Source organism: Homalodisca vitripennis, chromosome 8 (genome assembly GCF_021130785.1).
Source record: "Homalodisca vitripennis isolate AUS2020 chromosome 8, UT_GWSS_2.1, whole genome shotgun sequence".
In the NCBI taxonomy this organism is placed as follows: domain Eukaryota; kingdom Metazoa; phylum Arthropoda; class Insecta; order Hemiptera; family Cicadellidae; genus Homalodisca; species Homalodisca vitripennis.
This window is the reverse complement of record NC_060214.1, coordinates 42,968,150-43,112,328: the sequence shown is the minus strand read 5'-3', so window position 1 is coordinate 43,112,328 and position 144,179 is coordinate 42,968,150. Positions and strand designations below refer to the sequence as shown.

At 33.1% G+C, this 144,179-nt stretch overlaps 1 protein-coding gene across 1 annotated transcript; it reads right to left on the bottom strand.

Annotated features, from left to right (window-relative positions):
- Positions 1 to 42,331: 42,331 nt before the first annotated feature.
- Positions 42,332 to 98,348, bottom strand: LOC124368117. Its single transcript, XM_046825391.1, has 7 exons — positions 98,247 to 98,348; positions 76,360 to 76,637; positions 47,423 to 47,613; positions 46,157 to 46,431; positions 44,390 to 44,458; positions 43,539 to 43,628; positions 42,332 to 42,400 (listed from the first exon to the last, which is right to left on the bottom strand). The coding sequence occupies exons 1-7, from the start codon at positions 98,346 to 98,348 to the stop codon at positions 42,332 to 42,334; spliced, it is 1,074 nt and encodes a 357-aa protein (XP_046681347.1).
- Between the last annotated feature and the right edge of the window lie 45,831 nt (positions 98,349 to 144,179).

Below are 144,179 nucleotides of genomic sequence, written 5' to 3'. Positions count from 1 at the left end.
TAGTGTACAATAAGGCTACTCGTATTTCGTGTAAAAAATTTATTATTAACTCCAGTTGCCTCATTTTTACTTGAAAACACATTTATCCCTCTTTTTCATAGCCTCCTAGATTACAAATTTGTCCCCTAAATTGCCATTTTCTTTGTATACTTATGTAACCCACTACCGTACAATATCGTATCGAACCAAACTTCTTATTCATTCCCGTAGCATACTTTTGAAATATTCCTACCACCACTTATACATTTATCCACCCCTTTTCTTCATAGCCCCCTACATTACAATTACATTTTTGCCATCTTCTTGTATATCTTTATGTAATTCACTACTATACAATACCATATCGAACCAAACCTCTTATTTCATTCCATGACATACTTTTAAAATGTCCCTACCACCAAGAACACACACACACACACACACACATTCCAATTTATTTTTTGTAGGAGACTCATCTTCATAGTCTCCTAAAATACAATTTTGTAGGCTAAATCTTCTTTTTATATTTGTATTTGAATCCATCTTCGTATAATATCGTATCCAACCAAACATGGATGGCGCAGCGCGTGTTTTCCTTAGCCTACTCTTAGGCCACTTTTCTAACTCAAAACTACATGAAACTATGGTCATTTATATACATGTATGGAATGCTTATGACTTAAGCTATAACTGTTATCCGTAGAAGTTTGTCAAGTTGTACAAAATGGAAACGTTACAGTGCAAAATACACGATACACTGCCGGGTCGGGCCTTCAAGGAACGCTAACGGACAGACAGACATACTTCACGTGATATAAGCCCACCAGTGAGAAACGGCCGTCACGTCGGACGTCAGAGCCAAGTCCATCAAACCGGTTTATTAATTTTCCCCGATTTAGAGTATAAAATTCCAGCAGAAACTATTTTAAATGATAGCAAGGAGTCTCATTCTATAAATTAATCTTATTAACCGCGCCACTAATCGCCGTCTCTCTCACTCGAAACGCTGGAAGTTTGCGAAACGGGCTGGATTAATTGTATTTCTAAACCTCTAGGGGTCGCATATGGATATGTTATTCCAAAAACATAGTAGGTGCAAGTTTTGTGTTGTACTGCCTGTCAGCTGTTATAGATAAAATATCAAAACAAATAAACGAAACTGAATCGTAAGCATAGTTTGACTACGATTATAATTTCAGTTAACTCAAATTTGAATTTACTTCGAATATATTTTATCAATGGGAGGGCTAAAACGTCCTGAATACGTCTTTGGTAACGATTGCGTTCCATTCTTAACACTCCGCCCCTTCGTCGTCCAGTATTAACTATTTATCATTTCAATTTAAACTGGCAGCCGCGAACAAATAAACAAAATTAACAAGGGAACGACTGAACGAAATGGCCTAATGAACCAAATGAACGGTAGAATGAATTGAACGACTGAGTGGCTATTTCGAATTGAACTGGTCATGATCGAACGACCCTCTCACACATATAACGACGTAACAATTCATGAATTGGTCTTATTGCCTGTAGCGCTGGAGAAAATTACAATAATCCACTCATTTAATTGTTTTTTAACTGCATGTCATTACTGTATGGACTCCAACCACTACGTCACATTACACGTCTGTCATCACTACGGGAAATCGCAGTAAAGTTGATAAAAGGATTTCTTAAAATTAAAAGATAACCATTCATTTTTTACACCTTTAGAGGAGTTTAGAAGCACTTTATATTTGTCGTCTTCAAATGACATTTGGTTTAATAATCTTTTAAAACCAATAATATATGAGGATTTGTGCTATTAGTTTTTTTTTTATGAACAAAAAGCTAACAAATATAACGTTAATATAAAAGTATAGTTAAAAATAAACATAGCCCCATAACTACTATTTTCAAATTTTCAACGTCATTATCGAATCTTTCGAATATTAGTATTTAAAATAATGTTATTACATCAATTACTAAATAATTCCGTTGAATGTTGTAAAAATGTAATTTAATACGATTAATTTAATATTATTTGCCGTAATACTACTCTTATATAACCAATAAAATATGATACAAACAAACAATAGAAGGAATGAATGTAATCCTTTGGTATGAATCAGATGTAAAATATGCACGATTATGAACTGTGCATTCTTAAAGAATAGAAGAGATGCTGGCCGAACTTATCCTACAGTTGGCAATTCGCATGACATGGCTTAGGTTTGACAATTTCCACTTAGGCAAAGATAAGCTATTGGCAAGACATTGTAATTTACATAATGAAGTAAAAAAGTAACACTGTTTTCAATTAAAGGGGACCCACAGTGCACAACTAAAATGTATACTACAATAAAACATGCGATAGATTACAACTTGTAACTACGTGGAACAGACTCATTAAATTACATCGAAGACAAAATTGCTCTTGGACTATAATAAAAAACATTTTGTAAATTTTTATTTATATCACAGTCCCTTATTAATTTATGGTTTAAAATCAACTGATCCACTAATATTTTTTTGAAATATTTAACGCCAGCTGTATTTTATTGTATGACTGTATATGTTACGAGACTTGTGTACATTTATCGGTATCTTATTTATTATTTTTAATGTATTAAATTATATATAATTTCCAGCTAACAACGTACTATTGCAGTCTAGACTAGCCTCAGAGGTATTATCAGTTGTATTTATCTATGGTGAAACACATAAAATGTAACAATGGATAGTTTCCATGAAAACAAGATTCCAAATTTAAAACTTGTCAACATGTCTTAACTCTGTATAACGTGCAATTGTGTGAATTTATGACTGCTGGTGATAAGTTACACCAGTTCGTTCAAGTTAACGTAATCATGTGGAGTGTGGACATCTGAAGTTTACTTACAGCTATTCATCGATAAGGGACTAAGAACAAGGAACCAATGGGTTCAACCTGATACCTCTCCGAACTGGTAAACAAAATTCTGTATTAGTGGCCTTAGTCGTAACTCTTGCAATATAAAATATTAAGGCTATATATGATCCACGTGTATTATAAGGTTTATTAAAATTAATTTTTTGCAAATAGAAAAGCTCTGGTCTACAAAATATTGAAACAAATGAAATATTAGTTTATCTCAAATTAATATTACTGATATTGAAAGAGTGTTCAGCCCTATAAAGGGATCCAACAAGCATAAGTAGTTAATACTATCCAGCAATAACTGATCACGTATATGTTAATGAGGTGTTACGATTAGTGATGGGAAAATCAAAATTAATTATTAATAATTAAGTGTTATAGATAACCTGTTGCATATTTCCAATCGTTATACAGTGAGATAGAATGTGACAAGTGGAATGGTCAAAGAAAATAAATGATATATGATTTTGTGGTTATACACATCATTAATTAACATGGATAGTCACAATAAACTCCTGTGACATCCAGACATGTTACTCTGCTCCCAAGGAGGAAGTAGCCCGCGTCTTACTGAGAACTGAATCGAAGAGAATTTATAATATTGTGGAATGAGAGTGTTTTTACTTAAAGTTTTCTGCAGGGAAGTATTGACAAATCTCAATTGAATAATTCTCTTACTATAAAAAAAGAATTGTTCAGGTTATTCTTGAAATATTGAATGTGTTTAAAATTGGCAAGTATTTTTTTACTGGAATCTCTTTTAATTCTACTTGTCTTTTTAGCAAAATGTTTAAAATATTGTGTACGAAAGACCAGAGGGAAGCTTGAAAAACTTTAAATTATTTAATCCAAATCAGTTTGGAGTTAAGGATAATCCATTTGATATAGTTAATGACCTTGTAGAATGTTTTATAGATAGCTTGTAAATGTGTAAATTAAAAAATATATACTTCTAGAAATTTAAGGCAGTTGACAGTGTGAAGCAATAAATATTATTGCGAAAAATGTGGCTTGCTTTAACCTCAAGCATAAAGAACACTGTAGGCCACAAACATTCTTTAAAGCAAAATTCAAATTATATTTTTAGTCCCTCGGAGATTAGTTCTTACTATAGGTCAACTGATTGAATTATGTTGTCAAATAGAAACACTTCATTCAATATGCTGACAACACTATACTTTGTTAGCACATGTTTCGGAAAAGAAATATTTTATTTCTATGGGTTCTGTCTTTTTACTATTTTACTGATATTACTTTTGGATCTAACCATTCAAACTCCAATATCACTGATCGCTTCAAGAGGAATTTTAAGTTTCATCGGCTGTTTTAGTTTATGGTATACCCTTGGGACATTCTATGTAAGGAAATTCACGCACGAAGGGTTTAACAGATATGTTGATGTTTTATTTTTGCTACAGTTGCAGCAGACATGTATGTCTTAGGGGCCTGTATAATCTTGCAAATATTGTCTTCAAAGTAAAATTTAAAATTGCATATTACAGCCTTATCCATTTGAACTTAGCACTCTGTATACAATTCTGGTGAACCATTGCAAAACACAAAATAGAAAGAGTAATTTGAATTTCACAGCTTCATACAAAGATGTTTTTCAGATGTTTAAGAACGCTGGTATTGCGCTGCTGTTTTAGTTTACACGTAACATTGATATTGTGGTGAAATCGGTACATGATATCAAAGGCACAACTGGCAGTTTTTATCTATATATGTTCACCTAATAACCTAACATACGTGACTCTTCCCTACATTAGTTCACCGGCTCCTTCTTTCTGCATGGCTTAAATTAAGGTGTTCCTGTGACGCCTCCATCTCACCATTTCTTCATTTGTTATTCTTTCCAACAATCTACCACTCTCTTAAAATAGCAATTAGGCTCTTAGTCACGTTGACTATTATTTTCTGTTACTAATTGATACTACACTAAATGTTCTTATACGTCTGATATAGTTTTCTTTTTTTACGTTTGAGGAAATAAGACGTTCATTCGTCATCTGCATGTAAATTCTACATAACTACTTGGTCAACCGGAAAACTCAAATTGATTAGGACTCATTGAAAAGCTCTATATTAACAGGCATACTTGCTATATCATGCAATAAGAAAAGTTCAAAATTTCCAATATTATTTAAATATATATATAGCCATTTACATTCAATATGGTTAAAATCTACATTGACAGCAATGTATTAGCGTAAAAATAATTATACTTAGGGTTAGATGTGTGCGTCGACGTTTTTATCAAACTAAAATAGTGTATTTTGTGTATTAATTATACTTACATCATACTTTATTGAAAAAATCTTTTCCCCCTTAACTTTTTATAATTTTCATCATTAGTATAATATATTAACTATTAACTTTCAGTGCTAAGGTCAAAGACAACAATTTTAGTCTGTGCTATATATAACTCTGATCCAAAGATCGGCGTCTTAGACAACTTGTATATATATATATATATATATATATAACCTACAATATTATCTATACTAAGTATTATTGTAATTATGTACTTATTATGTTTTGATTATTAATTTGAAATCATGTTTCAGAATGCAATATTACTTATCCTCAATGTGAGATGACACAGTACCGTAAGTATTTGGGACATTTCAGGTGTAAAACTTAATGCCATTCTGAAACTACAGTTTTAGTCAAATCTCAAGACTGTTATTATACTCATTTATAAGGTATTATAAATAACTGCCTACTGATTGATCTCATATTTGTGATTCGAGAGTTTTGCTCTGATTATTTTCAGGTGGCCTCGGTCCTGCGTTGGCTTGACGTCCCCTCTGCGACACTTTCACGTAACACTTCCCCACGTGTGTTGCAAAACACACAAAGTATGAATGATGATTGAATGGAAAAGTGTGAAACTGTGCGTGCGTGTAGAACTACATACAACTACTACAATAAAACACCACCACACAACATATTAAGGTATAGTTAATTTATCTGCTTATATTAGACATAAGTTTACATAATTGTTCCACGAATATATTTAATTTTATTAATATTTATTTAATCAAGATATATTTTTGTACTTATATTGGTTTTGGGAGCTACATGGTTTAATATGATACATTATTATATGTTGTTTCTTCTGATTGCTACAGGGTGATGCGGCCAATGTGGCAGGAGGTCGCCCCACTTACACTAAAACACACACGACACATACACTAGGTAATGCATTGTTATAATTCACACTTTTTAATTTATTTGGTTAAAACTGTTGTTTCAGAATGGCATACTTATGTTAATTGGTTTAGTATATGTGTACATGAGAATAGTTCATAGTCTTAATATAATTACAATTACTCATGACATTAGAAATAAATTGGGTAATTAGATTGTAATATAAATGTGACTCACTACCATAAATGAACCAAATAATCATTCATACTTCACTTATAATTACATAACACTTGTTTATCTTATTCTCTATTAACTTAGTAAGAAAGTAATGTAAAACTGTAGTGATTCAGTTTGAAGGTTTTGCAATTTCTATCTTGGTGTTCTCTTCAGTTCTAAATTAGGGCTCGTAACAATTGTGTTAGTTTCTGTCTCATAATAGTGCATGTGCGTTTGCAAAACATGTTACTATAAATCATAGGTATCCGGAGGGTTAAATCACAATAGAAGTTAGGCTATACATATTTCCATTCACACTCTTAGAATAATCATAGTCTAGGAACAATCTAGATAGTACATAATATATCACAGCAAAGCTGACACTTTGTTTCTAACTAGGAAATATGCAATGCATACCATTATAATAATATATTTTATATTAATTCAAACTATCAACCATTTTAATATTATGAAATAGAGATTTTAACTTCATATAGTAAAAATGTTGTTTGAACGGAATTCGGCAGTATTGCACAGTTTTCAACTTACGCTGATGTCTGTATTTTAACATGTGCAGCACTTAAGTCTTCCATATCACACAGTTTTATATCTTATTATAAGTGTATATGGTAATTATTCAAGAGTCTTAAAATATATTAGCATAATTAACAAAGCTGAAATTTATAAATATAAAATTACTGGATAACTGTAATTGTTATTACTGCATATTTGTATGTATCCCACTAATATTATAAATGTGAAAGTTTGAATGTTTGGATGTTTGGATATATGGATGTTTGGATGTTTGAAGGTTTGTCCTCGAATCACGCTGAAATTACTATACGGATAGTAAATAAAACATTAATATATAAATTTTACTCCAGATTGCGCCAGTGACGAATTAAAATCATCTAATGCTTAAATACTGTTATAAAACCTTAATGAACAAGGTTATGAATGTTTGCACATAAGGTACTTTAAACTGGTGTGCTTCCTTGACATTATGATATTACATATTAAAAATGGCTTACGGAATAACAGAGAAATGAATACTAACATACCTTAACGATTCATTCTTTCCCTGGCTACAGTCCAAAAAACAAGTGTAACGCAAAACTTTAATACTGATTATTTCGGAATATTGCATAACCTTAATAAGGATTTCCCCCTTATACCGGAAGTACATAAGAAGTAGGTAGGAGTTCCCCCTAGGTCGTAATAGGCCTTTCAGTCCTAGCAAACTCAACTATGCCAACGCGATTTTGACCAAAATAGATTTCCGAGAAGTACATTATCGAACGTATATAGTATTTTAATCGAGGCAATATGGCAAGCTAACCTGACACATAGTAGGTAAGTGAATTTAAACGGTCTTAAGTAGGCACTTTTTAACCGAAGTAGGTATCTCGGTCCTATGTAATTATATATATTTTACTATTTTTTTAAATTATACCATTGTATTTTCTTAGTTGATGTACCATTCGAGTATAGCTTATAAGGTACTATACGTTTTCCTCACATAAATTAATAAAATTAAACAACATAAATATATGTAACGCTTTTTCATAAGATTTTTCATGAAAATACAGAAATGTTCCACCAATTTTTAAGTATTTTTAAGGACATCATCTTTTATCTTTGAGGTAGTTTTTAATGATAAGCCATATAGTAACAATACAAAAGTTTTAGATTTGTGTTTTTACACAAACAGGTCACAGATTTCAATATACATACAGCGCCTTGTGTTTTGTTTATCACAGTTTATAGGTCTTGAATTGTTAAATCTGTTAAAATAATATTTGTAAGAAAATTGTAATAAATTTAAATGTAAATGTTCTGTAAATAAAACGTTTCACCTAAATATTAAAAATTAAAATAAAATTCAAAGTACTATAATTATAAGACACAATATAGTGTATATAAGTAGATATAAATTATATTAAATTGTCATAATTTAATGCTATATATTTTAATTTCTTATTTTGTTAATTACCCTATCTCTTAGTGTAATTGATTCGTGATTAAACCATTTTACTATCCACAATTTACATTTCTTTATTTTACAAGTATATTATACACAAACATTAAGAATAAGATAAAATAATAATTAAAAATAAACACACATTTGATTCAGTTAAAATTCAAATATTTATAGTTATTAAAATCTGATAGCTAGCCGCATGTTTTTATACCGTCGTATCTATAGCATATCGCAAAAAGTACAATAATTTAAATGTATAAGAATAATATATACTGTATATTAAATTGCAATTAGTTGCTTTATTAATTTTCTGCATTAATATTATTGTCTTGTTGCCTTAGAATTCTTAGTATACATTTAGTTTAACTTGCGATACGTTTTACCTGTATTTCTTGCAATAATTCCAATCTTTATTATATTTCTATTATATACGTTGATTTATATTCCACATGTTAAATTAACATATTAACTTATATTATGCATTCGTATGCACTATGGGTTTACTGTTGTAATGAATATATAATAAATTCAAGCTTAGACCAAACGTATGTTAAATTTTGGTAAACTACTCATCGTCATGGAGTTCAACTTTGGTTTTACAGAAGGGAAGCATCCAATTTCGAATTTTAACAAAATTTGTTTGCCCTTCTTTCTGACAAGAGAGTACCAAGTAACACTGTTGCTGCGTTTTTTGCTTCAGATCGTTTATCAGTTCATAAGGTTAAATACATCGATGCAAGGGTTTGAGTGATAATGAGTTGAGGAAGTGCAGGATGAATAATAACCCAAAAACGCTAGACTTTAAACTAGCATTTGAGACTAAAAACATGATAGGTAATAGATTCTGATAACAGTTCTTCACCCCAATAATGTTCAAAATAACTTTCTTCGTATTCAGGTTAGAGCAATAACCAATTAAATATAGTAACCAGACTATTTCATACATTAAGTCACTTAAATACTGAGTATTGTCTTTTTTTACAACTAACAATATTTGTAATAATTAGTTTTAATATATAAACCAATAAAAAATTGTTAAAAAATTAATATCTATTCATATCCTCCTAAATACAAACGCAATATAAGGACACATTTGCGTGATTGTTTGACAACAACACGAAAAGGGCTAAGTTGATTATATGATATTTCGAAAGCCAATTTAAACCAAATGAGACATTGCACTGCAAATGTATGTGTACATAATGAAACAAAACTTAATTAGGAACCTTAAATTCAATTATCCGTTCATTAACAATATAGAATGACACCGTAAACAATGTAATTGCAACCTACCTCTAAAATACATTGTGAAACAGTTCATATTCGAACAATCTACTGTAGTTTTACATTTCACGTTTTTACTTTAATTATACACAGTGAATCAGTCCACCTGTGCCACTTACTCTATCCGGAATTCGAATTTTAATTGAAATTTTGTTCAACTGTGTTACATGACACTTTTTTGAGATCTATAGTTAATTTCTTTAATATTAAGAATAAACATAGGTCACGCTACACTTCATTTTAAAGGTTTCTGCGCTGATAAATGTAAAATTTCCTAACTAATTTAGTTTGTGTGAAAATAATTTAGAAAACTTTTTACTTTGCATAATTTTTTTAAATTCCTAGATTGTAGGAGAAGTATCAAATTTTATAACTCTTATTTGTACCCATCTAAAAGTTATCAAATTATTTTATAAATTTGAATATTTTATTACATGTAAAATAATAATTCTGGACAAAATTTGTGCTATAACATATATTTTGTATCATATATTGTGTAGTATTGTTGTAATACATACTTATAACTTTATTATTGTATTTATTATTGTACTTATACTATAAAATTGATAAAAACGTACATAGAAAAGGCAGAGAAGTCGGCTCACTTTATAAAGAGGGGAACAAATCACGACTAATCTAGGAGCATTAATTGTGTTTGTTATGTAATAATTCAAATTAGGAGAGAGTAAGAATAACTATAGAATAATAACTAAGAATAACGACGACCCTATATCAGTCAAATTAAACACGAAAGTTCCTGGTTCTTTGAATGTAGCAGTAACATAAAAATGACGCTGGATTATCTCCAGTGGGATACAATAGCCCGCTAGGGCAGTTCCTCTCAAACTTCAACAGCCACGCCACCGCCTCTTCCTTCTGTTTAAACTCTCCTGTAGAACTATAATCAAGACTATCATTCACAATTAAAAACGATAATTCTTCGTCCATTATTACTCAAAGTTGTTTGGTCAGCTAAAATAACTTTAATTAAACTTCGTATACTGTACTTAAAACTTCATTTATTACAAACTATATTTATGAATGTTTACATTGTTTAACGAAGTCAGATCGTCTTATGTTGTCATTTATGTTAATTTCAGGAAGATTTTTATAAATCAAAGTCCAATCGAAGAATAACTAAAATTGCATTGCTCTAATATAACATTTTATAGTGTAAGCTAAATTAAAAATCTTACGTAGTTTGGCTTAATGTATTTCTTGAATTACAAAAAAAGGTGTTTTACAAGAAACCATACAATTTACTGACAAGAAAACGCTTTTATTATTCTTTTGCCTTAACCTGAATTTCTTGTATTTGCACTGTCTAGACCTTTTGAACATTCAGTTGTTTTAGTTCTCTTTGAACTCTTCTTGGTTATTTTATCTCCTTTCAGACTACACACAGTTTTCTAGTAAGACAAATGGATCAATTCGAGTTTTATTTTAGTATAAATTTCGTATATTTACCGTGGTGAATTATGATGTTCACATATCACAACTTTAAATTCACAAAAACACATTTTTTAAATTATTTCAATAATTTAAACTTTTAACAGTAAAACTAAATATGTGTAAAGTCCTTATAATGGGTTTTCACCTGATTAAATTCCATAACGGAATAAATTAGCTACATTAATAGAGCTGAATAAAAAAAGAAAAATATTTAAATTACATCAATTACTTAATAATAACATATTAAACTATATTATCTTGTTAACTACATTATTTATCTGTAAACTAATACAAAATAAAGGAAAGTGTTACAGTTATCTCGAAATTGGTTTATCATTTGTAAATGTCATTCCGTAATTGGCATTATAGAATTACAATCTAAAATTACAAGAAATTGTGTGGATTTAAAACTTAATTAATCGAAAGACTGCGGCTACGGAACAACACCCGCTTGAATGTGCTGGGTATTGCTTATGCAAGCTTGAGCCGCAGAATGCAATCAAGTTCATGTTTCTCACCACAAGGTCCATTGCTCTTTGGTTGCATTTTGAACCTCGTCAGAGTTGATCCATAAATTGAAACTGGACTTGTTGAGTATAGGACTCTAGCATGGAAAATACTAATGTAAACATACTTTAACTGTTTGGACTTAAATATTATTTATTGTTTTATTAAGTATATACGAAGTCCTGACTTTACAGTTGTTAAAACAATCGGTGCTGGTATTAAATGTCTGTCAATTAATTCCTTGTGCAGAATATGTATATTTCGAATAAAAATACCTCCACAAAGAGAAAACTCTGCGAAACTTCTATATTTAATAAACAATACATATTTAGTAATCTGTGATTTTGTAAGTATAAACAAACAAACCTAAAAACACAAATAAAGACAAATAAGAGAATATCGTTAGAGTTTAGACAGTTCATAGCAATAAAATATATTTAATGTTCATACGTAAAATAAAACATTATTGCTTGCCTTTTACCTTACAATCTCTACAAGCACCTACCGTTCTCCGTATGTTTTATATGCATTGTGGGTAAATTGCAGAAATTGATTCATTTTTACTATTGGGTCGTGGCAAACGCCGCTTCTGACTTTACTCATTCTCACTATACTTTTTCTCCACATTTGAAAGTACTATTATTATTTATAACAATCAATTTAGTATGAACTGTGAATGTATTATATAATACAAAACCCTTTCACGTAAAAAACAATAATATAAAAAATTTTAATTCATAATTTCACAAAATGGAACGTAAAGGACTTCATATCCGATTGTTTAAAGAAACTAAACTATCTGAAATTTGTATAAACCTGTCACTCCCCCGTGAAAGTTTCACAGAATGTGTTCATGAAATGAGTGACAACGTTAAAGGAATCCGTTTACGGCATCGAAGAAAAGAACGTATGTCTCAATGTGCATTGTTTTATCATTTGTTTTGGCTACGTTCTATTATCTACTTTTCGGGATGGTGGAAATAATTTATTTTAGTAGCGTTTTAAATATATACCGTAATGTATTTGTACGAAAGGCAAATCTTTTACTTTTAGCCATATTAAAGTAGTGATGGCTTTAAATCGTAATGAGTATCAAATATCTTATTTGATATACTAACTATTTTCATAGAATGCTGTGAAAAATAACAGAACTTGTTTCAGCTGCAAATGTACCTCTTTTGTTAGTTTCACCACCATAACGTGTTATGTGGTGAACGTCTCTTAAAGCATATATATATATATATATAAAACATTTGCCACTAATTATTTAATAAAAATAAAATAGTCGCCAATAATATAAATAATGCGCCTTTATATTCGTTTTAAGCTACACATTTTTACCTTCAGAGTAAAATCCAAAAAATAATTAAATCATCATAGAAACTTTTTGCAAGTAAATCTCTCATAAATCGTGTACTATATTCGTACATTCTACTATTGTAAATTAATAAATATGTTTTCTACTCTCTGGCACTTTTCTTAACCTCCCAAATAAACATTTACTATTTTTCTTATTGTACATAATGTTCGATGATAAATGCAAAATGTCTACTTCGGTTTTGGAAACGTAACGGAACACAGCGTCTATATTGCGGTGGAATTATTGATGGCGTTTTTCTGTTTTAACCTTTTGTATTGATTGACACTTAGTTAATATTATTCATATTGTGTGTGTGTGTGTGTGTGTGTGTGTGTGTGTGTGTGTGTGTGTGTGTGTGTGTGTGTGTGTGTGTGTGTGTGTGTGTGTGTGTGTGTGTGTCATTGATCTCGTATGCATCCCTTATATTAACTGTAAAATTTATTCACACTATTAATTAACAACATGAACGTTATTAAACGTTTATGGTGATCATATGTTAATTAATAGGATAATTAAAGGGTATTCATTGCCTTTCGGAATCAAAGCAAAATTATTGAATCACAAATTGCAAGGCTGCACCTAATGAGAGAACCCTTTGTACAATTAGCCGAGAAACGCAACGGATGTAATCGATTACAAGCTCCTGTAATGAGCAGTGTCGCAACCAAGTCGATAAGAGGAAAAATCACCTTAAACGAATAAGTACAGACTGTCAGGTAAGGGTTTAAATACATTAGCTGGTGTTTGTGTCTAAATTTAATGTAAATCTCCTACGCCAGGCTAAGCTTTAACAATTTTTTACTATTTATCCACAAAAAATATTGAAAATTATTGTATCGTATGGCTGTTATCTGACATGAATCTACTTCTTTAATCCCACCATGTTTGATTGTTTACAAGAACCACAGGAAATACGATTAAAATTCCACTAATGAGTTTCTCACTGTTTATCACAAAACATGTAAATTCTTTAAGAATATCTGATCTGCAAATTGTTTACAAGTATGTTTCGATTAAGGTTTGTATTACTTTTATTTACTTATCTCCCCCCCTCACTTTACGTCTTTTCGCGATGTTATTTCAGATTTAGTGTTCATTAAATATGTATTTATGATAAGTGACTTTAATTTTATAAACTATGACTGGGATGATTACACCTTTACCACTGAGTATAAATTTAATTCCAAACTGGAAAATCTTAATATTAATTTTTGGAGATTAATAAGGTTATTTAATTCTCTCACAGCTTTATCGAAGCCAGAATCTCCTATACCTCACCGGTCCCTTTTACGACCACTGTCGACATTTGTCGTCGTTGTACTTTAACTATCGTAAAAACATCCTAGTCGATTCCGCCCGGCAGTTGGTATGTTTTTGTGTTAGGTTGGCATCCCTCCCATGCCGCAACAGCTGCGACCGGTAGTAGTGAACGATACTGTGAGTGCCAGGTTTGAGGTTATGTTACTCTGCACATTGCACGATGTCGTTGTTCAATTCGTAAGTAGTTAACACTTCATTTTAACATTTAGATTCCAGAACTACCTTATAAAGTTAGATAAAGAGCTAATTTATAGTAATATATCAGTAGATAAGGTAAACTGCATTTATAACACAGGTCTAGTGTGACGTGAACATTGATATAGACAAATGTCGACAGTGGGCGTAATCGGTTACATGGTCATGGTTACAGGTGTGGTCGACAAATGACGACAGTGAGCGCAGACGGGTACGAGTTGGTATCTGTCATTACATCGATGTTTGTTCGTTTTAAGCTGACCATAGAAAAAATAACTTCTTTGTTAGAAGTCACAACTGACGTTGTGAAGGCTGGAATATCAATGGAGCCTCCAGTCAACGCACTGCAGAGCGATGGAGATAGTGACGATGAGGACCCTTCGGGAAACATAAATAAACTTTCCGGCAACCAGCTAAGGGCTGGGGCAGAGCTCGTTTGTGAGAATATAACCGAAAATGGAATTGAAAACTTTATGTATGGGGATAACTCTGACACATACGATAAAGATATTGTACCAGGTACACCAGAAAAAACTCCATCTCGCTTTGGTTTTTGAGTCAGAAAAATATAGTCTACCAAACGAAAGTTTTCACAAAGATATTGAAATACCTGTAAATCTACAAAAACAAGCAGATAGAGGCAACGAAAAGGATTCTACTTCAAAAATAAGTTTTGATATGACAAATAAAGATTCTCAGCCAAGTACAAGCACTGAAACTTTTTCCAAACCGACGACAAATAATGTTCTCAGAGAACATGTCTGTAAGCCACGTTGAGGTAGTAAAAAGAGGAAAGTTGAGGACAGTAAAACAAAGAACAGGAACCACTCAAAAAGACAGCGTCAAAACCCAAAGCCAGCCAGGAAATGGGAAAAGAAAGACATATCAAACAAATCACGGGTAGATTTCGAACGTTCCAGATACCTACAACAAGACTTTACTCCTGTTGATATATGTGAGTTTTTTTTTTTTCGATGAAGAAGTTCTTAACTTCATAGTAGAATGTACAAATGAATTTGCAGTTGAGAAAGGAAACGATAGTTTTACTACGACAAAGAAAGAAATTCGACTATTTTTTGGGATTCTTTTTCTGTCCGGATATTTCGTCGTGTCCAGAACAAGAATGTATTGGGAACTAGCTGACGATGTACATAACAACGCTGTTTAAAAAGCTATTAGCAGGAATAGGTTTGAGAAAATAATGAGATACTTCCACTTTTTTTTAAACGGTCAACTTGAAAATGGAGACCGCTTTGAGAAAATTAGACCAGTTTGGAGTATGCTAAATGAACGCTGGCTAATATTTTTTCCAGGTGATATTTACTTATCTGTTAACGAATCCATGGTGCCCTACTACGGAAGACATGGAGCAAAGCAGCATATCCACGGAAAACCGATCCGCTTTGGATATATAGTTTGGGTTCTCGCAACAAGACTAGGCTATATCGTTCAAGGAGAGCCGTATCAAGGCAAAAGTTCCGGGACATCAGTCCCAGGATTAGGCGTTGGAGGATCAGTGGTCATTGATCTCATAACAGAATTTCCCAAAGACAGGAAGTACTGTTTATTCTTCGACAATTTTTTTTTTACTTCGTTCCGTCTGTTGGAGGCGTTGAAAAAGGAAGGCCACGAGGGAACTGGTACAGTACGAGCTGACAGAGTGGAGAAAGCTCCCCTTCCAGAACCAAAAACCGTAAAAAAGAAGAACGAGGCTCATACCACCAACTTACTGACCAAGAAACTAAAATCACGCTTGTCGGCTACAATGACGACAGTGTGTTCACTATCGCATCTACTGTTGCAGGAGTTGAGCCTCTTGGCAAAGCGAAGCGGTGGTCAAATGAACATAAAAACGTATTTACTTGGATCAACCTGCCTGTATTGTCTTGTACAACACGTATATGGGCGGCGTTGATCGTTTGGATGAAAAAATTTCCCCATACCGCATCAATGTCAGATCAAAAAAATGGTATTGGCCAATAATATCATACATGCTCAGTGTATCGATGAACAATGCTTTGCTTATTTATCGAATGACCCCTAAAGGCAAGGAAGAGAAGTTGGATTTCCTCTCTTTCACAAGGTATGTAGTCCAAAGTTACATGGCAACCTACAAAAGAATCAGACCGGCAGCAGGACGACCAAGTTCAAAAGCTGTAACAAGGGTTATCCCAGACGTCCGCTTCAGCGGTAATCACTTTTTAGTTTCCTCTGGTACGCAAAAAAGATGTGGTCATTGTGGCAAAGCGAGTAGAAAAATGTGTGAAACTTGTAAGGTTGGGTGTCACGTGTTGTGTGACAAAGTATTCCACTCAAGGGCACAATAGTTTTGTCGGCTACAACAGTAGTTTTAGAGTTTGTACATAATTTTTCTTCCAAAATGTTTTCTAAAGGTACATTTCTGTGTTTATTATGTACGTATTATTACTATTTGACAGTTTTATAGGATTTCAGTAGTATTTGTACCACGTAGACGGCTACTAGGATATTTTACAACAGCTCATTGTTTTACTTAACAGTTCTATTAACGTAACATTAGTTTATAAATAGTTTTGTGTGTAGTTCGTGTTTTATAACAGTGTTTGTAACATTGTTTTGCATAACATGCTCAATGAATTTCTTACAAACGTTTTGATAAACATGTACTTCCTTTTGATATTCGAAAATATTATTTTATGTCACATAAAAAGTTTTTTTTTTGTTTTTTTTGTATTATTTATGAACCAATTTGTACAGTTGTAGATTTATACATAAATACAAGTACTATTCCAAAGATGTTCTTTCATTTAAGATTCCTTCCATTAGGAATAGTAAACTAAAATGTGTGTAAATATAGTTTTCATCCTACCGGACGCGCTCACGGTTGGCTTTTGTAATCAATATCTGTCAATGCCGTAATGTTACCGTTCATGCCCACTGTTGACATATCGACATGTCGACATGACGTCATTCATTATTAGATAATAAAATAAATAAACAAATCTATATTTACACTCTTTGTACAATAGATAATAAAATACTAGAAGAAAAGAAAAATAGTCAAAAACATTATTTGGGCATTAATGGGATAAATACTTATTAAGTCAGCTTCTAGACTGACGTTATTGCACTGGTTAAGTCCAAACCAGTGGCGTCTTTTTTCTTAGGGTTAGAATCATTTGTATCAGTTGCTTAAAGAGTTGTCCTGACTTGGATTTCTATCACTATCCATCCAAGATTTAAGTTTATAACTCCAGCTTTTATTTTAAAGATAATTTTTATAGATATTTTCATAGGTACTGCAGCTGAGGCTATAAATTAGCGATTGTTACGTATTTGAGGAATAATATACTCAAGGAAAACAGGATATATTTCAGGGTTTCTGGTGATGTTCAGAGAAATTGATTAATCACCAATTTCCAATGATTAAATACATCGAGTACGAATGCTGCTTGGATGGGTTACTACTGCGCGATCCTGTCCTTGCAATTTGTGGTGGTTCGGGTGTCACCATTAGCATTGAAGAAGACTTCTTAGACCTACTCCACCAAGTCAAATAAAACATCCCTATCAGTGGAAGGGTTCTGCTCATGCGAAATCTAAATGTCCAGAGATACAAGTCGTTATGCAGAGTATTCTAATATGTGAAATTAGAATTGGATCGATGCATACTCGTACAATTACGAACAATTGAGAACAATCCATTCCCCCGTAGCATCTGTACTTAACGTAAATTCTGCGAAATTAACGTTTACACTGAAACGTGCGTTAATTAAAACTTGCGGTGAGGGAGGATAGACCAGCTGCCCATTTAACATGTAGGTATTACTGGACCTCTAGCACTTCAGCCGTACTGTTATGGAAAATTGCCACTAGCATGTATCAGCAGATGTTTAATACAAAACTCAATCTAACACAGCAGAGGTAGATATTATTTTATTTTGTTGTAATTCAGCAATTTCTAAAGCAATATTACAAACAAACAAACAAAATTTGTATATTCGTATCAGTTTGTAAAAAATAATGTTTAAAAACTATTCATCTCCATTTCCGGATTCTGTTCCTCAGATTGTAAGAAAACAAAAACAGTACCACCGAAGATGTATCTCTTTTCTTCTCTTACCGATTATGTTTTTTTTTTAGTTTACAATTTTAGAATGCACTACTTATAAATAGTTTATATTACAGTTTGATTCTATTATATCTTTGGTTGGGTCAATTTCTATAAAGAGGCCAATTTTTACAGACTCCTCAGTCTGTTCTTATTTACTGAGGTCATTTGCAAAGATGTTAAAAATGGAAAAAAAACTGTATTTACAGCAAAAGCGCCCGAATGTAATGCGAATGAATGTTTGGATAGGTATGTATTGTAACGTTACACTCTTTTATTATTAAACTAAACTGTTTTTGAGTCGGCTTGGTACTGGCTCGGAGTACGGATATTGATGTCGTAAAGTAACCGAAATTACTGCAACGTTCTAAACATTGGTATTTACTTGCTAATTTAAAGGAAAAATAATATGATTGCGCTTAAGTTAAAATTTAACTCACTGTATTTCCTTAATGATCAATTTTGAAACACAAATATAGCAAATTTTTACTTTACTATATGACATCTGTCAAAAACCCGTGGTGAAAAATGTCCAAAGCGCCTCTAATAGAGCAGTGTTTAGGGACTTTGGCATGAACAAACCACGGGCTTGTTCGTTGTGACGTCACAAACATGGCCGACCACAAAATGCAATCAAGCCCACTTGGTCCCGCAACTCTGCCAAACACAACTTTTCCTCTGACAAACCCGATTGGGATACAGTCAAGTTGCTTAACGCTAGAGAAAGTGTTCTCTATTTAAAATTATATGCACTTTTGGTTTCTATTTTTTATTTTCTACCCTCTTATATTGTATCCATAATTCAGAGTGATTCTCCGTAATTTGGAAGTGTTTGTACGCTTTTAATGCTTCTAATAAATGTCAAATATTAACTTATTGCCATAACTTTCTTGTCACTCAACATAAGTTCGAAGAAAATAAAAAATCTATGCTTTCTATTTACTTTAATTGTATTAATCGCAAATCGTATTATCTGCAAGAATACTTGGGCTCATTAGTCGCAGCTGTCAGCAGAACTTCTCCATCGCAACATTTAAAGCTCTCTATGTTTCACTTGTTAGGTTTATCTTGAAGTTCTCTACGGTGGTCTGGTCCCCCTACCAAGTGGGACAAGCCTCTATTCTGGATTCAGTGGAGAGACGGTTCCTCGGGATGGTCGGTATTAAACTTGGCTTCCGGTACAGGGATGTTGATGTGCAAGAAATTCAACGCAGTCTTCCTAACGCAGTTACCCATCCTTGCATCCCGAAGATTATTAATGGATATGGTTTACTTGCAAAAACTATTAAATGGTCTTATCGACTGTTCGGAGATTCTTCGCCAGGTTAATCTTCATGTTCCTCGTGGATCCAGACACTGTCAGCTTTCCTGCAAACTTCACCATCCACAAGCTACCACTACCACAGTACTATACATAGACTAATGAGCACTGGTAGTGCCGTATGTCCTGAAGTTTATTTTTTTGTTCCTCTCTAGCTGCTTTCATAAACAGATTAGCCACTATAATTATGATTGAGTAGTTATCCTCCGGATCTTTGTTCGTATAAAAATATTATGTTGTTGTTTTATATATATATATATATATATATATATATATATATATATTATTAATTTATTTAGGCTATGTTGTTATTATTATTATGATATATATTATAGAACTAATTTTTTTTTTTTTTTTTCAAAATTCTATCATTCGTTACTGTTTTGCTGTTCAGTTTTCCACCATTTTAGTCTATTTTTTGTTATTATATGATCTAATTTTCTAATTTAATTTGTTGTTATTGGAGTACTTGCGCTTGTTATTAAATTCGCCTTAGGTTAATGATTTTACAGTACATAGTATTATTATTTTGTTACATTTTAAACTATTTGCTATATTTTAGTATTAGTATTTATTGTTATATCATTGTATTTGCACGTTAATCAGACATTCTACATGATTAATTTAATGTAAAAAGGTGTATTGTTGTGTACAAATAAAGAAATAATCCTATTTGTTTTAATTTCTACCCTGTTATATTTTATTTATATTTCAGAGTAATTCTCAGTAATTTAGGTGTTTTTAAGTTTTTAATACTTTTAATGACGATTAAATATTCACTTATTACCATAACTATATTCAAACAACATAAGTTCGAAAAAATAAGAATGTATGGTTTCTATTTACTTTTATTGTATTAGTTGCACAAGAGATAACCCATTTAATGCAATAAGTTGAGGCACGGGAAAGCGAGCGCTCTGACCGCCATCTGTGGAGTGCGAAGTCAAGTAGCAAATATTTGAACGATAACAATCAAACTTACGTTACACAGCCGCAGCGTCCTTTCTCCGAACTAATTAAATTATTCCTTCAATTTAATCACCTTCTTAACTAAACTTATAAGTAATACGCATCCAAACTCTTTTTAATTCTTTTTTATTTTGATTTCATTATACTTTGATTAAAAACTCTCCAGAGGGAACTTTGTTTGATAGGATGCACTGTTTAGGGGGAAATTGCTAGAAAACCCATTTCCACACTAAACAGCACTCCCCCATTACTCCTTAATGGATTATTTTGGTCTGGGTTAATCGTTTCTTCTACTTATTTGTGATTTATTTACAAAACTATGGCATTACTATGCAGTAAAAGAAACCTTTTTACAATTAAGTACCACAACTGGACGATATTCACAATGGAAAAACGAATTAGCTAATTAGCTAGTTTGACTTGCTATTACCTATATCCTGTTAATGTGTTCTATTTTTACAGATAGCTGGAGCAGTAACAAACTAACCTGGTGATACCCATCCAGTTCCAGAATGAGATCCAATCTACCTAGACTATTCCAATCTAGAGAAGCAGCCTACTCTAGAGATATATTCCTTTTGGAAGAAAAAAATCAATGTGAAACTTGTAATAAGTAGATTCTTCTTAGCTATATTTGTAGTACAATCCAGAACTTACCGCGTACAACATATAACGATCATGTTGATCATATATTAGATCATAAATCTGTCATATTCGATTAATTCTTCGAGGTGAAAGTTTTTTTTTATTTCTATAAAGTCTATAATCCCACTTTTTGAACTGAAGGTCTGAACCTTAGTACTTGAAGATGAAATCCCTGAATTCGAAATGTACATAGTATGAAAATAAAAAGTTCAAAAAGTGTTAAGAGGTTTATAATTATATACATAGATATCAAAGAGATTAAAACCGGAACCTTTTTATCAATTACTATACTACCAATTATACTACTACTTTAGCGTGGTTTTAATGAAGTGGAGCGGTGGATTCAAGTCAAAAGTTCAATTAAATTGAAAACAATTTAACACTCCACCACAGCAGTGATGGATGAAACAGAATCGCGCATAATGGACAATTAAAATCTCTTAAACGTCTCTCAAATTAAAACTTCTGCTTCTCTGGTACTTTAAACCATTGAAAAAAATCACGTTCACTTTAGCTACCACCCCCTTCTCCAACTTACAATTTCTAATTTTTTTGTAGACAAATAAATAAACGCATTGTGAAACATTTCCAATAATTAACCTTCATGCAGTTAAATTGTTTAATCTCCGTACTTTTGATCTAAGTAATATTTTTATAAATAAGTCATAAAAAGAATATTTACAATATGACAAACTGGGCCAAGATCTTTTCCAGTACTATATACTTATCTTCCATTACAACATATTATCCGAGTCATGGCCAAGTTTAACTTGGTATTGCTTTAGTTTTCAAGATGACGCGCAAAAATCCAGCGTATCTTGATTTATAAATTTATATAACTTATTTATCGTAACAAAGTAAGTACTCCTTTACATGCCTACTTATTAAATGCATTTATAAAGCGATATTTCTTTTTCACTTTTGTACCACAATCATATTTCAATCTTATAAAAACTATAGCATTATCTCAACTTAAATTCTTAAGAAGTAAATTTTTACTGATGTTCTAACCATTTATAAAGAGATTTCCATAGTATATACGTTTATTCAAACAGTAAAGTGTATTTTTTTAGTCGATGTATAATTTGAGCATAGCTTATAAGATACTAGACGTTTTTTTCTAATAATCTACCTCTATTTCTGTTTTAATTTTTTTTATTGTATCTCATTTCACAATATTGGGCATGAAAATACAATATAATAAATATTTTTAATTTTACACATAAAGACCGTGAATAGATTTTATGGGTCTTGAATTGTCAAAAATCGATAAAATCATGTTGTATAAAAATTATCATGCATTTTTTTTTTTTTTTAATGAAAACATTTCACTTAAATATTTAAAACAAATTTAATCCCATCACACACAAACATTTCCAATACTCTAGTAATGAACCGATGTCGAAGTACTATAATTATATACTGTATAAATACACAATGTATTATTTAAGAGGATAAATATAGTGTATTAAACTGCCGTAAGTTTAATACTATATAAAATGTTGTTTTCTTATTTTGTTAATTACCCAATCTCGTAGTTTAATCGGCTTATTATTAAACCATTTTACTTTTCACAATATCTATTTCATTATTTGACAAGCAAATTGCATATAAACATTAAGAATAAGATAAAATAATAATTACAGATAAACACATATTTGATTGATATTGTTGGATGATGTATTAATTTACTGCATTATGTTTAAGTCTTGTAGGCTTATATTTGTTAATATACATTTAGTTTAACGCACAATACATTTTAGCAGTATTTGTTGCTATAAATCAAATCCTTATTATAATTCTATTCTACATACATGATTTATAATACCGACTTTAAAGTTGCCGTACCATCTTAATTTTTAAATTCGTATTTATGTGTATTCGGTTTATCGTTCTAATAAATAAATAATATAATGCGAGCTTTAACCAAACGTTTGTGAATATTTAATTATTTGTTCGTTGTCATGGAGTTCAAATTTGTTCATAAAGAAAGTAAGAATCCAATATCGAATTTTTACAAAATATGTTTGCCCTTTTTTCTTTCAATGCTAAGTAACGTTACTGCCGTGTTATTTGCAGACCCATCATGTTTTTGTTTCAGGTCCTTTTTCTGTTCTTAAAATTGAATACAAGGATATAAGGTCTTGAGTGATTATGAGTTGCGAAAGTGCAGGATGAACATTAACCGTTAGACTTTAAATTAGCATTTGAGAGTAATTAACATTGATTGTAAAAGATATCACATTCTGATTCCAGTTACGGACCCCAATAAACTTATTTCAAGTATGCCGGTTGAAACAACAACAATGTAGCAACCAGAAAATATTTCATAGATTAAGTCATTTCCATACTGAGCATTGCCTTTTAGACAAGCAATAATAATTATTATTAATAATTAGTTTTAGTATATAAACTAGGAAAACATGGGTTAATTCAAATTGTTGAAAAATTTACATCTTTATTTATCTGCTCCTAAATACAAACGCAATATAGAGAACAAAGTTACGTAATTGTTTGACCACAACAAGGAAAGGGCTCGGTTGATTACATGATATTATTTCAAAAGCCATTTTAAACCAAATGAGACATTGCACTGCAAATGTATGCGTACATAATTAAACTAAACTTAATTAGGAATCTTAAATTCAATTATCCGTTCATTAACAATATAGAACAACACTGTAAACAATTCACTTGCAACCTGCCTCTAAAGTAAATTGTGAAACAGTTCGTATTCAAACAATCTAGTTTTACATTTCATGTTTTTTTTATTTTAACTATACACGGTGAATAAGTACACCTGTGACACTTCATCTATCCGGAATTAGAATTTAAATTGAAATTATGTTCAGCTCTGTTGCATGACACTTTTTTGAGATCTATAGTATTTTTTTTATATACAGAATAAACATAGGTCACGCTACACTTTATTTTAAAGGTGTCTGCGCTGATAACTTTTCTCATTAATTTTGTATGTAAAAAAATTATTTAAACTACTTTTTATTACACATTTTCAATTCCTTCGAAAGTTTTAAGGGAAGTATAAATTTTATAACTTTTATTTGTACCCATTGAAAATTATCAAATTATATCATAAATTGGAAATGTTTTTAGTATATGTCAAATAATAATTCTGGACACAATTTATGCTTATACATTTATTTTTGTATGATATATTTTATAAGTGTAATACATAATTATAACTTGATTTATAAGTATTTATTATATACTATTAGCAATAATTAAAATTGCATTGCTCTGTTATAACATTTTACAATGTAAGCTAAATTAAAAAGCCTTGCTTGGTTCGGCCTAATGTATTTCTTGAATTACAAAAAAGGTGTTTTATAAGAAACCTTACAATTTACTGACAAGGAAACCCTTTTATTATTCTTTTGCCTTAACCTGAATTTCTTGTGTTTGCACTGTCTCAACAAAAGTCAATACAGTTGTTTGAGTTCTCTTTCAAATGTTCTTGGTTATTTTATCACGTTTCAGACTACACACAGTTTTCTATTTAGAACAAATGGATGAATTTGCGTTGTCTTTAAGTATAAAGTTTGTATTTTTACCTTAGTGAATTATGATGTTCACATATCACAACTTTAAATTCACAAAAAACATATGTTTAAAATTATTTCAATAATTTTAACTTTTACTAGTACAAATAAATATGTGTAAAGTCCTTAGTAGGGGTTTTCACCTTATTAAATTCCATGACGGACTTTATAAAAAATACATAAATTACTAATAATAACATATTAAACTATATTATCTTTTTATCAGTAAACTAGTACATAATGGTAAGTGTTATAGTTGTCTAAAAATTGGTTTATAATTTGTAAATGTCATTTAATCTTTTCCGTAATTGGCATTATATACTTACAATCTAACATTACAAGAAATTGTGTAGATTTAAAACTTAATTTATCAAAAGAGAACATTTTTATTCACGACATCCAATGTCTATATGATTTTAAATAAAATTGTACATATTAATATGTGAATTTTTTACTTAGGCCCGTTTAGTAAAGAAATGGTATGCTATATAAGAACTACGTTGGATTCTGACAACACGCTAAAATTAAACAAACCGGCGTCACAAACAAGTTAACTCTCTGAATGCTCATTCCCCTTGTCTAAAGCTTAATTTCACCGAAGGGCATCATTAAAACTGCACGCCTGTTAACACTTTGTGTTTTATTTCCGGTCCAACACCACGTTTATTTAAATGTTTCCATATAATCTAGCTACAATTATTGTGTGGATAGTTCTTGAGGACATAGGTCACAGTTTCGTTATCTAAGGAAAGCTGGAGAAGTTACTTAGTATGTAGTTATAGTATGTGTAATATTTGACATAAACCTAAATAATACGTCTGACTGGTCAGAGCCCACATTGATATCTCAGGGCATGTTGTAACGTGCAAACAGGAGCTCTGTTTAAAATATAAATCAATTTACTCACATATCTACCTTGCGCCAATTATTTTGTTTTCAAGTTACATATGACAAATTCCGCAACATTATTTATTAGCATTAAACATTATTGAAATTATATTTATAGCTAGTAGAGTATAATGGAAAAATTAAATACATTTTTATTCATTATTCAATAATTTTAATTATCGCCTCATTGTTATTATTATATTTACTAAAACCACTTTTCTTCATCGCATTCGCATATATAATGCATATATTGTAGGTATTTTAAATATCTATGCCAGTTCGAACCCAAAAAGAGTATATCATTTCTTATCTTAACGGTCCAACTTACAGCTACAGACTATCCACAGCAAGATAAAAGTAATTGCAACAACCTCCTACTATTTTTCTCGAATAAAATAGAAACCTTAGAAATATTAAGGAAACGCAATAATCCCAACAAGAATATATGTAGTATTAAATTATCAAAAAGCTAGCAGTCAGTGATAAGGAAACCATATAGATTACTGTTTTCCATGTTGGTCACAGTACAAGCAATCACAAGAAGCTCCGCCCTTTTCAATCCATCTAACCATTCGAAGTGTACTATTGGCATTTTCTACTTAACATGTGTTATAATATGTCTCTTCTCAGAAGCCTAAAATACTCAAAGAATTTCATTGTGTAAGCAATATATATATGCTCTTTTACTGAATTTCACTTATACTTCCTATCATACCCAGAGTTGATACTAGTAATGTTACAGGAACAAACTAAAAAAGTCTAATGCTATCGACTTCTATTATTAAAGGAACAACACTTTGAATTTGGTACATTTATAAATTATTTTGTTTTTTGTTCACACAAATTCATGAGTATCTAGGAGAACTCTCCTTTGTATGAAAGGCATAGTTTGTATTTGATAGTCAGAATCATCCTATAGCTCTCCGTTTGTCACTGTATGTCAGTATGTGTCATTATATAGTATAATATACATAGAAAAATATATATCTATGCACACAAGCCAAGCCTACGCCATAATAAGGTGGTTACTGCGGCTACGGAACAACACCCGCTTGAATGTGCTGGGTATTGCTTATGCAAGCTTGAGCCGCAGAATGCAATCAAGTTCATGTTTCTCACCACGAGGTCCATTGCACTTTGGTTGCATTTTGAACCTAATGAGAGTTGATCCATAAATGAAAACTGGACCTGTTGTATATACAATACTATAATTGAAAATAGTGATATAAAATTAAGTTTTTACTGTTTTGACTTAAATATTATTTATTGTTTTATTAAGTAGATACAAAGTCCTGATTTTTACAGTTTTTAAAACAATTTGTGCTGGTTTTAAATGTCTTTCAAATGATTCATTGTGCAAAATATGTGCATTTCAAAGAAAAATACCTCCACATAGAGAAAACTCCCTGCGAAATTTCTATATTTAATAAACTATACATTTTTAGTAAGCTGTGATTTTTTAAGTAGAAACAAATAAGACAATGATTTATCGTTGGAGTTGAGACAGTTCATAACAATAAAATATATTTAATGTTCATATGTAAAATTACTCAAAGAATCGTGACTAGGAGTTTCTAACAATTTGACGATACATTTATATAGTTGATATTGGAAGTAAAATAAAACATTACCGCCTGACTTTTTACCTTATAATCCCTACAAGTACCTACCGTTCTCCGTATGTTTCATATGCAAATCTGCAGAACGTGACTCATTTTTACTATTGGGTCGTGGCAAAAACCGCTTCTGACTTTACTCATTCTCACTATACTTTTTCTCCACATCTGAAAGTACTATTATTATTTATAACAGTCAATTTAGTATGAATAGTGAATGTATTATGCAGGGTGATTCGGTTAGTGTTACCGGCACTTTCTGAGCTGATTTTACTATAAAAAATAAAGAAAAAAGTTCATATAAACATGGGTCCGGAAATGCTTCCTTACTGGGTTATGGCCAATTGAAGATTTCACCAAAAATTGTATGCAGGAGGTCAAATGATGATTTGCCGCGTGTTTATGAAGAGATATTTATAGGCGAATGCAACTTTTTCTAACGGATTTTTAGATGAGAAATTGAATAAAGTTCATCTCATAGCTGTATCTCATTTAGTTTTTTTTTGTTATACTACAAAAAACAGAAATAAAATAATTTTGAAAACACTTTTTTAAGGTTTAACGGACAATTATTTTGTTAAATAGGCATTGAAGACCCACATTTTTACAAAGAAACTTGCAGAAAATTTAATTCTGAATAAAATTATGTGCCACACGGCTATTAACAGCGAAGTATTAGTTTCTGGAATTTAATTTTACAACAAACATTCTACCAAGCAAGAAATACGTATTTAGTAAATAAACACCGTAATGTAATGATATAAGGTACACAAATAATTGATTAGCATACAATTGTAAATACGATTTTAATAGATTAATGCTCAACTAAAAAACAATAATACTATTACTTTTTAGGACTATCCAAATGGTTACATCATGTACCTACATATCTTTGTCACGTTAGCTTTACAGAAGGTAAATTATGTTTTTATAAGTTGGTATCACAAATCAGCTGTTCAACAATACACTGCAATTTATTGAGGAATCCAAATTATTTGTTACCAATTCTGTACTAGTTTAATGAGTGCAATTTAATACAATTAATTTACTACTCGTTTGTTAGTGAAGTGTATTTTAAAGTAACTTACTATCACAATTGCAATGCCTTTGTTATTTACAACGGAAGAATATGCCGACATGGTATTTGTCTTAGGCGTTTGTGACGGAAATGCAACCGCTGCTACTGCAGAATACCGAAGACGATTTCCTAATCGCAGAGTTCCAAACCCAAAAACGATCAGTGGATCATTTCGTACCCTAAGAGTAACAGGTAAACTTCCTAGTATTAATAATTATCGGGATCGCCCTGCCCAGAATAATGTAGATATGGAAGAGGCTATAATCATGGCTACTGAACGCAGTCCTGGTGTCAGTACACGGCGTCTTTCTAGGCGATTCGCAGTGTCTCAGTCTGAAGTATGGAGAACTTTGCGCAAAAGTAGCATGTTCCCTTACCATAAACAACAAGTTCAAAGTATTCAACCAACAGATCCTCCTCTTCGATTGGAATTTTGCAACTGGTTAATTAGAAACCGTCAACATCATAGAACCATTTTATTCACTGATGAAGCTCAATTTACCCGAGATGGCGTCAACAAACCTTCACAATGAACACACTTGGGCAGAGGGAAATCCACATAGTACAATCGTGCGCAACTTTCAACACAGATTTAGTGTAAATATATGGTGTGGACTTATTCATGATCGATTAATAGGACCATTCATTCTCCGAGGACATCTAAATTCCCGCATGTACCTAGAATTCCTTACAGAACAACTACCACTATTATTAGAAGATGTTCCATTAGCAGCAAGGTGCAATATTATTTATCAACATGATGGTGCCCCTGCCCACTTTTCCCATAATGTAACAATGCACTTAAACGAGCAGTTTCCCGGGCGATGGATTGGTCGCGGTGGACCACACACTTGGCCACCAAGATCACCAGATATAACTCCATTAGATTTCTGTATATGGGGTTGGATGAAGAACCTGGTGTACCAGGAAAAAGTAAATACACGTGAAGAGTTAATAAATCGAATTGAAGATGCCGCCGCACAAATCAAAAACAATCGTGCAGCGTTGCGGAGGATAACTCGATCAATCAGAAAGCGAGCTGCTAAGTGTATTGAAGTACAAGGACTGATTTTTGAACACCTGCTATGAAAGTGGTACGTAGTATTATAAGCTTTAGATGAAAAACAATAATTTATTTAAAACTTAATTTAAATTGCATCCTAATAAATCTTATGTGTAGGCTACTCTATGTCATTAAAATGCGGTTTTCCTTTGCTTTGGAATTTCTTGCTTGGTAGAATGTTTGTTGTAAAATTAAATTCCAGAAACTAATACTTCGCTGTTAATAGCCGTGTGGCACATAATTTTATTCAGAATTAAATTTTCTGCAAGTTTCTTTGTAAAAATGTGGGTCTTCAATGCCTATTTAACAAAATAATTGTCCGTTAAACCTTAAAAAAGTGTTTTCAAAATTATTTTATTTCTGTTTTTTGTAGTATAACAAAAAAAAACTAAATGAGATACAGCTATGAGATGAACTTTATTCAATTTCTCAACGTTAGAAAAAGTTGCATTCGCCTATAAATATCTCTTCATAAACACGCGGCAAATCATCATTTGACCTCCTGCATACAATTTTTGGTGAAATCTTCAATTGGCCATAACCCAGTAAGGAAGCATTTCCGGACCCATGTTTATATGAACTTTTTTCTTTATTTTTTATAGTACAATCAGCTCAGAAAGTGCCGGTAACACTAACCGAATCACCCTGTATAACAAAAAACTCTTTAACGTAAAAAACTATAATATAAACAAATTTTATTCCCAATTTCACAAAATGGACTACATATCCGATTTTTTAAGAAATAAAACTATCTGAAATTTTTATAAAACCTGTCAATTCCCGTGAACATTTCACAGAATGTTTTCATAATGAGTGACAAATATTAAAGGAATCCGTTTACGGCATCAAAGAAAAGAACTTAGGTCTCAATGTACATTGTTTTATCATTTTTATTTGCTACGTTCTGTTATTTAATTTTTGGGTGGTGTGAATAATTTATTTTTTTAGTTTTTCAAATATATACCAGAATGTAATTGTACGAAAGGCAAATATTTTTCTTTTTGCCATATCAAAGTAGGGATACTTTAAATCGTAATGGGTAGTAACTAGCAAATATGTTATTTGATATAGTACGGTAACTATTTTCATGAAATACTGTTAAAAATAACAGAACTTATTTCAGCTGCAAATTTTGTCATAACATTTTAGATGGTGAACATTCCTTAAGCGTATATTTTACATCTGCGATTAATTTATTTTAGAAAAATTAATCAGTCACCAATAATACAAAAATACGTCTTAATATACTTTTTAAGCTACACATTTTCACCTTCAGAGTAAAATCTAAAAAGTAATTAAATTATCATGGAAAACTTTTGCAAGTAAATCTCTCATAAATCTTGTACTATATTCTTACATACTACAATTGTATATTAATAAATATGTTTTCTTCTATCAAGCACTTTCCTTGTCCTCCCGAATTAACACACTATTGTTTCTATTACTAAAAAAGATCTCTGTTATTTTTCTTTTATTTTAAAATATATTCCACAGTAAATCTAAAACTTCTACTTCGTTTTTAGGAACGTAACGGAGCGCATCGTCTAAATTTCGGTGTGATTATTGACGGAGTTTTTGGAGGGAGTATATATCATTGATCTCGTATGCATCCCTTATATTAACAATACAATTTATCCACACTATTTAATTACCAACATGAACGTTAAACGTGTATGGTGATTTTTTTTGTAACAGAGGGCCAGGTTTCCTAGGCCTGGTAGTTGCCTTTTAGCCATCCGGCTTATTGTGCACCCTCTTCCAGTTTTAAGCTGTATCAAATCCCAGGCCTTTACAAAACCATGCGATCTTCTGAACAATGCTTTCCTGTTCCAGTCCCTCTTCCGTATGCATAAGAACACCTAGGGATCTTGAGCGTTTGCTCTGTAATGCCGGACATTCAAATATGACGTGCTTGGCTGTTTCGTCAGCCTCGCCACATTTCCTGCACAGTGTTTCCTGAACTGGAATACCTATTCTGTTCAGGTGACTTCGGAATATCCAATGACCTGTAATAAAACCAGTCACCTTTCTGATCTCCGTTCTACTCATTAAGGGCATCTGCTGCAATGTTTCTTGATGGTCCCTTGAGCATCCGCTTTGCTTGTACATTCCCCTCAGTATTTCTCCAATGTTGTAGGTGTTTGTTAGCCATCCACTTGGTAACTGATCTACGTTCTAAGTTATATGAGACCCCACACGTTGGTTCAGGACCGGTAAGAGGACAGTTGGCTCCTAAGTTAGCGCAACTGTCTGCCCTTTAATTTCCTGTGATTCCTCTATGTCCAGGCACCCAAGTTATAATAACTTTATTGGTTTTCGCCAGCAATTTCAAGACCTTATGGCATTCCCATACTATCTTCGAATTACAGTCATGGTTGGCCAAGGCCTGCAGAGCAGCCCTGCTGTCCGAGTTAATGTAGATGTTTTTGCCTTTGTAGCCTCTTTCCACATTAACTCTTGCACATTCTGTAAGGGCTGTAACTTCAGCCAGTTTACCTAGGCTAAAGCTTAAATTAACCCTCGGTCTGGCTCCCCAGACCCCTGCCCCAGTACCCTTCAGAGTCTTTGACCCGTCCGTGTACCAGGTTAGAGCCTTCTTCATGTAGTCAGGCTTACCTTTTGACCTTTCCTTCCTTTCAACAATATTGACTTGAAATGGTTTTTCCCAGTCCGTAACCTTTGCCATTTTGTTAGACATCATTTCTAGAATATCCAGTTTGAGAATGTCAACGATCTTGGAGTGCTTACTAGCATGGTGATAATGCCAGTTCCCATTGCACTTCAGTCTGTAGGCAGCCATCCTAGCCTCTCCTATGACGAATATGTCTAGGGGTGGGAGGTTTAGCACTACTTCCATAGCAGCGGTTGGTGTTCCTCTCATGGCACCCATTGTCCCCAAGCATGCCAACCTTTGACAGGTTTTTTTGCGTCAGTCACCTGTTGGACTTTTGGCCACCATACCACTGAGCCATACACCATCATAGGCCTAATGACGCTGGTGTACAGCCAATGTGACATGTCGGGTCTAAGCCCCCATGTGCATCCTACCGCACGTCTCACCATCATCAATGTAGTCTGAGATTGTCTGATTATGTATTCCAGGTGACAATTCCAGGTGAGTTTATCATCCAGTTTGACACCTAGATATTTGAACTCCCTGCTTATCTGTATCTGGCCCCCACATAGGACTGGCTGTGTGATTTCCAGTTTCCTTGTACTTGTAAATGGTATCATGACGGTCTTCGAAGGATTTACTGCGTCCTTCTTCGTCACACCATCGCTCCACAATGGCCAGTGCTCTCTGCATCATTTCCAGACACGTAACCATATGCTTGCCTCTTATGAGTATGACAACATCATCTGCATAGCCTTGAGCAGGATTGGTGATAATACACCTACTTTTGGACATCCTCGCTGCGTTTTGACCTCTCTTGTGACTCCGCACAGAGATGCCTGTGCTCTTCTGCTCTTAAGCATGTTACTTATCCATCTACCAAAGGTTTTCTCCGTACCCCTGGATGTAAACTTAGACATGATAGAGTGAGTACTCGTATTATCAAAAGTTCCTTCTATATCCAGGAATACTGCTAAAGCTATTTCCTTTTGTTCAATAGCTTGCTCAATCTTGCCAACCAGACAGTGTAGGGCTGTTTCACAAGGTTTACCTTTCTGATAGGCATGTTGATTTGGATGTAAGGGACGGTTGATGAGGACTGTGTCCTTTAAATGCCTATCCAGAACCTTGTCCATGGTCTTGACGAAGAAGGATGTTAGGCTTATTGGTCTATAAGCTTTTGCAACCTCATAGGAGGGTTTACCTGGCTTTGGGATAAATATAACCCTAGAGGTCCTCCAAGATGAGGGTATGACTCCTGTCGCTAGACTAGTTCGAAACAGTCGTAGGAGCAGAGGTATCACCAAGTCCCCACTTTCCTGCAGTAAAGCGGGAAAAATGCCATCGGTACCTGGTGATTTGAAAGGCTTAAAAGACTCCAGGGCCCGTTTTATCCCTAAGTAGTTGATAACAGTCTTTGCACAGTTCCAGTCCTCCTTGGACGAGCTATCTCTAGGTTCTCGCCGCCATTCACTAACAACCGTTTCACTTGTTTGAAACGATCCTGGGAAGTGTGTATTCAGTAAACACTGAAGAGTCTCCTCAGGATCCTTGGTGTGAGTCCCATCTTCCCTAAGTATAGTACCCACCACATTTGTGGGGCTTCGAGCTAGGACTTTTTGGAGTTTTGCGCAGTCAGGAGCCTTATATACTCTGACAGAATTCTCTCCACGAGTTTCTCTTAGCTCTTCTCACCTCTATATTCTGTTAGAGCAGCAAGGTACCTATCCCAGTTCCCTGCACGTTTTCATGTATTATATGCTCTGCGAAGGTTTATCCTCAAGGTTTCCAGCCCCTGGTACCACCAGCATGCTTTTTTCCTTGAGTTTTTCTCCATCACACGGGGGCAGGCTTTGTGGTACGATTCTATCATGGCATTTTGCAAAGAGTTCGCCATGTCCTCGACCCCTTGCCGCTGATACCCATTTTCCCTTACTAGATTGCTTTTTAGCTCTGCATTGAAAGCTACCCAACCTGTTTTCATTGGGTTTCTATAGGTCTCATTTATTTTATACGACCTCATGTCAAAGGAGATATACTTATGATCTGAAGAAGATGCTTCATCTAGCACACTCCAGTTTAAAACTTTAGTTGCAATATAGTTGCTAGTCAGAGTTATATCTAAGACCTCTTCTCTTACCCCTATACCTCTTCTTTGTACAAAAGTTAGTTTACGGCCTTGATTCATAATAACTAAGTTAGATTCTACTATGAAATTCAAGAGGCACTCACCCCAATTGTTGATGTTGCTGCTCCCCCAAGCAGTGTGATGGGCATTCGCGTCACAACCGACAATCATGTGCCTCCGCGTAAGGGTTCCGAACTCCACAATCCGCCTCATCTCCGCAGTTGGCGGTGGTTCTGGAGAATCGTATGGGAGTTAAACCGTTGCAAACAGGATTCTGATGTTGCCATCACCTGTTTGCAAGTGAACCTCTGTCACGGCTGTGTCTCTAGAACGCATTTGTGCCATTTTTAGTGATTTGATTTTGTTACTGACATATACAGGGTGATTCAAAACTAAACGGCAATCTCTCGGGAGCTTATTCTATAGCTAAAAAACAAGTAAAAAAGTTCATATAACCATATGCCCGGAAAACGCTTCGTTAGCGAGTTACGCCTAGCAAAAGATTTCGTCCGGTTTCAGAACCCTTGGTGAAGTCAGGCCGTATAAAAATGGTAAAGGTAGTTACAAAGATACAAATACGATTGTTTTTTATGTTTTTATATTTGACAAATTTATTAAAATTCGTCCCAGAGCTGTAAATGCAATACTTTCAGAGATATCTTACGTAAAACACAATAATTGGTGCAAAGAAATAACACATTTTTGTGTTTAACGTAAGATTACTTCCATAAATGTTAAATAAAGGTCATTTTTTTCTTAAACAGATTTGTAGAACATTTAATTCTGAAAAGATTCATGTGAATTACTTAGGAAAAAAATTAATAATAGGTATTGAAATTTAGCTTTATTTAAAAATAAAACAGACGCACAAAAATGCATATTCTTATCTGCATAAAATATTAACTAATGTTTAGGTTGTGAGTAACAGCTGATCATTTATTCTAGACTGAACATTAACATAAAATGTATTTACCTTTATAAAACTGTAATAATCACCTATAATAGTTGCTCAAAGTGTCCTCCGTTGTTAGCAATGCACGTTTTCGCACGACGAATCCACTCTTTTCTAGCGCGTTTAATAACGTTTGGAGCATTCTTGATAGTTTTCTGCCGCCTTTGTAATGCGATTACGTAACTCCTCTATGGTGTTAATCCGTTTTGAATAAACAATTGACTTCATCCAACCCCATAAGAAAAAGTCTGCTGGCGTGAGGTCAGGAGAACGTGGTGGCCATTTTACTGGTCCATTTCGACCAATTCATTGTCTACCGTATGTATCATTTAAATAGTTTTTCACATCGTTGGAAAAATGTGGAGGTGCTCCGTCGTGCATAAACCATGCATTTATTCTGTTTTGAACAGGAATATCTTCCAAGAGGGTAGGCAGGTTTGTTCTTAAAAAATTTAAGTACGCTACTCCTTTAAGTCGATTAGGGAGGAAAAATGGACCAATCAAATTATCACCCAGAACACCAAGCCATACATTGACTGAAAATGTATGTTGAAAATGCCTCGTCGCAGTTTCATGTGGGTTGTCGTACGCCCAAGTATGGGTATTACGAAAATTTACAATTCCATTTCTAGTAAAACAGGATTCATCAGTAACGAGAATACGCCGAAGAAAATACTGATGTCGTAAACAATTTCTTCTTAACCAGCGGCAGAACATCTTCCGTTTATTAAGATCTTGCGGTAATAAGTCTTGAACACGTGTTATATGGAATGGGTACAACTGTGCTTCATGAAGTGTCCGCCATACGCTTGACTGGCAAATATTTAACTGACGTGATAATCGTCTGGTGCTTGTGTTTGGTGATAATTCTACAGCATTTATTATTGCTTGTTCATTATTATAGTTCCTTGCGCTACGTTGACGACCAGTATCTATTCGCTTCGGTTTAAAGCTACCAGTTTCTCTAAGTCGTCTCTCCACAGCTTCAAATGTTTTGCGATCAGGTGTTCTTCGATGTGGAAAAGTATCACGATATTCCTGAACTGCAGCTAAACCATTCTTGTTAACTTTGCCGTAAATCAGTATCATGTCCGTATACTCTTCAAACGAATACATACCATTTACATTATCTGCCATTATTTACTAAGATAATTACATACACTTTTATAAAAATATTTAATAAAATATTTTAAAAATAAATATTTAATAAAATATTTTATACACTTGTATAAAATATTTCCAAATAATCACAGGATCTCACAAAATACAATCTTCACACGCCACAATACAAAAACCTCCATAAAGGTTATTCAAATATTACTTCATGAACTTAATTGTTGATCAGCTGATATTGCCAACCTTTGCAAAGAAAATATGACGTTAAAAAGTGTTGAATAAATGATCAGCTGTTACTCACAACCTAAACATTAGTTAATATTTTATACAGATAAGAATATGCATTTTTTGTGCGTCTGTTTTATTTTTAAATAAAGCTAAATTTCAATACCTATTATTAATTTTTTTCCTAAGTAATTCACATGAATCTTTTCAGAATTAAATGTTCTACAAATCTGTTTAAGAAAAGAATGACCTTTATTTAAACATTTATGGAAGTAATCTTACGTTAAACACAAAAATGTGTTATTTCTTTGCACCAATTATTGTGTTTTACGTAAGATATCTCTGAAAGTGTTGCATTTACAGCTCTGGGACGAATTTTAATAAATTTGTCAGATATAAAAACATAAAAAACAATCGTATTTGTATCTTTGTAACTACCTTTACCATTTTTATACGGCCTGACTTCACCAAGGGTTCTGAAATCCGGGCGAAATCTTTCGCTAGGCGTAACTCGCTAACGAAGCGTTTCCGGGCATATGGTTATATGAACTTTTTTACTTGTTTTTAGCTATAGAATAAGCTCTCGAGAGATTGCCGTTTAGTTTTGAATCACCCTGCATGCTCTAGGGTTGTTACTGGCAGAATCATACATCAAATTACCTTTAGCGGTGCTCATCTCTATCACACGGCTGCCAACGGTCCATGGTTCTTGGATCAGGACCACGCCTATGTCGTCAGCCAGGATCTTCTGGCAGAGTGTTGCCGTAGCTGCTCTGCTGTGGTGTAGGTTTATCTGGAGCACCGCTCTCATCCACTATTGATCGTTACCTCCATGCAGCTTGAAGTTGATCCTGTCGCTACCCAAAAATGGGCGCATCGCCAGAGTCTTCAGCTTCTTCAGGAAGTCTTCGTCCACATGAAGGACCAGGAATTCGCCGTTGGTGCTAGATTTCCCTCCAACAGCAATCCATTGATCCGTGTCAAGGTCATTTTGGTTTTTGAGGGCTTCGAACAGCTCTTGCTTGCTGTCCACCTCGATGTCCTTAGGGATAAAAGTTGATACTTTGAACATCTTTACCAGGCTTTTAGCTGGGCCCATTTTCAGCTGAACTCCTTCGAAAGGACTTAGCTCCTGGACCTGCTTCTCCAGCCACACCTTTGTTTCTGTGTTTACACAGCCGACCACTATCGCTCCACCTTCAACATGACAGCTGGACATCCTAACGTTTTTTCCCTTAAAGGCGCGTTTGCCCAGCACTTTCTTCAGGTTGTTGGCTTCTTCCGTCGATAGTTTCTCTTCTGGGTGTTCGAGCCGGACAATAGCCAGCTTCTCCACAGAGATCCTTTCGGCATATGTTTCGGGTGTCTTCTTAGTGACACCTCCATCGTGCCCCTTCCTTCTTTTCTCCCCTCCCTTTGCTTGTTCTTTAGGTGTCAGCTGCGATCGCAGCCTCTTCACACCTGCATAGCTTGGGGTTTGTTGTTTTTGGGCTGGTACGGAATGAGTTTTCCCTTGCTCTGAGGCCCCAACAACAACGAAGTTCCCTTTTGAGGAACCGGCTTCGTTGTGTGGTTTCATCAGAGTCCGGTTTTTCTCTTCCCACCTCTTCTGCCTTTCTTTCCGGGGGATTATCGGCGCACCTTTAGCGATAGCCTCTTCTATCCTCCGCGTTCGTAGTTCGCCTCTCGAGAGCCGCTTCTTTTTTGGCTCTTCCGGCCGAACTTCGCCTTCTGACAAGAGAAGTCTGTCTTCCTCCATTGGTTGAGTTTCGCTTACCTCTTGAGTTTCACTTATGTTTTTGTTTAGTTTTTCATTCTCCATTCTGATCCCAAGAGAACCGGGTATTTGCAATCCATCTACCCAGTGACCCGATTAGGAAGATAAGGGTAATTACGACTGGGTGTCCCCTGGTTCCCAGAAGGCTCCGTTGTAGACACTGAATATACCTCCAGTGCCACGAGACTCTCAGCACGGGTCGCATAACACCTTAGTCTGGGGATGTTGGTAAAGTAGGGGTGGGACCATCAGGAATGGAAGGGATAGGTAACTACTGAAACCGTACATCGCCGCTCGCACACCCACAGCAAACCATCAGGGAAGCGCGCGCCCATGGCGGCGAACGGGATGCCGGATCAAAACAAAACTAGGTAAAAAAGAACACCGTGGTCAGTATACTCAGATTCATTTACTAAGACACAGCATAGGCCTATCCAGTCAATATAAAAATATATATATATACTATAAATAAAAAAAAAAATAAAAAAATAAAAAGTGCCTGCAGTAGTATACCTCAAATAATCCTTGTCAGGTGCACCTGCATACAAAAATTAGAAACGCCATAATTTGAAACAAGAAATGCCAATTCCACCCGGTATCCTTCGGCTAAGGGCGGGCTCCTAATGAAATCCAAGAAATAACTAAATAATATCTAAAAACTAACTTAAAATTAAATAACAAAATATAAACTATGTAAATGGCAACAATAACAAATAAAAAAAGAATATGAGCAGGGTATTACAGACTAGTAGAAATGTCCATCATGGTGGCCGTCCTTCAGCAGAGCGCAAAAGCGAAGGTTCTCTGCGACCACGCATGATGGAGAGATGACAGCAGAAAATCAACTCATCTCCTGGACCTCATCAGTGAGGGGCCGTAAACTTAGCCGCACATGTCAGAAGGAAAACAGCTCAGCAAAACTAACAAAAACACTTAATTAAACAAAATTTTAAACTGGAGCTAATCCTAACTTGTACACCACGGCTCGGAGTCTTTACCACTCTCCCGGAAAGGCCAAACGCCTTCAAATGGTCAGTGGCCTCTGCAGCCAATAAACCACACACACATACACTATATAAAACACACATGAGCCGGGGAGATATAGGTATTGAACCGGCTCAGACTCCCCCCCCCCCCCAAAAGGAGGAACTCCCCTCTGTTAATTTCTTCAAAATGAAGAACCAAACGAAATGCCTCTCCCCCCAATGGTTGAAGAATTATAAACCGGAAACCCTGAAGTCTGCAAAAGGTAAAACCAAGAAAATCCAGTTGGAGGCAAGAAATCCCTCCAAGAGTTGCGTGGGTACAAAGAAGAAAACAGGAACCTTGATCAGGAAGAAGGAGCAGAGGTGATCAGGCCTCTGGACCTAAAACCCTCCCGCACAGACTAAAGAGAAATCACGGATGACTCCGGCAAGGCTTCAGATGGGATATGTGCGCCTTCCTGAAAATCTTCCCGGACTGAGGATCTCCCAGTCGGGCAGTCACCGGAGTCAGAAACTTCAAGATGCGGTGGGGACCAGTCCACCTGTAGCAAAGTTTAGCAGCTCTTTTATCCACAGCCGAACTGACTGGGTGAGCCTTGCAGTAAACTAGATCCCCCACCTGGAAGGGATTGGCAATACGACCTCGGTTTTACTTCCTCCTTACTAACTCCCTAGCCCGAATGAGATTCCGCCTGGCTGCCTTCCAAGTGGCTTTCAGGGCCAAACCAAGAGGGGGAAAAGGTTTTCTACCCTTGTCACTGGAATAGTGACAAGGGAAGGTGGCTTCCTCCCCTTGCCCTGCCACTCCACTCCCTTAGAAGTTGCAGCACAAGACGAGGATGGTACATCACCCACGATCCCATCTGGGACAGTGGTTGATGCCGATGAGGATGCCAGTCCCCCACGGGTGTATGGTGATCATATGTTAATTAATAGCAGCAAAGACCACTTCTGACTTTACTTATTCTCACTATTATTTTTTCTCTTAATCTAAAAGAGAAAAACAATCAACAAACGATAACAATCGATAATAATAAAAAAATCGATAATTGATCGATAATTGCGTAATATTGTTAACAATCGATTTCATATGAATGGCGAACATATCGTTTAATACGAAAATCTTTTACGCAAAAACCAATAATATAAATAATTTAACTTCACAATTTCACATAATGGATCGTAACGGACTTCACATCCGATTGTTATAAGAAATTAACTATGTGAAATTTGCATAAAAGCTGTCACTTCCCCGTGAAAATTTCATAGAATGTGTTTACAAAGAGCGAAAAATATTATAGGAACTCGTTTAAGGCATCAATAAAAAGAACATATGTTTCAATTTACATTGTTTATCATCTGTCTTTCCTACATCCTATTATCTATTTTTGGTAGTGGCGGGAATAATTTACTTCTTTAGTGTTTTAATACCGTAATGTAATTGTAAGAAAATACAAGTAGTTTTCTTGTTTCCATAACAAAGTAATGATGACTTTAAATCGTAAGGGGTAGTAGCTATCAAATATCTTATTTGAAATACTAATAGTTACTATTTTCGTGGAATGCGGGTGCGGGTAAAAGTAGCAGAACTTGTTTCAGCTGCAAAGGCCCCTCTTTGGCAGGTTTTACCGTAACATTTTATGTGGTGAACGTCTCTTAAGTTGATATATAACATTTGACACCAATTTATTTGTGAAACATAAAATAGTCGCCGAAACATATAATATGCCTTAATATCCTTTTTAAGCTATACATTTTCACCATCGGAACAGAAATCTAAAAGGTAATTAAATCATCGTATATAGTATAGTTTGCGTTTCAATACAATATCGTTATCTAATTATAACGACAATATTTTATTTTTTTGTAACATATTGTATACTAATTTAGATAAGGTTCACAGAATATATACGGGGAGATGAAAATGTTTTAATGGACAAATTCGATTGTGTGATCACCATATTTTCTCATTCTCATAGTTAGACAAATATTGTGGAGCACCTTACAGCAGTCCTGAAGACTCTTCCAAACCTGTGTGATTAGTGCATTTAACTGCTCTTTTCAGCGAAAAATAAAAGAAAAATGACCCTTTATACAACAACTAAACCGTTTCGCATGCTTGTAAGCAAAACTAACTGGTAATTTAATATTAAGGGCGCAATAATACCAATACATTTTATGTTAATAAGTACAGTTTTAATAAATATCTTATCACTTCGACAGACATTTTTGAATGTTTACTCCCCTCACAAATTGATGAAGTGCCTAAATTAAGTCCTTGGAGGATTCTGTTGCTTCAATTATGTTTACATCGTTCAGTGGTGGTGCATATCACTCCATGAAATTAGACTGAGTTTTAGTTACCTACACATTTTACATTAAATACCTACAAACAATATTTACAACATGTATAGTAATATACAATATAGTTTAGTAAATACAACTACTGCAAAATAACAAAACGAATTAAAATTATATGACGCTGCAGTACAAAGCAACAGCTGATCGAGTACATTAAAATCAAGCGTTCATTAAAATCTAAATTTTACGACTCAGCAACTCAAATCTGAGCAAATTATAAGGTTAGTGCCAACATTGTAAGACGTGTAGTAAAAATCACTTCACGTTGTTATATAATAAATACGTACATACATTTACTTATATAGATATTAAGTTACGGTAATTTTAGTGTTATTTTTACAGTTGGTTATATATCTTCATACCTAACGTACAGTTAAATTCTAATATGTACCTACTCTAATTTAATTAAAATGTTATAATTTTGGTGTAATAGTTATAGCAGTAATATGCAGTTTACTATCCTGAATGTTGTGCGGCTCTACAAGTGAAATACTTGAGAAAGAAATTACAACTTCTTGATAGTAGAATATGTAATCTAAGTGACTCTGTGTAACATCTATTACAAAGCTTGATACAAAAACCGTTTCTCTAGTTTATGTAGTTTGTCGCTCGGTCTGGAACTGGATCAGTATCACCAGGTAAGTTGTTACCGCTCCGGCCATCTGTACAGACAGAACAAATACCGTAATTTGGGGAAAAAATCATCAGAGCCAATGACAATATGAATGTAATTCTCCTCAGTGACCCTTGGATTTCTCTCATTACCTATTAACTCCATAGCACTTTTACCTAACCAGGTGAAGATCTACAATGATTCCCTTTCTTAGTCCATCAACCACATAGAATTGACCTCAGTTAAGCTTGAATCTCTCCAAATTCATTCCCTCTGGTATATTATTTCATGACATAGTTACCTAACCATATGAAGATCTACGATGATCACCATCCCATTTTTTAGTCCATTAGCCAAATAATCTGTTAATGATCTCGGTGAATTTTGAACCTTTCCGAACTACTATTACTACCCAATGGTGTAACATGGAATATTTATATAATCAATTACATTTAATACCTCAGTAAGAGCTTGAGTAGGAAATCCGGTAAGAACGAGAAATCCGTCGAATGTCTCTATCCTATATTTGAAGTTATAACCATTTCTGCCATTAGGTAGAGTAAGATGTCATAGTTTGTGGATGGACACACGGGTTTCACTGTATATGTTTGTTTTCAATATCTAAAGAGAACTATTTTGGATTTAATGAATCTGTTTAGTGATCACTGTTAAGTGATTCGTGAATTGAAATTCTGTGACTTGGTAACCTCTTCACATTTAGGAACAATTTCTTATTAAAGTTGTTTAAGATTGTGTTCCGTAAAATTATAAACAAGATTATTCGTATGATAAAATTATTAGTTGGATAAAAGATGAATATTATAATTTAAAAAATTAAGTATACATTTGTTGCATAACGTTGTACCTTTACACTCAAGCGTGATAATCCAAATTTAGTTTTTACCTTGCAATGTTTTACTTAACTATGTACAACACCGTGTGTGTAACGAACACACGTCTGGCTTTCAAACGAAGTGGTGTTGCCCGGTTTTTTTGTTATTTCTTTTTCTTCGTTAGTTGCTATTGAATAGGTGTTTTGGTACTATAAGTGTATTGATTTCAATTACCTCAGTGATTCATTAATTATTAATAAATTGTATATTAAATATACATAAGCTGTACAGCAAGTATATGAAGTAACACTATAAAGAATCAGCTATTATTTTAAAAGAGGTAAAACGAGTTACCGATGTGAGAGTCTCGTTGTGGATCTGGAAAAACCCGCGAGCGGAAAATTTTGTATTGTGATGAAGTAACTGCAGCAGAAACACTTCCAGCTGGAAATCAAAATCACATCACTAGGATTAGAAAAGTTAATAACATATGTTCCTCTAATAAATATTAATTAGCAAATTCCTTCATTCTCAATCATTTGAACAATTTTCAAATCATACAAAATACATATTCAACAAAAAAATTAAAAAATCAAATTCGATATTGTCATTACACAGTATACTATAGACTTGGATGTTTCCATGCTACCTCAACTACGCCTGTTACGCTAGACGTGGTGTATCATACTCCATAACATTGAATGGGCCCGTGTATGTGTTACTGCTGCTATGTACAATTTATGTATTGTTTTAGCAAATAATATTGTAATATTCCTCCTTCTTCTAACTAATCCCTGAACTATGAGGCTAGATATTATTTAGCTTTAGATGTATTTAAATGGAAATACAATAAATTTTACTATGAACCAATTAGGTACCGTATATGATTAATTAAACGCGTTTGTGGTCATCATAACCTCAACTAAGATTATAATGGAGAAATAATTTGTATTAGTTTTTTTATAGAATACAGATTAGTTGAACAAATAATTTCGTAGAGTCCTGTAAGAAAATGAATTCGTAGCAATTATCTAAATATAAAACTGTACACACTAAATGGGACTAAAAATATATTTTGAACCTCCACTCATTGACCTCATCTCCAAAGCTTTTATGGATTTGGGAGAAAATTCTAGAAATTACTATAGCTCCTGTTGTAAACATGGTTTTAAACATCTTGATACGAGATATATAGAGCTTTTTACCTGTTTCCTTAAGCTTGGGTTCAGATCTTTGTTTACCAACTGGCAAATCACCAGCCTCATTTCATCAGCCTGAAACAAAGTCAATGATTTTACATTACATAAGAAGAGATTCTCGTGATATACATAATCCACCTCGTACCAGTTTTACTGATTATCGTAATCTCTTCTTTGGAAATTTTCTAACAAGAGATTATCATGAAAACCCAAAAAACTTAACCCCTACTTCGCAACTTAAACTCACATTCTTGGTCATTTTTCCTCTGGATAAAACAAAATACGTGGCCAATTAGACGTGCTATTTGCTTTTCTCTATGTTCCACGGTAAAAGTACAGGGTTAGCCAGTGAAACGGGAAGATTGGAGATGGCCTTGACAGTTGGAATGAGGGTGGAGGGGGTAATAGTAGTCGGCTCCTTTCTACCTACGTGTCCCGCCATTTAGTTGAGATGGATCGTTGGACGGGTGAATATCGCGGCTACGCATTTAAAGTTTATTATGCGAATGGTGAGAGTTTGGTGAAAACTCGACGTGCTTTTCGACGCCATTTCAACATACCGCGCAACAGGCCTATTCCTTCGGATAACGCAATTCGTTCGTGGATAAACAACCTTGAGCAAACTGGATCAACGTTTAAAAAAATGAGGTGGGAGTGCAAAAAACCGTTCGAATCCCTCAAAATATCGCTGCTGTTCAACAGCCAATGCTCAGAAGTCCACGCCGATCTGCCAAACAACATGTTCTACGCCTTGGAATAAGTAACACTTCGGTGAGAAGGATTCTTCATCAAGATTTAAATTTTCACCCATGCAAAATACAGATTGTCCAATCTCTCAAACCAACTGACCATCTGAAACGATTACAATTTTGTGAGGAAATGGCCAGAAAACTTGAAGAAAATGTCGACCAAGTAAATAACTTGTGGATGAGCGATGAGGCGAATTTCCAACTCTCTGGTTTTTGTTAATAAACAAAACTTCAGATACTGATCTGAGGAAAACCCTGGCGCACTTCATGAAACGCCCCTTAATGGTGAAAAAGTGACGGTTTGGTACGCAATGTCAGCAAGAGGAATCATAGGCCCATTTTTCTTTGAGGATAGCAATGGAAGTGCTGTGACTGTTAACTCTGTGCGTTACGTTGCAATGATCCAGAACTTTCTTACGCCACAACTCTCCCGTTTTCCAACAATGAACACACAATGTTCCAACAAGATGGGGCAACAAGCCACAGAGTTGCTATAAATGCTGTGAATGTTTTGTTTCCAGGTGGCGTCATTTCCCGAAACGGGGATATCCTCTCTCTCCAGATTAGACAGCCTGTGACTTTTTTTTATGGGGTTACTTAAAAACAAGAGTTTTTCAGAAACGATCTACCTAGAACTATCCCTGCCCCAAAAAACGAATTCGGGACGAAATCGAAGGAATACCAGTCCATATGCTGCAAAATGCCATGAGACATTTCCAGGCCCAGCTGCAGCAGTGCATAGAATCCAATGGAGGACATATGACAAGTGTTATATTCGAAAAAAAGATTTTCACTTATTGTACAGTAAATGGCTACCTTTTTTCTTTATATATATATATATAAAACCATTAAATAATAAAATTAATTTTCTTAAAGAATTAGTTACTTATTTAAATCTTCCCGTTTCACTGGCTAACCCTGTATTACGGTGTTTGTCCGGATTAGTTTGTTACTCAATAACGTTAACGTATACCATACTTAGTAATATATTGAGGAATTACTATTTTATAAAGGTAGCATTTACCGAGTTAGTGACGTCTGTGCCTGAGTTCACTAGTAGAACCGCATAGCAGATGTAAACTAGGACCCAGGCTGCCTCTGAAATCATAGCGAACACCTCACCAGCTCTGAGGAACAAGAAGAAGAAGTAGGCCTTGATAGTGACGTGGACGAATAAGGAGAACATAACGGCCATCAGCTGATCGCAGTAGAAGTCATTAGCCTGGTGTACGGCGTCACACAACATCCAGTAAGTGTTCATCAGAGTCTTCAGTTTCTCTATCTTGGACAGTGTAGTGCCTAAAATCATATCATGCCTAAAATGTCAACTGAAACCAGTCACTTTGAGTAATTAAGAAACTTAATCGTAAATTATTGGACTAATAGATGGATAAATTAGTTATATCTGCTATCAGATAAAAATAATACATTCAAATAGTTTCTGGCACTGAAGAGAAGTCTGTAATATTTGACTCCCATGCAATCATTTAGCGTGGTATAACAATATAACAATATAAGTATGTTTAAATAAAATTGCTGTAAAAGCTTAACGTAGAGCTTAGTTTTTTAAGTGACTACTACAAGATGATTTAATTCTTGCTCAATCGTTCAAGGACATCGAGTCGACTGCAAGGGAAACCCCGATGGAGGAAGCGATGTATTAGCTGTACTGCTGCTTGTTTCAGGGGAGGAAAACCACGTCCGTGTGTCGGCATTAATAAAAACAAGCCTATACATTTTCTCTGGATTTAAACTTTTATTTTATTTACTAATTTCTCCCAGTTTAGTTCAAGCTTTTAACTTACTTAATTAAGTTGTTAATTTAATCTTGAAAAACAATCTTGGGAAGGTATAATAAATTGATGATTAAACATGTCACATTAAATGCAAATACAAAGTTTCCTGTTTAATATTTCAATTCAGAGTTTCGTAAGGGAATATTTTGGTGCTTTTTTATTTAATAATTACGTCGTAAGCCGCGATAATCGTTAAATAGTCAAATATCCATGCACCAAAGTGCCTGATTTTTTAGGCGTGACACTGTGTTGTATTATTTACTCTACTAAGTTTAATATACCTTAAAATTACAAGGTTTAGTTCGGAATATAGCTATCCCGAATTGTATTTGCTACGTAAAATCCAGGAAGAATATGAACTTAAGGTGTCAAAATAACGACCTATAAAGTCCAAGTATTGCAACATGTTTATCTTATGACCCTTTTCTCTTTTTTCGGTTTCGTGAGTAATAACTAAATTATTTAAATGTTAAAAATGAACCTGGTTTACTTACGTGTTCCATGAGCAATTTCAACATTAGATTGACCACGGTTCATCCCCATTCGTTCAATTATGTTGCAGGCAATCTCCTCTTTCATCTTGACACTAACCATTCTAAACCCCATTGCAATATTTTGAGCCACATGTGTGAAATTAAGGATAACGGTAAGTTGGGTCCAGTCCAACAGTAGCATGCTGACATAGCTGATTAACAAAAATACTTTTACATCATTCATTGCGATATATGCAAAGCTGATAATGAACAACAAAGTTGTGACAGTCAACAGCAAGATTGACTTTCCTCGGACCCGGACCTCCTCTCTCTTGCACTGAAGATCACAGTTCACTCGCTCCAAGATGTTGAAGACCCCGACAAACATTGGATACTTACAGGTGCAACTTAAGAAAGTGACAGCCGCCACTATTTGCAGAGACAACACGTCCAGAGTTACTGTGAACTTAATTGTTTTATTTTTGTTAAGGTCGAACTTTCCTTCCGCGATGGTTAAAGTAAAGGATAAAGGATGAGAGTACTTCTTGTATCAGGACTAAAGTTAAACACCATAAGAATCCTGTCAGGGAAAATGTTAGTTGTTTGATACTTTTAGTCTCTGGAGTACTTTTCAATGGTAAACGCCCAAATGTTTGGCATAACCAGTGTATGTCCTTTGGAAGATATTCCATGGTGTAGGGAACTTAGACACTGACGTCCTTTAGGTAACAAGGTTCATATAAGAATGTCAGGCTAGAACGTTTGTTTGGTTCAATCTGAATAACTAAAATTGAATAAATCGGAGGTTATTTGAAGAGTTTTTAGTAAATTGACCTCTATTATTGACCAACACCTAAATATAATTTACGTGATTGTTGTTGGATAATTCATTTACGTAGTGAAATAAGTAATGCATTACGCTAATGTATTAAGTTTCTCATAAATTATCGTCTGTCATTCGCCTTCGTTTTTCTTTCATTATTAGAAATATCGTTAAGTTTTTAAAGAAATAACTTGATGTTATGATAAAAATGTTGAAGTGGATTCAATATAATAATTAAATTTTTTATTGCATTTTATAATAGAAAACACGAAACTGGCTGCGTTAAGTTTTATTCAATCGGAATGTAGTAGCAGTTACCCGCGGATTTGAATGCAAATAGCAGTTATCTTTCTGAATAATAGTTACGTCACAAGCATGCCTTTGTACATTTTCTTAATAAATGCTCATGAAAAACAATATATATATATATATATATATATATATATATATATATATATATATATATATATATATATATATATACTAGCAAGTATCCATGGATTTGCATTCTATTTCATACTGATCAAAACGTACGTTACAAGCATGTCATTTTTAAGTAGGTTAATAAGAAGATTTCATTTCACAATAGTTTGTCTTTAAGTATTAAGAGCAAATATTTGGGGTTAGATACTGAACCAGTTTTTATATGTACAAATAAAATTCTAAAACCAATTGTGTTTTATTTTGACTTATAACAATAATTAATATACTGCAATTTTAACAATTGAAATAATATATTTATATTCACTTGCAATTTTTACCCAAATTAAAAATAGTATACAAATACATTTAAATTTCTTTGTACCTTACAACTTTTTTTCTATGATTAAAGGAGAACTACTAAGTACATTAGTAATGTTTTCATTCTATTGTTAATTAACTGATGACATTTATTTCAGATGCCTAATTAAGAATTTAATTATGCAGATGTATGTTTGTCTTTCAGTTGGCTTGAATTTTGTAATTAACTATGTCCTCTCTGTGTTTTGGATACACAATTACACACTGTTTTATACACGCATTGGCATTTCAGAGCAAAATAAAGGAACAATTGTATTTGGAACAATTTTAATTAAACTTTATTTTTTATTTTACTTATTAAAACTGTTATGTAAAACTGTTGTTGCATAAAAGATACAAATATACAAATATGAGATACAAATAGTAACTGGCATTACCATTCCATTAATTTACACTAACCTCTGCCATTAAATTAACAAAATTTGGAAAAAACGTGCATATTTATTACGTGTTAATAAGTTTATTTTATCACGTATTTCCATGTATTTAACAATCAGATCTGGAATCAGGATATTTTTCCTTTCTTACTTAATGTAAGAATATTAAAGAGAGAGATTATTTGAAATATAGCAATTTTACATATCTTTAATCTAAGTCGATAATAGTATAATCCTCAAAAATAATTCTTCACTTTCTGAATACTGTTTCCCCAACACCTGAGAATTCAAAATCAAGTAAAAAAACACACATTAGCAAGAAAGCACATAATACATGCTCAAACAAGTTAAATTCATTGAGGAATTAATAAACTAGACACAAGACAGTTTTCCTATACCAAACAGTGTAGGTTTAAATGTTTGGTTAAAAGACGTAAATAAACTGTTAGGAAATCTTAGCTTCGTACCAACTTTACCAGCGCTTGGGTTGACGTGACGGAAAAACAGTTTGATAATTCTGCCAACGGCTTTTAATTTATTGGTTTTCATCCATCTTATTTTTTACTTTAAAATGTTTTGGAACTCAAACTGATTCAAAAAATTACCTTAATTATGCTGGTTTTCTCATTTTAATTTTGAAATTTTTCATGCAAATTATAATACTGAAATAATATATGGCCATTCCGCTTAGCGATGGTAATCTGATATTGTCAACTACAGCATGTTGAAAAAAAAAAAACACAATAATATACAAATAAAATAATAATATGCACTTTATGAGATACAAATTTAAAATTTAGAATATTTTTGGCAGAATTCCAATTCAACAGAGCTAGACCCATTGCGATGACGTAAACTGGGTATGGGTAAGAAGGAGAACGGTTCTTGTTTATATTAATTACTAGCGACAGTAACTACGTGCTTGTAACGATAATATGGTGCTTTGTTATAAAAATGTGTTATCAGAAACAATTAAAATATTGGGGTTTCAATTTACATGCGGAAAATATGTTTTGTATATTATAATTACTTATCTTCTACAAGTATGAGTTAAGATGCTCTAACCCCTCGGATGGATGATTACTGAGCGATCCTGTTCATGCAAAGCAGCTCGTCACCCGATCATTTTCGGTGGTTCTAAAATCACCTTTAAGCCCTAGTTTTCACGTGGTAAAATAAGATATGCTTTACTTTAACTTTACGAGAATCTGAGTAATCTCAGATTGCACTTAGTCCTAACAGGACCTTTGCGCTTGCTTCCGGAGTGACAGGATATTCAGGATTGATACGGCTATGGGTAGGGACCGTTTCTTGTTGAGATCCGAATGAAAACTCGAGTTCGATCTCTGTCATGTCGCCATCGAAGAAAGGAAGACCAGCTCTATTCCAGCCTCTCTACTTAAAGCTATCTGAATACTATGAGTTATACTACTACTTTAGCATGATGTAAATGCAGTGTAACGGTGGATTTAAGTACAAAAGATTAATTCAATTGAAAGGAACTTAACACTCCGCCTTCGCAGTGATGGATGAAACAGAATCGCGCATAATGGCCAATTAAAATCGCTTAAACGTCTCACAAATTAAAATTTCTTCTTCTCTGGTACTTTATCAGAGAACCATTGGAAAAATCACGTTAACTGTAACTACCACCCCCCTTCTCCTACTTACAATTTTTACTTTTTTTTGTAGACAAATAAATAAACGTATTGTGAAACATTTCCAGTAATCAACCGCTTCATGCAGTTAAATTATTTGTTCTCTACACTTTCTCCTGAGAAATATTTATATTAAGAATTCAAACGAACAATACTTGCAATATGATAAACTGGACAAAGATCTTTTCGAGTACTACTTAACTTTCATTGTAACACATTATCCGAGTCATGGCTAAGTTTAACTTGGTATTGCTTTGGTTTTTAAGACGAGGATAAGAATCCAAGGTTATTCTTCATGTATAAGTACTTACTTATTTTAAAATATTTATACATATGTACTCCTTGATATGCCCTACTTATTAAGTACATTTAAAAAATAATACATTTCTTTTTTACTTCTATATTAAAATCATATATCAATCTAATTACAACTATACCATTGTCTCAACTTAAATTCGTAAGTACATTTTTACTGTTTTGTCAACCATTTCAAAAAGATTTACATAGTATGTACGTATATAAAAACAGTAAAAGACTATTTTCTTAGTTAGTGAATCATTCGAGCATAGCTTATAAGGTACTAGACTTTTTTTAATAATCTACCTCTATTTATGTTGTAATTTTTTTATTCTACCGTTTTTTTTTCACAATTCAGCGTGAAAATACAGAAATGTGCCAGCAATTTGAAAGGGGGACGCTGCTTTAGCACCCCCTGGAATAAGCACCCCCTCGGGCTCTGACGTCACGGCAGGGGGGTGCTAATTCAGCGCACGGACACGGACCAGGCACGGAATTAGCACCCCCCGACTACAAGGGGGTGCTAAATCAGCGCATGAACATGGTCGGAGGCCCTGAATTAACACCCCCCTGTTCCAAGGGGGTGCTTATTCAGAGCATGGACATGGCTCAGTCACTGAATTAGCGCCCCCTAGCATTCAACCAGCAAAAAGGATATTTATCTTTTACATATTCAATTCAACCATAAATATAATAGTTGTTATCTGGATTTTTGTGACGCTGCCACTTATAAGCTACTATCTACGATTGTTTTGCAATTTCCGATTAACGATTAAATAATATAATAATCAAATATGGCTACTTTCTCTTAAAAAATTACCATAGACTTAATATTACATAATAATGCTCCGACTAACAAGGCTAATAGACCTTAGCCACTCCTCCTTCTCATACGCATTGTCATATTTGTGTAATAATTTTTACTCATGACTTTGCTTTCTTAATTTGTTCTATATATCACCTATTAAAATAATAAATTAAATCATATCCTTCATTTATTCTATTTCAGTTTATTCTTTCAGTTAATATGTTTGTAAATTTAATTAACGCACTGCTAAATATATCTTTAAAAAAACTAAATTCTCGTCGATTCTGAGTCGATTTTTGGAATATTACGGAAGGTAAAATGTAATTATGGTTTTTATACACAATTAGTCTAGTATCTTTGCTGTGTCATTTTTATTGTACAGGTATTGAGTACTGGGCGTCCATACCAATGAAAGATCTAGTCTACTCATAGTCTAGTTAAGGGTATTCACTGAGCATTAACAGTTCAAGCTTAACCCAATCGTGAAAACTCAATGAAACATATTTCTACATATAATTAAAACTATGTTATTTGTATATGAATCCATAATTAAAAGTATTTATTTCATTTAATAGCTTCACGGAAATGGAATCTTCTTTTTTTAGTTTAATTAACTCAAATTTAAAAAAACAATTACAACAAATAATTTTGTAAACAATTTAGGCTCATATTTTAGGCAAAATAGTTCACTGTCACACAGTATAGAATTTTTCTCTGCGGCATTTTTGTTTCATATTTAATTTTAATTACATTTCAAAATTAGGTTTTATAGAATGAAACAGATGAAGTATGAAAATTACAGTTTTTGACTTGTCATTTATTACAGAAATAATTTTTTAGTACCTGCCCTTAAATAATTACTCGTAACCATCTGCAGTAAGAAACTAGATTATAATTTTTTATCTTATGCACTATTAGGCGTACAGTGAATCATCTGCACAATGGAACAGCTACATAGACTTAACACTACACAAAAATCCGTATAGAATGGTACTCACAAAAATATCTCAAGGTTACGCCCATAAGTATTACTATTGCTTACGTGTAAAATATCCTCTATAGAATCATGCCTAACTATTTTTCATGATTAAAGGAATATATAGAAACATCAAATACATTTCACATGAGGCTATAACTTGAAGATACATTATTAGTTTATGAACTTAACACTGTGATAAAAAAAACTTATGGATGAGGCATTGGTAGCTAAGGATGAAGTATATTAATCCGCAAAGGTTTTTTCCTAACTAGTTAATGTAAAAAAATGTTTGGTCGACTTCTGTCCATCTTACTTCTAGCAGATATATCCCTCTGGTAAAGGATTATACCCTCGATTATATTACTTTTTATTTATTTATTTATTTATTTATTAACGGACAAACCATTTTACAATAAATTACACAATAGCTGATACAAGCGAGTTTTTCTAACGGTATCGATGATAATTAGTGTAATATTACGAGAATGAATAATAGAATTCATATTGGCAATTTCATATTAAGTGACATCAACTATTACATGTAAAGTATTCCCACATATATGTTTTGTTGCTCCTTTTATGAGTAACCCTATTTTCAAATGTTGGATCATAAATCTTTTATTACCTACAGTACTATAGGAAAGGAGGGATCGTGATTTTCAATTACTTTAGAACATCAGTTCAAAAAATCATGGAATGTCGCATTGAAATTAAAATTGGAATATTTTCCAATGACCATAATTTATTTCATCAGTATTATGCCATTTTTTTAAAGACATGAAGGTGATGTCTATGACGTACCAGTTATTCTAAAAAAATTCCGTACGAAGGGGCGGGTATCAGCTAGTAAACATTTAAAAACTTGAAACTCGTTATTTTTGCCTTAACATCGTTGCTCGTTATATATTGGCCGTCTACCAAATATGAAATATACAGAGTGAAATCAACCTGCAAATATCGATTGTAGGACTGTAGGTCCATACATAATTTTGACGAAGCTGACGAAACCCGTCCGTGCACTACCGACCCTACTTTTCAAACTGATGTGGCCGTATCGAGTGGTTGAGTAATAATATCGATGTTATTCTCAGTTGTTATTCCTATATTAATACATAACTTATTATGTATAGTGAATTTGTTTGATGAAATTTCCTAAAAAATATAAGAAGAAATCAAACAATGTTTGAGTGTACAGGCCCAAGGTGTGGCATATTATACTCTCTAGGTAACGGATAATTTTACACGAGTAAAGAGAAAAGATAAAGTAGAAACACGGTAATGATGTATGGAAAAAAACTGAAAATCATCGCCTTTTTGTATACAGTTAAAGAATATTTAACTATTGTGTGTTACATTAGTCAGACGTGCACTTCTAACCCCATGTATCTGGAAGTGTCAAACTTAAGGATGAACATTCTTACAATATTGTAAAAAGAAGAGTGAAATCTCAGTGAAGTCTTTCATAAAGCGTCTATAAAAAGGTAAAATTTAAAATTACACTTCAGCTTAGCTGTACTTTTATTTTAAGGCTATTTATATCGGAAAGTGTAGAGAATTTTGTTACATTCTAATTTTAAATTCGTTGTAATTTTTATAACTGATTTGTAAACTAGGTAGTAAACAGATGTATAGAAAAAATATTTCATTTTGTATACAGTAAACTTTTATGATTTTAATGTTTTATTTTCCGGGTAGAACAAAATCTTCAATCCTCGGTTAGAATAAAATTAACAACTGCAACAAATAGCAATCTTTACTGGTACATTTAAGCATCTACGTTTAACACCGTAATCAATAGCATATCTACAAACTCCGTATAAATTTACAAGCCAAAAGTAGGTCTGAGGTCTTCCATTTAAAAACAAAATATTAAATAGACATATAATAACTACAAGACATTTTTAATTTTTGGTCTAGGTAATCAACATGTATTAGAGTGTTTTTTCTGACGTCTCAATCAAAAGAAACTTTGTTTAGAAATAATTAAGAATATTATGACCACAGTTGAGCAATGTAATGTTAAAATCACTTGATTAGAGCAGCTAAAATCAAAACGGCTGATTGTTGCAGCCCACATTCAGTCATATAATAAAGGCGGATATTGTTTGGTAATTGGTTTTAAAAAAAACAGTAATTGGTTTTAAAAAAACAGTAATTGGTTTTTAAAAAACAAACTATCTCCCTTATTTCACAACCAATTTTTAAAACTTGGTATCGTTAGATTTTTTATTAAATTGTGTAATAATTTAGATCTTTTTTTACCATATATCGCTTTTAAGATATTTACGCTTAAAGATCTTTTAGAATTCACTATTTTGAAAATAAAGCTTGTAAGAAATTTAAATTTTTGATTTTCCTTAAGGTTATAAAGGTATATACGAAATTTTAACCTAAAAAATCCATCAAATATAAATAGTAAAGTAAAAAAGACAAAAACAAAACAAAATTGCGGCTATTACAGTAATTATTGAGTTTTAGAAAGGTGAATATGATTGTTTTTGCCTTTGGTCCATGAATAATGTCTGAAAATATTGGTAGAGATTGTGGAACACTCTCTATAATAATTTTATGTACAGAGTGTCCTGTAATTCTTAGGACAAGTCTATATACCGCAACTGCTCAGGTCATGGCAAACGCATTTCAGAATATGGAAATAGATCTTTGGTGCTTAGTTTCCTATCCGTCAGTCTGTATGTGTTTTTTATATACAAATTCGCTTTAATATCTTAAAACGAATAAACAAATCCTACCTAATTTGGATCAAATATTTGTGGTAATAAGGCCAGTTATAAACAATATTCATTAATACTTTCGAAATGGCGACCATTAAATCTGATTAACTTTGAATGTCTTAAAATCCAGCAGGTATACAAGAATAAATCTGATCGTGGATTGTATCACAAATCTAATTACTCAAATACTATTTCAAACTAATAATAAATAACTCATTAAGAGCATCTTTACTGTAAAAAAACATGGTTCGTGAAAATAAATTAATATCAGCTTTAGAGTATCTTATCCCTATTTCTTTTATTTTTGTGATTTATTATGCAAAACATTTGAAATACATGTTTCAGGCCTATCTAAGGATAGAATAGAATCATATATTTCATGTTTAATGAATTTATTTTAATACCTGTTGTTTTAGGACATATTTATTTACGAAAATTTAGTCAAGCGACAATCAGATGTATTTCCAATAAAACCGCTTATCTTTGATTTTGTCATCTATAAAAGCATTATTGTCTGAATATTACTGTACGAATTTTCTTGTTCTTTATTATTCTTAATATATAACAGATAACCTAGTCACTTTATTTAGTTTTTTTTCACATATATTGTGAATAAATTGAAGCTTTATGATAAATACAACAGTTTATTATTGTTAATTAAGACATTTGTTTTTTGTCCTTCATTGTTCATAAAGGCGTTCATTGTTGATACATTTGCAATATCTCTAGTAGTTTTTAATTTATTAGAAAAAAAGTTGCTTGGCAAAAGATATTAATGTATTTCTTGTACTTTAAATGAAGGGACTAAGATGTGAGCACGATTGGCATAAGATATTCTGGAGCTGCCGTTTACTCGATTTTTGTATTGTGACCTACTCGTTGAGATTTTCCAAGATATTCCATTTTTAACAACAAAAAAAACGCACACTAACCGACAGAGGGGAAATTAAGCAATGTAGATCCATAATACTCAGTATATAAATGTATGTTTTGACAGCAATAACGCTTTTGAAAATACTGTAGTATATTTATTGCTACGTGTTTTTAACATTGTTTTCAACTTTTTTTAAATTATAGTTGAACTAACTGATATGGATATAACTGAATGATATTTATTCTTGTAGATATAAAATAATATTTAAATTGTTTGTCAAGTGGGTTTGAATTATACTATTCAGTTTAAATAGTATAATTCAGTTTTATGATGCGTCCTTAAAAATAATTGGCTCTTAGCCGTCGCAAAATTACAATTTCACGGTTCTAAATTTTCCCGCTTTTGATTGGTATTCAAAAAATTAAAATAAATAAATAATTGTTTTTTAAAGTGGTTAATAGGTTGATATAATCTCTGACCATGTATATTTATTACACATGCCGGATTTACGCAATATCAGTTCCTCTGCGTTGTTCGTACCACGATTTCAAATTAATTGTACTTTAAAATAAACCTGTATTTGATTGCCTATAACCCAGTTTTTTACTTAAGTATATTTGATACAAACTTAAGTAAACCACAGCAATGCAGTAAATATACTCATTGCAATATATTTAAATTATATATATATATATATATATATATATATATATATATATATATTATTTTATTTTATTGAAAAATAAATCGCAATATGGTTTAAACGTTTATTACTATATTCCGTTGGAGTAATTATTCATCTCATCAATACGGCGCTAATTTAGCAGCCCCCAGATTCAAGGGGGTGCTAAATCAGCACATGAGCACGGTCAAGGCGCTGAATTAGGACCCCCCTATTCGAAGGGGGTGCTAAATCAGCACATGAACACGGTCGAGGCGCTGAATTAGGACCCCCGTATTCGAAGGGGGTGCTTATTCAGGGCCTGGACACGCCCACTGTGCTGATTTAGCACCCCCTTTCGTGACGGTCAAAATGACGTCAGTAGCGAGGGGGTGCTATGTCCAGGGGGTGCTAATTCAGGCGCACCTTTGAAAGTAGCACATATATTTTTTTATCTATGCGGTTGGTTATAAAAATATTAAAACAATTTTAGATTTATTTTGTACACATAAAGACTGCGGATGGATTTTATAGCTCTTGAATTGTCAAAAATCGTTAAAACCATATTTGTATAAACATTATCATGTAAACTGTGTTCTAATCAAAACGTTTCACTTAAATGTTAAAAAAATTTAATCTCCTCACACTAACATATTTCCAATACTTTGGTAATGAACCGATGTCGAAGTACTATAATTATATACTATATAAATACACAATATATTATATAAGAGGATAAATATACTATATTAAACTGCCGTAGTTTAATACTATATAACATATTATTTTCTTAATTACCCAATCTCATAGTTTAATCGGCTTATTATTACACCATTTTAATATCCAAAATATTTATTTCATTATTTTACAAGCATATTGCATATAAACATTTAGAATAAGATAAAATAATAATTAAAGGTAAATACATATTTTATTGAGTTAAAATGAACCAAATATGTATAGTATTACATTTTGATAACTGATCGCATGTTTTTTATACCGTTGGTTCTATAGTATATCGTAAAAATGCTTAATAATGTAAATGTATAAGATTAATGTATATTGTGTAATGTATGTTACAATGTAGTTGGATGTTTTATTAATTTACTGTATTAATAGTATTGTCTTGTTGGCTCAGATTTGTTATAATACATTTATTTTATTTGTTACACTTTTAATAATAATTGTTGCTATAATTCAAAACTTTATTACATTTCTATCCTATACGTATGATTTATATTCCAGAAGCTTAGGTTGGCATAACATCTTACATTATAAATTCGTATTCACAGTGGGTTTACAGTTCTAATAATTAAATAATATAATTCAAGCTTTTACCAAACATTTGTGATTACTTGATTATCTATTCATCGTCATGGGGTTTAATATTTGTTGTAAAAAAGAGATGAATCAAATATAGAATTTTAACCAAATATATTTGCCCTTCACTCGGACAGTACCAAATAACACTATTGCGGTGTTCTTTATACAGAACCATGATGTTTTGCTTCAGATCCTTTATCAGTTCATAATGTTGAACACAAGGTTACAAGGGCTTGAGTGATTATGAGTAGAGAAAGTGCAGCATGAGTACTAAACGTTAGACTTTAAATTAGCATTTGAGATTAAAAACATTGATTATAAAATATATCAGATTCTGATTTTAGTAATGGACCCCAATAAATTTATTTCAAGGTACCTTTTTATAGTATGTTGGTTAGAGCAACAAAATATAACAACCAGAAAATATTTCATAGAATATGTCATGAACGATCATTACCTTTTATTCATGAAATAAAATGTTATTAATAATTAGTTTTAACTAATAAAACCTGAGTTAATTCAAATTGTGGCAAAATTAATATCTTTATTCATCTTCTCCTAAAATACAAACGCAATATAGGGAACACATTTGCGTAATTGTTTGACCACAACACGGAAAGGGCTCAGTTGATTACATGGTGTTACTAAAGCCAATTTAAACCAAATGAGACATTGGACTGCAAATGTATGCGTACATAATTAAACAAAACTTAATTAGGAATCTTAAATTCAATTATCCGTTCACATTAACAATATAGAATGACACTGTAAACAGTGCACTTGCAACCTGCCTCTAAAGTACATTGTGAAATAGTTCATATTCAAACAATCTAGTTTTACATTTAACATTTTTATTTTAATTATATAGGGTGAATCAGTACACCTGTAACACTTTCCTTTATCCGCAATTCGAATTTAAATTGAAAATATGTTCAACTCTGTTACATGACACTTTTTAAAATGTATAGTTAATTTTTTTTTTTTAATATTAAGAATAAACATAGGTCACGCTACACTACATTTTAAAGGTGTCTGCAGTGATAACTTCAAAATTTTCTAATTAATTTAGTAATTACGAAAATGAGTTAAACAATTTTTAAAAATTGTTTTTACTCCTTCGTAGTAGATTGTAAGGAAAGTATTAATTTTTATAACTCTTATTTTTACCCATCTAAAAGTTATCAAATTATTTTATAAATTTGAATTTTTTTTATTGCATGTAAAATAATAATTCTGGACACAATTTGTGCTATAACATATATTTTGGTATCGTATATTGTGTAGTATTGTTGTAATACATACTTATAACTTTATTGATAAGTATTTATTATATACTATTAGTCCTATATTTTACTTCTATATATATACAAATGAATGTTTGTGTGTTTGTCCTTTATGGAATCGTAAACTATTTGACCGATCATTATGAAAAATTTCTGTGTATATGTATTTTTTCACGGAGAAGGTTTATGCTATGCCCATTGATGTAACCAGCCACCAGGCAGCGCTGCAAAAGATAAAAGTTTTCAAAGCTCCTGCACATTATAAACTGCAATTACGAGACAGTAACGTATTATTATACGCTATTGCCTAACACTCTTTGAAGGCGCTAAGTTATTATGTATATTTGTCTTTAAAATAAATTTCTGGATGAACTTAAAGCTTGAGTGTTAGACCACTTTAGAATAAAGTAAATATACGTGTACAATGAATATAAAGATACACTTTTTACAGATTTTCTTGATCGTGGCAACAAGGCAAACTGTAAATCGGCGTTGGAAATATAATTCACTTGAACCAGAAATGCTCATGCACGGGCCAAGCTCACGAAAAGCGTGCGAAGCCAAGGGAACCAGCTAGTATATTATAAAATTGATAAAAACATAAATAGAAAAGGCTAAGAAGTCGGCTCACTTTATAAAGAGGGGAACAAACAACGACTAATCTAATTGTGTTTATTGTGTAATAATTCAAATTAGGAAAGACGTCTTGACTAAGAATAACAAATAACCCTGTATCACTAAAATAAAAAACGAAAGTTCCTGATTCTTGGAATGTAGCAGTAACATACTGTAAAATGGCGCTGGATTATCTGCAGTGAGATACAATAGCCCGCTAGGGTAGTTCCTCTCAAACTCTAACAGCCACGCCACCGCCTCTTCCTTCTGCTTACACTCTCCTATAGAACTATAATCAAGACTATCATTCACAATTAAAACACTAATTCTTCATCCTTTATTCCTCAACTTTGTTTGGTCAGCTAAAACGACTTTAATTAAACTTCGTATACTGTACTTTAAGACTTCATTTATAACAAACTAAATTTGTGAATGTATACAATATTTTAAGAAGTCAGATTGTACATTGTTTTATGTTATTTATGTTAATTTCGGGAATATTTTTTGTAAAACAAAGTGCAATAGAAGAATAATTAACTGTGTTGCTCTATTATGCTATAACATTTTATAGTGTAAGCAAAGTTACAAAATCTTGCTTGATTAGGCCAAATATATTTCTAGAGTTAAGACAAGTTTTTTATAAGAAATCATAGAATTATCAACAAAGAAAGCGTTGCCATAAAAATTATGCTCTAATCTGAAGCTCTTGTGTTTGTACTATTTCAGAACCATTTCATGAAGTTGTTCTAAGGGTCGCTTTGGATTCTTTTTGATTATTTTATCTATTCTCACATTATACACAGTTTTCGACAGGATAACAGGTTTCAGGCATTTGTCTTCGTTATGGTTACAAAGCACGAGTACGACTTTCAGTATACCTCTATCATCCGTGCCGGTGTGATGTGTGATTGTGTATCTCGTACTCGTGAGTTGTACAGTCTTTGCAGTGACAACGCCTGGACTCCAAGCAGCTTTTGGGTATGTTTGAACCCTTTTCTTTTCCATCTTTTCTTCTTTCTTTATTTATTTTTTTATGTACTAAATCCTCCCCCACCAGCTGACGAAAAGGATAAATTCCAATCCTCAAAAAGTTTTGTTACACCTTTTGTAACCATAACGAAGGCAAATGTCCAAAATCCTATTATCCTTTCAAACCTTCCATCGTCAACAACAAACTTAAAAAAAAACAATTTTCGACTTATAACAAATGGATCAGTTTGCGTTTTCTTTCATTACAAATTTGATATTTTTCCCTTGGTAAATTAGGATGGTAACATATCACAAATTCAACTTCACAAAAACACATTTATAACATTATTTTGATAAGTTGGACTTTTATTAGTATTTATAACAATAACGAAATGTACATTAGATAACCAAAGTCTTTAGTATGGGGTTTTTTACCTAATTAAATTATATGATGGACTAAATTAGCTACATTAATAGAGCTGGAAAAAATTAAAAATAATTAAATGACATATATTACGTAATAACAACAATGTTAAACGATATTATCCAGTTTAACAATAAATAATTTAATACATACCTCTAAGTGTTATAGTCATCTCAAAAAAATGTTTATCATCATTTTTAAATTTCATTCAATCTATTCTGTAATTGGCATTATAGAATTAAAATCTAAAATTACAAGAAATTGTATGGATTCAAAACTTAATTTGTCAAAAATAATATCATTTTCATTCGCGACGTTCAATGTCTATATGATATTAAATAAAATGTTACATATTAAATTTATACTTTTTATATGGCCCTTTCAGTCAAAAAGTAGTAGGCTATATAAGAAATACTTTGGATTCTGACAAAACGCTAAAAATTAAAACAAACCAGCGGCACAAACAATTTAACTCACTGAATACTCATTCCTCTTGTGTAAAGCTTCATTTCACCGAAGGGCATCATTAAAACTGCACGCCTGTTCACACTTTGTGTTTTATTTCCGGTCAAACACCATGTTTATTTAAATGTTTCCATATAATCTAGCTACAGTTCTTGTTCAGACTTAAGGATATATGTCACAGTTTCGTTATCTAAGGAAAGTTGGAGAAGTTATTTAGTAAGTTAAGTAGTTATAGTATGTGTAATATTTGACATAAACCAAATAATACGTCTGGCTGGTCAGAACCAACATTGATATTCTCAGGGCTTGTTGTAAACGTGCAAACAGGAGCTCTGTTTAAAATATAAATCAATTTACTCACATATTACCTTGCACCAATTATTTTGTTTTGAAGTTACATTTGACATATTCCACAACATTATTTATTAGAATTATCCTAAATATTATTGATATTATATTTATAGCTAGTAAAGTATAGTTGAAAAGTCAATAATATTGTTGTCCTGACATAAAATATCATTGCTATTATCATATTTACTAAAACCACTTTTTATTAATCGCATTGATATATTTATCATATACTAGAAAAATCATCTCAAAATTCTATACAAATTTTTGAAGTGAAAAATAAGTTTTTCTTCAGAATAAAATTTTATGAAGTATAGACTCAACACTATTTTGGTTATTTTTAATATCCGTGCCAATTCGAGCACAAATAAACAATATAATATTTTTTATCTGCACTTTTCAAACATAGATACTCACTATCCAAAACAAGATAAAAGTACTTAGAACACCCTACTTTTTTTCAACGATAAAAATTGAAAGTTTAAAAATCATCAAGAAAATGAAACAACCTCAACCAAGAATGTAGTAATCAAATTATCGAAAAGCTGATTACCAGTTATAAAGGAAACCATATTGATTACTGCTTGACATATTGGTCAAAGTACAGCTAATCACGACAATATCCGACTTTTTTCAGCTGATCTGCCCATACAAATAGGTACCATCAGCATTTCCGGTTTAACATCTGCTGACTGAATATGTCACTCCTCAGCGACGTCATAATACTCAAAGAATGTAATTTTTGTGAGTAGTCTACGCGGTGTGACCAGAAAGATGATGGTTGTTGTGGCAACTTTATTCATTTTAGGCTCTCTTCCTGTCGTTTACTAGCCGTTCCAACCACACATAGAGTGGAAATTAGTAATATGTGGTAGGAATAAACTAAAAAAATCGAATTTTTATCGAATTTTGATTATTAAAAACATTATTTATTATTACGAAGAATTTGGTATTGTTATTAAAACGTTTACTTTTTTCACAATTTTTCTGGTTTTTAATGTTGTTTTGCTTGCGCCAGAATACGTATATTTCAAACAAAAAATCCCTAACAAAGAGAAAACACTCTCTACGAACCGTTTATGTTTTAATAAACGGTACATAAGTAGAAACAAATAATACAATGACTCATCGTTGAGCTTAAGGGGACTTGGACAAAAAAAAATTATTTTTAACATATATTTTTTTATTTTTTTTTTATTGTAGTTTGACATTTTCAGAATACAGTGATATTAATATTATCACTCACAAAAAATTTCTAAAATGCTTCAAATAAATCTTTGAAGTTGCCTCTGCAACGCCATTGACGGCTGTATCCAGTGTTGAGCTTTCTGATTTTTACTGATTTATTATTTACTTACTCCTAGGTTTTGTTTCTCTATGACCTTAGCAGTTTTGACAGATGTCTGCTTGTTTTGTTTATTGTAAATTGTTTGTAACCTAGCAACTTTGTTGTTCTGACAATATTTTGTTATTTATTGGAAGTTGACTCAGTGTTTTATAGACTTTTATTTCAAAGTGATCTTTGATAATATAATGACTAGACCTAAAGGAATCTTTAAAAAAACGTACCAATAAAGGTAATAGGTTTTATAAAAGGTTACCTTCAGTTTCACCAGATGAAAACTCAACAGTTAGGCCTCGGCCTACTACTCCAAAAGTTGTAGTGCCACTCAGTTCTTCTGAGAAGAAATTAGGTAGTAGTGATGACCAAGGGAAAGTCGAGTGAAGACAAGAAGGAGAGCTCTTGGAGAGGAAGAGGAGAATGATGAACATTATGTTTCCTGGAGGGTTTTAGAGCTCAAGTGTTGTGAAAAAACATACTTTTTTTATCTCCTTTTTTTGGTTTTTTGCGTTTCCCGAAAATTTTGATTTTTCACACAAATGACCCGTTTTCTCTGAAAGTACTAAAGATAACAAGCTGAAATTTTTACAGGATGTTTAGTACTTATCTATGATGCTACTGATCTACAAAGAAACAATTATAACAAGTATTGACTTATTAGGCCTCATTTTACTGAAAAATAGTCTATATTTCAGGGTTATTTTGGACTCGCTAGATAAAAAAAATCCAAATAAACTTGCCAAACAGAGTTATAAGTTCATAAAAATAGATCAGTAGCTTTGTACAAGGACCACATAGTAAGTGATAAAAATATCAGGTTGGTATCTTTATTACTTTCTAAGATAATGGGACACAAAAGTAATACCTAATTTAACATGGGTTTATATGGAGCGTTCAAGTCCCCTTAAGGCCATTTCATAGTAATTGAATTATGTTTTAATTTTCACATTTAAAACTTTCCGAAGAAACTTGACTGGAAATTCCTTAACAATTTGACAACACATTTATGTAGATGGCGTAGGGAAGATAAAGCTCTACAACACCTACCGTTATCCGTATATGTTATAATGCATTGTGTTGTGTGAGAGTAAATCTACAGTACGTGACTCATTTTAAATACTGAGAGCGGAGGCAAAGACCGTTTCTGGCTTTATTTTATTCCACTATGAAACATCTGAGAATTTGTAACAATCAATTTAGTTTGAATGGTTAACGTATTCTTTAACACGAAAATACGTTTCGTTCAAAAACAAAAATTAAAAATTTATTCACAAGTCGTCGTTAATAAACCTCATATCTATTTTTTTTTTTTAACTAACAATGTAACATTTGTATACATTTTGTAGAGGAAAGTATAGTATAAAACAAAAATTCAGAAACTCGTGGTTAAGGCTTAAAGGAAAAGATCGTCTCAATTTATGTTGCTTTATCATCTGTCTTGCTTCATTCTTTTTCCTATTTTTTGGAGTATGGAAATAGTTTAATTTTTACACTGTTTTAATTATACCTTTATTTTATCGTACAGAGCTATGGTTTTAAATCATGGGTAGAAATTATTAAAAAATCTTAATTTTATATGCTAACAGATTACTATTTTCTTTGGAATGCTGTTAACAATAATATGACTTGTTTAACCCTTTTTAAGAGCACAGTGTGGTCCACAGGACTCCACATTAATTTCTTTTTCATATTTTCCCCCTGTTTAAGTTTGTCGTGAGATTTTTTTAACCATATAATTTTATTTGTTTCACTAGTCTTCAAGCCCACCCACTGGTCGCCTTAGATGCCAGCTGTCACATTAGTAATAAACGACTTTTTTTTGTCATGGGGTTCCAGTAGACCTCTTTGCATTTTGAAGGTTACATTTGAATTGTCCCTTTTTAGCAGGTTTCTGCACATTTCACTTTTTTGCATTTTATCATTTCTCCGTGCTAAATCCAAATGACGAAAGTCTATTCTTAGCACATATTCAATATCTGTGACAAACTAGAATAGTAGCCAACTTACATTGTTTTATAGTCCAATAATGAGCCTTTACTTTCTTTACGTAAAAATGTTATAAAAATATATATTAATATTTTTATATTGTAATAGCAAAATATTAATAGAATGGCAGCGCTTTTCTAGTTTTACAGTGTACATAAATAAATGTTACGAGAAAAAATAACTTAACTCTTGACAATAATTAATCAAAATATATAAAAAAGGGTTATTCTATTCCATTCTTATTTTTTATATTTACTTTAAAGCATAATTTTTACAAAAAAACCTATTAATAGATCACATTTGTTACAATATACAGTATCCATTAATGAATTTCATAATAATAATTAATCTAATGTATAAAACTTCTCTGTCCACAATCATACAGGAAACATCCAAGAAAATTAAAGAAAAGGATTTTTTCTTTTCCAGATCCTAGGACTAGCATTTCAAAAACCAAAATTACCATTGAATTGGTCAATGTCAGTGGCTTGATACTCAATTTTAGAAACGGATTTTATTAGTTTTACCACAGCCAAAGAAATTCAAGGTCTTGATTAAAAAACCGATAAATGTAATCATGTAATCAAGTAACATGCTTATGCAAGAGTTTCGGATGAGAAGGTGGTTGTCCTCCTTTGCATTTTATCTCCAAGTAAACTTTAACTGGGGCCACTAAAATTAGTTTTCATGAAAAGGTTAAAGGCCTGTATCCTTATCTCTATTGTCTTTAACGAGTTTACTTTATCTTTGTTTTTATCTTTCGTCCTGTTTTGACAATAATCTCTTATAGGCCATCTGTTCTATTGAACTCCTACTTTCTTCATTTTATAAACAGAGAGAGGAGTATTTCTTGCAGGTCTTCATAACATTTAGATAGTCTTCTAATCTGTACTTTCTCTTATCGTCTTCAGTGCACATTCAATATTTCCCAAATCAGTGCCAATGTCCCTGAATTACGGGCCATACTACCAGTCATCACCTAAGTTCTTCAAGAGTGAAATAAATGTAATTATAATTATACTATAAAATATATATTCTCAAATGCATCTACTAAATTTACAATATAATTTATTCACACTAATAAAAGCACGTTAATGGCGATCTTATGTTAATCACGTAGGTAAATGATATTCGTGATTGAATTTCGGCTCTGTTCATTAATTTTCACTTATAGTTTCTATCACACCAAGAGTTGATACTAGTAATATGTTACATAAACAAACTGAAAAAGGTCTAATTAAGCTTTAATTTTTGTACTTCGAATTTGTTAAATTAATAAATTATTTTTTTTTACAAAATTTGTAAGTATCTAGAGTACTCTCCTTCTATGAAAAGCATATGTGTATTTTGATAAACAAAATCATCCTATATCTTCCTTCGTTTGTCATTGTATGTCTGTATGTGTCATTATATAGTATATATATACATACGAAACACAATATATACAATCTATGCACACAATTTGAGCCTGCACCATAATAAGGTGGTGGTTAGTGCGGCTACGGAGCAACACCCACCTGAATGTGCAGGGTATTGCTTATGCAAGCTTGAGGCCGCAGAATGCAATCAAGTTCTTTTGTTTCTCAATGATTCATTGTGCAAATATGTGCATTTCAAAGAAAAATTGCTCCACATAGAGAAAAACTCTCTGCGAAACTTCTATATATTTAATAAACGATACATTTTTAGTAATCTGTGATATTGTTAAGTAGGAAATAAAATAAGACAATGAACTAACATTGGATTTGATGACAGTTCATAGCAATAAAATATATTTAATGTTCATAAGTAAAATTACCCATAGGAACGTGACTAGTATTTTGTAACAAATTTGACGATACATTTATATAGTTGATGTTGGAAGTAAAATAAAGCATTACCCCTTGCCTTTACAATTTAACATTACAATCCCTACAAGTACCTACCATTCTCCGTATATTTTATATGCATTGTGTGGGAGTTAAATCTACAGTACGTGACTCATTTTACTATCGGGGTCGCAGCAATGTCCACTTCTGACTTTACACATTCTCACTATATTTTTTATATTCATATAAAAGACAAAAAAAAAATAACAAAAGATAACAATCGATAATTAATTCAATATTCGATAATTGATCGATGATTGTATGATATTGGTAACAATCGATTTAATATGAATGGTGAACATAGTATTTAATACGAAAAACAATAATATAACAAATTTAAATTCACAATTTCACATTATGGATCATAACGGACTTCACATCCGATTGTTCTAAGAAACTAAACTATCTGAAATTTGCATAAAAGCTGTCACTCCCCCCGTGAAAATTTCATAGAATGTGTTTACAAAGAGCACACATTCCTATGTATATTATAGGAAACTCGTTTAAGGCGAATCAAATAGAAAAGAATGTATGTCTTCAACTTTCATTTGTTTTATCATTTGTCTTTTCTACGTTCTGTTATCTAATTGTAAGGTGGTTGGAATAAGTTTAGTTTTTTAGTTATTTTAAATATATACCGTAATGGGTTTTAAAAAAAAAATAAATTTGTACGAGACAATACAAACATTTATCTTTTTGCCATATCCCAAAAGTAAGTAAATGACTTTAAATCTTTTTGTAAGGGGAAAGTAACTATCAAAATATCTTATTTGGGAAATAATAACGTTTACTATTTTCGTGGAATGCTGTTAAAAAAACAGAAATTGTTTCAGCTGCAAATGTCCCTCTTTTGTTAGTTTCTTCATCCATACCATTTGTATGTGATTAAACATCCTCTTAAGCTGTATATAAAACTAGCTGTATCCGCGGGGGATTTGCACGCTTTTCACGTAAGCTTTGCCGTGATATGTGCACTTCTGAGTTTCAATGTGATTTATATTTCCATTGCCGATGTCGAGTTTGCCTTTTTTACACACGATCAAGGAAAATCTGTGTATGTTTATAGCCATTCATTACACTTACAATGTAATTTATTATAAATTGGGTCTAACATCTCAAACTTTAAGTTCAATCAGAAATTTATCTTCAAGACAAATATACATCATAACTTCAATTATAGTATTTGAGTTAATTTAATTAATACATAAACTGTCTCTTAATTAGCAGTTTTTTAGATGTGCAGGCACTTTTGAAAACTTGTATCTTTTGCCAGCACTGCCTGGTGGCGCATCAATGGGCATAGTATATAAAAACCTTACAATATTGTTTATAATGGTCGGTCAAATAGTTTACGATTCATAAAGGACAAAAACACACAAAACATTTCATTTCAACAAAACATTTCTATATGAATTGTTTGTGTATATATATGTATATATATATATAGTATATATAAATATAGTTATATATTATTATTATATATATATATATAGATATTGCCACCAAATTTATTTTTTTTAAAAATAAATTATACCGCCATTATATATATATATAAATGTGCCATTTTATATCCCTTTTTTAAGCTAGGTACACATTTTCACCTTCAGAGTAAAAAATCTAAACAGAAGTAAATTAAATCACCTATGGTAAAGTTTTTGCATAGTTAAATCTTTCATAAATCGTAGTTTACTATATTTCGTACATACTACTATTGTATATTTTAATAAATATGTTCTCTTCTCTCTAACGCCTTTCCTTGCCTTCCCCTGTAATTAAACACTTACTATTATTTATATTACTAAAAAGATTCTCTGTTATTTTTTTCTTTTTATTGTAAAATATGTTCTAAAAATAAATACTAAAAATTTCTACTTCGTTTTTGGATAACGTTAACGGAAACACTCAAGCGCTCTATATTGCGATGTAATTATTGAAGGAGTTTTTGAAGAGAAGTATATATCATTGATCTTCGTATTGCATCCTTATTATTATATTTTAACAATACAATTTATCCGTACTACTAATTAATTACATCATGGACCCGATATAACGTTTATGGTGATTAATATGTTAATTAATAGGATAATTAAAGGAGGTATTCGTTGCCTTTCGGAATTAAAGCAAAGTTATTCGAATCACAAAATTGCAAGGTGCCTCTAATGAGACAACCCTTTGTACAATTTAGCCGAAGAAACGCAAATGGATTTGTAATCGATTACAAGCTCCTGTAATGAGCAGTGTCTTCGTAAACCAATTCGGTAAGTTGGAAAAAATCAACTTAAACGAATAAAGTACAAATTGGCCCTGGTATGGGTTTAGTTACATTAGCTGGTTATTGTGTCTAAAGTTAATGTTAAATCTCCTATGACAAAGCTAAGCTTTAAGAATTTTTTACTATTTTATCAAACACAAAACAATCCCTCTTACGTCTTATCTCGATGTTATTACAGATTTAGTTTTCATTAAATCTGTTATTTATGATGGTTTTAGTGTTATGGGGGGGGAACTATGACTGGAATCATTACACCTTTTACCATTGAGTATAGGGAATATATTCCAAACTGGAAAATAGTTAATTATGTATTCTTGGACAATTATCTTAATTCTCTCATATCTTTATTCGATACCAGAATCTCTTAGACGTCAACCTTATAAATACTTAGGGAAGTCAGCCCCTTTACTGACGGTGGCCACATAGTTAAGTTTTTTTTTTTTTTTCATCTAGGAGATGGCAACAATTTTATCAGTTGGCTTGAAGAGTTGTCCTGACTGCGAGTTTCTTTCATTTTCCTAATCCGGGCGATTATTAGAGTTTTACAAACGGCACACCAGCTTGTATTAATTTATTTGGACGGGCAGATGCGTATCGCAATTATCTTCCATTGGATACTGAAGCTGAGGCTATAAATTAGTGAATCGTAAATGTATTGAAGGAATAATATACTCACTAAAACAGGGTATTCGGGGGTTTTCTAAGCATGATTTTTTAAAGCCAAATTAATCAATTATTCATTAATTGCCAATGATGAAGTCTAGCGGAGGAGTAAAGTGTACTGATGCTGTTCGGATGGGGTGATAGGCCTGAGCGATCCTTTCCTTTGCAAGCAGCCCACCTGCACCGGCAATAAGTGATGGTTTCGGATGGTTCGACCATTAGCACTGGAAGAGTAAGTAGTACTTCTTAGACCTACTCCACCTGGTCAAATAAAACATTCATTAATCAGCGGAAGGGTTCAGAAACAAACACAAAAAAAAAAAAAAAAAAAAAACTCATATGAAATCTAAATGTCCAAGAGATACAAGTGCTTATGCAGAGCATTCTACTAATTCTAGCTTATTACTTGAAGGATGAATCTGACAAAAATAGACATAGGTTGACCAGTTTTGGAAATATTTCCGTACATCACTGTCGTCGAACATAATTGTAGGGGTAACAAGGAATTTGACCTAAAGTAGAAAATGTCACCATTTGAAAAAACAATTAAAAGCTATTCCTTTAAGAGGTACAATAATGACAGCAACACAAGTTTTATGAACAGGTGCCCCATCCTCCATTCATTCGTCCACAAGTTTAATGAATAGGACGTTTCAGCGAGTAAATTAATTCCGCGGATAACATGTTGCTCTCAATTCACGTAGTTGATAGGAGTGATTTTCCAGCGGAAATGGATACTGAGTAAACGTCTGGTAAATGACATCCAAGTAGCAAATAAACCTGGATGATATGGGTTAGTTGAGTTTGATATTTGTATTTTCTGTACACTTTATATTCATAAACAAATGTTATGTACAATTCAAATTTATTGAGAACAATCCATCAAGCTCGTGTAGCACCTTAATTAAACATAAATTCTGCTGATTTAACGTTTACACTGGGAACGTGCGTCTAATTAAACTTGGCGGTTAAAGTAGGTTAGGACAGATGCCCATACAAACTTGTGTAACGGTATTACTGGACCCTCTGTCAGTTCAGCCCGTGTGGTTGTGTTAAAATAGATTTTAGCATGTAATTGTATGTTTTGTTTAATACAAAACTAAATCTGGCCAAGTTTATACAAAAAAGGATGAACATTATTTTATTTTAGTGTAATCCTGCAATAGCTAAAGCAATATTAGAGTATATTTTAGTTTTAACAAAAATAATGTTTCAAAACATTTCATCCTACATTTCGGGTTTCTGTACCTCGGATTGTAAGGAAAAACAAAAACCGTTCCCACCGAAGATTTATCTATTTACTCTTTTACGATTGTGGGTGGGGGGGGGGGGGGGTGGGGGGGGGGGGGGGTGGGGGGGGGGGGGGGTGGGGGGGGGGGGGGGTGGGGGGGGGGGGGGGTGGGGGGGGGGGGGGGTTTAATTGAATTTCAAGTTATTAATATGATTATTTAAGAAGGTAAAATTGCCAATAAAATTCTTGCAAATAATATGATGGCAGGATTAAAAGGTATTATTTTTTATAACTTAAAAATTTGATTCGTTATAAATATTACTTCTAAACATTTTGTGTAAAAACATTTTGATCAATATTTAAGCGATTACCACCTCTCAGCTCTTACCTGTTGGAAAATAGGCTTAGCACATTATATATTAATATTGCAAATTACATAACTTGATGTGCTTTACTTTAAAAAAAAATCATATATTGATTTTTTAAACTAATTTACATGTCATATGAATTTCTTAAAATGTATAATTGTACAGCCATTACAAATCTCTAAATTATTTACTAATAATCTTCACGTTAATCCCGTTAATATCTAGCATGTAAGACGTTTCATCTACAAGTAACAGAGGGTCCTATTTGATATGTGGTGCTAGAAAGCAACATGTATATATTGATGAGTAAAGGTATATCAACTTATTTAATTCATACAATGACAATGCATTACAGGGAAAATAAACTTTTACGATTTTACATTACCTCTTTTCTAATGTCTTGGTCTAAATCTTTGTTTATCAAGCTGCAGACCATCAACCTGGTTTCATCAGCCTGGAACAAATTCAATTAATAAAATCAAATTAATTTATTTGTATCATATTATTAATGTACTTAAGACCGAATTAAGGGCCATAAGGCTTTGTCTTACAATTAATCATAGTAAAATATCCTTACTAAGTCAAATACAACTTCTACATGTGAAAAAAATATAATAAAGGTGTCTTTAAGAATGTAATACGAATATCTCATTCTTACAACACACATTCATTAGCACTTCATCCGTCATCCAAGACCTACGAGAACTAACCCATCGCTAAAAATCTTTTCTAGCAATTGAGCTTTCAGCAAGACTGAAAACCGGTTTCGACTGCCATCTGCCTGACTTAACGTGATTAGGAAGGGAATTCCATCCTTGGCAAGCAGTAAACGGCAAAATGATTTATTGCAAGTTGAGGTTCAGTGGCAAGGAATAAGAAGCATTGGATGAGGCCATTATTGTCTCTCTCGTGGTTTGTTTTAGAAATAAAATTTGAATTTTTCAGCCAAATATATGGGCTCTCCAGTGGTAAAGACTGGAATATATACCTATTACAGACTTTTATAATAATTTATATCGCCAATGAAAAAAAAATTAATATATATCTTTGCGCGACAGGATAGTCATGTCTAACATCAAATGCAAAACGTAAACAGTAATTTTGGGAATCGCTGCAATTTATTAGCCAGATCCACAGTCATATTATTGATTACAGAGTTACAATATGAAAATGAGAAAAAATCTGTGTTTTACCAGTAAAATGTTTCGTACGTTCTGGAAAGAAGTTCTGCATCCTCTTTAGTCAGTGTACAGTAGTACAAACCCTCTTACAGTTGCCTACCACAGATCCCCGTTATCCTAGAGTTGAGGGGATAAATGGGAAATGCCAATCAATAACACTAAGCAGCGGCGTTTCAGTAGTAAACTCAATCGAAATCCTAATTGAAAACTTTTTCAAAATATAAATTCTCTGAAGAATATTGAAATTTGATAGTGCAATATTCTTTCTAAGCCCTTTAAAAAGAGCAGGAAGAATACTGATTAGCCTGAGATCGTTTACTTTAGTGTAAGAAAAAATTTTGTTTGTGGACGTTATAAGGCTAGGCTTCCAATGTTCAAAGAAAAATGCCCAGTTGTTAAAGATTATTTTACACAAAAAATCACCACAGGAAGTGTAGCATAAAGAATATTTGACAACAATCTTTAATTTATATTTTATTAGTTCCCGTGGATTATTTTCGATCCTGTTTATAGCTCTTAGTGTCAGCCTGAAGAATATGTTTTAAAAGTGAATTTCTCATACAGCAAGATGGGTGGAGGTTGGTTGTGAATAGTTCTTGCAGAAATGATTTAATGCGATTTGCATTATTTGCTTGTGTTTGCAGTAATAAATATTATTAAGATCGTTTGGTGGTGTACTGCAATGACTATCCGTTTTATGTTTTGCTCATACCTAAAAACATTAACATTTTGACACATTTCGGTGGACGAAGACCTTCTTCCAAGAAAAAAAAACTGTGAATATATATCGCAGCTGAGAGTTATGAAGGTCCTCTATTGTGGAGCTGACGTTACTAAGCGAGGATATCCGGGTCATTGGTTCGTTCTACGTGCTCTGCTGCACAAAGAGCACGCCGAGCCATAAGACTGCGTATAGCGGGTGCCTATTAATTACTAATACCTAGTGATCTTTAACCTAGTATCGTCCAGATTATCTGTACTTTATTGTGCGTGCAAAGTCTATGTGATTGTTGGTGAAGACGGCAGTTTGGCGTTGCATCCCCGATACTCATGGTCAATGTAATTCGTTCTACCATCCAGATTCCACACCTTCTTCAGTCAGAAAATGGCAAACGCTCTCCTACAGACCTCAAGACGGTCATTAGTCAGCTCTTCTCTGATTATTATTCCAGACCCCGCAGCTTCTTCTTCTCACCGAAGACCTTCCGACGATCCCTGAGATAGCTTATATAGCGCACACGATAATCTGTCGGTGCTTCACAGTGCCATCCAGGTTGTGGTTCGGATCTTAGCGCCAACCGGTGGGAGCGGCAGATATCACCCTCCTAAAGGTGAAAACCGAGCTTCTTCTGGCATATATCGATGACCAGCCGATCTGCGTTCTCTCCAGTCGTCTCAGGTACACGGAAGACAGGACAGACGTTGATACTGTTTCGATGTCATCTGCTTTGTGATTTAGCTTCTCTCGGTTGTAGCCTATATTGTCGGTGACGCAATCGCCGCTTGGGCCGATATTTTTAATGTGATCGGCCAGCTTGTCGACAAGTTTACCGAAAACATTTTCCTTTAATAACACATTATTTTCTCTATCCTCTATAACTTTAGTATCAATATTTTTATACATCTCGACTGTCGCTAGAATTGGCTTATCTGAGCAGTCAAAGGTAGGTGCAAGATATCGATCTTTCTGCCATATGAGCTAAACCCCTGACGGGTTCTTCCTGGTGGTAGTGAGGTAATCATTTAATATTTTGTACGATTTGTTGCAAAAAAAAAACCACTTAAGTTACATAAAAAGAGTTTTCACATAAGTGTAACGCAGATAACCAGGTATAGCTTCCTATACGTTTGTTCAGGTAATGTATAAATAAATCTTCATAATACTAAATTTTAAAATTAAAGCTGAAAAGACAAGCGTGTACACAGCAGACCTCATCCATTCTCTTATATTATTTGTTCGCAAATTAAAATGCCTCAATAAATGTTAATTCCAGTGAGTAAATATCAAAAGGTGATACGTTGGAAACTGTAAAGACCGAATTGGTGGAAACGTTTAATTATGATAAAATACACGATTCGTTTTGGATATGAACGTCATCACAAAAAATCCTTACTTGACGAGTCAACCCGACAGCATGGACTGCAATATAGTTTGTGCCATATTAAGCAGATGACCAAACGAGTATGGACTTATTTTCCTCTAATTTCCTTTTAACAGATTATTTTATTTCATATAAAAGAAAGTTATTATTAAAGGCTATTTCCTGCTCTCCTTAAAATAAAATAACCAAATCCGTTCTAATAGGACATATAACAATTGTGTGATAAAGATAATATTATTTTTTAAGGAGTAAAAACTCACTTGATACTAGACATTCTTATATTGCAATTTTTAAAAAACAACGCCTCTTTAAATTTCTTATTATGAACTATTTGGATTTGGGCTAAAACTGAAGTAAACGCTTAATAATATTTACGACAGGTCTCTTAGAGATTCTCATGGTTTATCTTTCATATTCGAAACTCCACCTCTAGATAATTCGTTTTGGGTTATTACTAAAATATGAAGTAGTAAAAGCATAAACTAATTTTTATCAAAGGAGAATTTACCGAGATAGCGACTTTCCGTGCTTGAGGTAACCATCAGAACCGCATAGCAGATGTGGGTCAGAACCCAGGGCCGCCTCTGTAGTGGAGGCGAACACGTTACCATCTCTAATTAGCAAGAAGAAGAAGTAGGACTTGATAGTGACGTGGAAAAATGAGGAGAACATAACGGCCATCAGCTGATCGCAGTAGAAGTCGTTAGCCTGGTGTACGGCGTCACACAGCATCCAGTACTGGTTCATCAGAGTCTTTATTTTCGTGATCTTGGAGAAACATGTTTCCTAAAATAAAAGAAAGAAATGTTGTAGCTTAAATTAAAAATTTTTAGTAATAAACACTACTTCACCGTGTTTTCGGCTTAACATATGCTACTAACACGTTTTGTGTCAACCTCTGGTGTAAAGAGGTAATCTAATCTAACAATTTCACTCTGAAATCGGGTTGCTAAAGTCAAAAAGTCATTTACGTAATTTTAACTCGTATTATTTGCTCAAGCATAATAGATACCTCTTAACACTGAATTCCCAATCGTATTCATCCTTTCCCACATTAAATAAGTAATTGCCATCACATTAGGAAACCTTTGTCGTACTTATTTGAGGCATGTGAGAGTAAAGCTAAAACTTTCAAAATTCTAAGACAGGCAGACCCTTCATCAAGTAATCGTGCATGAATAAAATACGACACTAGGCGCTATAACACTTTTATTTTTGATAGATTCGATCTTAACAGGCTGTTCCTCTATTTCAGCGGTTTAAGACTAAGAAAAAAATTCAAAACAGGTTCTCCATGTACCTCATGAGTGTTAGTAATACATTGAATCTTTCCTATTTAATAGTTTATTATTCGTTTTCAGAATCAAATAAAATTAATGTACACACGACACGAAATACAGGTAATAATATAGTTAGTACTCCACTTTCATACTCGGATCGGTAATTTGTTAGTTACACTTAGGTTTAATACTGATAACGAAAATCATACTATTGCGTTATTCGTTCTTTTGTTACATTTGAAAGTACTACTAAAATAATGATACTTAATATCGTAAAACATGTAATTAAAAAAATTATAATAGGCTATGGCTCCTAAAAATAATGTTTAAAATAGAAATACCCTTAAACGTAAAATCTTTATTACATCAATCTCATTGATAATTTGTAAGCTGGCATTCATTACAGTAGATAATATACCAAAATATAGAAATTCCATTCATATTTTGAGTAGAATAATAAGTGAGGTATATGATGGACACAATATATTGTTTGTTTTCAACGTACCGCAAAAGGTTTATTTGCTCATTTTCATTCAATTATACTTGGATGATAATTTTCATGGACAATAGTGTACAGTTTATTATATTTTAGTTCCCTACAGGTGCTAAAAACATAATTGTTTGCCGAATGAAAAATACGAAACTATTTATTTTAGATTCGAAAGTAAATTTTATCGTATTATTTTTGGTAACTAAATAGTAGTATACTTTGGCCGTTGCTGGGACAACGCACCCGAGACCGGATCTGGGACAAACCGTGTGTGAGACCGAATCTGGGACAGAAAATTGTTAGAGAGCGACTAAGAGTGTGAGTACGGGTAGTCAGAACCGCGCCGCGCGAATCACCACACATGTGATCGCTGTCCCGCCACCGCGCAGACACCACGCGTTGTTACTGTAAAGTATACAAGCAATCGGCACGCGCCTCGTCAGCACCGCGCCGCGGGACTGCTGAAACCGTCACCGCCAAGCAATTGGCACGCGCCTCGTCATCACCGCGCCGCGCGACTGCTGAACCGTCACCACCACCGCGCCGTGTGAGACAACCGCGTGTTGTTTCTATAAGTATACAAACAATCTGTACGCGCCTCGTCACTGTCCAGTCACCGCCGCGCCGCGCGAAACACCGCACCTTATAAATTACTAGTTTGGTATAATGTAAGTGTATTGTGGATAGAATGAAGCAGAAAAGTCCGGAAAGAAATCCTGCTTCGAGCATTAGAGGTTCATAAACCTGTGGTTAAGCGATTCCCTAAGAGAAAAATTGTAACTTTGGGTATTGATGATTTGTGGACTGCAGACCTTGTTGTAATGATTAGGTTTTCAAAGGAAAAATGATGGATTCAGATACATACTTAATGTAATTGATACGTTTTTCAAAATATGCGTGGTCAGAACCATTAAAAACTAAAAGCTCTCAAGAGGTTACTAAATCGTTTGGTAAAATATTAAGAAGAGCGAAATTGGTTGGTCACAAACCCCCGAACCTTCTTCAACACGGATAAAGGACGAGAATTTGTTAATAAGGAATTTAGAGAGTTTTTACACAAAAATCAAATAAAGTTATCCCATACTGAAAATGAGGAAAAAAAGTTGCCATTATAGAGCGTTTAGTCCATAGAACTCTCAATGAAAAAATGAAAGTGCACTTTGAAATTCAAAACTCTTTTAGATGGGTGTCACATTTACAGAAGCTTCTACGTCAATATAACAGTAAATTTCATAGCACTATAAAGATGAGCCCAGCAGAAGTGAATTCAAGCAATGAACAAACTTTAAGAAACATGTACGCAAACACTGGACGATGTCTAGTATTCAGACCCAGACTTTCGGTTGGAGACCGTGTAAGAATTACTATAAAGAAAGATTTATTTGGAAATAAATACCGCAGAAATTGGACAAGAGAAATTTTTCGGATTGTGGCTGTCAACAAAACTTGCCCTGTTACCTACAAAATCACAGACCAGTCTGGTGAGGAAATAATAGGATCGTTTTATGAAAAAAGAGTTACAAAAAACTATGTTCTAGTTTAGAGTCAAATGTATTAATAATGCTCTCATCCTTCCTTCCACTCATCCCACACACACCACCCTCTTCCTACTCCTCTTCCTATTCTCATCCATCCATACCTCATCCTTTTCCATCGTCAATCGCCCATACAATAAGAGAGTAGCCAGCTCTATAATAATGGTGTTTTCTCCTGCTAGCAAGCAAACAGCATTTCTCAATGCTACGGATGGTCTTCGAAGATCATCAGTCAAGAAATGTCCGAATTGTGGAGAAGAGGTTACTGCATCTAACCTATCCCGCCACCAAAAAACAAAGAAGTGCATCCATACCTCATCCTTTTCCATCGTCAATCGCCCATACAGTAAGAGAGTAAGCCAGCTCTATAATAATGACGTTTTCTCCTGCTAGCAAGCAAACAGCATTTCTCAATGCTACGGACGGTCTTCGAAGATCATCAGTCAAGAAATGTCCGAATTGTGGAGCTGAGGTTACTGCATATAACCTATCCCGCCACCAAAAAACAAAGAAGAGTATGTCAGCGTCAAATCCACCAGCTTATGCTTCTTCCAACGGATTCAATGAAAAACCTCTTTCGATGAAACAAGTATGTTCAAGGTGTGGTGCTGAAGTCAGGAACTCCTCCATGTCCCGCCATAAAAAAACAAAGAAATGCATGTCCACGTTAGACAGACAAACTCCGGATTTTGATATGTCTATGTTGGAAAACTACGCTGATGCTGTGAGTGACAATCAATTCCAGAACGTGATTGCTGATTTTGATATGTCTATGTTGCCAGAGTTCCTATTCAAATCTCAGACCTGAAGAACAAGACGCGATTGCTGATTTTGATATGTCTATGTTGCCAGAGTCCTATTCAAATCTCAGACCTGAAGAACAAGACGCGATTGCTGATTTTGATTTGTCTATGTTAGACACTCCAGATTTCTATTCCAAAATTAGAGCTATAATTGGTCCATCTACAGCTGACGCTCCAAAGTTTGAACCACCAGTAAAAAGGATACACCCCGATTCATCGAAAATTATATCAATACTTGGTCCACCACCATTTGAAGTTCCGGATAAGTCAGACTATTCACTGCATATACCATATAGTCCTGTATACCATTCACCACTACATATCCCAGAGAGTCCAACATACAACGTGCTTAGTCCGACCGATGTACGTGCTCAAATAAAACCCGAAGAAGAAACCGTGTCCAAAATGCAGTAACGGTTTCCAACATGGCTCGGCACCAAAAATCTCAGAAATGTGCCAAAAACCAGCATGGTATGACATATAACGAACGTCTGAAAAAGATGGAAATCAAACCAGCTCCTAAAAGTAAAATGTGTTTGGATTTGTGAAACACCAATAGAGTCATCCAACTGGAACCGTCACAAACAATAGAAACGTCATATCCGTTTGTCAGCACTTCATGAAGGTCCTCGATACAGGAGTGAAATATTACCCATTACGAGACTGACACCAAGACTGCCGGCACCTACTCCAGACATGAACATGCTGGTAAAGAAATACCCAAAACGACCAAGGGAAGTCAAACAAGTACCGAAGGTCAATACAAAACGATATAGCTCTTGAAGCGATGATCCGAAAACCGACTAGACCGCAAAAGATTACTACAGGTGTGAAAAAGATTATTAGTGAGACACCGACTAGTACAATTAATAGTGAGGAATTCGATTAGTCCTACCATGGAAGAGAGACAGCTTCTGTCTAAAACAGAATCACCTTCAACACCTCATCTGGTTCCGGTACGTACTCCAGAGGAGTCACAGACAATACTTGATGAAATATCAGAAGTCCAGTCGGCATTCACGGGAAGATTGAAAACGTATGTGATTATGAACAAAAATGTTTCTTGAGATATGCAAACCACTCGTTGTTGACAAACTTCAGGAAGCTGTAAAAAGAAAAGAATCTTAAGGTAAACATGGTTTATCATGCTGAATTCAAGAAAATAATAAACGATGTGGAGGTGACTCAAGTCATGAACTTTAAAACGAAAAATGAAATTCTTTACTCAACAACGTCTCTGTCTGACTATTATAACTCAGCAAAACTTAAGATGTTGGTTGAGATGGAGGAGTTTGAGGCAAACGGTTCTCAATGGTCACTAAAAAGTGTGAAAGACTTGGAGATCAGAGTCAACCGATACGTTTCCTTTTCACGGATCCAGCTATGTGGTTCTACCAAAACAGATTCAATCCAAAAAGGCTGTTATTAATGTAAAAAACGAAGATCAGAAATGTTTTATGTGGTCTATTCTGGCAGCTTTACATCCAGTTAAGGTTCATCCAGAAAGAATCAGCAATTACGAACCTTTCAAACGAGAGCTGCTTCATGCACTAACAACTTGCGAATGCCCCATGAAACTTGATGATATAGCAAAGTTTGAAAGACTTAGTGGCATTTCTGTTAATGTCTATGCTTATGATGACAAGTTCGATATATTCCCGCTGAGAATAACTGATAACGAGATGGAAAAAACATGTTAATCTACTGTTTATCAGAGAAAAAAACAAACACTCACTACTGCTGGATCAAAGATATGTCCCGTTTGGTTAGTTCACAGATCTCACGAAATGGACATAAGATGTGGATATGTAATAAGGTGTTTGCAACACTTTACGAGAGAGGATTTACTCATCAAGCATAGAGAAGACTGTAACACACACGATGCTGTGAAATTGGAACTACCAGAGCCAGGAACTGTAATTAGATTTAAAGATTTCAATTGCTCAATGAGAGTGCCCTTTGTGTATTACGCAGACTTTGAATGCTGTCTAGCACCTATTTCAACATGTCAACCGTGTAAAGTGGATTGTAATGGTAATCATCAGTCGTTCACTATCAAATATCAGAAACATAATGCCATTTCCTTCTGTATGTATGGGGTGTCAGAGGACGGCTTTTCCAAACCACCGATTAAATACTTTGGAGACGATGCTGCACATGTATTTGTAAAATCATTGATTGAGGAGTCGATAAGGATTAATGAACTTTACAAGAGTGAAGCAATAGTCCCCATGCAGTTGATGACAAAAGAGCAACAGGAAATGTTTGAATCTACAACTACGTGTCATATCTGTGGAAATTATCTTGGTGATGATCGTGTTAGAGACCATAACCATTTGACGGGTTTGTTTAGAGGAGCAGCTCACAACAAGTGTAACATCAATTTCAAAAAAACCTAGGTTCATTCCTGTTTTCATTCATAATTTAGCAGGTTACGACACTCACCTATTCATTAAAGAGTTTGGTAAGTTCGAAAATCGCATATCATTGATACCCAACAACGAGGAGCGGTACATTTCCTTTACGGTCAGTGTGGAAGGTGGAATTGAACTACGATTCATCGATTCATTCAAGTTCATGTCACAAAGTCTCGATAGGTTGGCAAAGAATCTGACTAGATCTCAATTCAAACACATCTCAACATATTACAATGGTAAGGACCTCAATTTATTGCTACGAAAAGGAGTGTACCCTTACGACTACATGGACAGTATAGAAAAATATAGTGAAACATCACTACCTAGTCAAGAAGAATTTTACAATAGACTGAATAAACAACACGTAACAAATGAAGATTACAAACATGCGTGCGATGTATGGACCGCCTTTAACATTCAGAACATGAAAGAATATACAATGCTATATAACGAAACCGATGTCTTGCTGCTTGCAGATGTTATGGAAAACTTCAGGGATGTATGTCTCAATACATACAAATTAGATCCTGCATGGTATTTCACAGCACCTGGGTTGGCTTGGAACGCAATGCTAAAAATTACAAAAGTCGAACTGTCTCTATTGACTGACATCGATATGGTACTCATGGTTGAAAAGGGTATTCGTGGTGGTATTTCACAGTGTTCTCATCGATATGCGAAGGCAAAAAAATCCCTACATGAAAGACTACGACAAATCGAAACCAAATAACTACCTCATGTACTTGGATGCAAACAACCTGTATGGGTGGGCAATGTCTGTAAAACTACCATATGCAAACTTTCAGTGGAGCAGTACAGACATCGATGTAATGAAAGTTAGTGACGATTCACCCACAGGCTACATATTAGAAGTTGATTTGGAATATCCTGAAGAACTACACAACGTACACTCTGATCTACCTCTCGCTCCAGAACGTAGAGTCCCACCAGGATCGAAAATGGCAAAGCTTCTGCGGACAAACAACTCTCTACAGCAAAGAAAAGTATGTCGTACACTACAAAAATTTAAAGCTTTATTTGAGTCTGGGTATTAAACTAAAACATGTTCATAGAGTTCTTAGTTTCAGTCAAAGCAATTGGTTGCAACCGTACATTAATCTGAATACCATGGAGCGTACAAAGGCGAAAAATGATTTTGAGAAAGACTTTTTCAAATTAATGAACAACTCAGTTTTTGTAAAAAACTATGGAAAATATGAGAAATCGTGTGGACATTCGTTTGGGTACTAAATCCAAATTAGTGGAAAGATGGGTTAGCAAACCGAACTTTAAGAGTCGAACCATCTTTACAGAAAACCTAGTTGCTGTACATTTTAGTAAGAAAAAAACTTTTGTTAAATAAACCTATTTACGTAGGTATGAGTATTCTAGACATATCAAAGACACTGATATATGATTTCCACTACAATGTAATGAAAGAGAAGTATGGATCTAACATAAAAATGGTGTACACTGATACCGATTCCCTGATATATGACATCAAAACGAAAAACTTCTATGAAGACATGAAACATTTAATTGGATTATTTGATACAAGTGACTACCCCAACCCCAACCAATATGGGCTTCCCCACGTAAACAAAAAAGTTCTGGGTAAAATGAAAGATGAACTTAATGGTCGAATCATGCGAGAGTTTGTAGGACTACGATCCAAGATGTATGCGAGCAATATAGAAGACAACCATTTCATAAAGAGGTCTAAGGGTGTGAAAAAAAGCTGTAGTTGAAAATGAAATTACCTTTAGCAACTATAAAGACTGTTTGTTTAGTAACATCGAGCACTACAAAACGATGAATACAATTCGGAGTCAAAGCACACAAATCTCTACAGCGTAGAACACCATAAAGTGGTACTTTCATCAAAGGACGACAAGCGTTTCGTACTCGAAGACAATATCCGAACCCTAGCATGGGGTCATTATAGAATATGCGAAAACTGTTAAATTGTAAATGTATGAAAGAGAACATACTATGGAAATTCAAGTGTATTGCAAAGATAAATTCGAAGACCAATTTTTACCTAGACCGTTACGGTGTCTTATTGTAGGACCGTCTGGGAGTGGTAAAACGAACTTGTTATTGAATTTTCATTTACAACAAAGATGGAGTTCCGTTCAAGAATCTATACGTGTTCAGTCGTTCAATAGAAACAACCTGCATATGTAGATCTGCGTGTACAATACAGTAGATTAGAAAAAAACCTTAGAAGACAAATAGCGTTTTTCTATTCGTCCTGTCAAGATCTCATTTCTATCGATGACTGCAAACCAAACTCACTTGTGGTATTTGATGACTGCCTCCTAGAAGAGCAAACTAAAATCAAAGGCTATTTCATTAGAGAACGTCCATAAAGGGATTTCTTGTGTCTACCTGAGTCAGAGCTATGGTCGAGTTGATATGCAGGTCATACGAAAACAATGTTAATCTGTTGTGTCTGTTTACAATGAACAAGTACTATACAAAGAGAGTGTTCCAGGACTTTGTAGGTTCTGACATGACTTTCAACCAATTTGAGGCTCTCTGTTTTGAGTGCTGGAAAACACCTCATGGATTCATATCTATTAATACTACAGCTAAACCACAAAAAAGGAAATACATGTGCAATTTAAAAAGGAAACTAAGTGTTGAATAATACTTCGCTGTACAACGTACCAGTATAAACGTAATTTGACGTTTAAGTATAAACGTAATTTGACGTTCAAGTATAATCGTAATTTGACGTTCAAGTATAAACGTAATTTGACGTTCAAGTATAAACGTAATTTGACGTTCATAAACGTAATTTGACGTTCAAGTATAAACGTAATTTGACGTTCATAAACGTAATTTGACGTTCAAGTATAAACGTAATTTAACGTTCATAAACGTAATTTAACGTTCATAAACGTAATTTGACGTTCAAGTATAAACGTAATTTGACGTTCATAAACGTAATTTGACGTTCAAGTATAAACGTAATTTGACGTTCATAAACGTAATTTGACGTTCAAGTATAAACGTAATTTAACGTTCATAAACGTAATTTGACGTTTAAGTATAAACGTAATTTAACGTTCATAAACGTAATTTAACGTTCATAAACGTAATTTGACGTGTAAGTATAAACGTAATTTAACGTTCATAAACGTAATTTGACGTGTAAGTATAAACGTAATTTAACGTTCATAAACGTAATTTTACGTTCATAAACGTAATTTTACGTTCATAAACGTAATTTGACGTTCAAGTATAAACGTAAATTTAACGTTCATAAACGTAATTTTACGTTCTCTAAACGTAATTTGACGTTCCAGTGTAAACGTGACTTGAAAGATTTGAAGAATAACGCTGTATCTATTACTATAAGTATACAACATGGCGAATAAACTAGATTGCAAAAGAAGCAAGGCGACTTGAAAAAATTCAGACTGTCTTGGCTGCAAAGTTCAAACGTGCTGAACAGGATGAATTAAAAAAAACTTCTCAAACAAAAATACTATATCATCAAATGCTAATGAGACGTCTGCCAATCGTAACATATCAATAACACATGATCGACCGCTCACTGTTTCTAAAGCTAGAAAGTTGGATGAGTTACACCGGAAATTACAAAGTGAGTTTGCTCAGACCCATTTTAAAGAGTTAGAAGATGTTCGTGAAAATGAGAAAAAGTACGAACCAATCACCAGAGCCATTAGGGAACAACAACATAGAGAATTGGAAACACAAAAGATACGTAGTCAAAACCGTATGAAACAGTTGGTAAGATTTCAACCTCAAGCATCAGATCGTCGAACGTTTGAGGATGTAGATTACGATGATGAGCCAGAAGTACAACCTCAAGAGCAATCGATGAAACAGTTGATGGATTCTAAAAGTAGTAACACTTGGTTCTCTAGGAGCCCGATACCTTCCAAAATCCAACGACAAACAGTTTGGTATTTGGTACGATGAAAAATCTAGAGCAGCCGATGATCGGTTCCGAACCGATTACATTTGATTATGATGACATTATATTAGTCAGCTCTCAAAAGCAATACAAAGGGAACTGAGGGTCTTTGGAGATTGTTGACGAAAAACAATATAGTAGAGAAGGATCTGTACACCGATGAAGACTGGAACTCTTACAAGGACATGTTGGTGAGGACAAACTCGCTTTTCCAAAGAAACAATCCCAAAAGTAATCGTCCCAAATCAAGTCAAGGACTAAAGTGGAAACATATGATAAAACCTATTTGGGATGAGTTGGTGAATGGAAAAGTGGCAACAATTTGTTCAGGGTTAAAGGTTTACAATGAAAGTCCGGTCGAATATAAGTACATAAAGAACTTCAAAGACCTCATTGACAGGTTACACTACATTCAAGCGCAGGAAGAAGCTGGAAACAACAACTTTTCATAATGAAAAACTGTCTGTAGTTGATTTCCTTCACGATGAAATGGAAGACCTAATTGCTACACCTAAAGGGTTGAAGTACCTAGTCAGATGTTTGTCTGTTTTGCCTGAACATGTTATAGAAGGTAAAGGGCTTTTGAACGACATCATTAACAAGTTACCATTCGAGTTACATGCGCCCAAGAACTGGAATCTTGATACGTAAAACTACTGTGGGCCCGGCACCCAGCTTGACAAGAGACTTGCTAGGGGAGATAAGGGAATTAATCCCCTCGATGAAGCTTGTAAGAAGCATGATATATGGTATAGGGATCATAAAAACACAGAAGACAGGTGGGAGGCGGACAAAATATTACAAAAGAAAGCTTGGGAGAGGGTTACCTCAGATGATGCTGACTTGAATGAGCGTATGGTCGGTCTAGCAAACAACAGGAGGAATGTGGTTGAAACGTAAACTCGGTATGGGGTTAGGAACTTCAGGATGTATCTACCCATCAGATATATATAAAGCAATGAAAGCAAATATTTTTTACCCTATATATAAGAGAGGATATAATAGAACAGTGATCAGTGGTAAAACCAGTGATGGAGAAACTGTATATTGAATTTTCGAGCGGTATATAGCAAGAAGTGAGTATAGAACTGCAATGCCAGTTTCAGAGCTCAACTTCAATGCACCCAACAAACAATACAACATTCAAACTGGATCATGGAGACGCATTTTATGATTCACGCATAATGTACCACATTCAAGGAAAGTATGTGCAAAAATCTGAAGGATCTGATTATCAAACTAACTCTACCGTCAAACTGGTAGACAACTTCGCGGCCTTCTTGTTTTCAAGAATAGAGCTGAGGAAACACAATACATTGATCGACACAGTAGAACTCCCCGGCATCACCAGCACTATAAAGGGGATTGTTAGTTACAGTAACACTGAAAAACAAACACTCTCAAGTAGTGGTTTCTCATCATCGTTTACAGGAGGTGGGAAGTTTGAGGCATTCGGCACACTTGGGCATTTAGGATTAGGGTTCTTTGACCACCTACGTTACCCGATGTACAAGGGAGGTTTTGAAATCACATTTACTAGGAATGAAGATAATGATGCGTTGTTTCACTGGAAAGGGGCAGAGTCCACAGCAACGGATCCTGGTGATTGGAAAAAATTGTGATAGAGTCGTTTGTGTTACGAGTCCCCATAGTCGATTATACCAGCACTTCCAAAATCCAGTTAATTGATGGTTTGAAACATCTGAGTGACAAGGATGCTTTAGTCTACAACTTCTTTCAATGGCAATGCATCGACAAAAAGAGGGGTGTTCGGTTCATCGTTCAGCTTCGATATTACAAGTGTTTACAGAAATGTGTACAACCCTAGATTTGTTATAATCGCACTTCAGACAAACAGAACAAACACCCAGGCAAAAGATCCTAGTAGATTTGACAGCTGCAACATCAAAAATGTGTCTGTGAAAATTAATGGAGAAAGGTACCCTCAGGAATTGCAGAATTTTGATATTACTAATGGTATATACAGGATCATGTACGATCAGTACCTAGGGTTCCGAAAAATAAACTTCGGAGACAATAACGTGTTAGTAAACCTAAAAGAATTTATTGATAACTCACCTTTGGTTGTAATTGACACACATCTACATCAACCAACAACAGACAGATCTCGAAGTGACATTCAGATTGAATTAGATTTTGTAAAAGCTATTGCATCTCCACAGGGGAGCAGCGGCACCACAGCATATGTTGTCGTTGTACCTGAGGCACATTTCTCATATGACATTACTCGAAACATAATCAAATTCCTGTAAAAAACAAATAAAAAAACAACAAAAAACAAAAAAAAGTAATATAAAAATGTTTTTTTTTTCATTAGTAGGCGGCAATTATTGTTTTTCATGTAAGTGTTTTGTATATAAGAAAGCGTATAGAATGGAAAGTCAGCATAATTATACAGTTCGGCTATCCGAAGCTCAAAAACGTAAACTTCGTACAGCGTACAAAAGACGGAAACCTACAGTAATCAGATTATCTAATGAACAGCTGTCTCACGGAAGTGATCGTATACTTCTTTCTGGAGAGCAACACAAAGCCGTTTCTAGAGCCGTTAAGAACAAAAAAAGGTTTACAATTGCTTCTAAGTTTACAACCAACTCGTATCTAATAAACAAGGAGGGTTTTTGAAGGAAATTATGGAAATGGTGGATTCGTCAGTTCCTGGAGGTAAACGTTTCATCTCTCCATTAATAAGAAGAAAGGTGGCTTCTTTACTGAGAGAAAAATTTATACCTTGGTTAAAGAGTTTAGTCGATGAGGAGTTGGACACCATTATTGAAAAAGACCCTACGAGTAGAGGGTTGAAACGTCGTATTGGTCGGAAGCTTGATGCATTGTTGTCTGTGAATAAAAAAAAGAGATCTTCCCGCTGTCTCTTGGTGAAATAGAAAAATTAGCAGGTATATTTAAACATTAATGAGTTTAAAGGTGTTTTCATGCGACAGTTACTTCCAGACAAACCTACAAATATTGAACGTGGTATTGTAAATCTTGGTGACCTTTCATCTGGTGGTACTCACTGGACGTGTTATGTGAAACGTGGTGAAAAGAAATTGTATTTTGATTCATATGGCGATGTCAATCCTCCAATAGAAGTAGTCAGGTACTTGGGGCCAAAAGGGTTGGTTTATAACTCAGAGCGTATTCAGGGGTTTGACGATCCTCCTATCTGTGGACATCTGTGCCTGGAGGTTCTACGACGAGATTCAGCTGGTGAGGACTGGGAACATATTCTTCGTAGTATAAGAAACAATAAAAATGCATGGAAACCGTGGTTTTATTTTCAACAGATTTGGAGACGAAATTGAAATTGGATCAATACCAACTCAACCCAATTCAGACCCTTCTCCTGACGAGATAATTGAGCTTGCAAGTGATGTATCAAAAGTCTCACAAGGTTTATCCGAAGTCAAGAAATTATTGGAATCGCATTTGGTAAAATCGGAAAAAAATAATAAATGCGATCGAGATTGTCCCCACTAGTACCGTAAATGGTGAAAAGATATGGGGCAGCTTCCTACTGAAAAACCACCAGAGAATTGGTCAAGTGAGCAAAGCAGTGGAGCCATATGATGTGGTTGTCAAAGTTCAATTGAGTGAATTAGAAGGCAAGATATACATCATGCAGAAAAAATTCAACAACGAAATAAAAAATATATGGAAAGAGGTTTTGAAGACTTCCATGATGGTAGCAACTTCATCTAAAACTTGTATAGAATTATAAGTATATAAAAAAACTGCAACCATGCCATTACTCAAACTAACTGGAACTGAGTCTGTACTGACTCTCCATCTAGAACACCCCATCCACTTGGATCCGAACGTTAGAGTATTGTATGGCTCTTGTTGGATTTTACTCTGAGAACAACATATACAACTTGTTGCAACATGCAAAAGTCTATTTTTGGGATTTGGAAATACATTTCATTCCGAAACCACTGATACTTCAATGTGGTTACTGGACCATTGAAAAACTTGAAAAGAGTTTCAGAGATTACATACAATCGTTGAATCTTAGTATAAATTCTGACGATTTCAAGATCTTTAAAGATGGTGACAAAAATATCAATTAATTCTCCAATTAAATTCTACTTGGATAAAAACCGTTAGTGATCTCTTAGGTTTTGAAAAATATGATGCAACAAACTTACAAAAAGAATCGTCTTACTTCAACTCAAATGAAAATGTAATTGCATCGAATCCACCGAATCTCAGAGCCGTTGATGTCATCGAGATACACTGCAATATTGTCAACAACAGTCTTGTCAATCATGATGTTCACTCTCACAAACATTTGGAGACAGCAATCCTCTACTCCTTTTCCCCTAATGTACCACACGGCTACAAAATATCTCAATCACCTCAAGAAAAACACTACATACCTCTTCGGAGCGGTTTACGAAAGATTCAACAGATCACAATCACACTTGTAGATCAAAACAACCAACTGCTCCAGAACAACCATGTAAACAACATCATCTATTTAGATCTGATCAGTAAATCACAAACACATACATACTCACAATTGTGGTAAATAAACACACGCGTGATGTCGGTGGCGGGACAGCGATGACATGCGTGGTGATTCGCGCGGCGCGGTTCTGACTACCCGTACTCACACTCTTAGTCGCTCTCTAACAATTTTCTGTCCCAGATTCGGTCTCACACGGTTTGTCCCAGATCCGGTCTCGGGTGCGTTGTCCCAGCAACGGCCAAAGTATACTACTCTAAATATTTGAATATTTTTTGAATATTGTATAAGTGGATAGTTAATTAAATCTAGTTTCAAAAAACACATAGAATATTTCATCCATTTATAAATACCAGCATTTAAATAAGATCCAATTAAAAGGTAATGAATAGCGTGCAATCGCTGTAACTTTTGCAAATCATGAAAAATAAGGATACATTTTATAGAGTTATTATACATGGGTTTTAGCTAGTATTTCATGTCACCTATTATCATATATGAGATTACACCATTATATAAAGAGAGTTATTTTTAATTTTGATTTAAAGACGAAAAAAGACATATAACAAGAATTAGATCATGGAACCAGTGGGAGGATTTTTACACTCGTACATTACAACAATAAGTAGCAATATAGTCATATATTGGTGTTGCATAAGTTTCTTATATTTCTATACTGAAATATAACATCATAAGAAAATATAAGAAGATTTCTACACGTGTATCATCCATATATTCCAAGAATATTTTGAATAACACTATCCTAGAAGCCGTTAGTTTTCCTTCCCATTTTTCACACATTAACCCACCTTTGATTGGCAACGAGAAAACTTTTAACATAAAAAATTATAATAAGTGTACTTACGTCTTTTTTTTTATAATGTACTCAACATCAGAGAGTACTCGGCAGAGTACCGTCCCATGAATTATGTTGTGTGTGATCTCCTCTCTTATTCTGACGTTAACCATTCTGAAAGCTTTAGCGATTCTTTGGGCCACATGTGTAAACTGGAGGAGGAATGCAATTTCAATAACGTGTGTCAACATGATGGGGATATAGCTCATCACAAAGACGTGTGCCTTTTCTAAATCACGCATTGCGAGGTTTGCGAAGCTGATGATATACATTAATGTTGAGATGATGGTGATTGCGACGACCTCTTGTCGGATCTTGACCTCTCCTGTCATATAATGAAGACCTTGGTAGAGTCTCTGGATTGTGCTGAAGACGTCGATAAACTTCGGGTACTTCCAGGTGCCACTGAAGAACGTTGCACCTGTCACTAATTGCAAAGAAATCACGTCGAGAATCATTGCGAACCTAATGGTTCTGTTTTTACCAGGATTGGACGTGTCTCCCTTGATTTTCATATAGAGGACGATACAACAGAGTATTTCTTGCAGCAGGAAATAAGGTCAAACTCCATACGAATCCTGCTAAGGAATATGTCAGTTGCTTGATGTTTTTACTTCCTGAAGTGCTTTTCAAAGGCAGACCACCAAATATTCGGATAGTCCAAAGTACTACATTCGGAAGATTATCCATGGTGTGTTGATCCTGAAGTAGATAGTTAGAAAATAATATTCATATAATATAGCCAGACGAGGTTAAATACTTTATTCATGATATTGGTTGAAATGGATTGGATTTCGCAATCATTAATAGATTGGTAGAGTTTCTTGGTTTGAACTTTATTGTTCTACATCGCTTACAATAATGGGCTGTGATTTTTGTTGATCGATAAGAATAAAATATTTAAATGATTAAAGTGAGATGCGCTGTTGTAAAAAGAGTCCAAACAATGTTATTATAAAACAAAATAAACATTGACAAATATTAGGAAAACAGTGTTTCTCAATAATTTTAAACTCAAAATAAGCATGTGATTTTATTGCTAAAAGAGATGTAGCATGTATTATGATTTCATTTACAAATGTTGAATTTTTATTGCCTTGCAAAATAATTAACTAAAACTTTAGAAATACAGTTTAATTATTATTTAAGTAAGAAATACATTCTGAAAGAATTTATAAAATATACGTAATTAACGTTGCTGCAGAATTCGTAACATGGTTATTGATATATAATTGTATTGGTCTATTAGTATTCCATTATTTTTACGCAGAGTTCCAGTATTTAAGATAAGTTTGTTTGAAATTGAATATTGAGGAAAATATAAGAAAGTGACGTTTATTAAGCAAAGTAAAAACTAGTTAAGCTAAGTTTTGCTGTCATTAAATGTATATGCTCAAAGAATTCTCACATTATATTTGATACACGCTCTCTGCAAAACTGATTTTCTGATCCAGATAAATAATCGGAATAATAATTACGTTAAATATCCTGAAACGAAATTTCTGTTATTCACAGAACACACTATGATGCTGAAGAAAGGGCCGGCGTTGAGTTTCTTGTTAATATCCCACTTTAGCCTGTGCTGGTGTTTATAGTTGACCATGAAACTTTCCGCGCTTTACTGTATCTTTATAAATGGATACAACGAGGCAGTTTTAACTAATGATTTTTCGCATTTCTTCACTGTATACGACTCAATTGGAAGTTCAAAATGAGGCATTATAACGCTAGGCTGTATGAAACTACCATTAAATTAAATTATAATGTACTATATTTTAAAATTGATATTACCTGTTAATTTATAACCCAAGTGAGGAATATCTCATTTGAGCAGCTACAATGACAAGTTAAAATTAGGATTATTACACTGAATTCCCTCTAATGCAAATAAGGCTAAAATGTTTACTCGTCTGATACACTCTATTTCCATTACAAGCGACGGGTGACACGATACAAGATATAAATATACACCTATGTTGTCGATTAGTAGTTGTTCTCCACAGGCTCCCCTGCATTCTACATTAATTTGTTCCCTTTATTATTACACATTAACACAACCCTTCCATTAAATCTGTCATAGTGAAAATTAGAATTATTACAGAGCTGTAATTATTGTACCGTTTCACGATATTGCCAGAATTTTGGTAAAATCTTTGCTGTTAGTTCTGATTTCATTACAAGCTCGAAAACACGATCAATGCATATTTTATCCATCGATGTTGTGATAAATCTCAATTTGGCATTAATAAAGCTTGTTACAAGTGCAGTCACCTCAGGGTTAGAGACCTCCAACAATGAGAATTTCCCATAGAGTAATATAAGTACTACTAACATTAACTCAAGTCTACATTACACGTTACGTTAACACACATAACATAGTTCCACATAATGGATTCCTTTTAAAGTCCTAATCAGTTTCGTATTCTTAACGCTTGTTTGGTTTGCTGTCTTAGTGACATTGATGTAAAACTTCCGGATTGTTATTAGTTCCACTTATTGTGTGTTACCTAGGTTAAATACAGTGTAATACAAGGACTTATGTCAGCATTTTGTTTGCTGTTTTAGTGAAATTGATGTAAAACTTCCAGATTGTTCTTAGTTCCACTTATTGTGTGTTACCTAGGTTAAATACTCATATAATACAAGGATTTATGTCTATATTTTGTTTGCTGTCTTAGTGAAATTGATGTAAAACTTCCATATTTTTCTTAGTTCCACTTATTGTGTGTTACCTAGGTTAAATACATGTAAGACATGTATTTATGGATACAATAAATAATTTTGCACATGTACAATAAACAATAAGTAATAATGTATACAATAAATAACACAATAAATAACGTTTATTTATGTATTTATTATGTATTTATGTCTGCATTTAGTTTGCTGTCTTAGTGACATTGATGAAACACTTCCAGATTGTTATTAGTTCTACTTATTGTGTGTTACCTAGGTTAAACACATGTCAGACAAGGGCTTAGTAGCATCTAATTTGCGTTTATTCTAGGCTTATAAAACTTGATACATATCGAAACTAGACATTACATTAGTTTTTGATATATTGCTTTACTTTATTGTTTCCAAAACCCCAACATGAAAATACGTGAAACACTTTTTATAGTATTGAAATAATAACTCCCATTATAGTTAATTTCTAACTTATTTTGAAGATTATTAAAGATGATGTAGTCTTTTAGAATATAATATCGTTTTCTTCACCTCCTATTGCGTTTGAATCTCTCCCCGTTCAGGGATTATTAAAGTTATTTAACTACTAAGATTAAAGTTATCTCCTAATGTGGAAGATTTTCTCACAATTTCTTCCCAGTTAAAGTGATATAACTATGTATTTTATGAACTCCTCAATGCAAAAAAATTGGCCATACAAATATTGAGCCTCTAAGTATTATATAGCACATCTCTTTGATGTACAGTCTACAAAAAAAAATTTATCTACAATTTTGTGAGCCCCAAATATATTACTTACATTTTTGGACAGCTCTGTAAGTTTGTAAAATGACACAAACATGTATACCTTTTAATCTTCCGGGGTTTCATCACCACAAGTATAAACTAGACGATACCCATAATACCGGCAAAATAAGGCTGAGTAATAGGACTTATTGTTTTTTTTAAAAAAGGATATTTAGACATGATTACGCTCAAACAAGCGTGGTTGAATTTTAAACTTAGGATCTTAGGTTAAATCTCATTAGCTTAAGTACTTTGCACAATCACCATTCATGTATAATCACATATAAAAAACACTGTTTTAGGGATAACAGCTTTGGACACTCAGGTTCCACAGAATTGTGACCTTCTACGGAAGTTTTCTCTCAACAATCCCTAAATCGCTAATCAAGTAAAAAATTTCACAACTCCAAAAATCAAAGTCCATGGAAAATATCCATTGGATTTTATATAAAAGTAATTACTTGATGATTAATCCCTAATCAACAATGATTGATTCTACAAAAACATGGAGAATATTGCGATTGATGCACTATGTTCAACATTATCTTTTATAAAGAAGAAACATTAATTACATTTTAAGTACCTGTTTTTTCAGTTTTTAGTGTATACAATAGCCGGAATTAACAATAAAGAAGACTATTTCCTTCTAACTGTTATGGATATAATTTTATATCTTGGTTATAATGATACGATTAAGATAACTTAATCGTAATAATTCTACTATTTGTGCTCAAAGATATGTGCTACTATTAAAAATATTACTGTAATGTAGAAATTTCAAATTCTTAGATTATGGTTGTGACTGAATATAAAACACATAACATATCTTTTTGATCTTATCTTTTAATACCAAAACCTGTTTCTCAATTCTAAAACAGGTTGTTGTTCTGTCTGGAACTGGAACAGGATCACCAGGTAAGTTGTGACCGCTCCAGCCATCTGTACATAAAGAATAAATATATATATATATATATATTTATTTATTTTTATATTTATATAAATACACTTCAATGATCCATTACTTCCGAGGCGAGACGCGTTTTAAACGATGATAGCAATATCACACGCACTTTAAATAAATAAATACACAGTATAGAACTACACACAAACGCCCAGCAAAAAAATAAATTAAAAACTCCCCTAGATGGGTTATCAGAGTTAAGTATTTTTTAAATATATAGAGAGAGAGACTGGTTGCTTTCATCCTTCTTCTTTGCCAGATACATATTGCTATTATTGAACCCACTCAAAAATAGGATGGATCCTGGTGGCGATTTTTCTTACATTTAAAATGGCCTTTACACATTTTTATGTCTTGTACTCAATTTGATAATATTTCTTTGTGGCAATGGTGAATTAACGGCAATGGTCGAATAATCTGCTTGTAAGACAATAGTTTTAATTAATTATCTGCACTTAATATATAAAAATGAGGGCTTATTTAAAAGCTCTCTAAAACGGTTTTTAAATGTATTACAAATTTTTACTTGGCTACATTTTACTTTCAGTGAAATTCAGTATGTAAACAGCTAGACATAAATAAATATCTGGTTCAATAATTGTTGGTTTAATTTTGTTTATAAATATGTTGGTGGTTCTGTATAACCCTGATTATCCATGTATTTTAAAAGTTTTGGTCATTTTATGTGGTTTGTACATAACGTAATAACACTGGTTCAATAATACGTTATATTTACAATATATGTGTATAAGAACTCTACCTTCTTCAAATTATTGCCCTTGGCAAACCAAACATTACTTCATTCGGTTTTCCCACTCCTCGTATCAGTGCTTGAAGTCCGAAAGGTGAATGTCCTTCAGCTGGTCGGTCACATTTAGTTTTATGTTTTCTATTGTTAAAAAACGATTCCATTGAAGTAGATTTTTAGCTTAGGAAACCTCAAAGGTTCACAAGGACTGTCTGGATAATAGGGTGGTCGAGACACGATATTTTCTGCTCAAAAACTCAGTAGTGGAGAATGCATTTTGGCAAGGAGCATGATGTAGACTCCAGTTGTATTTGATGGCTTGTCTCACACATATGACTCTTTTCCACCGCCCCTCAAGGATTTCACGATATAAATATTGATTTAAAATATATCCTGCAGGGAACATTTCTTTATGAACAATGCCACTGGAAACAAATAAAGATATGAGGAGGTATCCATTTTGGATTTGATCATTCTTGTTTTTTTCGGACGAGGTGAATTGGAAATGTGCCTTTTCTTTACTCTTATGTATTAATTCTGGTTCATAACAAAACATACAGGATATGTCACCAGTAATAACGTGCTCTATAAAATCAGCACTACTGATTAAATTCAATCCGTCCTAAAAAGATATTTTATTAAGTTGTTTTGTTATGTTGGATAAAATCCACGCACATGACAGTGGCCCATGAGGACGGGCAGAATAAGGCATAAAAGCGGATCGGCTTCTCATTAAAAAAGAAAAAGTCTTATTTCTGTTAAACAGTAAGATTTTATAGAACTGAGTTAGCGAAATTTTTTATCATTTTGTATTCTTGCGTCAAAACTGTACAATCGATCGTTAAAAAAAAATTTTTTTTACGCCGAAATTCACACCAAATCTATGGTTTTTAACATTTTTCATCTCTTGTTGATAATAACGGTCTAGAGAAGATGGTTATCCTGAGAACCAACTCTCGCCCATCTGAAAATACTTTATCTAAGAACTTGAATTCTTATCAAAATATTGTCACCATAAACTTTCTAAAATTTTTCAAATGTTACAGTAAAAGCACCGCCAAGTTTATTCCAAAGATTTTATTGCATAAACTTTTTTACAATTATTCTCACTAATATTTGAAATGTATATAAAAAAACTTGTTTTGTTAAAGGACTGTTACCACTGAAATGACAATGATAGAGTAAGGAGATTAATATTTAATGTTTAGAAACACATAACTACTTGATATATTTACATTAGTGAAAGTTTTTTGTAGATAAAATCAGTCTAATTACTTCATTTACAGACCACGTATTATCAAGAAATTCGTGGTTTCTTGAGGAAGTATATTTTTTTCCTGGACTAAATGACAATGTAATGTGTAAATAAAGATATATAAGGGAAGCAAAGTACCGATGTGAGAGTCTCGTTGTGGATCTGGAAAAAGCCACGAGCAGAGAATCTTACGTAGTGGTGAGGCAACTGCAGCAGGAACCCTTTCAGCTGGAAATCCATTACAAGACTCAAAGCATGTGATCAAAAAATGTTTATATTGTAATTTTCTATTCTATTTTTACGCATCGTAGAGAAAAATTAAAATATCATGTCTTTGGAAAAATAATTGCAAATTAATTTGGAGAAATAAACTCAAACAAGGACTGAGTGACTGATTTAATCATAGTTAAAGGCAATAAAAAAAATCACTTTGATTTCAACTCCATTTAAACTCTTATCTTGGTACTGAAATATCTTAGTAGGAATTTTTTAAGTTTTGCTGGAAGTGAGCTTGACAAAGTACGGTTCTGATATTTATAATCTTTACTCCCACCTGTTTGTAAAAGTATTCCGAATAGCATAAATAAATACAGTAATTACACCATGGCGAGTTGTCATAAATAAATTTGGTGTAACATGCATTGTTAGATCTAGTCATTGATTTCATGAAAGCCCTCTCAAAATTTGTTTTGTTAGAATTTAGTTAAAAACAGTTCAAAGAATTCTTTTGATTCATTTCCAAGGCCAATTTAATCCGATTTATTATAAAATAAAGATATTTTTCAACAAGTTTAATGTCTTGAATGCCGTTCAAAACTTTAATTAGGCCGTCAATTTTATTACAAAGTAGTATTTTATTGCATGATTTATTTATATTAGGAGAAAATAAATTAATTTTTCAAAAAAGGAGTGTTGCAAAAACCTAGGTCGCTTTGTGTTAAATCAAATACATAGAAATATCAAATAGAAGATACATTAAATTTGTTCAATAGTAATTTGCAGGAGATCAACGGAGGCATGTATCGTCTTAACGCTCCGCAAAAAGTTGGCAAAACACATTTTCTCTCACGATTTCCAAAGAATGATAGTCTGAACTTTGGTGTGAATAATAACTATATCAAATAATAGCATTATATGTTTATATTCGATTTTAATGGTATCAGTCAAATTTCACATTTTAGGCACAATTTTACAGCCCCCCTCGAGAGATAGGTTTAACTAAATCTTCCCAATAATATTATAAAAGCAAAAGTTTGAATGTTTAGATATTTGGATGTTTGGATGTTCGTATGTTTAGATGTTCGTCCTCGAATCACGATGAAACTGCTATACGGATTGTGCTGAAATTTGGAACAGGTATAGCTTTTGGTCTGAATAAACACATAGAGTGAGTGCTTTTTACCACCCATAACACATTCATTTCACCAAATAAAGTCGAATTCAAATTGAAAAATTAGTTTGTTTACATTCGAATGTTATGATAAGAACGAAACGTAATAAAGTTTCATAATTCAAATTAAACTGGCACTACACAGCTGTTGACAGCTACAATTCGACAAAATTTCTGAAACATCTGTTTACATTTAAGTTTTATTAATAAGTAAAGAGTGCTTGATCGGTAGTGTAAAGCAGATAGTAAATAAAACATTAATATATACATTTTACTCCAGATTGCGCCAGTGACGAATTAAAATCATCTAATGCATTAAATACTGTTATAAACCTAACCTTAATGAATAAAGTTATGAATGTTTTTCACATAAGTTACTTTAAACTGGTGGGCTTCCTTGACATTATAATATAACATTACATTACATTATTAGTAGAGGTTAAATGTAAGAAAGGACCATATGGTCCTAATTCGCTTCAATAAAGAAGTTTTTCTTTCTTTCTTTCTTTCTTTCTTATTACATTTTAACATTGGCTTACGGAAAAACAGAGAAATGAATACTAAAATACCTTAACGTTTCATTCTTTCCCTGGCTACAGTCGAAAAAAAGTGTAACGCAAAACTTTAATAACATTTGTTATTTTGGAATGTTGCATAACCTTATTAAAAATCTTCCACTTATACCGGAAGTACATAAGAAGTAGGTAGGAGTTCCCCCTAGGTCGTAATAGGCTTTTCAGTTCTAGCAAACTCAACTATGCCAACACGATTTTGACCAAAATAGATTTCCGAGAACTATATAATCGAACGTATATAGTATTTTAATAGAGGCAATATGTCTACCTGTGACATAGTAGGTAAGTGAATTTAAACTGTCTTAAGTAGGAACTTTTTAACCGAAGTATTGCATCTCGGTCCTATGTAAGTATATATATATATATTGTTTCTTCGTCAGAACAAGAATGGCAAACTCTACTATGGTAACTGGAAATATCTTAGACCTGAAATATATGACAAGTACTGGAAATATACGGGTTTTTGACCAAAGTAAGATTCCGAGACCTTTGTGATCCAAGATTTGTGTTTTCTTGATCGGGATTACAAGGCAGATTCAGCTGTGACGTTATGTATATAATTAATTAGAACCAGAAATGCTCCTACACGTGGAAACATTGTATAAAAATTAAGTTAAACTCTGATACTATTTACCATGGACATAATAATATCTACCTGATGTATTTCTACTTACGTTTTAAAATGTTTGTAGGACTCCCATCATTTTACATCATAATTGCTTTTTATAAGGACTTCAGTTTTAAAAATTGCGTGCGAAGGCGCGGGTAACAGCTAGTAGTCAATAAGTAAAGTAGATCTTTGTTTCTTAGGTATATTCTGCATATAGAAGAAAGTATTAAATTCACATTTTCTCTTAGTAACGTTCTACACAGGACAAGTTCGCCGGGACCCAAATAGATTTTAATTCGACATGTTACACTAAATATTAGATATAGAGTAGCCTTTATCATTAAACTATCTATAAAACCTAATTAAATAACACAGTTTTCTCTATTTTAATAAGAAGTACAATAATTAAACACTCCATATAAACAACAATGATTAAAAATCGTTACCTCTTTTCTAAGGTTTAGGTCCAGATCTTTGCTTACCGAATTGCAACTGTCTTGTCAGCCTGCAAATATATCAGTAATTTGAAACTTAAAATATATTGATGAATTTCTCATACCAATAATATATTGACACAGGCTCTGCAGGTGGCACACTATAAATTGGAAATATTTATTTATGGGGTCATGTACTTCTTGTTTTTTCCATATATAATATTTCCCGATTTGATCGCATCTTATAAAAGAATGACAGATACCTTGGATTGACATTTTTAACTTAAATTAAATTTAAAATTTAAAATTAAATTAATTTAACTACGGTATATATTGAAATAATGGTAATGAGTATTAGGACATAAAAAAGCAATTCCGATTTGGCAATTTAAATTTTAATGCATTTAATACCTACCCTCTGGATTGTAAATTACGTGAGGTTGGTTAAGAAAAGATTCAACACATTCAAATTAGTTCTTACATTTTGCGGATTCTTCTGAATCTTCGACCATGGAAGGATAGCAATATTTCGATCATTTGATGGAATTTATAATTTGTTTCAGGTATTATAATAACTAATACACGTATGTCCTCGACTGTAATATCATAATAAATTACATATTTACATACTAAGGTTACATATTACAATACTAATTAATGTAATCATAAACTGTTGATTTCACAACAGATGACTTACAGCCTTAGCGACTTTTGTGCTTGAGTTCACCAGTATAAATGTGTAGCAGATGGACATCAGTACCCAGACGGCTTCTGTACACAGAAGCATTACAGTTAGATTCTGTAATGAAGGCTAACACTTCACCAGCTCGGACGTGCAAGAAGAAGAAGTAGGACTTGATAGTGACGTGGACAAATAAGTAGAACATAGCGGCCATCAGCTGATCGCAGTGGAAGTCATTTTTTAGCCTGGTGTACGGCGTCACACAGCATCCAGTAGGTGTTCATCAGAGTCTTCAGTTTCTCGATCTTGGACGGTGTAGTGCCTAGTCATAGAAACAGCGACTAAAAATGGTAACATTTTTGCACTGGCCATAATTCGTCACGATAATGAATAAGTCTGGGTGTATACATGTGTAACAATGTAACCGGTAAACAGCGATTACTAAAGTTCTTGTAATATATTCACTATTCAATTCAAATTTAACACACTTTTGGTAAAGTTCCTACTATATTTTATGATATAAGTTAACCTCTTTAGACTATCCCAGAATATATATTATCCAAGTTGTAGTGAGCCGCACTTGTGTTTATTTGTTTATTATTATTGTCTATATGGTTTACGATTGTTTCCTTTCTTGAGCAGTCATATATTTAAGATGTGGCTTATTTATAACTGCTCAAAACCCGTATAAATCAATTATTACTACTATTTTAACCAGTTCCGGATGTATTGTTTGTCATTTACTATAAGTTTTCAACAGTTTAAAACTGTTCACACTATAAGTAAGAATAATAAGTACAATTATACAAATGATTGTAATTTAAAAACTCAAAAATTAATTTCAAATTGCTAAAAAATTAGAGAATATTTTCTACCGCAGTTTTTTAGACTTTAGTGTTTAATTACATTACATTTTACAATCAGATGGGATTTAGCTGTTATTTGGAGAATAAAGTGGATTCTTCGCCTATGTTGTTAAGGAATAAACTGTTTAAAAAAAGAAGAATTTTCTTGCCTTTTAAAGATAATCGATTAAAAGGAAAATAATTTCACTGAGGGCTATACAAATATAGTAATGCATAATATGTTATTAATGAAACCACTAAAACCCTTTCACATCCGGAAGACTGGAGTAATATCTGGTTAGGAATGTAGCAATTTAAGTTTTGTACGGTTTTCTATTTGTCCGTTCCACTCGATATCTGAGGAATTAAAATTAATTATAGACTGAAATGTCGCATAAAATCTCAGCAATGCATGTAGGGTTTTATAACTTATACAAAACGAAAGGAAGCCGATTTTTTACTTTTGCTCATATATAATTGAAGAGTTTATAGAGAATTTAGGTCGATTTTTTTACTCTTTTATGCTTCTATGTTATAGGACTAGCCTGACATGGCCAATATTAGCCCGAGTTTTGCATAATTTAAAGTTGAGAAAGTATGCGAAGAGGTTAACACGTATGTTTCAATGATACTGAGGTATTAGGTTCAATGCCTAATCTTAGCAACGTATTTAACACGAAGGTAATTCTTTATTGTTGTAATGTATACAGCCTTATTACAATTTTTTACAATCCTTGTTTGGAAATTTAATAAAAAATTTAATGGTTGTGTAATATTTGTTTGACTTACACAAAACCATATGAAAAATTATAATTAAATTTGAACTTGCAATTGTATGTCATTCCTAAAATTAATTATTAAAATTTTAATAACTTCATTTAATATACATAGTTACAAATATAATATTCTTTTACTATACGTCTCTTATTATTACTCAGTTAGAGTAGTGAGTTATCGAATAGAATAGCACATAAAACAAAAATAACGTAAACAAGTGATATATATTTTTTTCAAGGGTACGACACCTCATCCTTATTATCTTTTATACGATCCTTACGCCAATGTTCTAACGTGACTTCAAAGTGATTTATTTCATCACATTGAATATTACGTCATACTTTATAGAAAGTATCACTCACAATAAAACTCTCTAAGGAAGCATGTGTATTTCATTGGAAATTTCAAAATAACAAAATATGATGAATGTTTTTAAATTAGTTCTTGAATATATTTGTAGTCATCCTGCATCCCGGGTTGATTTTTACTATCTTAAATATAATCTATTTTATATTTTTATCCTTTCATCTGCTTCTGTTGATGTTCTTATCAAAATAAAACTTGTAACATACGTGTTGTATGAAGAACTTCAACATCTGGCAGGCCATTAGCCATCTTGATCCGTTGATTTAAGTTATGAGAAACCTCCTCTTTGATATTGACGTCAACCTTTTCGAAACCGACGGCTGTGCTTTGAGCCACATGTGAGAAATGAAGGAGAAACACAAGTTTGGTCCAGTCCATGAATAGAACGCTGAAATAACTCATAACTACAGGCACTTCCATATCGTTTACCATGTTTGCGAGGCTGATCATGAACTGTACCGTAGGGACAATGAAGAGCGCGGTGACCATTACTATGATCTTCACCTCCCGTATATTATAAATTTATGATATATATTTATTATATATATTATGTATTTAGGATCCCGGAAGATTCGCACCAATAAAAATGTCGACAATCCTTGGGTACTTCCAGGTGCAGTTGAAGAATGTGACAACCACCATTATTTGCAGAGAAAGTACGTCCAGGATCACTGCGAACTTAATGGTACTGTTTTCTCCATGCATGAACATTTATTTTATGATGATGAAATAGAGGTGAATGCAAGAGATTACTTGCAGTATGAAAAGTGTTATATTCCACAAGAATCCTGGTAAAGAAAACTTCAGACATTTTAAATTTTCATCCCTTGAAATCCTTTTCAATGGCAAACTACCTAAAGCTCGGCAAACACAGAGGATATAATTTGGAAACAGGTTCATGATGTATAAAACCTCACTTCAGACTTTTCTCAGAAAATTATATACATTTAAAAATTCTAGAAAAGATGAATGTTTTATTTTACAAGATTAATTAAAATTCATAACAAATTAAGAGTGATGAAAGAGATTTCTTATTTTAACCTTATCACACGCCACATTTCTATGATTAAATTGGAAATAATTCATTATGAAACATTTTTTTTATTTATATACCCTAAATTTTATTGGCATAATAAACGTTACCTACGACTACGAACGCAATTTCGATGTATTGGACGTTTATAAGCACTTCTGGTTTGGGCAAATTTGCGATTAAGACAATATGTCCAAAATTATATAATGATATTAATATCAGTATTAATTTAGGTTAGCGAGGACGCTTAGTGTTTGCCAAACACTTACAACTTCTATATTCCAGTTAGTTGAAATTGATAATATGTACTTGCTAGCAATTAATTTTTCCATCACCAAACCCTATTAAATATCTACAGTACAAAGAAGCCATGCACTGTTTTGTATTAGTGAAATTAATTGGACATTGGAACGTCATCATGTGTTGATAACGTATCAAGGAATATTACAGAATTAATTAATCTTTATAATACATCATGTTTGTTCCAATTATGCTTATTGTGTATTTTTTATAGTTTTTATGATGTAAAAAATAATCTAATCAGGCTCACGTCATTCATGGATGTAAGGATGTAGAGACTGTACAAATGGAGTTTTTGCACCAAATTTTAACCTTGCAGTTTATCTCTTGTGAAATGTATACTTCGGTACTTCGGACAGATCCACAAGCCAAATCTTCTAATATTTTGCTATATTTTGAACATCCTTATGTATTTACTAAATGAAATATTTATTTCTCAGTGAGACGGTGTCTCGTAGTAATTTATGCCCTGTAATGTGCAGATGAAATTTTCGTTATATCCCCTAAAACCTTGAACTTGTTGTATGGACAAATTAAAAATCTAAAGCTGTTTACACATTATTCTACATTGTGAAAGACCTCTGTGAAGAATCAGTTTGACCGTGTTACCAGTGGCCCTACCAAACGTTTTATTGAACATAAAACTGATAAACTGGGATTGGAACTCCATAAAAAAATATGACTACGCACACAGTGTTTATTATTTTTTAGCTTTTTTAGGCATTTGAAAAATGGAAATAATTTGTAATCTTATATAAAAATTATAAGCACCGTATTTTTGTAATACTATTAAGAAAAGTTTTATCTCGTTAATAATGTATACAACAAGTTTAATATTTGAAGTGTATATGGAATTTCACCACAATCTTAATGTTACGAGATAAAAATATGTCACACTGCGTGTCGCGTAACAGGCCTTACTGAGTTTTAATGCAATGTTTCAAGCCCTTAGCTTGATGTATTAACAGGTAGAATGACAGATACGGCAAATATATTTTTAAATCCCTCAGTGAACAAATGAGACATTTTGTCAAGCTACTGAGTGATAGGCACTAACGACACTGAGCCCAATTCTATGATTAAGCATTGACAATCATAGAATTCATTACATGTAGAAATGAAGTTTTATGGAACTTTGCGGATGATGAAATATTTATTGAAATATCTCACCATATACTGCATTCAAATTTGACTTATTAACCTGCGATACGTATTCGTATTTTAATAACTGAAATGTCTACTCACTATGCCACCACAACATTATATTATTATGTGTTGAAACTGTTGGAATACATGTGTTAAATGTCAAATTTTGATAATATCCTATTTTTTCCTGTTGCAATCGAGGTTTAACCTTAAAAAAAATGTAAAAATATTCACTAATCCCCAGCCGATTTTCATGGAGTGATAAGTAACCGTAATATGAATTCAGTGTTGTCATACAAAAAAAATTATACCTAATTGTCCATAGGTCAGTGTGTTTTCCCGTTACGGTTATGGACACACAGATAATTTGTCAATCCCTTACTAAAGTTTTTGTTTTTATAACAGCCTTTTCGGTATTAATTGGCATTAGAGAAAGTTTCCTCATTGGATTAAAATTTATTGTTTTTAATGATAGCTGTGGACATCCAGAAGCTCTTTTCGAGAAACTAAAATCAAGTATTAATGTAATGAAAATAACTAAAACCCTTTAAAATTACAAAACTTTTTATATACTTACACGTGTTTCGGTTTTTAACCATCATCAGTGTACATTAACCTCTAAATAAATAAATAAATAATAAACAATTAGATATACACATGTGGACCTTTTTAAACATATGTTAAATTTAAATTACAACAGTTGTAATTTTCTTAATAAGTAAATCTGTATTTTAATATTTAATTTTTTTTCAAAAATTGGATTTGTGTTATTTTTTCAGATTACTATTTAAAATGTTATGAGGATCTTTATTATAATTTAGATAAATATGTAATTCTTCTTTTGTGTTTAATTTCTCTCCTGTGAGTTCAGATCAAACTCTACCTTATAAGTCAAAATCAACAAAGAAAAACTAAACTACAACTTTTACAGGTAATAATAATTTTACACAGAGCTAGGTTCCAGAGCCACTTTCTGTATATTTCTTTCCAACTAGGCTAGTACATTCAATAACAGTTTCAGAACAGTTAGTTTCGTTTTTTGGAGTATGAGGGATTGCTGCCGGAGTCTCAGTCAGGTTTTCGGCAAGGGTTTAGGCACTTGTTCAGCCCTACTCAATGTGGCTGATGATATACTTTCAGCTAAAGATAAGGGTTTGGAGAGCTTGATGACTGCGCTGGATTTCTCGCAGGCCTTTGACTCGGTAAACTTTGGGTTGCTCCTGGCAAAGCTACAGTTTTATAGATTTAGTGAAGCTTCAGTTGGATAATACAGGATGTTGTGTTCACTGAAATGTCGCTCTCTGGCGTAAATTATCGCTAGATTAATGCAACCTGTGTATGAAACAACTCAACCATATCACATCAATATCCTTCATCATTTCACATTGTTACAATATTGCATTTGTGGTTGAAATTATCAATTCAACTGGTTTATTATCTGTAAATATTCACAGAGTAGAGTTCTCCAGCGGATAGTATTACAACAATGGCACTTGTTGCTTATAATCAGAATGTATATTGATTATGTTTATAAGTTTTGTAATTATATGATTTCGTTCTATCCAATCTAACCGATCAAAATGGAAAGTAGTATAAAATTTTCCTTTAATAATAATATTTAATACTATGAATAGGAGTTGTACTCGATAACCACCCTAGTTTACTGACAATAATTATAATAAAACTATCTAGTACTCAATAACGTGGAACTTTCAAAATGGATTCTTCTATCAAAACTTATAATAGTATGGTTTACAATAATAAAGTAAAAGTAACTTGATAATATTTAATTTTTTTTTTTTAATAGCGTTATTTAAAAAAAATTATACCTTTCTGTTGATATTGACTACATAAAAATTAGAAGACATTAGCACATAAAGTAAAAGTAGAGGAAAGAAGAACACGACTTAGAAAAAGTGTGAAAGAAATTACGTTGAAGAAAAAAGAGGTGAAATTAAAACGAAATCAAAACGTCCCTGCTTAGTTACAAACACTTGAGGCTGACAAAAATGTTTTCCACTGAGGGAAACTTTCGTAAATTAACTAAACTCTTTGTATAAATAAATTAATTGTTTGATATTTTATCTTCCATGCTTTTATTTCAAAATTATACCAATTACAAGTAAGTAAAATCAATTATTTAATGATCACGACATGTTTCTAAAGAATTTGTTAACTATAGAAAATCCGTTGTAAACAGTTAATAATTAGGTTGCAGGTTAATTACGTTTACAATAAAAAAAGAATTGTTTATGGATATGTGTAGCCTAAACTTATATATATATGACCTACAATATGAAAGAAAAAGATATTATTGAAAAAAATTATATAATTCGGTTTTAAACCGTCCTTCAGGAAATTAAACATGATAAATATGGGTATAAGATTCCAATAAACATTAAAATCAACGCAGCAGATGAAAATAAAATAAAGGATTAGGAATTATAGTAAACATATGATTTGATTTTATAAAATTAACTTTTTTGACTAAGTCATCTTAAATTTAATCCATTTGGAAATTTAGACTTGGTGTCGAGCTAATGTGCTTGTTTCCATGGTTCTAAGACTTGTTTGTACTTAAATTTTGTGATATATGCCTAACTGGTTTCACCGAATATGTTTCTTCAGAATTTAAATTATATTTTATGCCATATACCATTACAGGTTGCTCTGTCCTTTTTATGTTTATATTGAATACAGTGCCCTGTCATTCTTGTTCTAAGGAAGCCAATGTAATTTTTTAGCGCTTAACTTGTAGCTGAATTTGATAAACAATATCTTTTTGATGTCACATGATAAGTATTCAAATATAATGTTACGATGTTTTTAGTAGAACTACTTTTAAATGTTTTTGAAGTAGAGCACATGTTGCATGCTAAGCACCTGGGTTTATTGCAATAATGTGATCCAACTGTGTGTATATATATATATATATATATATAAATATATATAGAATAATTTCAATAAACATTAAATCACAATATATCGCAATCTTTAAAACTAAACAAACCCATTTTGACCCATTTATAATACACATAGCCTACAAGAAACTAAATACCACGTGGAAACCGAAGAGATAATTGAGCCATATGTCCATTAATGCGTTATTTTACCCCTTTTTGAAAGATTTGGCCTCATCTCAAATATAAATAACCTAGAAATTCTTCGCACGCTTGATCCTAGGAACGAAACATTTACCCAAACATAAACTATATGAGTTCTAAAGGAACATCCTTGCCTCAAGGAACGTCCTTGCAACATATAATAGCTTAGTCCTTCCATTATAGCACCCCTCTACTGAGGTTGTAAATTAGCAATGTATCGATTTCAGTGGTAGAATCATGAAAACACTTTTCACTAACATGTTTAAGATTTTAAAATACCACTACCTGCCAATCAATTTGTATTTACTTCATGTGCTTCAAAAGCTAAAGCTTGTAATTCGTTTGCTTAATGAGCCATTCCATTTCCAAAAATCATGCAATGGCACAACTCTGCTAGTTGAAACTTTGCAAGAAATACCAAAGAGGCTACCGCCTTCACTATCTGTGGAAACTGATGAAACAGTCTTCGTACACAATATGCGCATGATCCCTCAGATTATTAGTAACAGTTTATGAGACCTCAGTTCCCAATCCAACTCAATGGCAATCGTTAAAAATACGTGGAGTGGATGTAAGAAGCCAGAATGATGTGAGCTGGCTCTCTAGTAAGTTCTCCTGACAGTCTGTTGAAACTGCAAGGTCGCTGAAACATTTTTTGAGCATTGGGAAGTTTTTTATGGTTAATTTACAAATATAACTGACTGACTAATTTATTACATTAGTCAATGAACAGTAGTTGCTGGTACATAAACGATTTATGTGCAACGTTTATATTGTTTAAATCCTATAGCAAAGAATGGATATTCAGCAAGCTGAAGTTTTATACCGTACTTTCAGAACGGCTCCTACGGTACAACTGAATGTTTGGGCGTCTAAGGGATGCTCTTGGGCATGTGGACAGACGCGATGTATCCAGCAATGAGAGACGGCCGTTAAATCGGACGATAGGTACAACGGTCACTTGGATAAATCTCACCAGTATTGGTTTTGCCCTGAACTATTTCAAAGATAGCAAGGAGCCTTATACTGAATATTAAAAACTAAACCTATTCTACTAGATATATTGCAAACATTATCCCTATGTATACAACTTTCTTTGCTTACTTCGATTTTATCGTATTTTACTTCCACTAAGGAGGTAATAGTACATTATATCTCAGTCACATCATCGTGAAAGAGTTGGAAGATAGTTTACGTGATAAACTATATCTCTTGATCACTTTATTCCTCTTTCCTGAAATACCTCGAAATTTGCGATTAGTGATAATGTCACTCTTGGATATCCGTCGGGTTTATAAATAAACAATGCCTAAACATAATGTGAAAGTCATAAAATGGATTTTAAAAGCAAGAAATATCCAAAATAGACGCGAAACCCAAGCTATTTACATCTCACGTAGTGTCGGCCGTAAAAATATGGAAATCTATGTTTAAAAAATGTGTAACTCTGAAATAGACTCAAAATTATTACTATCTAATGTTGTTTTTAGCTATAATTTTCTACGAAAGGATGTAAGTAAAATAGTAAATTGTTATACGCGTTATAGAAGTATTTGTGATAATTTTCTTAATGAATGAGACTCGGTTTCATTACAAGTTCTTTTTAAATAAACACAGAAGTAGACATTTTTTTATTTAAAAAGATTTACTAAATGTGCAATTTTACGATATTTTGTAAACATATTTAAATGAATGGAACAGTATGAAAAGAGTTGTAGTGCACATATTGGAGAGTTTATTAATTCAAATCCACAATAAAACATGCACCGAATTGAGGTGTAATACACAGGAGAGTGTTGAACCAATGTCCGTACAACACTCAATGTTATTCACATTACAGACCAATATCTCTGAGCTCCTATGTAATATTGTATAGCTGCATCCCTTAGGGCAGCTTTCACTACCATTGATTCTGGTTAGCTTGATGTGTTTTGTAATTTGTAGTAGTTTCTGCCTCTATTGATAGTGTATACTGTTGTATTTTTCACTCTGATATGACGTAATTCCTATACAATGGAATTGCCACTCACATAAATCAACGAAACCTTAATTGACATTATACAAGATATTCGTACCTTGTGAAAACTTGAAGGCTCTAATTAACAATATCAAAGGAGTACGGAATATTCGTGTTGTAATCTGACGAGCACTACATGAAACTTTATAAGATTTAAAACCCGTAAAACCAAACCTTTAACTCCTATTAACCAAAACCAAACATGGCACATATACTAACATTGGGGATATATAATGAATGTTCTCAGGAGAATTAAATTTTTTAACCGGTTTAGTACCTTCCAGTAGAGTACACTGATCAACAACAGCAAGTACAGAATGTGTCACTTACATGTTGGCAACCCTGTGCATGGTCCAGTGGTGGCACATCACTAAACAAGAAATGTCAAGGTATTGTGATTAAAAAGAAGGCGGTTCCTTGTGTCTAGTCTACTGAGGAGGGTGGCTTTTTGAATAGGTAAAGAGCTACTAGGCAATAGGTAATAATTTATACCTTAATCTAGTAATCTATCTTAAAAGGTGTTATAACTATTATTTATTATTTGCTAAGAGCCTGTAAAGCGTTACAAGAATTGAGGTTTAATATTTTAAACTTTTAGCTCAGTAGATAGTTATTTATATCTATTCTTTCATGAAAGAAGATAACGATTCGCTAACTAAATAGTAACGTACGAGTTGATAAATCCTACTGCCATAAGCCTAATAGCGTAATTTTTCAAATTTCAAGGTCAACCATTACATTTTATTAAATTATTCACATAAGCTTTCATTTTTTATTGATGGTATAATAAGTCAAAAGCTTTAAAAATAGACACAACATACAGAAGTTTCACGAGATAGTTTTTCTGAATGTGAAGTATACTGAAAAATAATATTTTAATACTATATATATAATATAGAGTAATGTTATAATAATCATAGGTAACATTACCGAACTTCACTGCAAGAATATTGATTGATGTCAATAAAGTGGGCATAAGCAAAAATAAATAGTTCTATAACGCTTAGTTTACCGCCTCTCTCTATGTTTTTTCTATTAAATAAAGACTGCATTCAAATTTCGAAAGGTTTAGGCCAATCAAGATCCATTTAAATATATTTTCAAAATTAATTTTATGTTTAGAAATGCAGTCATACACTTGCAGCAATACGAGTAAAAATATTATATTAAAAATTTTATAAGAATATTACCATATGAAGAAACTATTTCTATAAGAAAAGTTGATTACAGCAAATTTAATAGGAGCTGTTAATCCACTGAATAAGGAGACTTACAACATTATTAACAATAAAACTAAGCTATATAAATACTACACTGTACTAGATGTGATATTTTACCTATTTTTGATCTATCATAATTTTATAGTCTTAATATAAGGACACGCTGCATTTTATGTCGATGGTATTTTTTGAGAGCAATATAAAGTTTATATAAGTTTTTAACAGGGTGTTTATTTTAAGTATTTCAATAGCGCTATAAGAGTTATAAGATCAAATATAGAAGAGTTTTATGTGTTGAGATATATTGGCAATTCTTAATTTAAATTTTTATAAGAGACTCCCATTCCTATTTTACACCATCTCAGCACCTCTCACCATGGCAGGTAAGTCAAAATCAGATTATATAGGGATTGCACAAACCCTGTTTAGGTGAGAAGATACGTGGAATTGGATTTCCGATACGGAATAGGACGTCTTCCCTCTACATACATGAGGAATAATCGAGTTAGTGCACAATAACCGAATAACAAATTATTTCAATATTATATGAAATTCTCATACATTCTTTATATATATATATATATATATATATATATATATATATATATATATATATACATTTTATTGGCTAGTACATTTCTTGTAAATTGTATTGGTTTTTTTTTAATTATTTTACTTTAAATATTTCCAACAGACGCCATTTTTTGAATATTTACGAAAACAATAACAACTATTTTTTTAGAATTAATTTTTAGAATTTTTCTCATATATATTGAAAAATGCATTTGGTTTCCCCTAGTTTAAATAGATTTATTTTTTATATAAATACAAAATTTGCGGCTACCGGCTAAACGACAATTATATTTATAGTAAAATCTTTTGCTTTCAATGATTGATACTATCACCCACAGAAGTATGTGACACCCTTTTGTGAATACCCTGTATATCATGGTTTTATCAGAGGCAAAATATTCTAGAGACCGCGTTTTTAGGTAAGAATTTTCCACCCTTGACTTCAACTTTGACGGTGGAGAGAGAAAGTTTACTGAAGTTAAACAGTTTGTGTCGTTTGGAAAGCAGTAATCAACAGTGTCAATAGAACCGAGTTAAAGAAGCATCGTTGTCTCGTTAGGCAAAGTTCCAATGAGAAACACTCGTGACTAGAGATTTTTCGATGCCACTAGAGGTTAACTCCGGAAATTAGGCATTAAACTTTCATAACAAAAAATAGATATAACTAAAGTTCGGTGTTATAAAACAATCTTAACTAATATTGTACAGTCTACAAAAGGTTAGGGATAATACATGTTATTTTTAAAATATAATTATATTGAAATTACTGAAAATAATGTTCTAATACGTTTGCAACAATACTAATGTAACAGAAACACTAAAAAAAATACAGGAATGCGCGACATCAATGGTAGCGTAACAGTCTTTGCCGATTTTGCACGTAAAACTTTAAATATATAGGTGAATTTAATCCTGGTGGTGTCCTCTCGTATATGTTTATATACTGGTACAATATAATCATGCGGAATAGTAATACTTACGTCCACCCGAAACTCAAATGAGACATTAACCTCGAATTAATTTACGCGTTATACAACTTTTGTAAAACGATAGTAGTCCATCTTATTCAAATTCATTGTATACCATTGATGACACCTTAATGGGATTATTACTCAACAGTTATAATATAATATCATATTCAGTTAAAAATTGGAGGGAATTTGCGTAACAATTTCCGCACCTGCCTGCTCCTGTGTGAATGATACAAAAATGGACAGATGATTGTTTTCGGGGAAAATCTCTCTAAGCGTAAAATATCGCTGTATTGAAACAACCTTTGTAAGTAGCTACTCTACCAAATCACAGCAATATCTATCACACCGTCACAATGTGTACATTTGTAACTGAAATTACCAACTCTCTGGTGGTTTTCATTTGGCAATACCCACAGAGTAAAAATTTCTAAGTGATTATCGTAAAAACGGTAATTATAAATAAGAAAATATATTTATTCAGAGCGTAATAAATAAAATTCTAAATTTAATTCATATAATTTTAACGCATTACTAGAAATTGTTATAATGTAATACTTGTAATAATCCATTCATATTTATTTTTATTGGTTACTACTCCAACTTGCCTATTATTTATTATTATAAATTACTAGATTGATTTTACGATATTCAGGACAACTCTGAAAATTTCTATTTCCTAATGAAACAAACTGAATAATATGTTTTATATCAATGAAAGTGGGACACCAAAAATCGCTTAAACATTCATAATTTTTTAGCACCCACATTTTTACGGACAGACTTCTATTTTAGCAGTTTTTTACTTATTGGGAGACTATTAATAACTAGTAAATATGGATATATGCCAAGTAACTAAAAGTATACTATACTCGTTAATTAGTTGCAGTACGAAACTTTTTATTTGTATTATTGTATCAAGTTATACCAAATATTTCTTACTAGAAGTACTAATTTAAACAAGTTAAATAAACGTAAAAGATCTGAATTATCGCATAGCGTTAATTTAATATGCAATTATAATAATTTTTTCTAACCTCTAAATAACTCAAACAGTTGTCACAGCTCCAAGACTGACCAGTGACCATATCTCATTGCTTTGATTTTGTTTTGCTAGTTTGGTAACTCTGTACTTTGCTTAGCTCCGTATGGAGTGATGAAAATAACAGGTGCAACTACACTTTACATCTCACCAAACTGTTACTTTTTGTTGTTTCATGTGTTAGTAACTATCACAGCCGTAACAGTAATGATAACATCTGTTTACGGTCCTTAAAGCTTTAAAATGGCCCCGTTTTTTTTTTTAAATCATTAACTGATATAACTCTGGCACCTTGTTTGTTATCTCTTGTGGAACATTCTCTGATCAGAAGAAATATAAGATGTTTGTACCTTACGTAGATGTTTATGTATAGTAATTATTGGTTTGTGGGGAAAAAGGTCACCAAAAACTTTTAAAATACACTTTATTTTTAATTTTTGTACATTAATAAATTTTCTTTTTTCTTTACGAAAATAATTATATATAACACAATACCTAAATATTACTGACTTATTTTTGAATAATTTGTTTGTAACGTCTTAAACTGAGTTTGGAAGTGGTAAAATAACCAGGGCAACACGAACACACCCAATGGAACTTGATTCTTGGTGTAAATACGAAAAGGCAACTGGCGAGGTTTATTCACATAAAAAACTCAGTGCCAGCAGCAGTAATGCTTCACATAAAAAAATATATTCAGAGACCTCTCAAATGACGAACTCTCTTAAAAAGGTCTTTTTTAGGACTCAAAATCACAATGGGTCTAAATCACTTAATTTGGAAAATTCCTAAAAGAGCTTTGGTGGGATAAAATTCTCTGAAATGTATAGCATTATATGCAGTTAATAACACTTAATGGCTGGTGCTATGACCCAAGTTAAAAGTTTTTGAGATTATGGGAGTAGAAGCAGGAACAAAATACATACAATAGATTGCGTAAAATTTATGCAATTGCGGAAGAAAGAACCAAAGAAGCTAGGGTTGAAGAAAAGACAAGTTAAAAAGGAAAAAGAGAACCAGGAAGCAGGAGAAAGAGTCCACAATATGAAGCCCGTGGTGGGGGGGGGGGGGGGTGGGGGGGGGGGGGGGTGGGGGGGGGGGGGGGTGGGGGGGGGGGGGGGTGGGGGGGGGGGGGGGTGGGGGGGGGGGGGGGTATGTAATTGTTCCTGCGACCTTCTAAAACCTTGCCCCATGATCTCAAACATTTGTGAACTTGGCGATTACAACCATCATCTTAAGACAGTGTTTATTAAAACTGCATCTAAATGATGGCACACAATTTCAAGAGAATTTTAATCCTAAAAACACTCATTTTTTTTATTAGAAATTTTTCCAACCAAATGACGTGATTTAGAAATCCTTTTACTTGATTTTGGTGTCCTTTCCATGAAAGATATAATTTTTTTTAAAGAGTTTATAATAAAAATTTTGAGAGGTCTCTGAAATATTTGTTTTATGTGGAGCATTAACTGCTGCTGGCACTGAGTTTTTATGTGAATTAAAACTTCACAACCCCAGTTGCCCTTTTGCCTTTTTGGTATTTAAAACGCCAACATCATCACATACCCATTTGGGCAAAGTTCATGTTTGCGCTGGTTATTTTTTCGAATTTCCCAAACTCAGATTTTAAAAGAGACGTACTAATAAAAAATTCGGTCCATTAAATATATATATAAAATGATATTAGTCATATAATTATTATGTTACATATATATATATATATATTTATGTACTGTGTTCTTATTAAAATAAAAGGGGGGGGGGGGGGGGGTCATTTTTAAATGTGTGTTGAAGTGGATTGTAAGAAAAACAAAGACCAATTTTATATTAATGTAAAAAAAATTTAAAAACAAGGTGTAACTTTTTAAGGTTTTTGGTGACCCTTCCCCTCTCTTAAAACAAATAATACTATATCATAACCATACCCACGTAAAATACAAATATCCTATATTTAATCCTGTCAGAGAAATGTCCACAAGACAAACAACAAGATGCCAGAATTATATCAATAATGGTTTCAAAAAATGGGACCTGTTAAAGCTTTAAGGTCACGCAAACAGATATCATCATTAATAATTACGGCTGTGATAGTTACAACATTTGAAACATGTAGGGACTGTCAAGTGGGGAATGCCCTCTACTAACTCCCGGGGGAAATATATCCTGGACTTTGCTACCAGGCCCGGGATTATCGTTTGAACGAGGGTGACACACCTACCTTCCGGCGTCCCGGGCAGAGGGGTACGATCCCCGATATAACTCTCAGCGTCTGAGTCCTTGCTGACGATGATCTCTGGATGGAGAGTACTGGAGGATTTAGTGGGAAGCGACCACTAGTATATTCTTTTCGACGTCCTCAATAATGACACCACCCAATTCCGAGAAAGTCCCACGCCGCTGGAACACCAACAAGCTGGACGTGGTGAAGTTCACCAATGTCATAGCACAGAGAGCGTCAGTGGATCATGCGGCAGCTCGTGAGTTTAGTGCTGAGGCGTTGAGAGTAACATCTACGATGGGATTAATTGTCTCGGCTTGCGACCAGTCAATGCCACGCAGGAAACCCCGGCGCGTTAGGCAACCGGTTTTATTGGTGGACAACATAGATTGCAGAGGGCAAACGAAACACCTGCCTGAGGGAAATAACGAGTCGCCACTAGAGCGAGAATACCCGCAGACAGAGTTAGTAAGACGGAGGTTTACAAGGCTGCTAAGAAAACTCTTCGTCGGGCCATCAACCGGAGCAAAGCTGAGAGCTGGAGGAGACTGAGAGATGATGTCGATTCCAAATCTTGGGGTCTTGGTTACAAGATTGTAACTAAGGAGACTCTGCGCCCGCACTCCACCTTTCGTTATGGAGGTCGCCACCATGGAAAGGATCGTCTACATCTCTTTTCCGAACCACCACACCGCTACGCTCACAAGTCGCTTTATAGGACGAGGAAGAGGACTTTCCTCTCTTCAGCAACGAGGAGTTGGAAATGGCCGTTCCGCTCCCTGATGAGCAATACAAAGCTCCCGGCCCCGATGGAATTCCCTAGTGAGGCCCTCAACAACGTATTCCACATCAATTCCCCGGCTCCCTGCTGAATATGTATAACGCCTGTCTGACCAATGGGATTTTTTCCTTCTCCTTGGAAAATTGCCAGGCTAGTACTGATTAGCAAGGGGAAAGGTGATCCCAATATGTCGTCGTCCTACAGGCCTCTTTGTATGTTGGACACGGCAAGTAAACTTTTCGAGAAGTTGATTCGAGCCCGACTGACTCCCGCCATTTGTTAGCTGCCGGTGACTTGTGCCCGCGTCAGAACGCGGCTTCAGGAAGGGACGATCAACAATCGATGCAATCGGAGAGGTGCAGCAAGCGGTGAACAGAGCGCGAGAGCTATAACCATTTCTCTCGCAGAGTAGTGCTTCTTGTTACGCTTGATGTCAAAAAACGCCTTTAACTCGGCGAGATGGGTTGATATGCTGGACGCCGTTGCATAACACCTTTCGCATCCCGGCATATCTGCGGAGGCTGATAGAAGACTAAATAGAAGTCTCATTTACGAGAAGAAAGACGGACCACGCACGGTGGATTGTCACTTCCGGCGCCGCAAAAGGTTCCATCTTAGGCCCGGATCTCTGGAACGTCGCTTACGACAGCCTCCTTAGGTCCGAGTTGCCGGAGGAAACGGTTTAGTTGGGTACGCCGATTACGTCGCAGCCCTAATTGCTGCACGCAAACGTGGAAATGGGCCAGCTTAAACTGAACCAGTCATGTGAGTCGTTACAAGATGGATGGAAAATCACGGCATGTCCGCTCGCTTTGAGCAAAACAGAGATCGTGATTTTGACTAAGACAACGAATCAACAACGTCGATCCCATTCAGAGTGGGAGGTGTAATGGTCCTAGACAATCGCGAGCCGCAAAATACCTTGGCGTCTTGGTGGACAATAAGCTGACTTGGACGGACCAGATTTTCCGTACAGCGGACAAGGCCTCTAATATGGTAACTGATCTCAGCAGGCTCATGGCCAACGTCGGCGGTCCCAAGTCTAGCAGGAGAAGACTGTTAATGTCTACAGTCCAGTACGTGCTCCTTTACGGGCTGAGGTTCACAGTTCACAGTTCACAAAAAACTGGGAGGTGTGGGCAGACACACTAAATATTGAATTTTATCGAGTACGGTTCGCCCGGGTAACAACGTCAAGCGGCGCTCCGATTGTGTTCCGCCTACCGTACAATGTCTGAGCCTGCCGTCCTGGTTATTGCTGGAGTCATCCCCGTCAAGCTTTTGGCAGGGGAGAAGAAAGAAATTTATCATCAGCGACAAGGCGAAATTGGCAAGGACACTGCAAGGACTGAGGAGCGCTATCGTAACGTACCGGTAATGGCAAAACAGCTGGCAACAAGACAACGGTGGATGTTGGACTGCTAGACTTATCAAACAAATCCAAACGTGGGTAGAACGGCGGCATCGCGAGGTGGATTACTGCCTCACAATGTTTTTGAGTGGTCACGGTTACTTCCGGTCGTACCTACACCGAATGGGCGAGGCCGTTTCGCCGGATTGCATTTATTGCTCAGGCGTTCCCGACGACGCGGAACACACTTTCCTCCGCTGCCGCGCGTTAGGAAATGCCCCGCCTTGAATTGACTCAAACTTTCGGTATGATTTCGGTGGACACGGTCTGTGACCGGATGCTGGAGGGCGAGGACTACTGGTGCTGCTGGTCCAGCTATACTCCGCGCCAAAAAGAGTGATCTGGACCGGAACGCGGGACAGATCGAAGATTCGAAAAGCTAAGATAGGTGAGAGTCCTGTGGGCGTAAGCCAAAATTAGGCCTAGCCTGAAGTTTAAAGCGATAAGCGGTTTTCCAGGCTAGAATCCTAAGAGTAGACGAGGTTTTTAGTGGGTATTCTACGTAACAACACTTGAAACAACATAAAGTAACAGTTTGGAGAGATGTAAAAGTATTTTTGTACTTGTTATTTTTAATCATTCCATATGGAGGTAAGCAAAGTACAAGTGTTGCCAAACTAAGCAAAGCAAAAATGAAAGCTATGGTCAGGTAACAGACTTGGATCAATGCCAACTATGTGAATTATTTAGAGGTTAGGAAAAGTATTATAATTGCGTAATAATTAACGCTATGCGTTGTTTAAGTTATAAGTTATAAAAAAGCCTCCAATATGTGCAAAGATTCTAAAATAGGAATCTCTCCGTGAAATGTGGTTGTCACAAAATTAAGAATGATTAAGCGGTTCTAGGTGTTCACTTTCATTGATAACTTACGAGGCACGTCCATAAAGTAAATATACTGGTACTCTCACAGCTGTAGGGAATAATTTTTTGACATGTTGGCAACACTGCCGCGTAGCCTGAATCCTCCCCTTCAAAACGAGTCCAATCCGAGGTTAGTGTGTTGAAACTCTTGACGCGGTAGTATCTCTCACGAAAAATTTCGATCGTATCTCCCGCCAAGTAGGAAATTCGCGCCGTCATTGGCTACATCGTTCTAAAGGGTTGAAATTTATAATGAAGTGAACACTTTTTACGGTAATGGAGCTATGAATCGTGCAAGTGGTGTCAAGAGTTTAAAAATGGCCGTACTTCCGTGCATGACGATCAGAGGAGCGGAAGACCTTCAATTGTGACTGACGAACTTGTTGAAAAAATCGAGTAAGCGGTCCGTGACGAATCGCTGATTGACGTTAGATGAACTTTCTGCGATATTTCCGCAAATCTCCAGATCCCTGATACACGAAACAATCACAGAAACTCTCGGATATCGGAAATTGTCTGCGATTTGGGTCCCAAAAACAGCTGAAAGAATCGAGTGCACGAACTCCAAAGAGTTTTCGGAACATTACGAACTTGAAAACGATCATTTTCTCTACTATATAGTTACTGGAGACGAAACTTGAGTTGCCCACTACACGCCTGAACCTAAGAGGCGGTCTACAACAGTTTTCATCTCAAATTTCGAAATGAGCTTTTCCCTTCACAACGAGGTAGCGAATGAGGCCCGAATTCCGCACTTGGCGGGAGATGCGATCGACATTTTTCGCGAGAAAATGCTACTGCGTCAAGAGTTTTTTTACACACGAAACCTCGGATTGGTCTCGTTTTGAAGGGGAGGATTTCAGACTACGCGCAGTGTTGCCAAAATGTTGAAAAAGTATTCCCTACAGTTGTGAGAGTACCAGTACACTTACTTTTTGGACGTGCCTCGTATATTCAGTTGTTTCATTTAAGAAATAGAAATTTCAAAAATAGTAGGAATAAACGCAAAATTAATCAAGTAATATTGATAATAATAATAGGCAAGTTGGAGTGGTAACCATGGTTATGAATGAATTATTACAAATATTACATTATAATAATTTCTGGTAATGCGTTACATTACATGAAAGAAGTAAAAAATAGTAACAGTTTTATTATGTTCTAATAACTATATTTTCTGATTATTATATACAACAATTACAGTTTGCAATAATACCTTAAAAATTTTACTCTATGGGTATTTAAAACTTAAACTAGAGAGTTGGTACTTTCGACACAATAATATATAATACTGTAACAATGTGATGAACAATATTGTTGTGACATGGTACAGTAGCTACATACAAAGGTTGTTTTAATATAGCGATAGTTTACGCCAAGAGAGCTTTTCACTGAACCACATCATCCTGTCCATTTTTATATCATTTACACATGAGCAGACGGGTGCGAATGTTTTACGCAAATTTCCTCCAATTTTTTAAGTTAAAAAATTTTAACTTTAACTTAATTGTTTTCATCATAATCCCCATTAAGGTATCATCAGTTGTAGCAAAATTAATTTGAATAATATGGAATACTGTAGTATTACAAAGTTCCACAACGCTTAAATTAAATCGAGGTTAGTTTCTCTTTTGAGTTTCGGGTGGACGTAAATATTTATATTCCGTATGATTATATTGTACCAATATAAAACATATACGAGGACACCACCAGGATTAAATTACTTATATATTTAAAACTTTAAATTTAAATTGGCATGTTACACTACAATTGATGTCGCATATTCCTGTCTTTTTTTAATATTCATGTAATTATTTATTTACTTATGATTATTATAACATTACTCTGTAGGCCTATATATGGTATTAAAATATTATTTTTCAATATATTTCGCACTCAGAAACTATGTCGTGAAACCTCTGCCTGTTGTGTCTATTTTTTGAAGCATTTTAGCTCTTAATCATTTAAATAAACCTATTGACTTATTGTAACACCAATAAAAAATTAAAGCTTATGTGAATACTTTAACACAAGTTAATGGTTGAACTTTAAATTTTAAATTTCGCTATAGGCTTATGTTAGTGGGATTTCTCAACTCGTACGTTATTATTTAGTTAGGAAACGTACTTCTTTAATGAAAGAATATATAAATAACTATCGACGGAGCCAAATTTTTAGAAATATTAACCTCAATTCTTGTAACGCTCTACAAACTCTTAGCAGATAAATAATAGTTATAAAGCCAGATTACTTTGAAATCTGCCTATTGCAATTAACTTCACCTATTCAAACAGTCACCCTCCGCAGTGGACTAGACATAAGGAACCACCCAATTTATCACAATATCTTGAAATTTCTGGTTAGTGATGTGCCAACACTGGACATTCATAGGGTTGCCAACATGTGACACATCGGTATTTGCTGTTACTCAGTGTAGACTCTACTGGAAGGTACCAATTATTCAAAAGTAAACCCTCTTGAGGACATTGCTTATACACCCGAATGTTAGTTTATGTGTCATTTTTGATTTTGGCAAATAGGAGTTTAAGTTTACGGTTTTTAAATCTTATAAAGATTTATGTAGTGTTCGTCAGATTACAACACGAGTAGTCCGTACTCCTATGATATAGTTAACTAACGCCTTCAAGTACTCACAAGGTACGAATAACTTGTATAATGGGAATTAAGGTTTGGTTGATTTTCGTGAGTGACAATTCCATTGTATAGGAATACGTCTTATCAGAGTGACAACAATCGTATCTTACACTATTAATACACGCGGAAATGCAAATTACAAAACCCATCATGCCAATTTGAATCAGTCGTAGTGAAAACTTCCCTGATTGATGCAGTTATAAACACCATTACATAGAAGCTCAGAGATATTGGTTTGTAATGTGAATAATTGAGTGTTGCACGGACATTGGTTCAACACTCTCCTGTGTATTACACCTCAATCGGTGCATGCTTAATTGTGGATTTGAACTCATAAACTCTCCATTATGTGCACTACACTTTTCCTATTGTTCAATTCATTTTAATAGGTATATAAAATATCGTAAAATTATACATTATAATTTTAGAAAAATCTCTATCTCTATGTTTATTTTAAGACAAACTTGTAATAATACGAGTCTGATTTATTAAGAAATTTATCACAAATCCTTCTTATAGTTTAACATTTTACAATTTTAAATACATCATATTGTAGAAAATCATAGCTAAAGTTTGAGTCTATTTCAGAATTAAACATTTTTTAAACGTTGACTTCTAATAATGTTACGTGATACTAGGTGAGGTGTAATACCTTGGGTTTGGTGTCTCTTTCAGATGTGTTGCTTTTCAATCCATTTAGTGACTTTCGCATTATGTATAGGTTTGTTTATTTATAACCTGACGGATATACCAGAGTGACGTAGCACTAATCGCAAATGTCGATGTATTGAGGAAAGAGGAATAGAGTGATCAAGAGATTTAGTTTATCACATACAATGAATGTTTAAAGTGGTTTAGATCCTGCTTAGTATTGAAGTTTTACAAAGCTTAAAAATGAATACCACCTTCCATACCTGCCTTGGCCTTAGAGAAAGTAACAGAGCTATCTTCCAATTCTTTGATGATGAGGTCACTGAGATATAACCTATTATACCTCCTTAGTGGAAGTAATAAAAGAAAAAAAGAAAATTGTATACATGGCGTGTAATATTTGCAACATATCTAGTACAGTCGTATGTAATATTCAGTATAAGACTTCTTGCTGTCTTTGAAATTGTTCAGGCCAAAATCAATCCTTGTCAGCTTATCCAAGTGACCGTTGTACCTATTGTCCGATTTAACTCCGTCTCTCATTGGTGGACACATCGTGTGGTCCTTTCTGCCTGTCCGCTGTCCAGGAGCAACCCTTAGACGCCGGAACATTCATTTGTACCGTAGGAGCCGTTCTGGAGATACGGTTTGGTCGCGGTTACTCACAAAGTCTCACACTCTGTTCTCTCTCGATGCTCTATTTTCTCGTACTCGTTAGCGGAGGGTATTGTTTATCGTTGGCGGAGATATAGTACGGCCATGTTTACTCCAAAGTCTCGCACTTTGTTCTTGTTGTAGTCTCGTACTGGAGCTTGACGCATCTTTCGCTCTGGGGCAGAGTAGTGCCGTCTTGTATCTCGATGCTCTATTTTCTCGTACTCGTTAGCAGAGTGTATTGTGTATCGTTGGCGGAGATATAGTGCGGCCGTGATCACTCCAAAGTCTCGCACTTTGTTCTTGTTGTAGTCTCGTATTGGAAATTGACGCATCTTTCGCTCTGGGGCAAAGTAGTGCCGTCTGTGTCTCGATGCCCTCCATCTCTTACTTTTAATACGAGTATAGTGTGCCGTGTACCGTCGGAGATGACATGGTCCGGTTGCGGTTGTTTACCCCTTTGTTCTCGTGATGGTTCCTCTCTAGACTGGTTCCTATTCCGTTGCATGTGATGATTCTCGGTAAAAATAATTGAACCGTTCTTCCGACGATCTCATTGCAACCCTGGAAGTTTTAAATTAACTTGAAGTCTCCCACCCCTCGGATGAAGCGATCAACAAAGATCAACATCGGTGAGTAGGCAACTATCCTTGAAAGTACTCTTAATACCTCATGTCTGACCCTTCCTTTCATCTCCGGATATAATATTATTAATATTAATTATGTTTATCGCTCTTTCCAAGACTTAACATGCCGGTCATCCGAGTCAGAATCTCTAGTATTAGTTATATTTGTAGCGATCTCTCCACGGAAAACTTAATATCTACCCAAATAGTTTGCAATATGAAAATTGGATATTCGCTTTCTTTGATTAAAAAGTGGTATAGAAGATTAATAAGATTAATAGAAGTGGTTTGTTGGTTTGACCTCTATTACATAACAATACTCTCAAAAAGGGTTGAACGTGCATAAAATTACTTCAGACGAAAGTTGAAGAGAATTTTTCGTTCTACAATTTCTCAAACCACCTTCAAAGTGATTTAGCGTAAGGGAAACAAGATATTTGCAAAAAACCGATTTTCATGAACTTTGACCTTAAATATCTAAAGACGCGTACTCGTGATTAATGAGACTTTTGAGGCAAGTTTTATACCATAAAAATAAAGACGTATGTAAATTTTTAGCTTATTATCTTTCATTCCGAGGTTGCATCCTTATTATGCCTTACTTGACTGAGTTATTGCAATAAAGCCAGGTGTTTAGTATGCAACATGTGTTCTACTTCAAACATTAACAAGTTGTCCTACAAAATAATCGTAAAGTATATTTGAAGACTCATCATGTGAATCAAAATTTTTTTATCAAATTCAGTACAAGTTATGCCCTAAATATTGCATTGGCTCAACAATAAATTCTCTTAGAACAAGGATAGAAGGACACAGGTATGCATATAAACATAAAAGTCAGAGCAACCTGTAGAGGAACATAGCTTAAAGCATAATTTAAATTTTGAAGAAACATACTCGGTGAAACCAATTAGAAAGATATAACTAAATATAAGTACAAACAGTCTTCGAATCATGGAACAATCCCATCAGCTCTTCACCAATTCTAAATTTCAAATGGATGAAATTTAAGGTGATTTAATCAACAAAGATAATGTATAAAATCAAATCATATGTTTACTATTGTACATAATTCATTCTTTATTTTCATTTTCTGTGTTGATGTTTATTGTATTCTCATAGCCCTATTTACGGTTTAAGCCGAAATATAGACATTTTTCGTTAATATCTTCCTATTTCTTATTGAAGATTTATGTGTATTATGTGTATTTTATATATATATATATATATATATATATATATATATATATATATATATATATATAATATCTTAATATCCGTTACCCGTGGATTCGCTCGCAATTTTGCAAGTATTGCACTTGTATAAGTATTACTGATTACAATGAATTATATTTCTGATAGCAATGTTGAGTTTGCCTTTTTCCCACAATCAAGAGATTAAGTTAAAAAGTGAATATTTGTGGCTAATTTAATTTACTTCTGTCTCAGAACTTTTTTGCTCCAAAGCTGATTTTGCTCCTCTTCCGACCAAGAAAGAAAATATATATATATATATATATATATATATATATATATATATAAATACACATATATATATACATACACACCTCTGAGAAGCTTCCTTTTGTCAAAAAAAGTTATAAGTTCAGAAAAGTCTGTAAATTTATATTACAAGTTAGACTACATTGACTCTTATTTCTGCACTATTAGCAGTTACCCACTGTTTGCACGCAATTTAGTAGCCGTTGCACGTTAATTACCAGTGCTGGTTTAAGTGTATTAAATTTTTGACGTAAATTTTTGTAGTTTTCCTTGTTGCCAAGATCAATGTGTTATGTCAATGTTTACAATTACAGCCATTGTAACTTACTTTTTTGTCAGTATGGTTTATGTCATAGCTAATTTTTTGTTTTATCCAATAAAAAAAAATATACTATAAAACATAGATCAGAGAAGCCTGCTTCTGTCCAAAATTAACTGACAGATATTGTATCAGTCTTTTAATTTATACTAAAAGTTTTAATATTATTGAACAAAATTATAGCTGCAATTTTTACATTAGTTCAAAATAACAGTCCAATGAAATATCATCTAGCATAGCTGTAATCGAATCCTTCAAATGGAGGCATCTGAGTAAAACTTTGACTTTGGTGTAGAATATTCAATCATTATAATATCTTAGTGATGAATATTAGTTCAATTTTAATGTTAATCCTTGATTTTCAAAGAAAAATAAAGTAATAGATTCATTCCAACAGTTTAATAATAATTTACACAAAATATATCATCAGTTAAAATTCCCGATTAAATACTATATCAGGCTATACTTAACATTTTGCTTGTTTGCAGAAAAACCGGACGAATTTTAATTTATATTTTTATAGATTGCCTTCTTATAAGTTTAGACTAAATATATCCAAAACAATTCTATCTTTGTTTTTCTACTGTAAAATTATTAACCTGCATACTAATTTGTAACTTTTTACAACCGTGTTTCTTTAGCGCAAAATTCTTAGAAACTGTCGTAATCATAAATATTTGAATTATTTACGTGTAATTGCTATAATTTTAAAAGAAAAGCATAAAAGATAAATTTTCTAGAATTAATTGATCTATACAAAGAATTTAATTATGTTAAGAGAAGTTTCCCTCAGTTATACACAACCGTAAACAAAAGGCAGTGAAAAACATTTTGTCAGCCTCAAGTGTTTGAAACTGAGCGGGGACGTTTTGGTTTCGTTTTAATTCCACTTTTTTTCTTCGCATAACTTCTTTCGCTTTTTTGCTAATTCATGTTCTTATTTCCTCTACTTTCGCTTCCTATGCCACTTTTTTCTTCTAGTTTATACCTAGTCAATAGCAACCTATCTATGAATTTTATTTTTAAATAACTATATAAAAAACGTTAAATATTATCAAGTACTTTTACTTTATTATTTTAAACCTACTATTATATGTTTTGATGGAAGATCCATTTTGAAAGTTCACGTTATTGAGTAAAAATATAGTTTTATAATAATTATTCTCAGGAAACTAGGGTGGTTATCGAGTACAACTATTCATAACAATAAATATTATTATTAAAGCAAAAGCTAATACTACTTTACGTTTTGATCTGTTATATTAGATGAATGAAATCATATAATTAAAAAACGTATAGAATATAATCAATATACATTCTTATTATAAGCAACAAGTGCCACTGTTGTAATAATATCCGCTGGAATTCTACTCGGTGAATATTTACAGATAATAAACCAGTGAGTTGGTAATTTCAGCAACAAATGCAGTATTGTAATAATGTGAATGATGACGGATATTGATGTGATAGGGTTGAGTTGTTTCATACACAGGTTGCATTAATCTAGCGATAATTTACGCCAGAGAGCGAGAATTCAGTGAACACAACATCCTGTATTTTTGTATCATTCACACATGAGCAGACAGGTGCGAATATTTCACGCAAGTTTGCTCCATGTTTGGTTGAACAACTTCAATTTTATTGTCGAGAGAAAACCGCATTAAAAAATCATCAGACCATAGAATGAATTGGAAAAGTCTGGAATACTTTCATTTTCCAACGATTCTTATACTGAAATTAATCTCATTAGATGGAAATAATCCTTAGTTTTAAAACAGAACTCAGTAAAACCCTTGAGTAATAATGATAATGTGTAGTGTTAGAAGCAATTGGCTTTTTTAATTTACGTTATATCTGAAAGAATATAATATACTAAGACGAAATTATATAGTATAATCACGTTAATTCAAATGATTAAAATGTACGATGTAATAAGATAAAATTTAAAATTACGAAGACAAATATTTAAATAATTATCATATTGATACGTGTTCGCTTAAATAAAACACTCGGCTAATATTGAATCCTCCAAACATTTATTAATCTTAATTTTGAAACTTAATACTGCTCTGGACTTAGATAAAATATTTGTTTTAAAACTACCACTTATGTATACTGTCACATTACCACTATTATCTACGTTATCTAGGCACAATGACACAGATAATAATTAATTATTAACACTATTCCGTATGGCACAATCACGAGTATTGCCAATAATTCTGTCACTTTACAAGCTCACTTCTGGATTATATTTACTCGCTGAGTCGCTACAACTCCCTATAAGTTTATTGCTGCATCCAGAACTTTCTAGACAAGAGGAGATGGGCCACAGTGCTCACCTACCGCTCATTTAAGGAGAGGTTGGCCAGACGGATCAAAGGGACTGACCCAGCCTACTGAGCGCTCTATCTACAACGGCGCTCTTCAATAAGTGAATCTCATTTGTTATTATCAGGTATCTCAATGGTTCACAAGATTTCCTTGTATCGCAGGTGGCCTGTTTATTTGGAACATTCTCCCACATTCTCATAACAGTATAATGGAATGCCATCAATTACAACGTATGGCATAATATCTTTTACTTTGGTAACAAAAAATAAAACTTTAAAAGGGTCTACTTTTAATACCTGTACATTAAAGTAAAAATAAACAGGGTAATCAGAAACAACAAACGAGACATCTAGACACTCTCTCATCTCTGTTTATTTAAATTTATTGCTCTCGGATCTGAAAATGTTTGATAACCATTCCATTAAAACTAAAACAATAAAATATATTATTTGGACTTGCAGCTATTCGACAAGCGATTTTTGTCAATAACTAACTTTCATCAATCAGTAATCGTTCAAAATTGTAACAGCGAAGCCGGATTTGTTGACAATGTTGGCAAGACTTGTTTAATTTACACCTTGTTGGTAGCGTTGAACATTATAATCCTGCATGGTATATGTTCAAGTAGCTTTATTCAGTGATGGTTGAATTGGTACACAGTTTCAAGTTTGAAATTGGTTATGAGTTATGGGCTTTTAATTAAAACAAAGATAGGGAAAATAGTCTATAAAAGCCGGGAACAATATTTGATTTAATGCACTCTTTTGTTTTAGTACCATCCCTTCCTCACTGGAACTTTAAATATTTTGACATTGCTATGTAATCTAAATTAATTAACTTAAATTTTAATTATATGGCAATATTACGAAAAAGATTTTATCCCTTGATTTTTCTATTTTGCATTTTACTTCATTGGCTGAGCGGGGCCAAATTCTATCCCTCGCGGGGCTAAATAAATTTCATTCCTGTTTATCTGCCTTCCCTGCGATATCTTAAAAATAAACAATAGACCAATAGGCTTTCAGTAACTATAGGTCAGTATAGACTTATAAATGCTGTAGCTTCATTTATGTATTAGCAACACTGGGTTCTACGATGTTGCATGTCATTGCATGGGATTTGTTTAAGCATTGTCAAATATACTTAATTAACCATAAAAGCAAGGAGACAATAATAGAAGAAATCAAATTTTAAACAATTTAATTACAAATAAACATGATTTTAACTAATAGCTAGATTACTTATACAGTAAATAAAAAATAGAGCGAAAATCACAGTGAAAATTTTGTAACAATTTTGGAATTTAGCGCATATTTGTGTTGTAGTACCCTCCCTATCTCACCTAAAATATTAATTTATACACTGCTATTAAACATAGCACTTAAGTTAACCTCTAGTGGAAATCTATCCAGTCAGCCGTGGTTTCTCCTTGGAGGTTTGCCAAATGAGCCAATGACGCTTCTTTAACTTGATTCTGTCGACAAAGTTAGTTTCAGAGTTTGCTAGCGAAATAACTGCTAAATTCAGTAACTTTCTTTCGACCATTGAATTTGAGATCTAGTGTAGTAAATTCTATCCTGAAAATGTGGAATTTTCCAGAAGATGTCGAATCTGATAAACAATGATTTGTATATTGCAATTTGAAATATTTAAATCGATTCAGTGTAAACACAAACCATACGTTTTAATCCTGCACTCGTATAAATCCTACATGTCTAGTCGCTATAAGAAAATAATCCACGTAACAACTTCTGCGATACATAACCATGTAGATCCACATAATAATATTTTGACATATATGCTACGTTGACGTTGTCTACAAATGCATAGTGATATTACCGGATCGCTAAAGACGCTTTCTTAACCTTAAATCTGTAAAATTGAAATATCTGTACATTAACAGTGTTTTTGTAAGTATTTTAAGTTTAATTCTTGACAGTATTTTATTAATCATTAAACTTAAGATATGTTTTTAATTTGAGGTCGAATTTTAATTAAACACACACTGACTCACACTTTGATTAAACGTATAAGTAACGTTTATTTCCAAATGGTTATTTTAATTAATATGCTATTTTAGGGCAAAATTTAAAATAAAATATGCATCCCATAGAAACACTCTCCGAAGTTTATTTAAGTTCACTTAAATAAAATACATGCCTATTTCGCGGGCACCCAGCGAACTTCCTCTGCTTGTAACCTCGGTATTATTTCTTCAAAGGTATGCATATGAGTAAACATAATACAGTACACTGTTATTGAATTGCTTTTCAATCCCCGTTTTCTATATCATACTTTTTTGGTTCATTATAGGAATTATATACATTTTGATCTTATTTCTCTTCAGATGGATTCACTCCTCCTCATTGACTTTCCGCTATACTAAAAGCACTTTTTGTCTTGTCCACTAAATTGTGAGTTAATTTCTAAGGATCATGAGCTAACCTTGCTCGTTCGTTTTCTCGAATTTTAGTCAAATATTGGGTGGTTGTTTGAGTCGTATTAGTGCCCAGTCTCTCCTTATGGTTCGTAAACTACTTGAAATATGATAGATAGCATTTTTTCATGTAAATAAATACCTGGAAGTTCGAGAGAATTGTATTTATTTTTTGGATTCAGCTTAGAATACTAAACTACATGTTGTTATGTATAACTACATGGCTTTTTTATACCTTAACATTTGTATATTTATGTCAGCTATTTGATGACAGATGAAAGTTATAACAGAAAGAGTCAAACAAACCTCTTGTAGCGTAAATATTTATGAGCCACTTAAGGAATGTCATTTCTGAAACATTTGACAAGTATTGAGATACGTCGACTTTCTCCAACAGTTAGAAACATCTCTCACTCAGGATGTTTAAGGATATTTCCTGTTTAAACAGCATATATGCACGTTTGTTTGCACTATATTACGTAGATAAATTACATTCTACTAATTATTAGTATATAAAAATCCATACCTTTTTAATGTACATAGGAAACATAAATTGGATATTGCTGTATGATTATAATTTTTTATTTATAGTTATACTGGAAATAGCATTTTAAAAGTTTAATCATTTTTACTTTATCTCGCAATCTCAGTAAATGATTCAGTTTCATAATGATTCATATATCGAATGTTACGCATGGATTTCAAAAACTTTTTAAAATTGAATTATTAATTTGCTAATAGTTGTCCTACAACAGAATATAATTTTTTTTAAGTTTCTTAGAAAGAATATTTATTATTATAGACCACAACAATAAGAAAGTCATGTACTGGTCTTAACATTTATATTTTCAGTAATATGTCGTCAGTTCATGTCTATTGTGGCCTGTATTCATTAAGTTAGTTTTTAATCATTAGTGAATTTTTCTATTGTTTGTATGGTTTAGACATGATATAAACAGAGATAACACAAAACTTATCTTTTGTGATTACTGACTAATGCTTGTCACATTTTTTATGATTTGTTTACGTTAATTAAGACTCTTAACTACTCGTATATTAACTGAGGAACGGATCAGATTGCACATCTTCAAAATTAGTATTACTAGGTATTAATTTTAATTTTGCTTAAAGGTTATAAAAAGCCAACAGCAAAACACAGATTGTCTTGATTTCTGTTCTCATCGCAGTGGATATGAATGAACAGCGATGACAATGTATAAACTCCACGAGTTGGGGGTATGCCAGTTTTATGCGTAAAACATTGTATATATGTGGCTGTATGTACATTGTTAATGAACGTATACTTATGGATATGATGTTTCTTTCCTTCTCCAAGGATTTAAATTTAAATTTTATTTTTAAAGATTATTTATATTTTATGAAGGGTTTTAAATTTGTACTTTCAAGAGCCACTTTAATGTGATATATTGAGATTAAATTAAATGTTAAGTAACTCCCCAGATTAACGAGTAAACGAGAACTTATTGTTTATTTGGATAAACATAGTCTTAATATCAATTTTTTAAAATTCGTCTTTTCTTTCAGAATTTTTTATAGGTAATGATCAATGAATTTGTATTATTGTTATAAGGTGGTTATAATATAAATGTAATTTGTTATATATACAGACACATTTAGGGCCACATGGCCCTTTTTTACACTAGGTAGGTGGGTAACTTCTTTAAAATCGGCTACCCGAATTTCACATTTTATTGTACTGTATGTCTGGAATACAGATAACCATCTAAAATGTATTTCAAATGCGTAGTTTAAACAATATAAAATAAGTAGCACGTTTTGTGTAAAGATTGAAGATAATTTGCTTTTATTAAAACATTTTTGTTTTATTACAGAAGCGTGTTTTTTCTTTATTTCTCTATTTGTGAATGCTGACTCAATCATCCCTCTCCTCTCATGGGTAAACGAGTCCACACTATATTGGTGATTGAATTCACAGAACATTTAAAATGCCATGTTTAGGTGTACTGAATTAAAAATTGACACCATTAATTAGTAGTTATTTCTGTCAGAGAGGCGTAAGATGAATTATTATTACAATCAACCAAACGCAACGTTTATTCAGCGGTTTTAATTAACATTATTTCACAACAGACACATCTCGTAATAGGCCATTTATTTATCAAAGCGTGAGCAATTTTCATCTTGTCACATTTAACCGAATCACCTGTTTATGCTTTGTTTGTGTTTATATTTTGTATAGGTATCAATACGAGAATATATAACTTTCGGTATGAGATATTTAGTCATGCATATTAACACAAAACATTTACAAACATTTTTAATAGTCATCTCTCTCATTTATATTTTGCAAATCCTTTAATAAATATTCATATGTACAAACCTTATCGTAAGAAATTACCAATTTCCATAATACCGTTCGGACGCCGACACCCCTATAAGTGTCGAAATTCGAAATTTGCAGCAATTAAAGTTTAAAACGCAGACAGACAAAGGTAACTGATTAGTTAAAAATTAATTAAATAAATCTTTATGAAATAAATACTTATAAGAATTAGTTTTTACGTAATCCCGAACATCAATGAGCCAGCTTATTTGTCATAATTATCTAAGTAAGATGCCTCATAAAATAGACTCATACATAATTAATAGTGGAGCTTTTTAAATAATAACCAGTTTAAAAAAAATACACATAACAAAAAATTAAAAATCCCAAAAATGAAGAGAAATGTTAGTACAAAATGATGTATTTAAATACAAATTATATTCTTTTTATAATTTTTTATTAATATGCAGTTATTTAATTTCATTAAATGATGGACGTCTTAAAAAAACATCCACAAAACGCTTTTCAATTTCAGGGCTTGATCCCACAAGCGCCTGCAACACTCACAAAATGGTAACACCGCTGGAGGGAGGAATAAATGTAAATAAACTAATTTCATGTCCTTGAAATTGTAATGAAGAAAAGAAAATCTTCTCCTACATCAGCATTACCACTTCTGCGAGTTGATACTAACAAATAATAATTAGGTAATTACACTTCTGGAGTAATTTGGACAAATAGTACCACAATTCATGTAAATATTCAATTGATAAGACCAATTTACACTTTAACATGAGACCGACATCTGCCCTTAACGTTATCAGGCTTATATTGTAGGATATAGATATTTTCTTATGTAATTCAAATACTATTACTTGTATTAGAACAGTTTGATATGTGTGCTTATAGAGCAACATGTGTGGAATTGTATTGTATGGCTGTATTGCAATAGGTAACGCTTTTGCATTCCATTATCAGGATTCCTTCTTCCTCCTACTGTTATTAAAATGTTTATATAAAACATACACATGTTTGGAATGGCAGCACCGCCTACTAAAATTAAATTATTTACTCATATTACTCATAGAACTATATTATGAGTATAGTTACCTCAAAAGAGCAGTATCAGTAAAAATACAAATTAAAACGTTTTAGATTACTACATATTATTTGATAAATACTCATTTGCCTAGTTTTAAGAACACGGGAACCAAATTTGAATATATGAGTAACTTAAACTGCAATGATATCAAACCAAAAATGCTTTTTTTTCAATCCAGCAAATTTTTATAGCTAAATATTTGAATCTTTACAGAAATGGTGTACTATTATAATTCTTAATGAATGAAATATTCTATAATTTGAAACATTACGTGTACAAAACTGAAGCAGTAAAAGTTCAAACAGGAAAATATTTTTTTATTTCCTCAATAAAATATATGAAGAACATATACATTTACAGAATTGAAAATGTATATGTATATTTTTATAATGTATGTATGTATATTTTTACATTCTGAGAAATCTTCTATATAAATTTAAGAAAAGCCATTCATTCATTTCATTATTATTAACCCAACAGATCTTTCTTCAAATCGTGATGTTGTCTGGCCATGTAATAAAACTTAATAATAACTTCCTAGAGAGTACAAACTTGATACTTATGTTTCCCTTGTCCAATGAAGAATCCTATTGATATGAAGATCAAAGGATCAAAGACCTGTCTCTCTGGAGGCCTGCCCATCTGTGAGATAACTCTTACGGTACCTTTTATGCCCCTTTTATCGGTTCATTGTACAAAACCATTTAAACAAAATGAAATATTTTATACACAAATACAGGATACAATAATCAAAATATAATACATAAAACTCAATTTTTTATCAGATATATTTATTTTAAACAGTTTTCTGCCATTCAAACAAGTCTACTGATGATTTCTTAGCTTACATATTTGAATATCGTACAGTTAAGTAAAATTTGTGGAAAATATTTGCAACCTTTAACGGTATTTCGTATAAAAGAAGTTTAATTTGGGACATACAGGTATGCAAGCTATTTTAAAGTTCTAAAAATATTACTTAATTGCAACTTTTTAGGTTTAAATTGAAAAATTTATGTCCTTGCCATAGATTTTAATGACAAAAGTGATGAAACAATAGTGTTGGGATATTAAAACGTTAAACAGAGTGGACAATACAATTAATTTCCAGCATATCACTATTCTCATTACGAGGCTTTTAAATTACTTGTATATTCCTAGATCACATTTCATTGTCATTATAATCATTGTATATATTACAAAAATTAGTTTTCCACTTCATTATTTAGCCTACATTAATTTGCTTTTTGATTAGTTATAATACCGTCTACAGAGATCGGCTATTAGTTACAATACATCTTTTGTATGCTATAACAAGGGAGCAGTATACAAGTGTCGCAAAACGGTATTTTTTTTAAGTTCCGTGGAACAATTTCACTCCACAGCTCCGTTTATTAGGGTACTCGTTTATATGTCGTGTGATTGTACTTAGTTACTTTAAATATGTATTTACTCAGTAATTTTCTCGTTTCCGTCATGGTTACCAATGAGACCAATAAGATATTAAGGCCAGTGTAAAAGTAATCACTACCGGTCCCCCAAATCCCGTAATTTGATATGCACCATCATCGAACAGAAATGAAACCATACAAAACTTTGTTTATAGGTCATTTTGATCTCGAAATACCCTTCGGGCAGACATACAGATGGACGGACAGACTATCCTCTAAAAGTAATAGGCTCCGATAACGTAATGCCAACGAGATTTTTGTTTGCTATTTAAACTTTTAGCACGGTATTTAAATTGGAACGTCTAATGTGAATTCTTCTGTTTACAATTTTGTTTGATTCTTGCAGATTTTCCATGTAAACTGTGAGCTAATTATTTACCCTTAACACTAGTAAATTGTTTTGGCCTGACATTTGGTCAAGGTCACAATTTTATTTATATTTTGCATTATCGCACAGTTAATAAATGTGCTATATGTAACCAACCATGTGAAATTAATGAGAGTGGAATTACTTGAACATGTTTCCCAGTTTAAGAGAGGAGAGTATTTCAGTCTGGCCAACTGTGTGGCATAATAAACAACAAAAGTCCGTTGTAATTTTGTACGTTGCACAATCCGTAGCGCTGGACTAATCTGTTCACAAGAGTGACTTTTTACGGCTTTTAAACCACAGAGCAACTTGAACAGATTTATGTTAAGTGAAAAATTTTATGTTCACTATATTATACTGAAAATTTAATATTAGATGCTCGTTTTCACTAAGAATTCCATGAATTTTAAATCTCCTTTAAAATTATGTAGATCTTATGCTATGCTTACTTTAAATAGGTTTTATTAGTCAAGTCTGAGACAGCATCAGATTTCAGACGCTGGAATAAGAGAAAAGTGAAATGGATCAGCCCAAATGTGAAAATTCGCATTAAATCAGCCTTTCCTACCATACATGTATTATTTCTACAACATGGTTCTTGTTATTTGTGTCTTATACATTTCACATCGCTCTGGTATGATTTATTTATTTTTATCTCGATAATAGTAATGTACTACGTTAGTTACCTGAGAACAGAATGCAAATCTCGAAACTTAGTTACCGATTCCTTCAACCACTGAAGGATGAGACAGTGCGGAAAAAGGTCCGGTTCCCTACTAATGTTAATTTGTAACCTAGGTGTAATAAACAAAACAATTTTTAGTAAAATGTTAAAATGTAAAACTAGTTAACTGAGTAATAGCATGTAACATTTCAAGACCACGTACCAAACAGTTCATGCTGAAAATTAAGCAGCTCTAACGCTCAGCCAAAGCCCACTGAGGAACATGACTCGTCACCAGCATCGATGTAGCGTATATATAAATAGCAATACGTCGATTCTATAGCTCACTTTATTCTCCCTGCTATAAGAGATAAAACTCAACAACTACCTCAATGACGGGCTTCGCAGGCGCTCAGACTATAAACATTGCAGTTGTATCAGTGTTCGTGCTATAAATAACAATATTAACATTTTATACCTTATATTGCAATGTAAATGTAACTCAATAACCAGTACAATTATAAATATGATTCTGTTACGAGTCCTCTCATGCATTATATCAGTTACATCTGTAATACACTTACTTGTAATCACAGCTGTTATTATTGTTTGTTTTCGTTATAAATGATATAATTTTTAATTCTATTTAACAGTAACATTTAATAAAACCAACAATGAATACAGTGTATATCCGATTTTCCACAAATTGTTAAAATTCCATCCAACTCTAGAGAGATAAAATTTACGTACAAAATAGAACCTACATCAATACTGAACATATGCATTACGAATCATTCTCTATTTGGGTTATAAAACCTGATAAAATTTATAATTATTATTGGCTGAGCTTTAGCGAAGACTATTACTCGTGGCAACGAGAATATCACATTTATCTCTGTCTGTATACCTGTCCGCACGATATCTCTAATACGAACTTTTCTATAGACTTAAAATCTTAAAGCTTTATTTCCACATATGGAACACTGAAGTTGTAATGGTTCATGTCAATCCATGGGATATGGCTGAGCGTTATCGAATATTTTTACATTAGTGTTAAGAATAACCGTGATCGCCATGAGAAATGGCACAATGCAAAAAGATTTAACAAACTTAATACATCCTTAATAGATTGAAACATGTCATTATTAACACACTTAGCCTCACTATCACAACACATAACCCACCATTAGTAGTTACTAGGTGTTTAGACTTTTATAATTTAAACACTGATATAAAACCCTACTTAAGAAACGAAAACCTGAATGTATGATGTGTTTGAAATGTTTTGACAAAGCTTTTACAAACCAAATAAAGGTTTTCATAGATTGTTTTTAATAACCTTTAAATTAGCAGGAATCTTTATTTTTACAAGAATAATATCTACGATGCGATTTTTGTAATGATCGTGTTTTTGTCTATAGCTCTGCGTGAAATTTAGACAATTAAATTATCTAGATCTTAAATGCTGCATGAAACCTCAGCTGAGCCTGCTTTCATATGTGGTGTGGCTTACTTCTGTCTTGTATTGTCAGTACCTGCAGTATAAGACTGTAGGTTTAATTTGTTATTTACTTTAATATATGTTCCTGGCTAATTACACTCTTCTATAATCTGCTATATAAGTGCAACCCAAATTGAATGATTGACATTTTTCAAATATTTTTAAACTCACTTGCCCTCTCTCTCATTTCCGAATCATGTGAACACTTACAATGAGCTAAAACACTGATACTGTACTGTTAGATTTAAATAAGGCATCAAATATATTACATCTAACATCCTTCACACAGAGCATTTACAAAGAATCGTAAGAAAGAAGGAGATCTTCTGGCTGTTAAATTTACAGATATCGTTGTTATCAGTTTATCAGACTTTTCTTTCAAAATTATTGACCAGCTGAAATTTGACTTTTTCTTAAATTAGATGTCTTTTTTCTGCCCATTGACATGTTATGACTTCATAACCTTGCTTATATCAACAATTACAGTCACAAACACACAGATTTTTTTAATATTTTGGCACATACGACAGTACGTCTATCTGTATGCCCGTATGTTGGATAACTTTTGATACGAAGATCTTGGGGCTATTGTTCTATTAGGACAAGAAGCTGAGAAACTTCACATTGCTCTGAGTTCTAAAAAGACCTTTTTGTTTGCTACTCCAGTGATAGGATGTTCAGGATGGCTAAGGCTGAGATTAAAGGCCACCTCCTATCGAGATCCACGGGGAAGGATTGCGCGTATATCAGTCGTGTCACCTTCAAAGATGGGATAGCAAGCTCTGTACCAGCCTCTCCAGTTAAAGCAAACAGGTATGGCAAGCTACCAACTGTTTTTAATAACTAGAGACCACCACAAAATGGTATATACCTACCATACCATCTTATTTTCTAATGACTTTTTTAACATTTAACGAAAAAGTCAGCTGAAAAATTTTCTTAATTATGTAGCGACATACTAATAGTTGAGTTAAAAGAGTATACGTTTGTTTAAAAATGGTTTCAGACAACAGTAGCTATGTAATAATACTTAACTTCACAACCTGACACATGTTTTATGTGACACATTGTCACAGTCACTGCAGACGGTCAGCTGTATGTCGTAAATCACGACGAGAATCGTGTGACGTGTCACAACATTTACGACTAATATTTTACTTTTGAAGTTAACATTTTGTACAAAAAAAAACCGTTTAAAATTTTATACATTTAATTTTTAATTACATTTAAGAAAAACGTTTACAGGCTATGTGGATGTCACGTTTTAAAATGTCACACTTTACACAATTAGTGACTCCTCAGCTTGTCAAGGGAATGATATGTTGGTAAGAATCAGAGGAAATCCTTAAATCTACGCTCTATGCTCTATGAAAGGTGAAATAAGGAGGAGCTAATCTAAAACAAAAGAAAACTGGCACTTTTATAACACTTTAAAACAATTTTATAATGACTGCACTAAAACTTTAAAACTTTACACTATTCTTTCTTTAAATTGTTTTAGTTTAAAAGTATCTAATCTTCAGTTTACATTAAATCGAATAAATAGAGGGTTGTATCAACTCTATTCATCTAGTAAAATCAACAAAGTTAATACATTCTGCTCTTGCCTTCAAATCACATTTACTGGTGCATAGAATTACAGTGAAACAACATAGAAATGTTTTTAAACATTACTCTATTTATGATTGCGATAAAACACTTTATTATTTATCGCAACATAATTGAACATTTTCTGTCGCAGCAAATAAAATATATGATAATACGCTCTAGTTTTAATTTTTTGTCGTAGTCGTATTATTGAACAACGTTGGTTCTCATATAAGTAGATTCTTTGACACAATTATGTTTTTGAAAGTGGATCTGAGAATTAAAAAATTTTAAAAATACCATGACAACAAAAGTACTTAATATATTTTTAAAAGACTTCTGTAATGCTTTAGGACATTGGCTCTGTCACAGATATCTGATAGCAAACAATAAAACTTTTAAAGTGTTTATTATGACTGCACACTAATACATATAAATAACCTGTCTCTTGGTCTTTATGGGGAATATGCTTGTATTATAAGAGAAATGGCACTTGTATACGTATGGGAAAAGTCCTTTAGAAAAAAACTAATTCCACATGTGGGCCTTATTGCAAATATTTCAATATATTGAATTATACATATTTACAACACCCGGATCATATAAAATATAAGATTGTTATAAGTGTATAAACGCTCATCTTTCATAGAGGTACAGTGTATAATAATAGTTTCTCAGAATATTTAACAGGAGCGGAAGTTCCAGAACAACCAGAACATTAACTCGCACCATACAGAGAGTCTGAAACTACTGTTGGACATATAGTAACAGAGACCGCTTAGTTCTACATGCTTGGTTCGCAACTATGACCAAGTTTAAGTATGAACATGTTAAACTCAAACATGGAGGTTGGTAAAAGTTAAATGTTATTATTAAAAAATTCTTAAACTTAGTAGCAATGTTAAAATATTTAACTTACCATTTTATACAACTATTGCAATACCTATTTTAATACTTTGTATTGTAACAAGCTAATTTATTAAAAGAGGCCTATAATTTAAATATTTATCTTACTTCCTCACATAACTATTAAATTAATTTTAATACTTTTGACTATAAAGACGTGTTAATAAAACTATGACTAAATAATGACAATGGTGTATTACCCTTATTGATTGAAGACGAAACATGTGATTTCGGTTCGCATTCTCAAACGTCTACGTGGTTGTATGTCGTAATTAATTATAGACTTGAACTTTTAAAACAAACAAACGGGCTATAAATCATTATAACCTTGATTATCTACATATATTTACTAAACGTACATAATTACCAATATAAATATAAATTCCAAGAAAGATTTTACAGGAAATTGAGTTCCGTAGGCTGACAACCGAATGGAAACTGGACATTCGAATGTCTTCGTTCTTGGCCATTTGTAATCCATATTCATGCTGACAGACGTTTGATTTAAACCTGCATTTTATAGAGCCCGAATACGTTCATCTATAGAATTGGAACTCTCCTATTTCCAATCCTTTTAGTTTGGACAGTATTCTTACCCACCAATGTGTTGTAAATGCCAAAAACCTTTTTATTATAGAGCTCTGTCCCTGTGGTTTAAAAAGGGTGATTAATATAAAATGTTTATTCTACAATGTTTATTGTAGAAAATAGCAAACTTATTACGGCTAAACTCAAAAACCCGATCCGTGGCTATATATGCCTGTCAGTGCTTGTAGTGCTTTCAGAATAGCATCGCTGAAGAATAAATTTCTGAAAACTCATGTTATTTCGATTCAAGGAATATGTTTCATATAGTCGTATTTCGATGCAGTATAGTCTTTCTTATATTTTCATAGTAACTTAAAACTAATACGTAAATTGTTTGTTGTGAAATTTTATAAATCTTTAATACAAAATAAATATTTGAAACTTATAAAATACATTTAGTAATTACGAGTACACCAACAATGATGAAGTTTTAATAGGATTACGCGGGTACAGGAGCTGATCCATTCAGGAATCAGTTTTAAATAATTAATAATAAATTGCCAATTAAATTGCCCTGCTTATCTGTAATCAGTTTCAGAGGTGTTATGTTAATAAATATCGCCAAATGTGTACCGCAAACTTTCTATATTAACGTTGTATTTTATCATTTCCTCACGTTTATGTGTTTATCATAGCTTTCAGTTTAAATAAAGATTCTATAATTTTATTTATTAAAATATGTCCAAAGAGAATTCTTAAATTATACACATTTAATACGATATCATAATTAAAGGATCTATAACCCCATATTTTTGTGATTCAAATGTAATTTGAATAACATGTCAAAACTATGAAGTTGTATAAGAGTTTTTTGTAAATACTCTCACACGCCTTTCACCGAATTCAGTTCAAACTGTGTCCTTTTACTATTGGAGGAAGAACTTAAAAGATAATTGTGTGATAGAGGTTAAAATAGTATTGTCCTGCTTCACATTTATTGAGACAACTACAGTAGTCTTTTAGGTCTAACAAACAGGAATTTATCCCACTACAATTTCAGGAAAGCAATAAGAACTCCCAGAACTTGTTCTTCCCAGTTTGGTAAAGATATATAGTTTTCTAAATGCCAATACATAAGTGCAGGTTTTATTTATTGACAATTTAATTCACTTTATAATATATTTGCGGGACAAATTTAACTTTTACTTTGACGTTCTAGATCTTTATATGAGAAAATTGATACAGAGATCTCGTGATATTTTCATCAAGGTGGATATTTTAATTTCAAACTTTATTAAACTGAGTAGAATGTCTTTTTGAAAGCCTAGTGCGTGTTAGTACTGGATCGTGGCTTATTCTAACTCATGTATAAAAATTGACCTTTGTATAGAGATGGAAACAATATATATCTTCAAACAAGTAAAACTGAATGTTATACTTATATTCCCTTAAAGTGGATATTTTTGTTGTAATTAGCTTGATTCTTCATTATTATCACCAAATCAAGTAAGAAGTACATTTGCTATCTTATGGAAAATTGAATACAGTTAAAGAATAAACATTATTATTTACTGTGCGTCAGCGAAGCTTACCATTTGAGGGGCTGAATTACCTTGTATTACCTGTTGTCTGTCTGTCTATGTCTGTGCAAAAATATCTAAAAAACAAACTGTTTTATGCACTTAAACTATTGAACGAAGGTCCACTTTATTTAAGTAACACTGAGGTCGTTGTTTTCATGACTACCTTTAACTAGATATGGGTAACCATAATAGTAACTTAACAATTACGAAATAGATAATTCTTTACACAAGACGAAAACAATCATATCAGGTTTAAACATGCTGCAGAGTAACACACGAAACTGAACTACACTAATACATACATTATCACCTGATGAATTGATGTGTAGATTGTCATTTATCACTGCTTTGAAACCCAACTTATAAAATTAAATTTGAATTTATTGTGTGGTAAAATATTTTAAGGATAAAGTTTAAAATTCTACATAAGCAAGAGATTGAGTTCAAATTAATACCACAGTTTCGCAAAAACTTTTTTTGAAGTTTCCTAAAGATGGAATCTTCGATTCTGAAAGGTCTCGCAAATTTAAATCAGT

What these genes read in the sequence shown, in the direction of transcription:
- LOC124368117 (XM_046825391.1), bottom strand. Translation starts at nt 98,348, where the DNA reads ATGGATTTCCAGCTGAAAGGGTTCCTGCTGCAGTTGCCTCACCACTAC. An exon ending in GCACAGACGTCACTAACTCG is followed by an intron (nt 44,459 to 46,156) that starts GTAAATGCTACC and finishes ACTTTGTTTCAG; the next exon opens with GCTGATGAAATGAGGCTGGT. An exon ending in ACAACGAGACTCTCACATCG is followed by an intron (nt 42,401 to 43,538) that starts GTAACTCGTTTT and finishes CTGTCTGTACAG; the next exon opens with ATGGCCGGAGCGGTAACAAC.